The following is a 144,179-nucleotide window of genomic DNA, read 5'->3' as shown; positions in this document are numbered from 1 at the left end:
TCCCGAGATTACCGCCCCCTAGTGTACAAACTCTGTATAGCTCCCTCTTGAGTGCATTCCCAGCAGGTGCCTAAAATGGAGAATCACTCCTCTAATTAGATTACTAACCTGTTGACTTTTAAGCTAATCAAAAGAGAGATTATCCAGGTGGACCAAACCTAATCAAGTCAGCCCTTAACAGGACCCGGGCCTCCCCTTAAAAGGACGTGGGCCTCTCCTGAAAGGCTGCTTTGAGGCAGAAGGAGGGAGCCAGGCAGCAAGTTAGGACCTTTAAGAGCTGAGGCCGACGCCAGTCTGACGGCCACCCGAACAGGGCCTTCGGTGCCCCAACTACAAGGACCTGATTTCAGCAAAGAGCACCAAGGAGCGTGGAAGAAGACCCCGAACTTCAGAAAGCAAGGCAGCCCATGAGACGCCTTGATTTCAGCCTTGAGAAGCACTGAGCAGAGAACCCAGTTCAGCTGAACCTGGACTTCAGAGCTACACAAACCGTAAGATAATAATCTTGTGCTGTTCCAAGTCACTCAGTTTATGACAATTTATTATGCAGTAATAGAAAAATAATACAGTTAATGTTCCACAATTTAATTTTATACTTAACAATCGTGAAGCAAAATACAGCATAGCTTCCTCCTCTGCAAAAATGTCGGGCCTTTCCACGGAGTCTGGGTTATGAAATTGCAGTATTACTTCAGGGTGCTTATCACGTCTTATGAGTTCTTAACAGTCATAACTGTGTCAGTACAATAGTCCAGCTGTCCTTCAAATAAGTTATTAGAAGGTAAAAAGAATTACATGCAAAATACAGAAAGATGATCAATTTCAGGTTTAACTCCGGGATCTAAAAGTATGAATTGTGTATTGTAAGATAAATATTGACTCTAATCAGCAAACTTTGACTTTATCTGCATCTCATTCTGAAAAGAAAAAGGTGCAGGGTTTTATAATATTATCCCAAATTTGTTTCATTTATCGTACAACGAAAATAATAAGCCAGATGGTATAATCTTTCAAACAGTGTTAAAAACAAAAGCTGAGGGCTTCCCTGGTGGCGCAGTGGTTGAGAGTCCGCCTGCCGATGCAGGGGACACGGGTTCATATCCCTGTCCGGGAGAATCACACACGCCGCGGAGCGGCTGGGCCCGTGAGCCATGGCCGCTGAGCCTGCGCGTCCGGAGCCTGTGCTCCGCAGCGGGAGAGGCCGCAACAGTGAGAGGCCCGCATACCGCAAAAAAAAAAAAAAAGCTGACACACTTCAAAATTAATGAGACACCTGGAAACACAAAATGTGAATTTATTTATGTCCCTTGAATATAGTTTTTAAAAAAGTAATTAAGCTGTGGGAACTGATCCTTAGCCATTCTATGAGTATTAGCCTTATATTTGTTGTATGTAGAAGTATCTCATGTAGCAAAGGAAGAGATAGCAGCTAGCAAAATAAAATTCTTCCTACATGTATAGATGTTTTACGTGACTTTCATGTTATGTAAGCTAATATGTGACAAGCCATATCTCTTTTTTGTTTCTTTTTTAACCTTTTGATCACTTTCACTTATTTCTCTCACCCTAAACCTCCCCCTTCCCATTTCTGGCAACCACCAATCTCTTCTTTATCTAAGAGCTTGCTTTTTTTTTGTATTCCACGTATAAGAGAGAGCATACATTATTTCTCTTTCTTTCTCTGATGTATTTCAGTTAACATAATACCTTCGAGGTCTACCCATAATGTACCATTATGTGTGTGTTTTTGTGTGTGTGTGTGTGTGTTTGTGTATCACACTTTTTTGTCTATTTATACATCGATGGGCACTGTGGTTGTTTCCATATCTTGGCTATTGTAAATAATGATGCAGTGAACATGGGGATGCATATAACTTTGTGAATTAGTGTTTTCATTCTCTTAGGATAAATATCCAGAAGTGGAATTGCTGGATCATATGGTAGTTCTATTTTTATTTTTGGGGGGAACCTCCATACTGTTTCCCATATTGGCTGCACCAATTTACGTTCACAGCAATAGTGCACGAGGCTTCCCTTTCCTCCACACGCTCACCAACGCTTGTTATTTCTTGTCTTTTGGCTAATAGCCATTCTAACACATGTGAGATACCTCATTGTGGCTGTGATTTGCATTTCCCTGATGATTAGTGAAGTTGAGCCTGTTTTCATGTACCTGTTGCCCATCAGTGTGTCTTCTACGGAAAAATGTCTATTCAGATCTTCTGCACACTTTTAAATCGGTTTGGATTTTTGCTATTGAGTTGTATGAGCTCTTCATATATTTTGAATATTAACCCATTTATCAGATAGATGGTTTGTAAACATTTTCTCCCAATCAGTAGGTTGCCTTTTTACTGAAGGTTTCCTTTGATATGCAGAAGTCTTTTAGTTTGATGTAGTCCCACTGATTTATTTATTTATTTATTCATTTTTGCGGTATGCGTGCCTCTCACTGTTGGGGCCTCTCCCGTTGCGGAGCACAGGCTCCGGACGCGCAGGCTCAGCGGCCATGGCTCACGGGCCCAGCCGCTCCACGGTATGTGGGATCCTCCCGGACCGGGGCACGAACCCGTGTCCCCTGCATCGGCAGGCGGACTCTCAACCACCGCGACACCAGGGAACCCCTTGCGCCACCAGGGAAGCCCCTCCTTTTGTTTTTGTTACTTTTCCTTTTGTTGTCAGATTCAAAAAACTTATTGCTGAGACTGATGTCAAGGAGCTTACCTCTTCTGGGAGTTCTATGATTTCAGATCTTATGTTCAAGTCTTTAATGCATTTGAAGCTAATTTTTATGTTTGGGTAAGACAGTGATCCAGTTTCATTCTTTTGCATGTGGCTTTCTCTTATTGAAGAGATTGTCCTTTCCCCCATTTTATATTCTTAGCTCCTTTGTGGTATTATATGTGGGTTTATTTTTGAACTCTCTATTCTGTACCATTGATCTATGTATTGTTTTTATGCCACTATCATACTGATTTCATTACTATAGCTTTGTAATAGAGTTTGAAATCGGGGGTGTGATGCCTCCAGCTTTGCTCTTCTTTCTCAAATTTCTTTGGCTATTCAGGGGTGTTTGTGGTTCCACATAAATTTTGGGATTGTTTGTTCCATTTACGTAATAAAAGCCATTGGAAGTTTGATAGAGATTGCATTGAATCTATAGATTGCTTTGGGAAGTATGGACATTTTAACAACATTAATTCTTCCAATCCATGAGCACAGAATGTATTTCCATTTCCTTGTGTCCTCTTCAGTTTTTCTCTTTAACGTCTTGTAGTTTCAGTGTACACATGTTTCACCTCCTTGGTTACTTGTATTCCTAGGATTTTATTCTTTTTGATGCAATTATAAGTGGGATTTTTAAAATTTCTCTTTCTGACAGTTCATTATTAGTGTGTAGAAATGCAACGGGTTTTTAAATATTGATTTTGTTTCATACAACAAATTCATTTATTAGTTGTAATAGTTTCAGATGGTGTCTTAAGGGTTTTCTATGTGTAATATCATGTCATCTACAAATAGTGACAGTTCTACTTCTTCCTTTTCCAATTTGAATGCCTTTAATTCTTTTTCTTGCCTAACTGCCATGGCTAGGACTTCCAATACTGTGTTGAATAAAAGTGTTGAGAGTGGGCATCCTTGTCTTCTTCTTGATCTTAGAGGAAAAGCTTTTCGCTTTTCACCATCAAGTATGATGTTAGCTGTGGGCTTGTCCTATTGATATATGGCCCTTATTATGTTGTGGTATGTTTCCTCTATTGCTACTTTGTTGAAAGTTTTTTTCATAAAGGGCTGCTGAAATTTGTCAGATATTTTCTGTGCATCTACTGGGGTGATAATATGATTTTTACCCTTCATTTTTTTAATGTGGTGTATGACATTGATTTGCAGATGTTGAACCAGCCCTGCATCACTGGAATAAATCCCACTTCACCTTGATATATGATAACTTTTAATATATTGTTGAATTCAGCTTGCTAATTTTTTCCCAGTTTTAGTGAGAAATAATTGACATACATTATTTAAGGCACACAGCATGATGGTTTGATATACCTGTATTGTGACATGATTACCACATTAGGTTTAGCTACCATCCATCTTCTCAAATAGATGCAATTTAAAAAAAAGAAAAAATAATTTCTCCTTGTGATAAGAACTCTTCAGATTTACTCTTTTGGTATATGTATCATATGTCAGTGTCACCTGTAGTCATGTTGTACATTACATCCCTAGTACATATTTATCTTAAAACTGGAAGTTTGTGACTTCTGACCAACTTCCTTCAATTTCCCCTCCCCGCCACCCTTCACCTCCAGTAACCACAAGTTTGATCTATTTTCCTAGGGGTTTGGTGTTTTGGGTTTTCTCAATTCCACACAGTAAGACCATACAGTATTTACCTTTCTCTATCTGACTTGTTTAGTTTGTACAATGCCTTCCCTGAGATTCATCCATGTTGTCACAAATGATGATGTTTTCTCAATTTTATGGCTGAATAATATATATATATCGATCTCACAACTTCTTTATCCATTCATCCATCTATGGACACTCAGGTTGTTTCCATGTATTGGTTGTTGTAAATAATGCTGCTATGAACATGGGGATGCAGATATCTTTTCAAGTTACTGTTTTTGTTTCCTTTGGATATATTCCCAGAAATGGAATTACTGGATCCTATGGGAGTTCTATTTATAATTCTTTTAAGGATCCTCCATAGTGTTTTTTGTAGTAGCTGTACCGATTTACAATCCCACCAGCGCACACGAGTTGCTTTTTCTTCATATTCATGCCCTCATTTGTTGTCTCTTATGGTGGCCATTCTAACAGGTATGAGATGATATCTCATTATGGTTTTCATTTGCATTTCCCTAATGACTAGTGATGTTGAGATTCTTTTCATATACCTGTTTGCCTTTCATATATCTTCTTTGGAGAAATGTCTATTAGGTTCTTTACTCAGCTTTTAATTGGGTCATTTAATTTTTTTGTTTTTTTGCTATTAATTTCTGTAAGTTCTTTATATTTTTGATATTAACCCATCAGATATGTGGTTTGCAAATATTTTCACTGTTTCTGTAGGGTGTCTTTTCACTTTATTGATGGCTTCTTTGGCTACTCAGAAGCTTTTTAGTTTGATTGAGTCCCAATTGTTTATTTTTGATATTGTTGCTTGTGCTTTAGGTGTCCTATCCAAAAAATCATTACCATGATCCATGTCAAGGAGCTTTGTTTGTATATTTTCTTCTAGGAATTTCATGATTTCATGTGTGACATTTAAATCTTTAATCCACTTTGAGTTTATTTTTGTGAATAGTGTGAGATATGCATCCAGTTTCATTCTTTTACATGTGTATATCCATTTATCCCAGCACCAGTTTTTGAAGAGAGTGTTTTGTCTACTGAGTTTTCTTGGTTCCCTTGTCAAATATTATTTGACCGTATATGATTGCATTTATTTCTGGGCTGTCCTTTCATTCTGTTGGTCTATTTGTTTGTTTTAATGCCAGTAGTATAATGTTTTGATGACTATATAACTAGGTATATGGAGAGGTTGAAATCAAGATGCAAGATGAATTTGCTTTGTCCTTCTTTCTTAAGGTAATTTTGGTAATCAGGATCTTTTGCGATTCCATATAAATTTTAGGGGTTTTTATTCTGCTGTAAAAAAAAAGAATGTCATTGGGATCTTGATAAGAGTTGCATTGTGTCTATAGATGGTTTTCATAATATTGACATTTTAACAATATCAATTCTTCCAATCCATGAGCATAGGATATATTTCCATTATTTGTGTCTGCTTTGATTTCTTTCATCAATGTCCTGTAGTTTTCAGAGTAGAGATCTGTCACCTCCTTAGGGAACTTTATGTCTAAGTATTGTTTTTGATGCTGTGTAAGTGGGATCAATTTCCTTATTTTTTTCTAGAAAATTTGTTATTAGTGTATAGAAACATTACTGATTTTTGCATATTAATTTTGTATCCTTAAACTTTACTGTATCTCTTGGTGAGACCTAAAAGTATTTTGATTTAGTCTTTAGAATTTTCTATGTATAAAAGTATATCATCTGCAAATAGAGACAACTTTACATCTTCCTTTTCAATTCTCATGACTTTTATTTCTTTTTTGCCTGATTGCCCTGGCTTGGACTTCCAGTTAGTATGTTGAATAGGAGTGGAGAGAGTGGGTGCTCTTATTCCTCATTTGTAGAGGAAAAGCTTTCAAACTTTCACCATTGAGTCTGATGTTAGCTGTGAGTTTGTCACATATGGCCTTTATTATGTTGAGATATGTTCCTTCTATTCCTAATTTGCTAAGAGTTTTTATAATGAATAAATATTAATTTTTCTCATGCTTTTCCTGTCTACTGAGATGATCATATGATTCTTTCATTCTATTATTATGTCATATCACATTCATTGATTTGTGTATCTTGAACTATCTTTGCATTCCAGGGATAAATCCCACTTGGCTATAATGAGTGATCTTTTCAATGTGCTATTGAATTTGGTTTGCCAATATTTTATTGAAATTTTTACATCCATATTCATCAGGGACATTGTCCTGCAGTTTTCTTTTCTAGTAGTGTCCTTTATCTGGTTTTTCAAGATAATGCTGCCCTTGTAAAATAAGTTTGAGAGTGTTTTCTCCTCTTCAGTATTATGGAAGAGTTTGAAAAGGAGTGTAAATTCTTATTTAAATGTGTGATGAAATTCACCAGTGAAGCCATCTGGTCCTAGGATTTTCTTTGAATCAGTAATCAAAAATCTCCCAACAATCTCCTTGCTAGTAATTGGCCTCTACAGATTTTCTATTTCTTCCTGATTCAGTCTTGGTAAGTTGTATGTTTCTAAGAATATTTCCATTTCTTCTAGGTTGTCCAGTTTGTTGGTATATAGTTCTTAATAGTAGTCTCTTATGATCCTTTGAATTTCTGTGGTACCCATTGTAATGTCTCCCTTTTCATTTATAATTTTGTTGATTTTGGTCCTTTCTCTTTTTTTCCTTGGTTAGTCTACCTAAGGGTTTGTCAATTTTCTTTATCTTTTGAAAGAACCAACTCTTAGTTTGGTCTATCTTTTCTATTGTTTTTCTGTTCTCTAGTTCATTTCTGCTCTGATCTTTATAATTTCATTCCTTCTGCTAACTTTGGACTCTGTTTTTTTCCTTGTTCCTTAAGGCATAGAGTTAGGTCGATTTTATGGAATCATTCTTGCTACTTAATGTAGGCATTTATTACTATGAACTTCCCTCTTAGAACTAGTTTTCTTGCATCCCATAAGTTCTGGTAAGTTTTCATTTTCATTTGTCTCAAGAAAATTTTACTTTAATTTCTTCTTTGATCCACTGGTGGTACAGGAGAGTATTTACTTTCCCTGTGTTTATGAATTTTCCAGTTTTCTGCTTATCGTTGATTTCTAGTTTCATTGTGATCAGAAAAGTTACTTGGTATGATTTCAATATTCTTGACTTAAGACTTGTTTTGTGACCTAACATTTGGTTGTGTGGCCTAACATATGGTCTATCCTAGAAAATGTTCCATGTGTGCTTGAGAAGAATGTGTATTCCACTATTGTTTGATACATTGTTCTGCATGTGTCTGTTAAATTCATTTGGTCTATATTGTTGTTCCAATCCACTTTCCTTATTCTCCGTTTGGATGATCTGTCCACTGAGAGTGTGGTTAAAGTACCCAACTATTACTATATTACTGTTTATTTCTCCTCTTAGCTCTATTAGTGTTTCCTTTATGTACTTAGATGTTCAATGCATAAATATTTACAATTATTATATCTTTTTGATGTATTGACAACTTTATCATTATATAAAAACCTTCTTTGTCTCTTTTTGCCGTTTTTAGTTTAAAGTCTATTTTGTGTCATATAAATATAGCTATCCATGCTTGTTTTTTTTTTTGGTTACCATTTGCTTGAAATGATTTTTCTATCCCTTCACTCTCAGTCTATGTGTGTGTTTGAGGCTAAAGTGAGTCTCCTGTAGGCAGCATTTTTTTTAATTGAAGTAGAACTGATTTACAGTATATGTTAGTTTCAGGTGTAAGAAAAGTTAATCATTTATATGTATGTATTATTTCAGATTATTCCATTATAGGTTATTACAAGATATTGAATATAGTTCCCTATGTTATATGGTAAATCCTTGTTGCTTATCGATTTTATATATAGTAGTTTGTATCTGTTAATCTCATACTCCTAATTTATCCCCCCTCTTTCTTTCCCCTTTGGTAACCATAGGTTTGTTTTCTATGTCTGTGAGTGTTTCTGTTTTGTATATAGATTCATCTGTATTATGTTTTGGATTCCACATATAAGTGATATCATATAATATTTGTCTTTCTCTGCCTGACTTACTTCACTTAGGGTATGATATTATCTAGGTCTATCCATATTGATGCAAATGGAGTATTTCATTCTTTTTTATGGCTGAGTAATATTCCGGTGTGCGTGTGTGTGTGTGTGTGTGTGTGTGTGTGTGTGTGTATACTGCATCTTCTTAAACTAATCATCTGTTAATGGGCACTTGGTTTGTTTCCATGTCTTGGCTATTGTAAATGGTGCTGCTATGAACATTGGGGTCCATGTATCTTTTTGGATTAGAGTTTTCATCTTTTTCATCCAGAAAAAGGTGAAAACTCTGGGAGTGGGATTGCTGGATCATATAGTAACTCTATTTTTCATTTTTTAAGGAACCTCCATACTGTTCTCCATAGTGACTGCACCAATTTACTTCCCCACCAATAGTGTAAGAGGGTTCCCTTTTCTCCACACCCTCTCTGGAATTTATTACTTATAGACTTTTTGATGATAGCCATTCTGACTAGTGTGAGGTGATATCTCATTGTAATTGTGATTTGCATTTCTCTAATGATTAGTGATGTTAAACATCTTTCCATGTGCCTGTTGGCCATCTGTATGTCTTCTTTGGAGAAATATCCATTTAGGTCTTCTGCCCATTTTTTGATTGGGTTGTTGTTGTTATCATTCTTTTTTTGATATTGAGTGGTATGAGCTGTTTATATTTTGGGTATTAACCCCTTGTCAATTGCATTGTTTGCAAATATTTTCTCCCATTCTGTAGGTTGTCTTTGTTTTATTTGTGGTTTCCTTTGCTGTGCAAAAGCTTTTAAGTTTGATTAGGTCCTACTTGTTTATTTTTGCTTTTAATTCTTTTGCCTTGGGAGGCAGATCTAAGAAAATATTGATATGATTTATGTCTAAGAATGTTTTGCCTATGTTCTCTTCTAGTAGTTTTGTGGTGTCATGTCTTATATTTAGGTCTTTGAATCATTTTGAGTTTATTTTTGTATATGGTGTGAGGGAGTATTCTGATTTCATGGATTTACATGTAGCTGTCCAACTTTCCCAACACCACTTGGTAAAAATATATTTTCTCCATGTATATTCTTGCCTCCTTTGTCAAATATTAATTTACCAGAGGTATGTGGGTTTATTTCTGGGCTCTATTCTGTTCCATTGATCTATATGTATGTTTTTGTGTCATAACACTGTTTTGATTACAGTAGCTTTGTGGCTCTGTTCTTTTTCCTCAAGATTGCTTCAGCAATTCTGGGTCTTTTGTGGTTCCTTATAGCTTTTAGGATTATTTGTTCCAGTTCTGTGAAAAATGTCATGGGTATTTTGATAGGGATTACATTAAATCTGTAGATTGCCTTGTGTAGTATGGCCATTTTAACAGTATTAGCTCTTCCAAAACAAGAGCATGGGATATCTTTCCATTTCTTTGTATCATCTTCAAGTTCCTTTTTCTGTGTTTTATAGTTTTCAGTGTATAAGCCTTTCACTTTCTTGGTTAAGTTTATTCCTAGGTATATTATTTTCTGACACAATTCTAAATGGGATTTTAAAATTTTTCTCATTCTGATATTTTATTGTTAGTGTAAAGAAATGCAACAGATTTCTGTATTTTAATCTTGTATCCTGCTACCTTGCTGAATTCATTTATTCTAATAGTTTTTGTGTGGAGTCTTTAGGGTTCTCTATATAGAGTATCATGTCATGTGCAAATAATGACAATTTTAACTCTTCCTTCCAATTAAGATACCTTTCTTTTTTCTTGTCTGACTTCTATGGCTAGGTTTTCCAGTACTACACTGAATAGAACTGGTGAGAGTGGGTATACTTGTCTTGTTCCTGAATTTAGCAGAAAGGCTTTCAGCTTTTCACTGTTGAGTATTATGTTGGCTATGGATTTGTCATAAATAGCTTCTATTATGTTGAGATATGTTCCCTTCATACCCACTTTAATGAGAGTTTTTATCATGAATGGATGCTGAATTTTGCATCTGAGATGATCATATGGTTTTGTCTTTTCTTTTGTTAATGTGCTGTATCACATTGATTTATTTGCCTATGTTGAAACATCCTTGCGACCCCTGTGAATCCAACTTGATCATGGTGTATGATCCCTTTTATGTATCATTGGATTTGGTTGGCTAATATTTTGTTGAGGATTTTTGCGGCGAGCCGCTTCTGACCAGCAGAAAGACGAGTCACCACACGCTAGATTCTTCTCGTATCACACTTTATTGGAGTACAGCTTGGTTTCAGACAGATGGAAGGAAGACCCCGAGCTTTGTTCACACTGGCTTTTTATAATGCACTAGAACCTGTGGCAACCTGTGGTTGGCTGGTTAACTCAACCTGTGGTTGGCTGGTTAACTCAACCTGTGGTTGGCTGGTTAACTCAACAAGATATGTGCTGTTCACAATTTATTGGTTGCAATTCTGATCCTTCATTAGCATATTGGCTCGTCGTGGCGCATGTGTGGCACATAGCCTTTGGGCTACTCCCTGATAAGCGTTATCTGCGACCAGCAGAATAACGGCTTCCACGTTATCTGCGGCATGGCAGAACAACGGCTTCCCACAGATTTTTGCATCTATATTTATCAAAGATATTGGCCTGTAATTTTCTGTCTTTATAGTGTCTTTCACTGGTTTTGGTATCAAGATGATGGTGACTCTATAGAATGAATTTGGGAGTGTTCCCTCCACTTCAATCTCTTTGTATGCTTGTTAGAATCCCCCAGTAAAGCCCTCTGGCTCTGGACTTCTGTTTTCAGAGAGTTTTTTTAAATTACACATTCTATTTCATTTCTAGTGATCAGTCTGTTCAAACTATTTATTCCTTCTTGACTCAATTTTGGAAGGCTGTATGTTTCTAGAAACTTGTCCATTTCTTCTAGGTTGTCCAGTTTGGAATATATCCTTTTGTAGTATTTTCTTATGATTTTTTGTATTTCTGTGGTATTGGTTATTTCTCCTCTTTCATTTCTTACTTTATTTAGATCCTCTCACTTTTCTTCTTAGTGAGCCTGGCTGGAGGTTTGTCGATTTTGTTTATCCTTTCAAAAATCCAGCTCTTGGTTTTATTGATCTTTTCTATTGTTTTCTTAATCTCTATTTTATTTCTTTCCCCTCTGATCTTTATTATTTTCTTCCTTCTGCTCACATTAGATTTTGTTCTCTCTTTTCTAGTTCTTATAGGTGGTAGGTTAGGTTGATTATTTGAAGTTTCTCTTGTTCCTTGAGGAAGGCCTGTGTTGTTATGTACTTACCTCTTAGAACTTCTTTTGCTGCATCCCATAAATTTTTGTAAGGATGTGACTTCACTGTCGTTTGCCTCAAGGTATTTTCTGATTCCCTCTTTGATTTCATCATTGACCAACTGGTTTTTTAGTAGCATGTTATTTAGTCTCCATGTAATTGGTGGGGTTTTTTTCCTCATTTTTCTTTCTGTTGTTGATTTACAGTTTCATACTACTATGGTCAGAAAAGATGTTTGAAATGATTTCTATCCTCTTAAATTTGTTACTTGTTTTGTGTCCTAGTGTGTGCTCAATCCTACAGAATGTTCTATGTGCACTTGAAAAGAATGTGTATTCTGTCTTTTTGAATGTAGCATCCTGTAGATATCAACTATGTCCAACAGTTCTGTTGTGTCATTTAGGATCTCTGGTGTCTTATTGATCTTCTTTGTGGAAGAGCTGTCCATTGATGTCAGAGGGGTATTAAAGTCTTCTACTATAACTGTATTCCTGTCAATTTCTCCCTTTATGTCTGTTAGAATGTTTTATATATTTAGATGCCCCTATATTGGGTTCATATATGTTAACGAGTGTAGTATTCTTATAATGATCACTTTATCATTATATAGTGTCCTTCTTTGTCTTTCTTTATGGACTTTGTTTTAAAGTCTATTTTGTCTGATACGAGTATTGCTACCCCTGTTTTCTTATAGTTTCCATTTGCATGAAATATCTTTTTCCATCCCTCACTTTCAATCTATGTGTCTTTCAGCCTAAAGTGAGTCTTTTGTAGGCAGCATATTGTAGGTTCTTGTTTTATTATCCAATCTGCCACTCTAAATGCCCCAAACAAAACATAAAGTCCATTGACATTTAAAGTTATTATAGATAAGTATGCATTTATTGCCATCTTAAACTTTGTTCTCCAGTTGATTTTGTAGTTCTTCCTTGTTCATTTCTTCTTTTTGGTTTTCCTTTTGTAGTTTGATGGTTTTCTTTTATATTTTGCTTGAGTTCCTTTTTTGTAGTTTTTGCAGATCTATTTTTTGTTTTGTTTTGTGGTTACACTGGTTTTCAGGTATGTTAACCCATGACTATATCTACTTGCTTTAGACAGTTCGTCAAACAAGTTCAAACACGTTCTAAAATATCTACATTATTTTTTACTCCCTTCTCCCATATTCTGTGATTTTGATGTCCTATTTTACATTTTCATGTTTATCTTTTTGCTACTAATTGTAGTCATAATCACTTTTACAAAATATTTTGATTTTTTATTCTATGTACTGGCTTATTTAAGTGATCTTCAGTCCTTTTATATATTTGCCTTTTCTACTGTGATTTTTCCCTTTACTATAGATTTTTATTTCTTTTCTACTTAAAGAAATATTGAAAGGTCTTCTCTAGGTGAGGTTTAGTATTGCTGTATTCTTTTAGTTTTTGCTTGTCTGAGAAATTCTTTAACTTTCTTTCTATGCTAAATGACAACATTGCTGGGTAGAATATCTGAGGTTGCAGGTTTTTCCCTTTCAGGACTTTGAATATATTATGCCACTCCACTCCAGCCTACAGAGTTCCTGTAGAGAAAATCAGCTGACTTGCCTTATGGGTGTTCCCTTGTAACTGACTCTTTATTTTTCTTTTGCTGCCTTTGGAATCCTCTGTTTACCTTTAATTTTTGCCATTTTAATTATGATACATCTTGGTGAGGGTCTGTTTCAGTTCATCTTGTTTGGGACCCTCTGTGCTTCCTGTACCTGATATCTGTTTTCTTCTTTTGGTTTGGGAAGTATTCAGCCATAATTTCTTCAAATATATTTTCAATCCCCTTCTCTCTTTCTTCTTATGGAACCCCTATTATGCACAGGTCAGCACACTTTATTTTAGCCCACAGATCTTGTATGTTGTGTTCATTTTTTAAAATTTGTCTTTCTGTCTGCTGTTCTCATTGGGTGATTTCCATATTCTATCTTCCAGATCACTTATTCACTTTTCTACATAGTCTACTATTCATTGCTTTTAGATTGGTTTTTATCTTGGCAATTGAGTAGTCTAATTTTGATTAGTTCCTTTTTATAGTTTATAGTTCCTTGTTATAGTGATATGCATTTCTATCAATAATCTTTCTTAATTCCTTAAGCATTTTTATTAACCTCCTTTTGAACTCATGGTCTAGTACACTAGAGAGATCTGTTTCATTCTTTCTTCTTTCAGGGGATTTCTCTTATTCTTTTAATTGGTAGTGGTTCCTCTGCTTTTTCATTTTACTTAGATTTCTCTGTCTCTATGAATTTAGGAAAAATGGTTGTCTACTGTGGTCTTGAAGGGCTGTTTTTATGTGGGAGGCTTCCTTGTATACTGTGTAAGTCCAATATTTTTGGTGTGAGGGCTGTTTTTGGTATGGATGCCTGCCATGTCTTCCCTCGGAGTGTGCTGGCCATTTTCCCCTGATGGTTGTGTGGTTGGTGCTGTAGTGTCCAGAAACTGCACTGGTTGTTAGGTGGGGCCTCCTCTTTCCATGGCTGTCACAGCCTTGTCGGGGGTTGGGTCTGCTCCCCAGTTGTTGGAGTAGAAACCCTGAGGGTCAGGCTTAATAAGACTCAGTTGCCCTTAGGTGTGTGCTCCATCCCCAAGGAGGTGAGCACTGAAGCAAGTGAGGCCCATGTGGTCATGGTGAACATATGTGCCACCTGTGCAGATGTCTGCAGTTTTGCCCAGAAGCAGCCCAAGGTTGTGTTCCTTCCCCTTGTGTTTGTCCCAGACCTAGTTCTAGGCTGGTGGTTGGGGTCCTGGTGTTGTGGATGCAGGAATCGAGGTGGTTGTGCTGCTGCCACCTGGGACCTGGGCTGCCTCTATGGTAAGCCTCTCCCAGGACCTGTCTGCCCCATATCCAGCTCCAAGCTGTGGTGTAATGTGAGCAGTACTGGAGCGCTCCCACTGGGAAAGGAACCACTGTGTACTCCTCCCCAGGGGCTGTCCACCAGGGACGTGTGATTCTGTGGTGGCACCTGCCACCAAGAGTGTGTGCTAACAAAGTACGCCACTGTCAGACCCTCCCCCACTGTGGGAGGGCTAATAATGGGCTCAGATATCAGCCCTGTGCCCTGCTGTGTGCATGCCGACAACGGGGCTCCATCAGTGGACCTGTGCCCTGCCCTGTGCTATGCTGGTAATAGGGCTTCAATGGTGAACCTGTGCCCCATACCATGCGACCTAACAATGGCAACCTGGACCACACTCCAGGCTCTCCAGGCTGTCTCTGCACACCTTGACTGAGTCCTCTCCCAGGGTCCCTCTGCCTGAGTTAGCACCTAGCTGCTACACATACTAGCAGCCCCACCCAGCACATGTTTTGGGCTGGAAAGTATGGCAAGGGGACAGCCATCAGCACTGGTTTCACTCTGTCCTGATTCTTTTTTTTCTTCTTGCTTCTCTGACTGGGTAATTTCTAATGCCCTATCCTCCATACTCCTAATTATTTCTTCTGCATGTTGACTCTACTTTTGAAGCTCTCTATTGAGTCTTCAGTTATTGTATTCAACTCTAAGATTTCTGTTTGCTTTTTTTTTAATGCTTGCTGTTTTCTTGTCAAACTTTTCATTGTGTTCATGCATTGTTTTTTTTTATTGTTCGCTAAACTTAGGATTATTCTGAATTCTTTGTATAAAACTTTATAGATCTCCATTTTGTTAGGGTGAGTTATGAGAGCTTTATTAGTTTCTTTTAGTGCTGTCATATTTATCTGATTTTTTTGTGATCCTTGATTTCTTACACTGGTATCTGTACTTGAGTAATTGGTCTCCGCTTCTATACTTTACAGGTTTGCTTTGGTAGAGACAGATTTTCACCAGTCAGCTCAGTTTGGGTTTCTGTATATGTCTGTTGGTAATGTCCTTGGGCAAGTTGCACCTGATATTATGGTCTATTTTTGAGCAAGGCATATGTTCAAGCTCTGAGGATGGAGCTTGGGGGTGTGCCTCTGGCTGACTACAGTGAGATAGGACTTCGACCTTGGTTTCCTACCCAAGGGAGGCTGTAGGATGGTCTCTGCAGTTGCCCAGATTCTCTGGGTAGGCTTACTAAGTGCTTGGGAATGGATACCATATTCAGTCATAGATGGGACTGTCTATAAATTAACTTCCTTGCCCTGGAAAGGCAGCACCGCCAACCCAGCACCCATACAGCTCATTTTCTGGGGACTTGAGTCAGGCCAGAGTGTACACAGAATTCCCTGATCACCAGATTTGCTCTGCAGATGGGAGAAATCATAGGCTATGCTCTCTATTCAAGTACCACTAAACAAAGGGCTATTAAATAGGCTAAACAGCTTCACATGTGCTTTGGTTAGGTTCCCTAGTTAGACAGGCTGAAGGCTGTATTCAGTGATATGAGTGTGGCTGCAAAATCAATTTCCCTGCCTGGGTGCATGGGGAGAAGCAGTTCTAAAGCTGGTAAAGATCTTTGTTTGTTGTCTTAATTCAAGCCAACCTGCACCCAAAGTTCCCTGGCCAAACAGGGCCACGGGCTTTACTTTGTAGACTATTGGCTCTGCCTGTCCTTCTATAGGCTCCAGTACCACTGGGTCCCACAGCTTCCAGAAGTTGTCACTAGCCCTTCTGGTCAGATGGGGCTGGAAGATACTCTCCATAGTGAGTGGAGCTTTGTCTCAGCTGTCTTGCTGGGACAGGAAGGGGAGGGGCAGCTCCAGGCTACTCTCAGTTTCCCAAACATACTCTCCTATTGGGAAAAGTCAGGAGCTGCCCTCAGCCTTGGCTGTAAATTAATCCCCCTGCCCGTGTGTAGCATGGAAACCCTCCACACTCCATACTGGCTTTGCTCTGGGGGCAGTCAGATCTGCTCACCCACCTCTTGGTTGGAGCACCATTGTGCCACACAGCTTCCAGAAGTTGTCGTCAGCCCTTCTGGGGCCAGAAAACAGTCTCTACAGCAGGTGGGGCTGTGAATCCATTCCTTGCACAGGAATGGGCAAACCTGACCCTAGGGCCAGCAAAAGTCTTCATTTGAGTGTACAAATCAGGCAGATCTGCACCCCACAAAGTTCTGTGATCAGAGTGCATCCCTGACTTGGTTCTACTGGTAAGCAAAGCCACTGGTTGTGATTATGACTTCGGCACTGCCGGTATGAACTTGGTCTGCCAAGATTCATATGCTGGTTGTTGAAAGTCCCTCCCCCCTCTCTACTAAAGTCAGTTTCCCAGTGGTCCTACAGATTCCCCTGCAGTCCCTTTGGAGTGAGATGAGAGTAGTAGCTCCCACAAATAGACCCCAGTGCTGATGGGGCCCATTGTCAAGAATGACTTATTTCACCATCTTGGTGAGGTTTGTGAATATTTCATTGAGGATTTTGGCATCTATATTCACCAGGGATGTTGACCTGTAATTTTATTTTCCTGTGGCATCCTTGTCTGATTTTGGTATTAGGGTAATGCTGGCCTCGTGAATTTGGAAGAGTTCCCTCCTCTTCTATTTTTTGGAAGAGTTAAAAAGGATTAACCTTAATTCTTCTTTGAATGTTAGGTAGAATTCACCAGTGAAGCCATCTGGTCCTGGACTTTTGTTTGAGGGGTTTTTGATTCTGATTTGACCTCCCTATCCGTAATTTGTCTGTTCAGATTTTCTATTTCTTCTATTTCAGGCTTGGTATGTTGTGTATTTCTAGAAAATTTTCTGTTTCTTCTAGGTTGTCAAATTTGTTGGCATGTAATCATTCATAGTAGTCTCTTATGATCCTTTGTATTTCTGTGGTGTAAGTTGTAATACTACTCTTTCATTCCTTATTTGTTTGAATCTTTCCTTTTTTTCCATGGTGAATCTAGCTAAAGGTTCATCAATTTTGTTTATTTTTTCAAAGAGCCAGCTCTTAGTTTCATTGATCTTTACTATTGCCTTGTTAGTCTTTATTATTTGTTTATTTATTTATTTATGGCTGCACTGGGTCTTTGTTACTGCATGCAGGCTTTCTCTAGTTGCGGTGAGCAGGGGCTACTCTTGGTGGCTATGAGTGGGCTTCTCATTGCGGTGGCGTCTCTTTTTGCAGAGCACAGGCTCTAGGCTCATGGGCTTCAGTAGTTGTGGCACGTGGGCTCAGTAGTTGTGGCTCGCAGGTTCTAGAGCGCAGACTCAGTAGTTGTGGCACACGGGCTTAGTTGCTCTGCGGCATGTGGGATCTTCCCAGACCAGGGCTCAAACTTGTGTCCCCTGCATTGGCCAGCAGATTCTTAACCACTGTGCCGCCAGGAAAGTCCTGTCTTGTTAGTCTTTATTTCACTTATTTCTGCTCTAATCTTTGTTACTTCCTTCCTTTTAATAACTTTGGGTTTCGTTTATTCTTTTAGTTCCTTAAGATGTAAAGTTAGGATGTTTATTTGAGACTTTCTTGTTTCTTGAGGTAATCACTCATCACTATGAACTTCCCTGTTAGAAATGCTTTAGTTGCATTGCATACATCTTGATATTTCATATTTTTATTTTCATTTGTTTCAAAGTCTTCCTTTTATAGCTTTTGTTTTTTTTTCTGGGGCCACACTGTGTGGCATGCAGGATCTTAGTTCCCCAACCAGGGATCAAACCCATTCCCCTGCAGTGGAAGCTCAGAGCCTTAACCACTGGACAACCAGGGAAGCCCCTTCAAAGTATTCTTTTATTTCTGTTCAGTTTCTAAAGTGTCCATCTCAATGTACCTTATCTTTTTATTTTTTATTGAGGTATAGTTGATTTACAATATTAAATTAGTTTCAGGTGTACAACATAGTGATTCAAAATTTGTATAGATTATACTACAAAGTTATTCTAAAATACTGGCTATATTCCCAGTGCTCTACAATAGTTCCTTGTAGCTTATTTATTTTATACATAGTAGTTTGTACCTGGTGTACCCTTACTGCTATACACCCCTTCCCTATCCTTAGTTTGTTTATATTTGAGTCTGTTTTGTTTTGTTATATTCATTTGTTTGTTTAATTTTATAGATTCCACATACAAGTGACTGAGTTATTCCACTAAGCATAACATCCTCCAGGTCCATCAATGTTGATGGAAATAGCAAAATTTCATGATTTCTGATGGCTGAGTCATATTCCATTGTGTACATGTATTGGGTTGTCCAAAAAGTTCATTTGGGTTTTTCTGTAAGAGCATAGAGAAAAACCCAAATGAACTTTGTGGACAGCCCAATATATATATGACTTTATCTACTCATCTGTTGATGGATGCTTAGGTTGCTTCCATATCTTAGCTATTGTAAATAATGCTACTATAAACATTGGAGTCCATGTATCTTTTTTTTTTTGCGGTACGCGGGCCTCCCACTGTTGTGGCCTCTCCCGTTGCGGAGCACAGGCTCCGGACGTGCAGGTTCAGTGGCCATGGCTCACGGGCCCAGCCGCCCTGCGACATGTGGGATCTTCCCGGACCGGGGCACGAACCCGCATCCCCTGCATTGGCAGGCGGACTCTCAACCACTGCACCACCAGGGAAGCCCCCATGTATCTTTTTGAATTAGTTATTTCATTTTCTTCAGAGATACGCACAGGAATGGAATTGCTGAATCATAAACTAGTTTTATTTATACTTTTTGAGGAACCTCCACACTGTTTTCCATAATGGCTGCAATAATTTACATTGCCACCAACAATGTACAAGGGTTCCCTTTTCTCCACATCCTTGCAAACATTTGTTATTTGTGGTATTTTTGACGACAGCCATTCTGACAGGTGTGAGGCAATATCTCATTTTGGTTTTTCATTTACCTTTCTCTGATTAATGTTGAGCATCTTTTCATGTGCTTGTTGGCCATCTGTATGTCTTTCTTGGGAAAATATCTATTCAGGTCTTCTGCCCATTTTTTTAATCGTTTTTTTTTTATATTGACTTATTTGAGCTGTTTATATACTTTGGATATTAACCCCTTATTGGTCATATCACTTGCAAATATTTTCTCCCATTCCGTAGGTTATCTTCTGGTTTGTTGAAGGTTTCCTTTGTTGTGAAAAAGCTTTTAACTTTAATTAGGTCAAATTTGTTTACTTTTAATTTTGTTTCTTTTGCCTTAGACAGATCCAGAAAAATATTGCTACATTTTATGTCAAGGAGTGTTCTGCCTAGGTTTCCTTCTAGGAGTTTTGTGGTTTCAGCTCTTACATTTAGGTCTTTAATCCACCTAGAATGTGTTTTGTATTTGGTGTGAGAAAATGTTCTAACTTCATTCTTTTACATGTAGCTGTCTAGTTTTCCCAGAACCATTTATTGACAAGACTGGCTTTTCCCCATTGTATATCCTTGCCTCCTTTGTCATAGAGTAATTGACCGTAAGTGTTTATTTCTGGGCTCTCTATTCCATTCCATTGATTTCTGTGTCTGTTTTTGTGCCATTACCATACTCTGATTGCTGTAGCTTTGTAGTATAGTATGAAATCAGGGAGCATGATACTTCCAGTTCTGTTCTTTCTTAAGATTGTTTTGAGAATTTGGGGTCTTTTGTGTCTCCATACAAATTTTAACATTATTTGTTCTAGTTCTTTGAAAAATACCATTGCTATTTTGAGAGAGATTGCACTGAATCTGTAGATTGCCTTGGGTATTATGGTCATTTTAACTATGTTAATTCTTCTAATCCATGAACATTGTATATCTTTCCATCTGTTTGTGTAATCATCAATTTCTTTCATCAGTGTCTTATAGTTTTCCAAGTACAGGTCTTTCACGTCCTTAGATTTATTCCTAGGTATTTTATTCTTTATGATGTGATTGTAAATGAGATTGTTTCCTTAATTTCTCTTTCTGATAGTTCATTATTAGTGTATAGAAATGTAATAGATTTCTGTATATTAATTTTGTATCCTGCAGTCTTACCTAACTCACTGAGGAGCTCTAGTAGCTTTTTGGTGGTGTCTTTAAGATTTTCTATGTATAGCATTGTGTCATATGCAGGCAGTTTTACTTCTTCCTTTCCAATATAGATTCCTTTTATTTCCTTTTCTTGTCTGATTGCTGTGGCTAGGACTTCCAATACTGTGTTGCATAAAAGTAGCAAGAGTAGGCATTCTTGTCTTTTTCCTGATCTTAGAGAAAATGCTTTTAGTTTTTTACCACTGAGAATAATGTTAGCTGTGGGCTTATCATATATGGTATTTATTATATTGAGGTATGTTTCCTCTATACCCACTTTGTGGAAAGTTTTTATCATAAATGGATATTGAATTTCATCACAAACTTCTTCTGTATCTATTGAGATGATCATATGATTTTTATTCAGTTTGTTAATGTGGTGTATCATATTGATTGATTTATGAATATTGAACTATCCTTACATCCCTAAGTAAATCTCACTTGATCATGGTGTATGATCCTTTTTATATATTCATTGAATTCTGTTTGTTAATATTTTGTTGAGTTTTGCGTCTATATTCATCAGATATATTAGCCTGTAACTAACTTTATTTATTTATTTATTTTGTAGTGTCTTTGTCTGATTTTGGTATCAGGGTAATGGTGGACTTGTAGAATAAACTTGGGAGTATTCCCTCCTCTTCAGTTTTTATAATAGTTTGAGAAGGATAAGTATTAGCTATTCTTTGGTAGAAGTCCCCTGTGAAGCCTAGACTTTGTTTGCTGAGAGTTTATTACTAATTCAATTTCACTGCTAGTGATTGGTCTTTTCAGATTGTGAATTTCTTCCTGGTTCAGTCTCAGAAGATTGTTTCTAGAAATTTGTTCATTTTTTCCTATGTTGTCCAATTTGCTGGCATATAACTCTCCATAGTATCCTCTTCTGATTTATTTTTGGGAGGGGGTATCTCTGTGATATTGGTTGTTATTTCTTCTCTTTCATTTCTTATTTTGTTTATTTGGGTCCTCTTTTTTCCTTCATGAGCCTGGCTAAATGCACATCACTTTTGTTTATCTTTTCAAACGACCATCAATTTTGTTTATCTTTTCAAAAAACAGCTCTTGATTTCATTGATTTTTTTCTATTGTGCTTTTTTTCTCTATTTTATTTCCTCTCTGATCATTATTATTTCCTTCCTTTTGATTCTTCTTTTTCTAATTACTAGATGGTAAGTTAGGTTGTTTGAGATTTTTCTTGTTTCTTGAGGTAAGCCTGTCTCACTATTTACCTCCCTCTTAGAACTGGTTTTGCTGCATCCCATAAATTTTGGAAAGTTTTTTTTTTTTTCTTATTTTTCTTGAGGTATTTTCTGATTTTCATTTTGATTTCTTCATTGATGCATTGGTTTTTTAGTAGCATGTTGTTTATTCTCCACTTGTTTGTGTCTTTGCAATTTTTCTTCCTGTAATTCTAGTTTCATATCATTGTGGTTGGGGAAAAATGCATGATATAATTTCTGTCCTCTTAAATTTGTTGAGACTTGTTTTGTGTCTAGCATTTGGTCTACCCTGGAGTACATTCCATGTGGACTTGAAAATAATGTGTATTCTTCTGTCTTTGGATGGAATGTCCTGTAGATATTTAGTCCAAATTGTCTAATGTGTTATTTAAGACTACTGTTTCCTTATTGATTCTCTCTCTGGATGATCTGTCCATTGATTAAGTGGGGGTGTTAAAGTCCCTTAGTAATATTGTATTATTGTAAATTTCTCTCTTTATGTCGGATAGTATTTGCTTTGGATATTTAGGTGCTCTTGTATTAGGTGCATATATGTCAATGAGTGTTATATCCTCTTCTTGTATTGAAACATTTATCATTGTATAATACCCTCCTTTGTCTTTTGTTGTAGATCTTGTCTGTTTTGTCTGGTGTAAGTATTCCTACCTCAGCTTTCTTGTCATTTCCATTTGCATGAAATATCTTTTTCCATCTTCTCACTGTCAGTCTGTGTATCTTTAGCTCTAAAGGGAGTTTCTTGTAACCAACACATAGATGGATCTTTTTTTAAATCCAGTCAGCCACCGTATATCTTTTGTTTTGCTTTTTTTTGAATATAGTTGATCTAGTTGATTTACAATGTTGTGTTAGTTTCAGGTACCCAGCAAAGTGAATCAGTTGACCCCACATCTTTTGATTAGAGAATTTAGTCTATTGACTTTTCAACTAGTTTTTGGTAGGTATGTACTTATTGCCATTGTGTTACTTTTCTGGTAGTTTTTGTAGTTCTTCTGGGTTTTTTTTTCTTCTTTATTTAGCTTCTTCCCTTATGGTTTGATGATTTTCTTTAGTGGTATGCTTGTGTTCCTTTCTCTCTAGTTTTTGTGTATCTATTATAGGTTTTTGATTTGTGGTTACCATGGGTTCATATATGTTGACCTATGTCTATTTGTTTTAAACTGACAGTCACTTAAGTTCAAACACTTTCTCCATTTTTTATGCCCCTCCCTCATATGTTGTGTTTTTGATGTCATATTTTACATCTTCATGTTTATCCCTTCACTGTTTATTGTAGTTATAATTGATTTTACAATTTTTTTTCTTTCAGTCTTCATACTAGTTTATTTAAGTGGTTTATCTACAGCCTTTACTATACATCTGCCTTTACTAGTGGTCTTTATCCTTCCCTATACTTACTTCTGTTGTGGCCTTTTCTTTTCTATTTAAAGAAGTTCCTTTAACATTTATTTTAGGATAGGCTTAGTATTGATGAACTCTTTTAGTTTGGGGCTGCCTGAGAAGTTCTTTATCTCTCCTTGAATTCTAAATGATATTCTTTCTAGGTAGAGTATCCTAGGTTGCAGGCTTTTCCCTTTCAGCAGTTTAAATATATTGTGCCACTCTCTTCTGGCCTACAAAGTTTCTTCAGAGAAATCAGCTGATAGCTTTATGGAGATTCCCTTGTATATGATTCTTTGTTTTTTTCTTAATGCTTATTTCTTAATCTTTAACTTTTGCCATTTTAAGTATGATATGTTTTGGTGTGGGTCTGTTTTGCTTCATCTTGTTTGGGACTCTCTGTGCTGCCTGCAACTGGATATGTGTCCTTCTTCAGATTTAGGAAGTTTTCAGCCATAACTTCATCAAATATATTTTTGATTCTTTTCTTTCTCTCTTCTCCTTCTGAGACCCCTATAATGAGAATGTTGGTACACTTTGATGTTGCATTAGAGGTCCATAAACTGATCTCATTTTTAAAATTTCTTTTTTCCCTTTGCTGTTCTGATTGGGTGATTTCCATTATTCTGTCTTCCAGATCACTTTGGCCTTCTTCTGTATCACCTAGTCTGCTGTTAATTCCTTCTAGTGTATTTTTTAAATTTCAGTTATTGTATTCTTCATTCTGGTTATTTATATTTTCTAGATCCTTGTTAAAATTCTCACTGTGTTCATGTATTCTTTTCTGTAATCCAATTAGCATTCTTGGTAGTAATGCTTTGAACTCTTTTTCTGGTAAATTATCTATTTCTGTTTATTTGTTGTTTTTTTCAGGTGTTTTCCCTTGTTCTTTCATTTGAAATAAATCCCCCTGTCTTCTCATTTTGCTTAACTTTTTCTGTTTCCTTTCTCTGACTCATGAAGGGATGTCCTTGTGTGGGACCATTCCTATTTAGTCTGCATGTGCCCAGTGGCTTCGGTGTGAGCTGGACCTTCTCCTCTGCTCAGTGACCAACGATGCCCTACTGGGGGGCAGTGTTTGGTTTGAACTTGCTGGAACAGAAGCCCTGAGTGTTGGGGCCAATCTGGCTCTGTGCCCTTTATGTGTGTGGTCTGTTCCCTCCTAGCATTGGCACCTTCCCCTCAGAGGAGAGCAGTGCTGGAGCAGAGGGGCAGCAGTAGGTGCTTAGTATGGGTTGAGGCATGGGCTGTGGTGGTCCTGGCACCAGAGTCCCAGACTTCTCTTTCACCCATGCCTTCTTGGGTGCTAGCAATGGCTGCCATTGCTCTGTTCAAATGCCGTTCTGGGTCCAAGCCAGTTCTGTCCCTCACAACCTCACATTCCTCTCAGTTGAATCAGCCCTCACCCTAGTGTGGAGCTGGGCCATGGAGCAAGAGGGGTGAGAGCAGATGCTTGGAGTGGGTCGGGGCACAGGCTGTGTTAATCCCAGCATCAGTCAGTGTCCCTGACCCCTCTTGATCTGTTGTCTCCTTAGGTGCCAGCAATGGCCACCCTTGCCCCATTCAGATGTTCTGGGTCAAAGCTGGCTCTGTTCCTCATAACCATTCACTCCTCTCAGCCACAGGAGCCCTTATCCTAGTGCAGAGCTGCACCATGGAATGAGAGGGGTCGGGGGTGAACTCGGCTTGGGTTGGGGCACCTGCCGGGGTTGCAGGAAACTGGTCAGAGGCCTGGGCAGTTTCAACCTGCTTCCTCCACCTTGTTTTGGGAGTAAGCAAGTGTGTTTGTACTCTTCACAAGTGGAGTCTAGGTTTCTATGGCCTTACCATCAGTCCCACTCTTTTTTAAACCAGCTAAGGGGACTTGTTTTCCCAGTGTCAGATCCAAGGGCTGAGGTGCCCAATAGGTGGTTCACACTACTCACTCCCCAAGAAGTATCTCCACACCCATGGAATTCCCCTCTACTCTGTGTTCCATCCCAGGGGTGCAGATCCCAGCCTGATCACATCTCTTCCCTTCCTACCCAATTCCATGTGGATTTTTCTTACAGCCTCCTTTTTTTTTTTTTTTTTTTTGTGGTACGCGGGCCTCTCACTGTTGTGGCCTCTCCTGTTGCAGAGCAACAGGCTCCGGACACGCAGGGTCAGCAGCCATGGCTCACAGGCCCAGCCGCTCCACGGCATGTGGGATCCTCCCGGACCAGGGCACGAACCTGTGTCCCCTGCATCGGCAGGCGGACTCTCAACCACTGCGCCACCAGGGAAGCCCCAGCCTTCTTTGTATAAGAGTCTTTCTACCAGTCTCCAGTTTGTTTTCAGTGAGAATTGCTCTATATGTAGAAATATTTTTGATGTGTTCATGGGAAAAGGTTAGCTCTGTGTCCTCCTACTCCATCTTTATTCCCCTCCTGTGTCCTTCAATTCTGAATGTCAGTTTTGCTAGGTAGAGTATTCTCGGTTGGAAGGTTAAGGGAGTGTCATGATATATTCAGTTTCTTCTAAAACGCTGCTGATAGTCTTATGGAGGTTCCCTTGTATATAACAAGTTATTTTTCTCTGGCTGGTTTTAAGATTCTTTCCTTGTCTTTAACTTTAGACATTTTAATCATAATATGTCTTGACGTGGGCCTTTTGGGGTCATCTGATTTGGAACTCTATGGCTGTCCTGGATCTGAATGTCTAATTCCTTCAGTCATTATTTTTTCAAGTATGTTTTCTGCCCCTTTGTCTCTTCCTTCTCCCTGTGGGACCCCTTTAATGTGAATGGTGGTCTGCTTGATGTTGTCCCTTAAGCTATATTCACCTTTCTTTTTTAGCTTCTCTAATTGCTGAGTTCCACTGCCCTATCTTCAGGTTCACTGATCCTTTCTTTGCGTCATCATCTAGTCTGCTTTTGAACCCCTCTAGTGTATTTTTCAATGCAGTTATTGTATTCTTCAGTTCTATGACTTCTATTTGGTACCTGTGTTTTCTGTCTCTTTGAAGTTTTCACTGGGTCCCTCCATTCTTCAAAGTTCAGTAAGAATCTTTATGATTGTTTTTTTAACTCTTGATCAGGTAAATCACTTACCTCCATTTCCTTAAGGACTTTTTCTGAGGCTTTACCTTGTTCTGTGTTTAAAATCTATTCCTCTGTTTTTTTCCTTTTGCTTGACTGTGTTTGTTTCTGTACATTAGATAAAACAGCCATCTCTTCCAGTCTTGAAAGAATGGCCTTGTATAGGAGAGGAAACTTTTTGTTCAACCCTGCCCTAGCTCTAGGCTGTCACTCAAACCTTTGTGATTGTCCAAGCCACCTATTTTATGTTTAGGACATATTTTATGTTTAAGTTAGGACCTCAATTCAGGTTGATTGAAAGCCAGACACTCAGGCAGCAGCTTTTAAAGTATGGAAATATATACAGTTCTCTGGGATCACAAGCGTTAAGTCCTGCTGGCCACCAGAGCCAGGTGACCTAGAAGTGTCCCCTGGGGGGCAGCCACAAGAACCAGGGTGCCAGAGGAATGTACAAGCTCCTTACTGGAGATACTGGCAAGCTGAAGTAAGGCAGAGGAGGAGTGCAAAGATGCTTTCCACCAGCCTTTATTTCCTGAGAGAACCTCAGTAGGCTGCTAGATATGTGCCTGCACCTCATGCCAAAGTTCCAGGACAAGCAAATAAGCCTCTTTCACAGAAAGACTGGGGGGTGTATTTCACTTGCCTGTGTAGTGCCCTGAGGGTGGTAACTGGCCAAGAACTATGTCTCTGATTGTTACAGTCCCATGGGACCCAGGAATGCAAGCCCTCCAGACAGCAGAGCTAGGTGATCAAGGGGCACCCCCTAGGTGGCAGCCCTAAAAGCTGCAGCACCAGACATAAAAACCAGGGCACCAGGCACATGTATAATCTTCCCTCTGGAAGATACTGGCACTCTGGAGCACAGTAGAGGGAAGAGTGTGAAGATGCTACCCAACAGCCTCCTTCCCCAGAGAATACCCCAGCAGGCCCCCAAATGTGTGTTAAATTAGATGCCTGCCCCTCGAGCTGATGATTTAAGATAAGCAAATAAGCCTCTTTCACATAAGGTCTGTGCACCTCTTGGCCAGCTGCTCTCACACTGCTTCCTGGGGCAAGTCAGTCAGAGCACGTGAGCCCTTTAAGAGCCACTTCTCAGTGCACTGTAGCCTTTTGGGTCTCGTGGACATGAGCCCCATTGGTTTTCAAAACTGGTATTTCCGGGGGTTTTCTCTGAAGTCCAGGTCTTAAGAGTATGGGGGCCCAGTATTGAGTTCAAACCTTTTTTTCCTCAGAGAGAAGCTCCCCAGCCACTGCTGACCACCATCCTCCTTTCTGTCTCGATGTATGTGACTAATCTAGGCATCTCATATAAGTAGAATCATACAGTATTTGTCCTTTTATGTCTGGCTTATTTCACTTAGTATAATGACCTCAAAGTTTATCCATGTTGTAGAATGTGTCAGAATTACCTTTCTTTTTAAGGCTGAATTCCATTGTATGGAATTTTATTTATCTCCAGATGACCACTTGGGTTGCTTTCACTTTTTGGCTATTGTGAATAAAGGTGCTATGAACATGGGTATACAAATAACCTGACCGAGTCCCTGCTTTCACTTCTTTTGAGAATATACCTAGAGGTGGCATTGCTGGACTTATGATAATTTTATTTTTAATTTTTGGAGGAACCTCCATGTTTTCCATAGCAGCTGCACCATTTTACATTCCCATCAGCAGTGCGTAAGAGTTCCAATTTCCCCACATCCTTGCCAACACTTGTTTCATTTTGTGTTTTTATTTAGTTTATAAAAGCCGTCCTAATGGGTGTGAAGTGCTATCTCATAGCTTTGATTTTCATTTCCCTAATGATTAGTGATGTTGAGCATCTTTTCGTGTGGAGGAGGCTCCAGAAGAAAAATGTCTTCAGGGAAAATGAAGAAAAAATGGGATTAATAGATGACTGATAGATTTGACTATGTGGGAGAAAAGTATTTTACAGAGCTCTGTGGACTATAAAACACTTAGCCAGAGGTTCAAAGAACTCTAAGAAATTTTTGTTTTAAATGAAGCAGTTAACTCCAGGAAAATATAATATATGAAGTCAATAAATATTGTTTAGATTAAAAACTTGTTTAATTATATTGGGGAAATGGAGGGAAGATGCGAAAGAGCGCTGGTAGCTGTGAGCAGTGTTCACCAATGTTCCCAAATCTCTTCCACTTCTTGGACTCAGAATAGCATGTTTCATGCTTCCTGTGCAGCTAGAGAGGCCGTGCGGGCAGCTCTGGTCATATTCTGAGGAGATGGCACGTGCCCCTCTCAGTGTGGAGCACTGAAGTCTTGGTCTCTGATTCTCAGTTCTCTCTCCCTGCTGTGATGAGCCCTGGTGCCCCCTGTTGACATGGCCGTGTTATAGGAAGGGGCAGAGTGACTACCTTTGTAGCAAAACCCTCCTCTGACTCCATTGGACCCTAGAGTGCACGGGAGAAATGGCTCTTTGTAGCCTGAGATGTGGGGATTCTTTGCTACTGCAAGATAATCTACGTCAGGGGCTAAGAAACTGTTTCTGTAAGGGTTCACAAAGTTAATATTTTAGGCGTTGCCACACATAATCTGTTACACATGCTCTTGTTTTTTTAAACAATTCTAAAAATGTAAAAATCATTATTAGCTCATAAGCTGTATGAAGATTGTACGAAGATGGGCTGTGGGCCAGGTTTGGTAGTTTTCAGACCTGCTCTAGATGACTGTAGTGGGTACCGACCGCAGATCGGCTGGGTCTTTGAAGCTGGGGAAGACAGCTATGTCGCCCAACACAGAAGGCCAGGAAGTCTGGGGACTTAACACCCACTGACTGATGGGAGCTGGTGAATAAATATCTCAGCTCTGTGTGGGAGACCCTAAGGAGTGTGTTCACACTATTTCCTAGAATATCCTTATGGGCTTAAGTTCCAGCAATTGGCCAAACAAATCCCCTTTAGTGCTTGCTTTCCCGGTTCTTCCCTGATTCCACTCGCCTATAGCATGTCCTGTACCTCCCAGTTAAACTGCTGACTTTTGTCTAGAATCCGCCTCTGGGGAAAGTCAAGTGAATATATCTGTCCTTAGTAGCACAGCTATTAGTGCAGGAATGTAGTGCTTCTGTGCCACTGGCTTAACAGTCAAGCAGTGAAAGATGAGGAAATGGCATCGGAGTGAGAAAAGTGGTGACCCGTGTCTTGCCCACGTTACGGCAACACATCTGTGATAGCTTCTTGGCTAGGAGGCTGTGGAGAGCGGACCACAGCCCTCACTCGCCTCTAATCATTGGATGCGATGTTCCCTAAAATGAATCTGCCAAGTGCATGTGCTAAATTGGCTTAGCTCTGTTTAAAGTCTTTTTAGTAAATGACCAAGCCCTGCCTATCTTAGTTTCTCCACGTCTCCCATGTCTTTCCCTTCCGGTCTGTCCAGTGTCCACGGGGCAAATACAGTCGTCTCCCCGGTGGATATGGATATGGTGCTCCGTTGCGGGAAGCTTCCTATACTTCAGAGGACAGAAAGCTAAAACCCTCAAACCTCAGGCTTTCTTGCTGCGAGAATTCCAGATGCAGTCAGGGGTCCACTGATCAGATGCTCTTGCAGGGAAGGGTGACAGTTCGGGAACGTCTGACGTTTTGTGGGCAAGCTGTGGAGGCACTGGCTTTATTCTGTGGCAGCGTTAGCAGAAGTCCCTTATCTGGTCACTACTTTCATGTGTGGGACACATGGGGACCCCTGTGGTCCATCTGCCTTTTGTTGGTACAGACCTGGAGGGCATGGTGACACAGCCTGGATGCAGCGTCCTGGTCTCTGCAAGGGCAGCGTGTTAGTGGAGCTAAGGGTTCCGGGGCAGCTTCTCATTCCCCCCTGCCCCATCTCTGGCACCGTTAGCCCATCTCCTGGTCTGCGATGCTGTGTGACGAGCTGTTCTCAGAGGCCTATCCTGGGCTGGCCCACCTGTCTTGCCAATTATCTCATAGGCACTAATTTCTTCCATCAAATCCCTTCTGCTTCAACACAGCTAGGGTAGTTTGTGCCCCGCACTGAACCGGGGCTAACACGGTCTGAGATGGCATTCTTGCTTTCCAGTCTTCCCTTGGAGAGAGCCGGCATCCCCGCCCTGTTCTTACTTTGCATGGGCTACAAGGCCCTCCCCAAATTAGCTCCGGCCCATGCCTTCAGCTTAGTTCCCTCCGGCACTCCCTTGCACCCTGCGGGCAGCTGAATGAAACAGTTCACCTGATTGGCCACGCAAGTTAACACCTGTTCTTTGCACACTCCGTTTCCTCGCACGTCTTGCCCCCTCTACCAGGAATGCCCACCCCAGCTTTGTGCTTGCTTCCACCCTTGGCTCTCTTTAGTCCTTTCTCCATAGACCATGAGTTTTAACTTCACATTTATTCAAGTTATTTTTTGGTTCAAAGCCAGGGTCCTAATCCCAGCTCTGGCCCCTAATAGCTCTGTGACCGTGGGCAAGTTGTTTAACCTCTCTGTTCCTGAGTTTCCTCATTTTCAAAATGGGGATAATAGAAAGACAGATACCATATGAGCTCACATATATGTGGAATCTAAAAACCAACAACAAAAATGAGCTCACAGATACAGAGAACAAACTGGTGGTTACCAGGGACGCAGGGGGTGGGGAGTGGGTGAAATGGGGTCAAAAGGTACAAGTTTCCAGGTATAACATAAACCCTGGGGATATAGAGAAAATAAATGGGAATTATAACAGTATTTCCTTCAGTGGGTGTTTTAGCTGTGCTTTCTTAGATTTGTTATGTCTGTTTGGTAGCTGTTCATCACAGGGCCACAAACTATCTACCGAAGTGTTGACCTCTTCCCTGTGAGTCGGCCTGCGTGTGCAGACAGGCTGATCCAAGGCCAAGTCCCCCACCCACTTCTTATCCAGTTCTCACACACCCAAGCAATATTCCCCCTGCCCTAAATCACCCTAGGACCAAGTACTAGGCAACTGGAGACCACCCCTATAGCTCGAAGCCCCCTGGAATTATTCAAATCAGCCAATCCTAGACTGTTTACTCTGCCTTGCATTGCCTTTCCTGCAGAAACCCCAGCAAAGGCACTGGCCTAGACTTTCACCTCTTGACCAAAACCTGCCTCTGTGTGCTGTGACCTGCCCCTTCCTTTCAGGAAACATGAGTAATAAAAGTCTTCTTTCAGTGGCATCGACCTCTTGATGTCATCACTCAGTCACTTCCACAAATTAAAATCCCACAGGTGTAATTTTAGAACAATAAGATTGTGTGAGGATTAAATTAGTAAAAACTTCTAAAGAACTTAGTTGAGTGTCTGGCACATAGGAAGAGAAGTATGAGTGTTAGTGTTACTATTAATAAATAGCTTCCCATTGAACTTGGAATAAAATTCAAAGCCCTTCCTTACTTGAGGTTCCACAGGCTCATGCCCCTCCCTCTCCTGTGGTCCTGGGACCTGTGCAGTGGCACGTAGGCCTGTGCTCAGAAGGGCCCTGTGATTTGGTTTAATGCTGGACTGTTGCCATCCTGAAATTCTTAGTATGTTCTCAAAGTTCATTTCGTACTGGACCCCACAAAGCATGGAGCCAGCTGAGCCACTAGCACACTAAGATCCAGCCCCATCAGCCTTCTTTTGGCCCTTTATGCACTCCAAATTCTTCCCTTTCTCTACCTGAAATAATCTTTCCCTTTCTCTTCATTTGATGAATTCCCATACATCCTCAGCTTAAATGTCCTCTTCTCAGACAGGCCTTTCTGGAGCATCCTTGCCCCCCTGCTCCCATCCCGTTATTCTGTATCTTAGCTCCTTGCTTCTTCCTTTATAGGAAGGACATGGTATTTGTTAGATGTGAACCTGTCTCTCTTACTAGAATCAAGAATGTCACTTCCATGAAAGTAGAACCACATCTGACTTGTTGGCTGTGATATCCTCTGTGTTTAGCACAAAGCCTGACAAATAGTAGGCTCTCAATAAATATTTGTTGGATGAGTGAACCCAGGACCTGCTTTAAGATCAAACTGCTGACCTCACCAAAGCTGATCATTCCCTTGGTCCCATCACCACTCTTTCTCTAAACATCTTTTAGCATAGTGTTGCATTGTTTACATGGCTAATTCTGATTTCTCTGAATTTTAGACAGCCCAAAAATCTATCTATGGTCTCTTCTCCCTAATCCCTGGCTGAATCATGAATTTAAGGATTAGATGTAGGGAGATTTGGGGGTCCTTCTGTTACCCACGAGGATGATAAAGGTAGACTATTCTTTGACAGGTTAAGGATGCAAATTGTCATTTCTTGGGTAACCACTAAAAGAATAGCAAAGGAGGATTAGGGTATAATTTTCAAACTAATAGGAGAGAAAAGCAGAATTAAAAAAAACAATCTAAAGGAAGACAAAAATGGGGGGAAAAGGAACAGATGTAACAAACAAAGCTCATTAAGAAGGTGGTAGATTTGTATCTAAATATGTCAGTAATTATTTTATATACAATGGCTTAAATGATCAAGTTCAAGGGCAAAGATTTTCATACTAGGTTTAAAAAACCCTGAACTTTATGTTGTTTGACACAAGAATAAAATTTGAAAGCAAAGGTTTAAAAATATGTATCATATAAACACTAAAAGAAATATGTAGCTATTTAGTATCTGAAAAATAGATTCTTTAAGACATTACAAAGAAAGATAAAGAAGACTATTTCCATGATAACAGGTTCACTTTGCCAGGAAGATAAAAGATATTTAAATATGTATACACCAAATCATGTGGCCTAAAAAGAAAACACAAAATTTGATAGAACTATGAAGAGTAGAGGAGTGTATAGATAAGCCACCAGTAAAGTAGGAGGTTTAATCATGCTTTTGGAAGCAGAATAAACACAACATCAGATTTTAAAAACATGACTGGACTCCAGGCCCCAGTGGCTTTACCAGTGAGATTTATCACATATTTAAGGGAGAAATAACTCCAATATTACATAAATCCTCCCAGCTAGAAAAACACATAGTACTCCCCAATTCATTTTATGAGACTAATACTGTCTTCATTCCAAAACCTAATAGGGACAGTTTGAGAAAGAAAAAAACCAATTTTATTCAAAAATTGGACAAAACTCCTAAATAAAATATTGGTAAAGAAATCAATCTATTTTAAAAAGGAATAATGCAACATGACCAAATTGGATTTATCTCAATAATTCAAGGTTGAGTCAACATTAGAAAACTCCATTATAAAGTCAGCATATTAACAGATTAAATGAGATAGTCTTATTTTAATAGATGCAAAGTTTGTTTAAAATTCATTCTTTTATGATAAAATACTGTTAGCAAATTTGAAACCTAATGGTAAGAAAAGAGAAAGCTTTCCTTTTGAATTAGCAAAGAGATAGATATCTATTATCATATTTACTACTGCATTGAAGACCATAGTCAAGAAAAAGAAAAAGATATAGGATAGGAAAGAAAGAAATCTAACATTCATACATTTTGACTGTGTATATAAAGATTCTAAGTATAAATTAACATAACTAACATAAATTTAAGGTGGTTGAATAAAACATTTGAAATGAAATTTTAAAAATATAAGTATCACATAGCATAAAAAAGTATCACATACCTAGAAATTAATCTTGCAAAAGGCATTTCAGTCCTCTGGGAAGAACTTGCACAATTTTATTGAGAGAGATTAAAGAATACCTCAATCAATAAAAGAAGAGGTAGACCATGTTCATGGATTTTTAAGACTCAGTATGTAAACAGTCAATTTCCAACATATTGAATTATAAATTCAATGCAATCCAATCAAAATTCCAACAGGATGTTTTTCTGCCTAGTTTGTTTAAAAATACATGTGGAAATGCAAAGGGACAAGAATATCCATGACACACTTAAAGGAAAAGATAGTAAAACTACTCTATTTAGCAAAATGTAATTATAAGTATATAGAGATTAAAACAGTATGGTTCTGGTACAGGAATAGACAGCTCTGAAATAGACACATACACACACAAAGACATGTGATTATGACAAAGAACAGTGAGGTAAGGACAAAGTTTTCAGTAAGTGTTACTAGGACAACTATAAATCCACGTGAACAATATAAAATATAGGTGAAAAGCAAAATAATAAGACGTTGAGAATAAGGAGATTATATTCACGATTCCAGGGTCAGGAAATACTCTTTAAACAAGACACAAAACGGCTAATCTTTAAAAAAATGGTAAATATGTACTATGTTAAAATTAATAATTCTATCAGAATACCTCATTAAAAGAATTAAAAGGTAAGCTACACAGTGTGAAGATATAGTTTTAACACATATAACTGACAAAAGGTTTGTAGCAGACTATATAATAACTACTACAAATCAGTAAGGAAACCCCAATAGAAAAATGGACAAAAGACCTGAACAGGAATCCATAAAAGATGATAGGCAAATGTTCAGTAAACAAATGCAAAGGTATTCTATCTCACTACAACCAAGGAAATGAAAATTAAGACCATGAGACACAACTAGATACCCACAGACTTAAAAGTTAAAGATGTTTTAACAATACCGAATGTGTGTAGTAACAGGAATTCTCATAGCCTCCTGGCAAACATGTACAGTAGTAATACAATTAATGGGAAATTAGGTTGGCATTATCTAGTAAAGTGGTTGGCAGTGTTTTGCAGGCAGCTTCTAGGATGGCCCCAATGACCTTTGTCTCCTGGTATTAACATTTTTGTGCAATCCCCTCCCCTTAAATGAGAGCTGGACATAGTGACTTGCTTCCAATGAATAAAACATGGCACAAACGATAGGCTGTCACTTCTAAAAAATTAAGTTACAACAGAAAAATTTCCAGCTTTCTGGCTCTCTCGCTCTCTCTCTCTCTCTCTCTCTCTCGTGCTCATTCTGATGAAGTAAGCCACTATGTTGTAAGCTACCCAAGGAGAGGTCCGTGTGGCAAAAAGCAATGGTACCTCACAAGGAAATGAATCGTCCCAATAATCACGTGAGTGATCTTGGAAGCAGATTCTTCCCTAGTGAGTCTCAGGATGACTGCAGCCTTGTGAGAAACCCTGAGCCAGAGGACCCAGCTAGGCTGTGGCCAGGTTCCAGACCCACAGAAACTGAGATAATAATGTTTTAAGCCACTTAGTTTTGTAGTAACTTGTTATGCAGCAATAGCTAACTAATACAAATGTCAGCCAGGCTAGACTGTCTGTGTTAACTCAGCACCATAGCTCCCTTTCATGTTGCAGAACTAAGCATCTCAGGATCGCTTTTCCTATATGAGTCCTGGTTTGTTACAGTGTGAGGAATGCACGTGAGATAGAAGGCGTAACTTTTTTTTTTTTTTAGAATGTGTCACATGGTTTATGGGATCCTAGTTCCCTGACCAGGGATCGAACCCAGGCCCCGGCAGTGAAAGCACCGAGTCCTAGCCACCGGACTGCCAGGGAACTCCCTAGAGAGCATAACTGAGCTCAGCCAGAATCATGGTTTTCCAGCCTACTCCACCCACAGCTTCCCCGTCTCTGTTGGAGGAGCTCCATCCTTTTAGTTGCCAGCCCAAAACACCTGGAGTTTTTCTTTTGGTCTCTAACACACTATATCCAATCCATAAAGAAATCCTGATAGCTGTAGTTTTAGAAGACAGCCTGAATCTGACCATTTCTATCTCCTCCATTGCTATCCTGTCACCTTCACGGCATCTTCATTTCTTAAGAGTCTATTCTCACCAAATGCGAGTGATGCTTTTAAAAAGTCAAATCATAAACTCTGCTGCTCAAAACCATGAATAGCTCCCATTTCCAGAGTAAAATCAAAGCCTTATTGTGGCCCACATGCCCTACGTGATCTTTCCCTGTCTCCCTTTGGACCTCATCTCTACTGCTTCCCTCCTTGTTCCCTCTGCTTGCAGCCACAATGGCCTCCTTGCTCTTCCTCAAACACCCCAGGCACGCTCTGCCCTAAGCCGTTGCCTAGGCTGCTCCCTCCTTTCCAGCAGCTTTTCTCAAAGGGGGCTCTGTAAATCACCTAGATGGCTGATTCAATAGGTGTGGGGTGTGCCTGAGGATCTGCATTTTCTAATAAGTTTCCAAGAGATGCTGATGTGCGGACCATACCCTAGGGCATCTATTGATGCAATATATTAAATTCTCTCCTATGCATCTAGAATAAATGTTACTACCATCCTGGGGAGAACTGTGAAAATAATCGCCAACACCACTTTGTCTTTGTTCAGGTGTCACCTTCTTAGTGAGATCTACCCAGATGATCCTACTTAATACTGTGATCTCTCCCCAGCTCCATTTTCTCACCTCCCCCCTTACTTACTTTCATCTCCTTTTCTTTTTTTGCCATAGCACTTAAGACCTGTACTGTGATTTACTTACTTGTATGTGGTTTACTGTCTCTCTACTAACTAGAATGTAAATTCCAAGATACAGGGATCTTTGGTTTTTATTCCAAGGGCTGAACAGACTTTTTTGAATTTAAATGAAATACTTGATTTGCAAATGAGTTGAATCCTTTCACCTTCTCAGAATATAAACTCATTTTTAAAAAATGTACTAACTGAACTACATATGTTCATAGGAAGAGCACACTAGTGGCAAAAACAGACTTTTGAGATCAGATACACCTGGATTCAAAAGTCAGCTTCACTATTTACTAGCTAGATGTTTACCCTAGGTTAATGTCACATCCCTTGGGCTCAGGGTCTTTACTTTTTAAATGGTGGTAATAGGAGGTGATTGTTAATAATTAGACAAATAAATATATAAAAAATTTCTAGCACAGTCACTAGCAAAGTGACTAAGAAAGTGCTTGTCACTAACAAAGTGCTCAATAAGTATCACTTCTCCTTTGATACCTCACCTCCTCTAGCCCACATTTCATTTAAAGGACAGGCTAATTAAAAGCCAGTCTTTTAGTTCCCCATGGAACTATGTAGAAAGGCACATTTCTTAAAAATAAAAATCCCTAATGACCTTCAGGAGAACTGTTTTAAAACTTAACATTGACACCTTTTACCTAACGTTTCCATAGCAACTTGAGGTGAAAAGTTTTCCAATGTACATCAAATATAGTGTAGACTAATGATAATACTTTGCTATTTTACTGACGCTGGGAAAAGAAATACTTCAAGTTCAACCCCCATAAAATATTGGAATCGCCACTGACAGTATTCTTCCACAAATGGGTTTCTGGGCAAGAGGCTCCTTGGGTTCTAGTGACCATCCTAAGTGGTACCGAAACCCCACTGCAGAACTAAAACCTCACATCTCTTCTCCCAAGCATTTCAGAGAGAGAGAATTGTTTACAAATGCGAATATTCTGCCTACTCGCCTCAGGTACAAGAGCAGAACAATGACAACACTTTCACAGTCGTGGTGAAACGCAGGCGTGGTATTCGTTCTGTTTATGCTGCATATCCATGCGTGACCTGATACTGCTGAAATAGTCTTTATTTCTGAACATTCCAAAACAGCGGTGTACACAGTAACAAATATTAAGTCATATACCCTAAGAAAGCATTCATTAGTGCAAATGGATTTTGTAAAAGGTCTATCAAAAAGATTTATTTGCTTTAAAATGCGTTCATTTCCAGAAGCATTATTAATAAAATGTTACAGTTTCATCTTCTGTAAAAGTATTGAAAATCAATTGTAGTACAGTAGCAAACATTGCAGGTATTAAGTGCAATGCGCTTGTGATGCCATTATAAATATGAAACCCACGTATGACAATAAATTAACAATGAAAACAACAAGACCATTTCACTCTGTTGTCTGGCTGTCTCAGTGTTCAATGCTTCAGATTACATTGTGCTCATTCAACATAACTTTATGTCTCTCAAAGTGTTATGATGGATTTTTGCTGATATATCCCTAGAGCTAAAAAAATAGTACCTTACCACAAAAATATTTTTATGGCACAAAATTTAAGTTGTTCCATAGTGGTTCACATAGGTGTAAAAAGAAATAGGCACAAAAAATAAAATTCCTGTAAACTATAAAAAAGTGAATTTCAAAGCATACATTATAGAACCTGGTTGTAAAGATGCAGTGTATTAAAATACAGAACACGTAATGGGAAGATGTTTAGAACACGTAAGTAAATTGAACAAGTTACTTTAAGAAACTCAGATGGCAAAGAAAGCATTATGGATACATCTCAATTCTCTCAAAAAGGATTCAGGTACATATCAGTTCTACAAAAACTTCCTAGCTCTAAGTGTCACAATACTGCAACCATGGATTTGTGAACGCTGCAGTATCTCAGGCAAATATTTAAGTGCAATAATTAGTCTCTGGTGATTGGTCCATTGAAAAACAATGCAGTAAATATGTTAAAACGCAGAAGGGAAAGAATATCCCGACACCCGCTGTTACCCAGCCAGCTAGGTAACACGACCCTCATTTCCACTTCTTTCCAGCTGTTCAAACGTACATAGAACTGCATCAGTAGCAACCATCTCTCCAGTTTCCATCCCTCAGAGTGCTGAGTGAAGACAGAGGCTTTGGAGGCTGAAGGAAACTATAAAGGAATGAAAAAAGGACACGGCTTGTAAGTAATCCCACGAGTCCCATCACTTACTTTGATCTACTCTCCGCCACTCCAGCAGTGACAACGTGCTGGCACCTTCCCAAGTGTGCCTTGTATTTCTGGGCCTTCAACATGCTCATCTAATGGAAAGCCCAGTTCTCGGCACGTTGCCACGCATGTTGTATGTGCACAAGCAGACTTGCAACCTAAGTGGGAAATGATCAATACCCTTAGTGTATAAAGAATATTTTAAAATCAGAAACAGATAAACTCGGGAGAAAAATGGCCCCAAAACATAAGTGGTTACTTCATTGAATACAAATTGAAAATTTCTTCATGTTATTCTGTCTTACAAATAATCAAAGATTTGCCTATTATATTGGCTGAGAATTTAAAAAGAATGATAATACCCAATGTTTGCCTAAGTCTGTGGAAACAGACCCTCTCATTGTCTGGCAGTGACAGCCCTTCCAAGAGGTTAGTTTGAAGACATATATCCGAGGGTAAATGGACTGTCCACAGTGACCTACACACGTCAAATTATGTGAGGATAAATGGACTGTCCACAGTGACCTACACACGTCAAATTACGTGATTCTATTCAGCCACAACTGCAACACAGCCTGGCATTGAACAAACAAGCACCAAAATGATTTCTATCCGGATAGTAGGATTATTTACTTTTCTGTGTTTGTTTTACAATAGTCTCTGAATTTGTTTTTGATCTGAGCACCTGTTTATCAGAAAGTAAAAACTATTTGTAGCTACCCGATGCATAAAGAAAAATTACTTGTTCTCACATCCTTTTCACACTTTTACCATGGTTCCCTCCCTCTCCTCCTCCAAATCCTAATTTCCTGTAAGAGCTGATTTACTGCCTCCATTTTCTCATCTTCTACTCTGTCCTCAACTCGCTTTTATGGAATTGTTTTTAACCATAAGACACTCCAGGAGATCCAGTTCAAGAAGGGCACGTCACAACCATAAGATCATCGAACAGGTGCCCTGCAAGCAGGCTGGAATGTTGAAAGAAAAAAAAAAAAATTCTACCTGGAACATACCAAACTTACACCAACATAAGCTAATAAAGCCCCAGTTAAATATCACTAAGATGCTTTTAAAATCATGACTGTTGGGGGAGGGTGTGCATGTGCATGTACCTAATGACATTTTTGCCCATTTTGATTACAAATTGCTTAAAGAGGTATTGAACGCAGAGGCAGGAGGTCGTGAGTCAGGCCAGAAGGGGCAGAGTGACCTACCAGGGTTAGACAAAGGCAAAGTCAGGATGGTTCCCGGGGCAGTTTCTAAGTGCAGACTGCAGACGAACGAGCAAAGGTCCTTACCTTCTGACAGGCTGTGCAATTTTGCTTCGAGGCAGGTTACTCCCATTTATTGCCAATGAAGGTCTTGGGAGTGCGCTGCGGCCCACTATCCCAGAAGCTGCAGCTTTGTTGGGGGCAGGGATCCCCGTGTTGGAGTATAACTGTAAGCCGTTGGACAAAGGCATGTTACTGCTGCCTTGAACGGTTGGACTCACGTAGGCTGTGGCTTTAAGAGGCTGCCGGACAGACACTGGGAAATGTCCCACGCTGTGGATTCTGTGCTGAAGCTGCCCCGGTGATGGAACTAGAACAAAGAACGCTCACATGAGATAACGCCTACTACTATGTACAAGTGTGTTATGTTCAAAGCAGCTGATACTGTTGAAAGGTTTTACATGTATAGAAATTTATCTACATATATGCATGTAGATAAATGAAATACGAGTTCCAGACTGCATTTAGTATTGGAAAATTCTACTTCTCGACAAGCATCTCCTTCTCTGTCAATCAGCAGCAACATTTTTGAGTGCCTGACTATATTTAGAAGCCAGCTGGAACAACAACCTTCTTTCCTTTAACAAATTTGAGCATCTCTGAGTTCTCACAGGATTTCTTCCTTGCTTGCTTGGAAGACATTAGGATTTCTTGATGGTTGCACTGGGGATGCTTTCATGAGGATAAAACAATGGGACAGGGCTTCCCTGGTGGCGCAGTGGTTGAGAGTCCACCCGCCGATGCAGGGGACACGGGTTTGTGCCCTGGTCTGGGAAGATCCCACATGCCGCGGAGCGGCTGGGCCCGTGAGCCATGGCCGCTGAGCCTGCGCGTCCGGAGCCTGTGCTCCGCAACGGGAGAGGCCACAACAGTGAGAGGCCCGCGTACCGCAAAAAAAAAAAAATGGGGGGGGGGACAATTTAATAGCAGTAATTATAGTGATTATAAAAGGGAAGACAGGTGGCATCGGTAGGCACAAACAGCTTATTACAGACATATTTCTTAAATAATTTTCATCATGACATTTATCTCATAGGGTCAGTGGGAAGACGAAACGAGTTAATCCACATAAAGCCTTACAATGGCTGAGTAACCACTCAGCAAGTACTACCTTGATAACAGCAGCAGAATCTGTGAAATGAAGGGAGCGCTCTCTGGGTAAGAACCCTTAAGAACTTCATCAATATACTGGCCCACCATTGTGCACTATTTCACATTAAAAAACAGTGAACTGTTTGGCAGAGATTTTTAAATTTTATAAATCCTTTTCTCCAAGGAAAAAACTGAATCACAAATTTAACATAAACTTATACGTACAACGTTACGTGTTGTTTACCAACCACTCTAGCCTTTGCTGCCTAGTACACCTGTGATGCGGTTAACACAAACAGACCCTGTTTTCTAAAACAGTGAAACTGATTTTGAACTTAAGCACAGAATGTACAATAGATATCTTTGATAAAAAGTGAGGAGAAAGACAAAAAACATCTGTGGTTTTATTTAATATCTCGAAAGTATTTCCTTAAATTAGCTTTGTTCAAGTATACATTAGGTGAAATCTGTATGTAGGAATGCTGATGTATGTGTACAGTAGCCAAAAAATTCGATGAAAAGTGAGGTCTCTAAGATTCTGCTATAGTTCTGTTTCCATCAAGCTTTAGGGACACAGTAAACTTGTGTTGGCTGGCAAATCATCTCTAAGATCCTTTCCAACCAATTCTACAATTCTTTAATTTAGTAGCTTCTAACTGTGAATGTTCCAACATATTGGCTTATCAACTGTAACAAACATACCCCACTAATGCAAGATGTTAATAACAGGAAACTGGAGGAGGGGAAGGGGGACATGCGGGGATATATGGGAACTCTACTTCTCGCTGGATTTTTTTGTAAACCTCAAACTGCTCAAAAACAAAGTCTTAATTTTTTAAAAAGACTCAACAGGTGAATTCGGCCCAATTTCTTCTGAAACTCAATATACATAAAGTACCTAAACGTTAAGCCTAGAGCAGAATGAAATTCTGAAGTGAACACACGGGTGTAACCATATCTACAACAAGACGTGACACACTGCCAGCACCACAGCAGGCTCTCACATACCCTCTCCCAGTCAGCACTCCCCCAAAGTCACTGTTATTTGCACTTTTATCACCACAGACTAGTTATTCCTATGTTGAACTTCATGTAAATGGAATTATATAGTATGTTCTCTTCTTTGACTCAATATTATGTTTTTGAGATTCATCCACATTTGCATTGCTATGGGTATTCCATTGAATGAATGTCAAAATCCATTCCCCTGATGATGAAAAGCTTGGTTATTTCTAAGTTTGGGGTTTTATGAACATTCTTGAATATGCGTTGGTGTTCAGATGCATTATGTTAGGGGTATATTCCAAATTTATAACTATTAGGATAAATGAAGTTATTAGCAAAGCTGCTGAATACAACATCAAAATACAAAAATCAATTGTATTTCTAAATACCAGCCAACTAGTAGAAACTAAAATTTGAAAAAGATACTATTTATAAAAAACATTTTAAAGGCCTGTGTCCTTGCCCCTGCACCGAGCCACAGCCACCCCTGCCTCCACAGGAGACCCTCCTAAACTAGCAGATACAATTCAAGACTGAGTGAAAGATCAAGCGGAAACAAAATCTGAACTTGCCGTGTGGATGAAAGGCTCTTGGTGCTGCAGCCAGGAGTCAGTGTCCTGCCTCTGAGGTGGGAGAGCCAACTTCAGGACACTGGTCCACAAGAGACCTCCCAGCTCCACATAATATCAAACGGCGAAAATCTCCCAGAGATCTCCATCTAAACACCAGCACCCAGCTTCACTCAACGACCAGCAAGCTACAGTGCTGGACACCTTATGCCAAACAACTAGCAAAACAGGTACACAACCCCACCCATTAGCAGAGAGGCTGTCTAAAATCATAATGAGTCCACAGAAACCCCGAACACACCACCAGACATGGACCTGCCCACCAGAGAGACAAGATCCAGCCTCATCCACCAGAACAAAGGCACTAGTCCCCTCCACCAGGAAGCCTACACAACCCACTGAACCAACCTTAGCCACTGGGGACAGAAATAACTACTGCAGAGCAGAATAAAGAAAAAAGAATGAAAAGAACTGAGGACAGTCTCAGAGACCTCTGGGACAACATTAAACGCACCAACTTTTGAATTATCGGGATTCCAGAAGAAGAGAAAAAGAAAGGGACTGAGAAAATATTTGAAGAGATTATAGTTGAAAACTTCCCTGACATGGGAAAGGAAATAGTTAATCAAGTCCAGGAGGCACAGGGAGTCCCATACAGGATAAATCCAAGGAGAAATATGCAAAGACACACATTAATCAAACTGTCAAAAATTAAATACAAAGAAAACATATTAAAAGCAGCAAGGGAAAAACAACAAATAACACACAAGGAAATCCCCATAAGGTTAACAGCTGATCTTAAAGCAGAAACTCTGCAAGCCAGAAGGAAGTGGCAGGACATATTTAAAATGATGAAAGGTTAAAACGTACAACAAAGATTACTCTACCCAGCAAGGATCTCATTCAGATTTGATGGAGAAATTAAAACCTTTACAGACAAGCAAAAGCTGAGAGAGTTCAGCACCACCAAACCAGCTTTACAACAAATGCTAAAGGAACTTCTCTAGGCAAGAAACACAAGAGAAGGAAAAGACCTACAATAACGAACCCAAAACAATTTAGAAAATGGGAATAGGAACATACATATTGATAATTACCTTAAATGTAAATGGAATAAATGCTCCCATCAAAAGACACAGATTGGCTGAATGGATACAAAAACAAGACCCATATATTTGCTGTCTACAAGAGTCCCACTTCAGACCTAGAGACACATACAGACTGAAAGTAAGGGGATGGAAAAAGATATTCCATGCAAATGGAAACCAGAAGAAAGCTGGAGTAGCAATTCTCATATCAGAAAAAATAGACTTTAAAATAAAGACTATTAGAAGAGACAATGAAGGACACTACATAATGATCAAGGGATCGATCCAAGAAGAAGATATAACAATTGTAAAAATTTATGTACCCAACATAGGAGCACCTCAATGCATAAGGCAAATACTAACAGCCATAAGAGGGGAAATGCACAGTAACACATTCATAGTAGGGGGACTTTAACACCCCACTTTCACCAATGGACAGATCATCCAAAATGAAAATAAATAAGGAAACACAAGCTTTAAATGATACATTAAACAAGATGAACTTAATTGATATTTATAGGACATTCCATCCAAAAACAACAGAATACACATTTTTCTCAAGTGCTCATGGAACATTCTCCAGGACAGATCATATCTTGGGTCACAAATCAAGCCTTGGTAAATTTAAGAATATTGAAATTGTATCAAGTATCTTTTCGGACCACAACGCTATGAGACTAGATATCAATTACAGGAAAAGATCTGTAAAAAATACAAACACATGGAGGCTAAACAATACACTACTTAATAACGAAATGATCACTGAAGAAATCAAAGAGGAAATCAAAAAATACCTAGAAACAAATGACAATGGAGACACGACAACCCAAAACCTATGGGATGCAGCAAAAGCAGTTCTAAGAGGGAAGTTTATAGCAATACAAGCCCACCTTAAGAAACAGGAAACATCCCGAGTAAACAACCTAAGCTTGCACCTAAAGCCATTAGAGAAAGAAGAACAAAATAACCCAAAGTTAGCAGAAGGAAAGAAATCATAAAAATCATATCAGAAATAAATGAGAAAGAAATGAAGGAAACGGTAGCAAAGATCAGTAAAACTAAAAGCTGGTTCTTTGAGAAGATAAAATAGATAAACCATTAGTCAGACTCATCAAGAAAAAAAGGGAGAAGACTCAAATCAATAGAAATAGAAATGAAAAAGGAGAAGTAGCAACTGACACTGCAGAAATACAAAAGATCATGAGAGATTACTATAAGCAACTCTATGCCAATAAAATGGACAACCTGGAAAAAATGGACAAATTCTTAGAAATGCACAACCTGCCAAAACTGAATCAGGAAGAAACAGAAAATATGAACAGACCAATCACAAGCACTGAAATTGAAACTGTGATTAAAAATCTTCCAACAAACAAAAGCCCAGGACCAGATGGCTTCACAGGTGAATTCTATCAAACATTTAGAGAAGAGCTAACACCTATCCTTCTCAAACTCCTCCAAAATATAGCAGAGGGAGGAACACTCCCAAATTCATTCTACGAGGCCACCATCACCTTGATACCAAAACCAGACGAGGTCACAAAGAAAGAAAACTACAGGCCAATATCACTGATGAACATAGATGCAAAAATCCTCAACAAAATACTAGCAAACAGAATCCAACAGCACATTAAAAGGATCATACACCATGATCAAGTGGGGTTTATCCCAGGAACGCAAGGATTCTTCAATATATGCAAATCAATCAATGTGATAAACCATATTAACAAATTGAAGGAGAAAAACCATATTAACCTCTCAATAGATGCAGAGAAAGCTTTCAACAAAATTCAACACTCATTTATGATAAAAACCCTGCAGAAAGTAGGCATAGAGGGAACTTTCCTCAACATAATAAAGACCATATATGACAAACCCACAGCCAACATCATCCTTAATGGTGAAAAAGTGAAACCATTTCCACTAAGATCAGGAACAATACAAGGTTGCCCACTCTCACCACTCTTATTCAACATAGTTTTGGAAGTTTTAGCCACAGGAATCAGAGAAAAAAAGGAAATAAAAGGAATCCAAATTGGGAAAGAAGAAGTAAATCTGTCACTGTTTGCAGATGACATGATACTATACATAGAGAATCCTAAAGATGCTACCAGAAAACTACTAGAGCTAATCGATGAATTTGGTAAAGTAGCAGGATACAAAATTAATGCACAGAAATCTCCGGCATTCCTATACACTAATGATGAAAAATCAAAGTGAAATCAAGAAAACACTCCCATTTACCATTGCAACAAAAAGAATAAAATATCTAGGAATAAACCTAAGGAGACAAAAGACCTGTATGCAGAAAAGTATAAGACACTGATGAAAGAAATTAAAAATGATACAAATAGATGGAGAGATATACCATATTCTTGGATTGGAAGAATCAACATTGTGAAAATGACTCTACTACCCAAAGCAATGTACAGATTCAATGCAATCCCTATCATACTACCACTGGCATTTTTCACAGAACTAGAACAAAAAATTTCACAATTTGTATGGAAACACAAAAGACCCCGAATAGCCAAAGCAATCTTGAGAACGAAAAACGGAGCTGGAGGAATTAGGCTCCCTGACTTCAGACTATACTACAAAGCTACAGTAATCAAGACAGTATGGTACTGGCACAAAAACAGAAATACAGATCAATGGAACAGGATAGAAAGCCCAGAGATAAACCCACGCACATACGGTCACCTTATCTTTGATAAAGGAGGCCAGAATGTACAGTGGAGAAAGGACAGCCTCTTCAATAAGTGGTGCTGGGAAAACTGGACAGGTACATGTAAAAGTATGAGATTAGATCAGTCCCTAACACCATACACAAAAATAAGCTCAAAATGGATTAAAGACCTAAATGTAAGGCCAGAAACTATCAAACTCTTAGAGGAAAACATAGGCAGAACACTCTATGACATAATTCACAGCAAGTTCCTTTTTGACCCACCTCCTGGAGAAATGGAAATAAAAACAAAAATAAACAAATGGGACCTAATGAAACTTCAAAGCTTTTGCACAGCAAAGGAAACCATAAACAAGACCAAAAGACAACCCTCAGAATGGGAGAAAATATTTGCAAATGAAGCAACTGAGAAAGGATTAATTTCCAAAATTTACAAGCAGCTCATGCAGCTCAATAACAAAAAAACAAACAACGCAATCCAAAAATGGGCAGAAGACCTAAATAGACATTTCTCCAAAGAAGACATACAGACTGCCAACAAACACATGAAAGAATGCTCAACATCATTAATCATTAGAGAAATGCAAATCAAAACTACAATGAGATATCATCTCACACCAGTCAGAATGGCCATCATCAAACAATCTAGAAACAATAAATGCTGGAGAGGGTGTGGAGAAAAGGGAACACTCTTGCACTGCTGGTGGGAATGTGAATTGTTACAGCCACTATGGAGACAGTATGGAGGTTCCTTAAGAAACTACAAATAGAACTACCATATGACCCAGCAATCCCACTTCTGGGCATATACCCTGAGAAAACCATAATTCAGAAAGAGTCATGTACCAAAATGTTCATTGCAGCTCTATTTACAATAGCCCGGAGATAGAAACAACCTAAGTGCCCATCATCGGATGAATGGATAAAGAAGATGTGGCACATATATACAATGGATTATTACTCAGCCATAGAAAGAAACAAAATTGAGCTATTTGTAATGAGGTGGATAGACCTAGAGTCTGTCATACAGAGTGAAGTCAGAAAGAGAAAGACAAGTACCATATGCTAACACATATATATGGAATTTAAGAAAAAAAATGTCATGAAGAACCTAGGGGTAAGACAGGAATAAAGACACAGACCTATTAGAGAATGGACTTGAGGATATGGGGAGGGGGAAGGGTGAGCTGTGACAAAGCGAGAGAGAGGCATGGACATATATACACTACCAAACGTAAGGTAGATAGCTAGTGGGAAGCAGCCGCATAGCACAGGGAGATCAGCTCCGTGCTTTGTGACCGCCTGGAGGGGTGGTATAGGGAGGGTGGGAGGGAGGGAGACGCAAGAGGGAAGAGATATGGGAACATATGTATAACTGATTCACTTTGTTATAAAGCAGAAACTAACACACCATTGTAAAGTAATTATACCCCAATAAAGATGTTAAAAAAATATTTTAAAAATACTTAGGAATAAATTATAGGTGTATTAACCTCTATACAGAAAGCTATAGAACTTTGAGAGACAAGATGATCTAAATAAACGAAAGAATGTTCCATGTTAATGCATTAGAAAACTAATATTGTTAAGATACCAATTCTAAAATTTACCTACAGATTCAATAAAATTTTAAAATCATTTGAACTGAAATTATGGAACAGCTATTCATGAAGATACTCCCATTAATTCTCCTACACACAAGATAGATAACCACCCTTTAGTTTAAAAAAATAACAAAGAGAAACTAGTTAAGATCAATAGACAGTATCCTAATTTTACAAATGCGAAAACAAGAATCAGAAAGGATATGGAGCTTTCCCATGAACTTATGATTAAGAAAAGACCCAGGGACTTCCCTGGTGGCACAGTGGTTAAGAATCCTCCTGCCAATTCAGGGGACACGAGTTCGAGCCCTGGTCCAGGAAGATCCCACATGCCGCAGAGCAGCTAAGCCCGTGCACCACAACTACTGAGCCTGCAAGCCACAACTACTGAGCTCGCATGCCACAACTACTGAAGCCCGTGTGCCTAGAGCCCGTGCTCTGCAACGAGAGAAGCCACCGCAGTGAGAAGCCCGCACACCGGAAGGAAGAGTAGCTCCCGCTCACCGCAGCTAGAGAAAGCCCGTGCACAGCAACAAAGACTCAAAGCAGCCAAAAATAAATAAAATAAATTTAAAAAAAACAAAAACACCCAAACTCAAGTATTTGACTGCTAACCCAGTGTCTTCCTTCTATATCAGGCTGCCTCTCCAACTTTCTGTGTCCTACCTTTGTTCACTCCAGAAAGTAGAACGGCCCAGAACTAGGAATTTTCATGATACACACTTAGAATGTATAAAGAATATTCTCTTACAATGCTTAGGAATAAAAGTCAATGAGAGCAGAGTCCTGAGATCTGAAACAAGTTCATGACTGACCTCCTCTTACACATGAACATTGTTGTCAGGTTTTTTTGTTTTCTCTCATTATTATGCTTGACTTACAATGGTTTTTCTATTTTCTTCATTTCTCTTGTGTATCAATTGCAATTCTTCTATAAAGAAGAATTTCCCCTCTTCTCCATTTATTTTATTCAATTAAGTATGGACCCACAGTTAAATAACCTATGGGTTATAATCCTTTAATATAAATATTTATTCTGCGGCTCAAACTGTCCCAGATTTGGTCTCTGGGAGTTTCTTCAAGTTGTTTCCTATCCTTTTGACATGTTCCCATCATTTCTTGAGCACTTCCGTCAAAACCTGCCATGGCTTGAGCACTTCCGTCAAAACCTGCCATGGTTTGTAGTGTGTGTTCTATTCTATTTTGGGTTACGTGCATTTTTCTGGCACTCGAATCTGCTATTAACCCACACTGAATTAGAGCTCACAAAAACTCCTAATCGTTACCCTATTTGCGACCATCACGACTGTATTTTCCCTTCTATGCTTACACTATTGACTTTCGTACTCAAGTGTAGAATTTTTATCTCAGTTAAATTTCATCATGATATATTTGGCCAACTGTCCTAACCTCCTGACATAAAATTAGTAGTCCTCTCAGTTTCCCACCATTAGGTCAGAGGTTGTCTTCTCTGTCTTTAAACAAGCCATTAATTCAAATATTAACAGATCAAGCCCTAAGATACAGCCCTATGGCATTCATTTATACATTCGTTCAAACATTTACTGAGAGCTCAATGTACCCGGCAGCATGCCAGGTGCTGGGGACAGAAAATCAGATGCACTATGGTCCAAGCCCAGAGGGAGCCAGTAGGCTAGTATGGAAGATGACATAATGACAGTAAAGTGTAACACTTTACTGAATGACAGAGGTAGGCACCAAAAATCAAACCCATTCTAGACATGTGTTGGAGGGACACAGGGTAGTCTGTTAGGGCCACCAGGGAGTCTTCTGGGTGCAGACTTAAGACACCTGGTTGATGGCGCTTGGCCACACACTGAACACACTTCAGGCCTCCTGGGTTTGGGCATATCAATAATGGGACTGTGACCTTGGATCTGCCAGCCAGGGGTCAGCCTCAGACTTAACCCCAACTACCCCTACAGACAGCATGAGTAGGAGGTGGGGGGTGCCCTGGAGCCAGCACATCCCCACACAAAGTGAACACACACACACACACACACACACTGGATTTTACTTTCACCATGCTGCTCATCACTGGGTAAACCGTACAGAGGATGAATGACACACTGTGGGGAAAACTGAAATGAAGTAGATGAATCCTACTTTAGACACACTAAAATAGAACTTCATTTGCCAGGGGAAAGCTCTGGACTGGTGAAAAACAAGACCAAAGTAACAGCTAGACAGAATAAGTGTGCTTTCCTCAAACGTATCAAGTACACAGCTAAAAAGAGGCATATCTGCAAAGAAAACATTTTTGTATGATGAGTAAACAAATCAATCACCATTTAGTGCTTCTACTGCTATCCCTGGGTATAAAGGATTGCATATAATTTACTAATTATTAATTGGTGACATAGGCACCAGTGAAAATACCACTCAATTATCATGGTGAAAGACAAAAAAGTGTCACAAGGAGAAAAGTTTCCTGTAGTGCTCTTAAGAGAAAGAAAGAAATGAAACAGTAAGATTTTCCTAATGGTGTTACAACTAATTAAAATTACATACAAAAATATTGTCATACTTACTACAAGACTGTATCCTTGAAATTCCATTTGCAGCTCCATGCAAGCTTGAGTCAAAACTCTGACTATTCCGCACGGTGACTGGAGAACTACCATTGCTACTAACAGCGGTTGTACTTGGCATCCGAGCTAGATTAGGCATACTTCTTCGGAGCTTGTCTAGAAAAGAATTTTACTAAGTTAAAAATCACAACTTTTATGCCAATTAAATCACTAGCTTTCAAAATTAAATACAAATAGAAATCATGTTTTGTTCAATGACAAACAGAAATTATCACGTGTGTTATGAACTCTAGCAAGCTAATTAATTACTCCCGGTAGAGACAAACACACTCCATGTCTCCAGAAAGGTTCCACCAAACAGACTGCTAAAGTAAAGCACTTGTTCTATAAAAAGAGGGACGAATTAGGTAATCAATTAGCTGCTTGTTCCTATACAATAAGTGGATAAAACTGAATCAAAGTGAGGATAGAAAATAATCTTACAGTTTAAAAAAAAAACCTAGGAATTGTTACATGTTAATAATAATAAGAAAACCTAGAAGTGTCAAACCAGCAATTACTGAATCTTTTGCTTAGCATATCAACAAAGGAAGAAATTCTTAAAATTCTAACGAGAGGTTTTGACATATCCACTCATCACATCAACATGACCACATTAACTTCTGGAAAGTTTTAAGGGGCCTGAGTACACCACCAAACCTTTGGAGACTTGAAAAAATGCTTCCCTTTCTTTTTCCTTGCTGAGTACATCTTCCGCCACTAAGGAGCAGCAGAGAGTCACTCACGCACAGACCTCAGTGCTGCTGAGATTTGAATTCAGCCACAAGAGGGCAACTCTACAATGTAGACAGTTTTCTCTTTAATACACACACCCCCAAAACTAAAGTACACATATCAGGTCACTCAAGCTCAGAAAACACAGGATACATCTGAATACTCAGTAAAAACCCATTCAAGTACAAAACCAGATTCATTTTTCTCCCCTTCACACACAGCTCCTTCTGCATCACTTAGATCCCTTGATTATAGCCCTACTCATCAAGTCACCTAATCCAAAAAGCGGCAGAATCTTCCCAGTTTCACCTCCCTTCTTCACCCTCGACTCCCAAGTCCTCTCAATTCTGCCTCATAAATATTTAACAAACCTCCCACTACCACCTAGTTTAGACCTCATTATTTGTCATCCACATTTTCACAAAATGTTCCTCTTAATTGGTCTCTGTACACCCTGTCTTGTTCCTCCCCATCTTCCATACAGCCAGTGACTTCTAGCCAGCCACTTGCTAAAAGCCCTCCAATCACTGTCCCTCCCCTTCCTCTGAAAGCCCAAGCTCCTGGACTGAGACAAGATCCTTCTAAGATACAGGCTCTGCAGCCATCTCTAGCCTCATCTCCTGCTGCCCTCGCCACACAGCCTACTTGCCAACCACAGTGGAGAATGGAATTTCCAAATACTCCACACTCTCTTGTACCCGTGAGCGTGCTGGTCCTTTCACTTGGACACCCTTCCCCACTTTGTAGGATGAATGAATGAACGAGTATTTCCTGTGTATATATACTATACAGTGTGTTAGACAAGGGAGTTCCCGACTCTCAGTGGGGTTATAGTCTAGACCATTGTTTCTCAATGTTTTCTTCTGCTATCAATCTTTAGGAATCCTTTAAGGAATAAAGGCAGCAGCCAGCTACCCACCAAACATCTAAATCTAGACCTGCAGTAAATACAGGGTTCAGGGGAGGTCCTGAGGCTAACACTGATTACACCATGCCACTGATAATCCCTGCCATACCCTAAAAATCACAGTTAGCAAATGTTCTGCAAGCTTTAATCACTTATCATACCTGGCAAACTATTCAAATACAGTAGCCCTACCCTGTCCCACCTTATGGGCAGGGGATACGTTCCAAGACCCTCAGCGGGTGCCTGTAGCCGCCCATAGTACAGAACCTTAGATATACGATGTTCTTCCTATACAGGTGCTGACAGGCAGGAAGCACACACAGCGTGGATACACAGGACAAAGTGATGATTCACGTCCCAGGTGGGACAGAGCAGGAAGGCACAAAATTTCCTCATACTACTCACGACAATGCACAGTTTAAAACTTACGAATTGTTTATTTCTGTCATTTTCCATTTAACATTTTCAGACTACAGTTGGCCATGGGTAACTGAAGTCACAGGTAAGAGTGGACTGCTGGGGGCTTCCCTGGTGGCGCAGTGGTTGAGAGTCCACCTGCTGATGCAGGAGACACGGGTTCATGCCCCGGTCCAGGAAGATCCCACATGCCACGGAGCAGCTGGGCCCGTGAGCCATGGCCGCTGAGCCTGCGCGTCCGGAGCCTGTGCTCCGCAGTGGGAGAGGCCGCAACAGTGGGAGGCCCGTGTACCGCAAAAAAAAAAAAAAAAAAAAGTGGACTTCTGTATGCTCCTTTTAATCCTATGATCCCCAGAAATATACCAAGAACTTTCAAGAGCCATCCCTTTGGAAACCAGGCAATGCAGGAGCTACGGAAGTAGGAAATATTAACACGCACTTCTATTTTATTTATAATTATTTTCTTCTATCCATATTATTTTAATAATTTAGAAAAATATTTGAGAGATTGGTTTCAAAGTTACGACTCTCATTCCACAATTTTGTCCAAATAATCCTCTGGTAACAAATGAAGGCTCAGATATCTGAGCCACGTTAATAAAAGTTTAAGAAAACAGTGGGGCTGGGGAGACCACCTTTACTTTTTCAGCACTTTGAACTTGTCCAGCGTTTCTACTCCAGGCAATGGAATGGTCATTATTTCATTTATTCCTTATGACAAACTTAGGTTAAAGGATTACATGTTACATAAAGGAGAACGTGTACCAGATGATTTGATGTCCAATTATACCTAAGTTTTCTAAGAAAGGGATGTTATTTGTCTACATTTTGTAGCCAAATAAGTGAGAGCTCAGAGGCATGAGAAGCCTGGGAAAGGTATAAGTGGTAGGCCAGGAGGGGAACCCAGCACGTACTGGCCTTCAGAGCCTGTGTACTCAGCCATTAAGTTAATTAGTCAGAAGTCCAATCCAGAGAACTGCTGTTGTATTCCATTTTCCTTTACGTGTGGAGACCGGACCTTTTAGAAAAATAGAACTACCACAGTCAGACACCAGGCTGAGAAATATTTCCACTTTCCTAACAGGAACCATCATAACACAGATTTGGGGACACCTAACCCTTTTCATAATGGTGTTGAATGTAAGTTAACACCACTTTTCTATGGTAGGACAATGATCCCGCTGACAACTAATCAAGATGCAGAGGGAGCATCTGCTTGACAGGCAGGATGTGATGCTCTAAGACGCTTGACAAAAAAAGCCTTTGCAGAAACAACTCTGTGCCCTCTCCCGCAGTTTTAATGATGCTGTGATTTTCGTTAAGCACATAAAATACTGTCTTCGATGTTATAGGCTTTAATAAATTACTCACTAGTGGCAGTCACTTTACCTGCCACTGTTTTCTTTTAAATTTGAAATCGGAAGGTATTAAAAAAGAGAGAAGTTCTGACTATAAAACCTTAAATATTTTCAAATGGTCTCTCAATTAGCATGAATAATACAAGTGCAGAGGAAGAAAAAGCAAACACTAAGCACATGATAGCAGGTGATGACTAGTATGATTTGTATTTGGCCTTGCAATATTTTAAAATAATTTGTTGGATCATTTCTGGCCCCAGGTTTGAGAAATGCTGCTGTATAATAATTAAAAGCTGTAACTCTATAAATATCGTTGGTTTCTCCATACTCTACAGGATTTGTGTGTGAGGGTCAGACTGATCATCAGTGCAAAAACATTCCAGGCTTAGAATATCACATGCTTATTCTCCCTATAGTTCTTGTAAGTCAAGATCTATAACTCCTGGGAGTGGAGAAGGAAGATAAATGATGAAGAGGGAAATAGAAAAAATTGCAAAAAAAGAACGACACATATTCCAACCCACCGTGCTGCCATCAGGACAAATCAACTTGCCGTTACACCACGCCAAACATCAGCTTCCATAGCCCCACTGCTGCATGCACAGATCTTAATTCTAGATGTCAGGACACCAGAGGGAAAGACACATCCCGAACTTCCCCTAAATCTCGACGTGCACAGCAGCATCCTCTCCAAGCACACCAGGGTCCACACTTCCCATCCATCACTCTGGGCTAGAAGCAGGCCGTCAGAGATGGGGGGTTTTAAGAAAGACGAGAGAAGATGCGGCTCCGTGCCTCCGACTCCATGGAACTAGGAACTCCTCAACTTCCACAGCCCTGCTGTCCTACAGCTTTACCAGCCACAACACGAAGATGCTCCCCCATTTCTGACTCAGTCTGGTACCTCACAACGGTTTTCCTGAAGCTATAAATCTGGGACACGTAATCAGAAGCTGGTCAATTATAGATTTAAATGTACACCAACCAAACTGATAAGGTCTTAAGGATGTACTTAATAAGTCTTGAAAACATTTACCAGTTATTTATATTGACCTTAAAACCATTTCTTGACCACGTATGAAAGATCAAAGCACATCGAATACCAAAGGCGCATACAACTTACCTCCGTTGGTCCTATTTGGTTGCTGATCTGGAGTTTGGGCTTGAGGTGAATAATACTGTTGCTGCTGGTAATTATTCGAAGGAAAGTACTGGGACCCGGGGCTCCTCCTACACTCCCGAATGCTGGAGAAAGTCTGTGAATGGGGGATTCCTCTTTGGAAAGGTGAGCATCTTGGAAGACGAGGCTGAGGTGGTGGCAGGTGATCAAATTCCTCCTCGTCCTCCAGGCTGAATCGATCGTATTCTTGATCACTGCATGCCCCTTTTTTTCCTGAATTCAGTGACACACTGGAACTAGGTCTCGACACAGATGCTGAAGTAGAAGCATAATCTTGCCTGAGACCTACGGAACAACAGGGACTGGTATTTTATCTTATGAGGCATTTCAATCTGGCTTAATTATTAAGTTCCAATTCATCAAATATTTGAGGAAAATTTGTGTCAAGCAAGTGATTCAAGTGGAGACCCACTATCTTGTTCTTAGTTTATTAAATCCCAAGAAAACAGACACGTTTACCTACGAAACAGACAGCTAATACTGGACTATTCTGTTCTGGAAAAAGATTGCCCCAATTCCAGTGAATATTAAATATACCGCTACAGTTCATCGATCAGTATCTGTCGATTTCCCTGAGCCACCCCTTCTGGAATCTGGAGAGATACTTAGGAAGGTTACTTAGGAGACACTATTCATCATCATCTGGAAGTTTCTAGTTATCTCGTTGCCAACCCACACCTTTTTTTTTTTTTTGCAGTACGCGGGCCTCTCACTGTTGTGGCCTCTCCCATTGCGCAGAGCACAGGCTCCGGACATGCAGGCTCAGCGGCCATGGCTCACGGGCCCAGCCGCTCCGCGGCATGTGGGATCTTCCCAGACCGGAGCACGAACCTGTGTCCCCTGCATCGGCAGGCGGACTCTCAACCACTGCGCCACCGGGAAGCCCAACCCACAACTTTTTTTAAAGTAGTCTATGCCTGACTGACTACTTAACTTCCGAGACTGACATCCAATCTTTCAGCCATATATTTTTTTAGAAAGAGTTACTGTTAGTGTACCGTTACTAAATAAATAACAACATAAAATAACCGTTTTTCCTCTCAAAATGTATCTTATTAAATCCTGCATAAGCGTTACAATCTTTCTCACAGTAGCCTTGCCCAATTCTGAAAGCAGGAAACTGTTACGCTTAAATGATACTTGGCTGTTTCTACTTATGTTGGCCTCAGAAGATAATTCCAAAATAAGCTTAGCCCAGGTCTGTGATCTACGTCTTCTTTTGCCTTAAGTGATACCATTAATACCCTTGAAGTAGTTCACTCTCAGATTAACTGTTGTAACCTTATTGCAGAACCAATAACTCAATGTTATTGGAAATAACATTTCCAATTATCTCTCCTTCAATAACTATGTATCTTGAGAAGTACAATTTTTATGGAAGTATAGTTGACTTACAATGTTTTGTTAATTTCTGCTGTACAGCAGTTATTCAGTTATACATATATATATATACACATAATTTTTTAGATTCTTTTCCATTATGGTTTGTCTCAGGATACTAAATACAGTTCCCTGTGCTATACAGTAGGACCTTGCTGTTTAACCCTTCTATATGTAATAATTTGCATCTGAGAATGCATTAATGCATGTTTAATTGAATTTTTATTAAGGTAACTACACACTCACATGCAGTTCTGGGAATAATAGAGATCTTCTGTGTACTCTGTCCGGTTTCCCTTGATGGTATCATTTTGCAAAATCATAGAATAATAGGACAACTATGATATCGGCACTTATATAAACCCATCTGATTTAGATTCTCCAGTATTACTTTTATATGTGTACGTGTTAGTATTAAATTCTATACAATTTTATCACCTGTAGGATCACATACCTACCACCACAGTCAAAAACAGGGCAGCTCCCTAAATCCCTCGTGTTGCGCTTTTATAACCACATCTACCTCCCTCCTGAGAGCCCAGGCCCTATCCCTAAGCCCCGGCAACCACTAATCTGTCATCCATTTCTAAAATGTTGTCATTCCAAAATGTTATATAAATGGAATTATACAGTATGAAATCTCCTGAGATCATCTTTTTCACTCAGCATAATTCCCTGGAGATTCATCCAAGATGGTAATGTCTATCAAAATTTACTCTTTTTTCTTGCTGAGTAGTACTCCACAGTATGGAGGTACCCCCAGCTTGATCAACCACTCACCTACTGAAGGACATCTGAGCTCATTCTGGTTTTTGGCTATTATCATAAATAAAGGTGCTATGAACATTCATATACAGGTTTCTGTGTTTCTGAACACAAGTTTCCATTGCCCTGGGATAAATGCCCAAGAATACAATGTGCTGGGCCTTATGGAAACCTCATGTTTAGTTCTCTAAGAAACTGGCAAACTGTTTCCACAGTGGCTACACTGGTGATGTTTTACATCAATGTATTTTGCCCAGAGTATGTCCTAATATTTTACAATGGTCATGAGACTGTGAGAAGCATTTAATTGCGCCACCTACAAAGCAGGATGGGATGAGAGAAAGAATAGAATTGTTTGCCCATTACCTGGGGAGAAATGCCTGAAACCTCCCCACCCCCTTAGATTTCAAGTAGAATCCTCTCGTTTAAAACGTTTTCTAGTTTAAAAAGAGGAACCGGGGCTTCCCTGGTGGCGCCGTGGTTAAGAATCTGCCTGCCAATGCAGGGGACACGGGTTCGAGCCCTGGTCTGGAAAGATCCCACATGCCGCGGAGCAACTGGGCCCGTGAGCCACAACTACTGAGCCTGCGCGTCTGGAGCCTGTGCTCCGCAACAAGAGAGGCTGCGACAGTGAGTGGCCCGCGCACCGCAATGAAGAGGGGCCCCCGCTCACCGCAACTAGAGGAAGCCCTCGCACAGAAACGAAGACCCAACACAGCCAAAAATAAATTAATTTTTTTTTTTTTTTTTAAAAAGAGGAACCTACTTTCTTCTTGCAGACGAGCCATGATCTGAACATCAGTGAGGTCCTGTAACTTATATCCCATGGAGATAGAATCATCCTCCAGCTCTGAAGTACTCAGCTCACTGTCTATGGATGACTGGGGACTGAGAGGGGAGCCCCTGGATGTGTAACCTAAAAACAAGGGAAACGTGTTGGTTACTTAGTCTAAAGAACTGCTATCTGCATGTGCTTTACAGTTCACATATCAACAGTCAGCACTTCAAGGCATTCTCCAATCAAAAGGCACAGAGTGGCTGAATGGATTAAAATAAAAAACAAGACCCATCTATATTTTTCCTGTTTTCATTAAGTCACCAAAAAACAACCAACACACCACTATGACAGGAGAATGGCAAGACAGTATGCACCTCTTCACGTGTTCATAATTCATACATACAAAAGCACTTGTTTTGTTTTCTCAAATTCAGTTTTCATAATTCAAAAATCCACTCTGTGCTGTACACTAAAAAAATTGTTGAAAAGGTAGATTTCATGTTATATGTTTTTTTTTTTTTTTACCACCGTAAGACAAGAAAAATCAATAATGCTAAATCTGCATCCCATTAGCTTAAGTATATATCTAAAGGCATGGTATAAGAATACATATCTTGTACATTTTCAATGAATAATCAGACATGCTTGTCTCTGGTAGTAATGGATTATATATTTTAAACTAAATTTTAATCTGGTCCATTTTTTAAACAGGTACAAACAGCAGTGCTATAAATGGATAAGAATATCACACATAAAAGGCACACATCCATACAGGGAAGCACATACAAAACCTTCATAATCTAGAATCGTCACGGGAGACTTGTAGTCACTCACGAAAGTGAGAAAGTAATGGCTTGAGATAGGAGAACCGAGGAAGAAAGGGCTGAAGGGAGAAAATTATAGGGATGGAATCACCAATGCTGAGACAACTATGAGACCGTCATCTCATAAAAAGCTACTATGACTATTCTTTCTACACAGCCCTGACTTAATAAAAAGCACCAACAATTTTTTAAACAGCAAGATATAAAAGTCTGATAATCTTCAATCATAATGAAAATCATAAAGACCTTTATTTTGTTCAACATTTAATTTTAAAAGCACATTATGCATTTGGAAACACATAATTATATATATATGCATTTGATAAAGAGTGAAGGCTGCCTACTGTACACAATTGAGAGCAGATTAATGACGTTAAAGTACAAATTAACCCTAGCCTTCGTCATTACCCAAAGTGAGTGTGCAGCAGGCTCCCCATTGTGATAAGTAAGATTACCCTCAAGCTTTTCAGTGAAAGGTGGATATTTAAGCTGTGTTTAGTGACTGATTTACAAAGCAAGCCGCTAGACGAGAAGTTGAAATATTACCTGTTCTTTCAGGTGTTAGTATTGCTTTATTTGAGGTTTTAGAGAAGCTGGGAGTATTAATGCCATTGCTATAAGGGCTGAGTCTTGCCACAGGGCTATAAGGAAAAGCCAGTGAGACATTTGAAGGGAAGAGACTCCGCCATCGGCTAGCTGTCACAGAAGCAGAAAATAAACAGCAGCGGTTAGCTATACAGAAGCAGACGTTGACTTGTCAGAGGGAGAAAGGGAAGAGGTTAACAAAATGAAGAGACAAAGCAACTTTTCATTCTTAACTGGCTCTCACTTATCTAAGGGAAAACATATGTAAAAGTGGGCTATTTGTGAAGCAGGGCCCTATTTCTACCTTCATTAAGAACCATTCAATCAGTGCCACCTTGATTACAGTCAGTATATCTATATAACAGTGAAAAGTTGTTTTTAATTTCCTCATTACGAATGTTTTCTATTTCTGCACAAAAATTTAACTGTTTTAATAATATAAAATGTTAATGTCAAAAGAAAAACTCAAGGAAACTTATCTTTAGAATTATGGGAAACAGTTCTTAATATTAACTGTTCATAGTCCTATTTTTTTCCCTAAGTTTTATTTTCAACCCATTTAATATTAATAAATGTTGACCAAAGAATTACTATGGAAACTTGTTCTGGGATTATGGAAGAAACTTAAAATGACTACTGTATCTTACTGCATCTCTGCTTGAGTCCAAAACAAGCTTTATGGAAAAAATGATCTACAAAAATCACAGAAGGGTATATATACACCAAAACTTAGTGATAGTTATTTCAGGTGGCAGGCATAGAGGTAACTGATAATCTGCTGGATTTTTTTCTTTATAAAAAATGTTTTCCAAATTTTCTGCATTGAACATGTGTTATTTAGGTAACTTTTAATGGTAGGATTATACCTATTATTAATTTAATACTATAAAATAAGGAATTTTACCTGCATTGGCAGATGATCTAATTGCACATTATCTCTCCTGTCCTAATTAACATATTTCCCTCCTCCAAAACTACCAGCCCCTTGGATCTTGGGATCATAAAAAGACCCTAAATTGTAAAAAAAAAAAAAAAAAAAAAAAAAAAACTTCAAGTCACACCTAAAATCACTTCCTCTCTCTTCATGACATAAATTACTGTGCTAGTCAAAATCCACTTTTCTAAAAAGCAATGTGCTAAAGCAGGACAGGAAGGAATAGATGAAAAGTATAAATTAGGTTAAGTTTCACTTTGAGCAATAACTTCGTTACATTTGCTGGAAATTCGACAAAACTTGAAGAAATAAGTATAAAAAGAACTGCTTTGAAATGCACTCCCAGGACACTTTTAATGAGAGATGGTAATGAGCAAATAGCTAAAAAGTGTTCAAAGATGGGCAGTGGGGTTGGAGAGGAAGAAACTGTGGGCTGTGGGCAGGCAAAAAAGTAACAAGCTCCAATCCTGAGACTGGTAAGGTCCTTGCATATTAGCACCACGGTTATTTATAAGAGCAAATGCTTCCTGTTACTTCAGCAAGAATTCTTGAGAAACAGCACCATCCCATTCAAACTACTGAAGAAATAACCTTTTCCTTACGCAGATGGAAGAACTAGTTGAGAAAACTACATTCACAGTGATTCTGCTTTCAGAATCCACAAGTTTCACGAAGGGGTCACTGCCAGGAAGCCTCATTCCTAGTTGACACCAGTCACGTCACTGATCCAACATGCAATTCCCAATCTGTGCCAGAGCAGAGACGTGCAGAGCTGGCACGCCCTTCCCTAAACCACCAGATATGTAAACCTGATCCCAAAACACACTGAGAAGTAGGGGTTAATATGCAACACACACCAGGTAGCTCTTCTCACATCTTCAATCTCTGTAACTCAAAGTTTCTCATTAAAAATTCTATATTAAAAAAAACCCCAATAGTTCTTTGTGACAGCTGACTTGCTTAACAGTTGATGTTATGTTACACCAATATGATCACTCGCCAGGCAAATTACAGTGACTGCGTGTTCTCACCCACAGATGCAGGCGACAACGCATCACCACTAACCAGCATTCATTACTCTGCACAATAACTACTGTGACCCGGGCTCCCGACACGATGGCACAGCGACTGTGGCTATGACAGCAAGATTCCAGCGAAGAACACAAGTAGCATCTATTGCAAGAAAGAATGCTCTGCATTGTCCTTTGGCATGGAGGCTTTTAAGAAGAGGGAGGAGAATTATTGCAGAGGCAAGCTAACGAAATAACGATGTTATATTAGTGCCCGAGGTTGTGGTGGAGAAGGAGAGTGGAGGGGAGCGGAAGCCACCGCATCCTAGTTATTCTTCAGTGTGTAGCTAAAGAATTGTAAGAACTGCAACAGGAAGCATTTCTGTAGAGGATAAAAACAAACATAAAGAACTTTCCATAGGGCAATTTTGTTTTTTCCATTTAATTAATTTAATGGATTTTCTGTATACACGAGGATGTCAAATTTTTTGAGAGGCTTGATGATGATCAAAATGACCCTAAGAAAGGAGCAAGACAACTTCTGATAAAGGAGAAAATGGGTGATGAACTTCTGAACAGCTAAGTTTTCCTATCCTCCTACTCTAAAGTTCTATCGGTAAGTACAGGGCTTCTCCAACTTGGATCAAACGTATCATACTTGGCAAGGCTTTCATTCCCAAATACCTAAGTTAAACTCTCTCCCAGAACACTTCTGTCTGCACACTCTCTGTGGTCCTACTGCCACTTCCTTCATCAAGACCTCGCCATCTCTCACTAGATTATCGCAATCTATTCCTCAGCCAAGTTCCGGCCACCAACACTGCCCTCAGAAAGCTTGCTCTGAGCATCACTACCAAGCTTGTGCTGGTCATTGATTATTTTAACTGTGTTGCTCTCTTCCTTTCTAAAGTAGCACAGTGGCTTTTCATCCAATACTAGATCTCAGGTACTCCAGATCACCTCACTAGGACCCTTATCCAATGCCCTATACCTCACTTCCCACATCTAGAGTGTTTCTAAAGCTTCCTTGTTAAGAATACAATTGGTATTGGTTAAACTTTCGACTTTGCCACCTTCTGTCTAATAAGCATTTTCTATTGAAATAAATGTGACAAAGTACTAAGTTGTGGACAGATACCTCATCTTTCGGCAAGAAACTAGTTTGAGTGTCCAATGGTCTACTAGGTTATTTTTTTTGTACACCTTCAAAGTTGTCTAACTTAAAAAAATTACACTATATCTGTGAAGCTATTTTTGTACATTAGGCAAAGTATAACCCCCCTGCAAAAATCAATTTGATAAATGCTCCAGTGATGATAATATCAAGAAAAATCATAAAGGATAGGTAATGGGATAGGTTTAAGAAAGAATCTAAATCTTTTAAATTTTCCACACTAAAAATTACTCCTAACAAAAAAGCTCCCAGAAACATGACCCTCCTACAATGCCTTGATCATCTTTGCCTACACTCATAGTATATACAGTAAATATTCAAATTTTTGTTGAATATATATATCCATGCATATAATCAAAATATAATTTAAGAATGCAGTATGGCTTAATTCACATAAAATGAAAAAGAGTAACTGATCTAATATGTAAATCTTAGTGATAATCCTCAAAAGGACAGTACTGCATCTACCTAAAAGAGTTCAAAATAAAGCAACACTCTATTCTGGAAATAATCATTTTCACACTTTCCCCTTGTTATAGACAGAGCCAGTTGAGTACCCAATACAATGTCTGGCACATAGTATATAATCGATAAATGTTGAATGTGGTCAAAATCTTGGCAGATTCACTAATACTCCCCTATTTCAAACCATTCTACCATTCCCACCTTGACATCTAAATGATTTTGCCAAATTTCTTAAACTTAATATAACTATAATTTAGTATATCTTTGAAGACAAAGGTAAGTCTAGACATTTCAGCCTAGCTTGAGGCCCAGTGAAGAAATATACCTGTAGCAGCACTTCGTTAATACTTCCCAGTAACCGCTAAATTGTTGAATTTTATGTGTGTGAATCTTCTGGTTTCGAGCTAAATGATTTTATATCACTAACGGCCAGGTCCTGTGCGGAGTAACTGACGCATCTGGAGTAAACAGGCTTCAGCCTAGATGAGCTAATTCCTACAATGCACAGTTAAAGTGAAGGATTGTGCCAGGAACACTAGTTGGCAGTAAACCATGCAAGAAGCCTACAAAGCTTCCTCAAATTCTTGAGATGCCAACGTTTCTTAAAATCAAAGAAACCATATACAAAACAGCTGAAAGTGTGTTCAGTGGAATTTCTGTACACCCAACTATCAGTGTAGCATCTGAGTTGGTTTGAGTTGGGTGAGTCCTGGAGGGCTGGACTCTTACTCTGCCTAGTGGCTTCTAACAGTACAGACACACTTCTAACCAGGTGCTGTGGTCTGATTTTTTGTGTCCCCCTAACATTCATACGTTGAAATGCTAAACCCCAAAGATGACGGTATCAGTAGGTGCGGCCTTTGGGAGGTGCTTAAGTCCTGAGGGTGGAGCCCTGAATGGGAGTAGTGCCTTATAAAGAGGCTCCAGAGAGATCTGCCACGTGAAGATACAGGGAGAAATCTGCAACCTGGAGAAGGCCTTCACCAGACCATGCTGGCACCTGATCTCGGACTTCCGGCCACCAGAGCTGTGAGCAATGAAGTTCTGCCATGTATAAGCCCCCCAGTCTGTAGTGTTCTGTTATATAGCAGCCTGAACAGACTAAGGCATGGGAAGTTATCCTAAAAACTGGACCTACTCTACTTCTCCCATCTTATTTTTTTTTTCTTTCTCATCCAAGAATAAGACTCTAAAAGTCAAAACTGCAGTTTGCAGAGACCATGGCTCACTAATTTCCCACATCCTGTCACTTGTCTCTCTCACAAAGCAGGTGATCTGGAGCATCACTCCAGAAGGTTGGAATGATCCCAGCAGTGTGAGGAAATCAGTCTAAAGCAGCCCTAGAAATGTTTTCTTTCTGCAGTTTTTAATAAGCCTGATGAAAACTCATTAACAGCAAATCTGAGTTCTGTTTTACTAAAATTCACAGAACTGCCTTCTACATTAAGTCATATTTTTGTATCTCCTTGCTCGTGGCTCTTCTCAGCTACCCAAATTTATATTCTCCATCATTCCCTAAACCAGGAGCTGCTTTGAGGCCAACTATCTGTGTACTCCTGAGCCAAAAAAAAAAAAGAGTCTAGTGCTCCAGAATAATTCAGACACCCAACATTTACAGACCACACCCAGAGTCCTTCCTTTATTCAACATTTACCAACAGATACCAAAAAAATAAAGGTCAGTCTCCTGGAGCGATCTCTTCCATAGGTACACACAGCACAGAGTTCTTTTCCTGCTCAATTCCCACAGTCATTCTGGGAAATCTGCCTGGCCCCTATGCTCCCACCTGCTTTCCTAAAATTCATTTTTCTATTCATTTGAGTAGGCACCCACCATGGTGGCTCTCCAGTGCCAGATGCTACAGATACTGAGCTGTGTAAAATATGGTTACTGTTCTCCCGTCCTTCCCACTTCAATTTCTAAAGACCAGTAGTGCAAAAGACAGGCAAGTAACAAGAGTCCAAGCGCCATGACAGCACCATGAAGTGCACGCAAAGTGAGGAAAATGGTCACCTTTGAGGGAATCCAAAGACTTCACCAGAAGACATGATGTTTAACATGGCCCTTGAAGGTTGAGGAGCTTATCTCCCAGGGTACAATGCCATTCTACATATTCATTCTGGATAACACATGTGAAGTCACGGAGGCACGAACAAGCAGTGCATATTCAGGGAATGGCCGACGTTAGGACGGAAGCATAGGGTATATGTGGAGAAGAGTTAGGGCTGGAGAGCTTGGGAGGATCCGTTTCTGCACTGTCATGTATAGTAGAGGCTTTAATATTCAAGTACTGTCTTGACTTTGAGAAGGAGAAAGTCATGATCAGATATGTATTTTCTGACGACATATAGAATGATGGACTAATTGGGTAGAGATTGATGATTGGGGGACCAGTTAGGAGGCTTCACAGTGCAGCTGGTGAGACACCACAAGGTACCAAACTAAAGTACTGGCAGAACATTTGGTGAGAACATGTTAAGCCACATCTGAGCTGAAGTGGAAGTATCTGGTGAGCCAATGAACACAGGGAGTGGAGAAAAGGAGTAAGGCAAAGCTAACACCATGGATTCTAAAACACAGATGCCATCCGCTAAGACGGGAAACATGAGATCAGCATGCTTAAGAAGAAAATGAATTAAATTCGAGATACTTGTAGGACATGCCTATGTGCTCGTGTCCAGTAAGGAGTCAGAATTCAGGAAAGAGGGCAAGAGACAAAGAGATCAGGGTACATCAACAAGTAAGTGTTAGATGAAACCGCAGGCATGAGTGAAATCACCCAAGCAGAACATAAAGAAGGAAAAGAGAAGAGGCCTAAGGAAGGAACGTTTAAGAGTGGGTACGGGGAGGATCAGTGGAGGTGGCGGGAGATGAAGGTGGGTTTTGTGGCCTCTTACCTGTAGATCAGAAGGCAATAAACATGCTGAGAAGGCAGAGGCTGGAATAGAGAACCTGGCAAGTATTAACAGTAATGACCAGCCCACCACTGAGACAAGCACAGATTATTACCTAGGTGAGTCTGGAGAGCATATCTCCGTGATGATACTAATCTCAACAGGCAAGCCTAAACAAAACACTTGAAGATGTTAGCAAGTGTCCTTTTTATGATTCTCTAAAGGGCATTTATGTCCTACTGGTTTAGGTTTAGATAGCTGAAGTGTGGTGGCCATATTACTCATGGAAATGTCAAAGTGACACCACCTGTGTCATAAATAAGGGAAAAAAGCCCTAGTGACTAAAGGTTATTTGCCACTGGGGAATTTTAGAGATCTAGGGTAAGATCTTGGTAAGAAGAGTCAGATGTGGGTCTGGAAGGGCTAGGTGGCTGTATTCAATGCCTATGAAAGTCAGAGATGAAAGTCACAGCAACAGGCCAACACAAGAGCTGGCAAACATTTTCTGTAAAGGGCCAGGCAGTAAACATTTTAGGCTTTGCTGTCATACGGTCCCTGATGCCACCACTCAACTCCGCCAACTCTGCCATCACAGCATTAAAGCAACCACAGACAATACATGCATGAACGAATATGGCTATGCCCCAACAGAACTTTATTTATATATATACCAAGAGCTGACTATGATAGAAATTATGGGTCATGAAATATTACTGTTCTTTTAAATTTTTTCAACCGTTAAAAAATGTGAAAGAGGCCATATAAGATCAGGCAGAAGGCCAGGTATGGCCATAACTTGCCAACCCTTGGACTATTATACATACAGGTTTTGTAATATTCCCTCTGATAAACGCACAGGATTAGAATTCTATTGCAAGGGTATGTCAAGGGTTAAGACATAACAACGATAGCCAATAGCATTCTTCTCTACTGTCACTTTTCATAACATACTGTAATAAAGACCAACAAAAGACTAAAAAGACACTGGACACCAGAGTTCCAGGCTCCATCCTGCCACATGCTAGTTCTCAGATCTGGAGCAGATCAATGTAACATCCTTGTGTTGCAGCGTTCTCATCGGAAGAGAAGGTATGTTTGTCAGAGGGTAATAAGCAGGGCTGTGGCGAGTATAAGACAAACGTTTACACCATGTATTCACAAACTACAAAGCATTTTTTAAGGAAAACTACTGAAAAGTTACAGCAAGTTGGGGCAAAAACGTCTTCTAAATTCTGAGGGAAAATGTTCTGGAAGCTAGGTGGGAGAAAGGAGAGTGCAGAAATGATCCGCTCTTCCACTCTTCCTAATACTCAGGCCGTTTAACCTGCCTTCTCAAAATGATGGGCATGCTTTTTACGTTCTAGCTCATCTAGACAATTTCACAGGCTTAATCTTTCCTCAGCTGTTAGCAACTCAGAAGCAAAGTACTGAACCTTGAACTTTCAACAGTTTGACCAGGATGGGTCAACAGTTCTCACTTATTTACCCAAAGGCTATCTCAGAGGAAACAAATGTCCCAAATGACACATTTTTAAGAAATATGGTTTCTTCAAAACCACAAGCTTCTAAGTCATATCTCTGAGTCTTAAACAATGATGTTCTTTACCACAGAGTCCTGGCAAGTAAAAGAAAAGGAAGCAAGGAGAGATTAACAATCATTCAATCCTTCCGCTTTTATTCTTTCTTTTATACAACAGGTAGGCAGGCCTCAGTTCCAAGCCAAACAATTAGAGGAATTCAACTACATGGCTCTTTACTAACACCAGGTACAGAGTGGTTTAGGATCAGCAAAGGACAGACGACATCAGCTCTTTTAATACTTTCTGTTCTCCTTATATTGGCAGGAAGCTGTATCCAGACCACAGCATTTTGCTCTAAGCCCACAAACCACCGGGGCAGGAAGATCTCCATTTTCACAAACCATCCTCTCCAGAATAAACTTCCTAGGTGATTATATTACAGCTTTACATACCTACAGCCTACAGAAGTGCTTGGACTAAGCTTAAACAAGGGAATTAAGAACCCTAGGAAAGACAGTATTTTATTGGTTCACTCTTACAAACTCTGACTGCACAGACTGAGGGAAAGGTTTTCTGGAGTAAGTTCACAGGAAGTAATAAGCACTGCTGACTCGGCTCCAACCCGCGCCAGCCCCCTGAAGTAGTAACATATGGTTTGCAGCTTATCTGATCCACTATTTTTACTGGGTGAACCTGAGCAGCATTAATTTCTCCACAGCTCTCCCCAGCCTGATAAATAAGCATATGGGATCTAGGAGGTCCTTCTACTGCTCTGAAACAGGTGGTCATACTGCTCTTTCCAGACATACAAAAAGTAAAGAGGATTCAACTATTATGCACATGCCAGTGGACTGATATAAGGAGAAAGGCTAAAGAACTAGCAGATGAGGGCCTTAATTGGTGTAACTGGTATTCTTAGGGGCTTTTTTTTTTTTTGGCGGTACGCGGGCCTCTCACTGCTGCAGCCTCTCCCGTCACGGAGCACAGGCTCCGGACGCGCAGGCTCAGCGGCCATGGCTCACGGGCCCAGCCGCTCCGCGGCATGGGGGATCCTCCCGGACCGGGGCACGAACCCGCGTCCCCTGCATCGGCAGGCGGACTCTCTACCACTGCGCCAGCAGGGAAGCCCTCTTAGGAGCTATTTAATCAGAGTAAGTTAGTCATCACCCCCAAGTCTCTCAATCTTCAAATTACAGCTAGAAAAACCTACTAAGTTAATTTGAATCTTTTCCCACAGGTTCAGTCCATTCAACCTACAATGACAAATGTAACGATTTAAAATTATATGTTTTATATATATATGATACATCACACCTATGATCCCGGAACATTGTAGATACTCAGTATTTAAACTTCCAGTTATATGCAAAATGTAATAATTTATAAAAACATGACTTACATACCACCTTCAAAAAACATCTAATAAAACAGTTCATTTACGCATTTAAATAATACCTAGAGCTAATCAAGAAAGTCACTTTCAACATTAGGATTAAGTTTAATATATTAGGTTTGAAAGTAACTAAAAGATGGTGTATACCCTCAATGATTGGCATATAAATGTTTAAGATTTGTTGAATGAGAGTTACAAAATTTCACCACGAAGGAGTGTTACTTGATAACATTTACTCCATAGGGATCAGAGTTTTATAATTATTCTTGATCTGAATTTCATCGTTAAAGTAATCTAGCTGGTTAAAGTATCTCATCATCATGAGTAAGGCACTAGACCTTTTCTACTTCTCAGACCCTAACCAGTCCCGAGGCCACACGCCGAATGCTCCTCTCTCCCAGCTACTACTGGATCCTTCTCAGGTCTTCTCTAACCAGGACAACGGTCTAAAAGTAAAGCTGGAAAATGAGACTTGGGAAGGGAAATTCTGTGGACTGTCCACTTGTTTCCACTTCATCACTGGTCAAAACTGAAGATAAGCTGTCAGCTTTAGGCACACATGGACCAAATCCAGTGTTATCCGGGACTGGAGTGACCTCTATGACTTCACAAGTCACCATCGTCATCAGACTTCCCATCTGCAATTAACAGGGGAGGTTAAAAATAAATCTAACTTCAGTAGTAATTAGACTTCAAAGGCATGTTTAAAAATTCCCTTGTACAGAAGTCATTTCTCCCTTGGGCCTGACTGCTATGGCTTACATCAAATTTAAGGACAGTGAAAATGGCCACAGAATGTGAGAAGAGGGCCCATGTGAAAGTAATAATGTAACCTGCAAAGAACAAGGGAAAAGAGTGACCTAAGGATCTGTCAACCATGCGATGTTGTCATGCGGATTGCAGACGGCTGCTCTCAAGTTAGACTACAGCCACAACGCAAGCCGTGACAGCCGGCTGGAACAACTTCCACGTTCTACACGGCAATTATGAGATAAGGAAGATGCTACAGAATCTAATTCCATGAAGAAATAGGCTAGATGATCTTAACGTTTGAATATAGGGGGTTCCCCCCAGCGAACACTAAGGATAGACTAGATCACCAATAAGAGTCTCCCTGCCCTTGAACATGTACAGTGTGGTAAGAATCCAAGCCCAGTAGGCTAACAGAAAGCACTAGAAGCTCCTGAATAGAAGAGTGATGGAAATGGAATTTGAACCATCCTTCCTATTTAGCATCTCCTGGGCTAGGGTACTCTTCCGCCAGTAAGGGGCACAATGTGTGTGGCCTACATTCCAGTGGCAGAAAAGGCCTCTGACCTACTAGTCTTGAGTGGTAGTAGAAAGTAAACATATCAATATAAAGAACGGAGCTTTGACAAAGCAAAAACTTTTTTTGGCCCTAAAACTAACCACTTCCATGATTTTATTAAAATACCTGCACGTAGAAGAACATTCAAATATACATAAAGGTTATAACAACCAGATCCATTTGGCAGGAGTTTTGCTTTGGAATTTGGGGACAATTATATAATTCGTATAAAAGCGCAACTTTAAGTAGACAAACCAGCACCAGCTTGTTGGTACCTGACTCCCCGTGGTGAAAAGGTTGGACATTTCGTGCATGCGCACCCTCTCTTACCTTCCACCTCGGTTTGACGGTTCTATCTGGACACTGTCAACGTTTATTGTATTTTCGTTCTGTGCAATAGCTGTGCTTCGGACAAGGTTTAAGGTGATCACTGGATGTCAAGCCACATAAACATGGCATTTCAGTGTTTTGGTGTCGTAAGTACAATTAACTGGAGAACTGAGCATTGTGAAAGGACGGCAGCAAAGAAAAGTAACTGGCACTAGACCCCAACAACTAGGGGAAGGACATCGTAAGCCCTCAGAGTCAAATCACTTTCTTATTTTATCTTTCTTGGTTTCTCCTAGGTCATCTTGGTGACCTAGGGTTTATAGATCTCATGGATCTCTCTCCTGGTACTTTTCCCGCCATTAAAATAGGGTGCATAAAGTAAAATTTTCTATATCTTTGCAGATCCAAAACCCTCTCCCACTTGTCTCCACAATTTACTATTTGCCTGGGTACAAAATCACAGTTTGAAAATAACTTCCCCTCAAAACTTTAAAGACAATATTGCCCATCCAATATTACTTATGAAATATCTGAGGTCTGTTACTGTTGTAGATAACCTATTTCTTCCTTTGAACATTTTTAGGAATATTATCCTAAGCCCTGGAAAATCTGAATTAAACCAGGATGTCTAGGTGTAGGTCTCTTTTCATCTATCCCAGTTCATGCTGAGGGCGTGTCTTTTTTCAGCTCAAAGAGATCTTCTTCCGTAATTAACTGATTCTTTCTTCCTCTAAACTATCTGTTCTAGCTTCTAAAACTTAAAGATTAGAGGTTGCAGACCTGTCCTTCAAGTGCCCTAACTTCTCTCAATTTTCCCTCTTTTGGGGCAATTCCTTTGTCTAATTCAGATAAGCAGCTTGGTTCTTAGCCCTGTCCGTTTTTATTTCAGTACTTCCAAGAAATTAAAAATGACTAAAAGTAGTAATAATTTGACTACTGCTCTTCCTAGCAATCTGTTCTTGTTTTAAAATTGTATTACTACTCTCTTGAATCTCAGCACACTGAGCTCTCTATTCCCCTAGTTACTTCTTTCCTACAAAGTCAGCTGGCCTTTTTATTTTGTTCATGCTATTAGTTTTCTCAAAAAGCAAGTGAGACTTGGTTGCTGGTTCGTATTTATGAATAAAGGCTAAGTTCATCTGAATACAGGTAACTGGCGTGAGTTTCTTTTGCACCAGTATAGGTATTACCCCAACAGGCCTCTAAGGAAACTAACAACAGACAGTATGTAAACAGGTGGATTATTTCATAAGCAAGTTCTCCATACGTGCCTGGACATGCAGCAGTAGAGCAGCTGAGATCCCAACAGCACAAAGGAAGGAGGTCTCTATCCTAGGGGTGGAAGGTAGCAGGCTTCCGAAGTTCATCTAATACTCCTCCCACCCTCTGCTCAGTCTACTATGGACACCTGAAGTCACCTCGAGCTCTGCTTCTCAATCAGATCTCTCTGCCTTCTTTAAAAATAGTTATCTGGGGGCTGTGGCGCAGTGGTTGAGAGTCCGCCTGCCGATGCAGGGGACACGAGTTCGTGCCCTGGTCCGGGAAGATCCCATATGCCGCGGAGCGGCTGGGCCAGTGAGCCATGGCCGTTGAGCCTGCGCGACCAGAGCCTGTGCTCTGTGCAATGGGAGAGGCCACAACAGTGAGAGGCCCGCGTACCACAAAAAAATAAAAAAAATAAAAAATAAAATAAAAAGAAATAAAAATAGGTATCTGGTTTGACCCTGAAGATTAGACATCCCCACCACTTGCAGTCATCATCTTTAGCACATGCCAGCGACTCCTACTGCTAGAGTATCCTTTTCCTGATCCCACTTTCCTTATTTAAAAATGCTATGAAAATGGAAAATCACACACGATTACATTGCATGTGCATATATACACACGTATATGAATACACAGGCACACACACTAAAACCTGAATTTCAAAAATTGATACTTTTACACACACACACCCCATCCACTGAAATATATCTTACAAGTGGAAAAATATTAAACTCACAGGTACACAATGACAAGAGCTCCAAAATTCAAACACATGAAACTTGTCATTATATAAAAGTATAAAGCTCCATGTATTATAAATAAATGAGACTATCAAAGCCTTATATTTTCAAAGTAAATTAAGCACCATGAAGTTTGGCCACATTTTAAACTACTGCTTCCCATAGGAGGTCACGCAAGAAATTCAGGATATTAATGAGAGAAGCAGGAGAAAACATTTCCAAGTCTAACTAAGTTAAAGAATCATCCTAAAAAATGCTAAAGCCCAACTGCAACATCCCAAAGAATTTCTAAAATCACTATTTCAACTCTCCAAATTTTGCCAGATTTCAAAAAAGGGTCAGTCTTGTAAGACAATTCAGATAATACCCTGAATTGTAGCTTTCCTGTCCAAAGTCATGTCACTCCTTTGCTTAAAACTATTCAAAGGTTTCCCAACCATCTCAATAGAAAGTCCAGAGTCCTTAACTCTAGTTTCCTTTAGAATCACTCAGCTCAGGTTTTCTCCCTGCCAGTGGTCTGCCAGTTCCTCTCACTTCACGAGTCTCCTCCCATCTTAGGGCCTTTCCACATGCTGCTCCTATGGTCTGAGCTGCTCCCCTGCCCTCCTCTGCCACAGAGTTACCTGCTGAACTTTTGCTGACTCTTCAATATGTCACATCCTCAGGAAAGCATTTCCTGGCCATACCCCTCAGACTCAGGTCCATAAACATCATCATGCTTGTTTTAAGGGAAAGGAAGAAAAAAGAACAAGAGCTGCCATCTGTGTCATCTGTTCCCTGTACTAGACTGCTTGCTCCAAAGGCCAGATGCTGAGTTCATCTTGCCACTGTACCCTTAGTCCTTAGCACTGAGCGCTAGCAAGTGCTCAATACACATTTACTTCATGGTTTAGCATCTGAATCATCTCTCTGGTCAAGGCCCAGCGTCTCAGGAAAGGTTGTCTACAGATTCTTGCAGAAATTGTTTGGTAGAGGTCCCAAGAAACAGGTATGAGCACCTACCAAAATAAAATTTTACTGCCATAAAGGCAAGTGTAATCAATCATCAGAGTAGTGTGAAAGCAGGAGACAACTGCTTTGGGAGAATCTCTATCATTTCTTCCCATTGGGGTGGGTAACAAAATAGCACGTCAATTATGTGTTCATTATAACAAACATTATGCACTGTCATAAGTTATTGCTTATTTTGATAAACACCTTTCTAATCATGGTGGAAATGCAAAAGAAAAAAACAAATAGAAACACATGCATAATTGGCAAAAGAAAGGAAAGGACAATTGTTTAGGAATATCTGGCAAATACATATCTATGTTTGTTGGCTATAATGGTATAGAAACTGTGAATTTCATGGGAACACAATCCCTAATTATTTGTTACTTTACTGTACTCAACATCATTCCTAATAATGAAGCAAATACAATGATGCTATTCGGAGCCTAAGAGCAAAGCAAGGATGTGATGGAAGCACACAGACGTAATGCATCTTCAACTTCCAGCACACAGAGATAATAGCAAATGTCAAGAAACCCTGTTTCTGCACAAAAATTTCAGTGTGATTCCAGATTACTTTTCCAATGAGAAAGGGAATCCTTTACAGAGCTTACCTAAAATGAACCGCACAGACTAAGTTTTAATTTTGTGTTCCAAATGTGACAGAGCACCTCAAGACTGGAAACACGAGCTGGCGGAGATAGCATCTTGGGCCCCGCAAGGAGAGACTGGGCAGGCTCCAGGAGACAAGACACTCGATAAGTTTCTTAATGTCTCAGTTCAATCTGTGTGGCTTTTGCAAATGAAAAAGGCCACCTTCAGAGCCCTGGGTTAGTCGACAACTTTCTTCTTCATTGGCTAAATTTAGAGAGAAACACTCCATCATAACAACTGAGACAAGAATGGGAACTGGTGTCATATGAAGATAAGAGAAAAACTCAGCTAAGAGGTAATAGCTATTCACATTTGCTTAGTATATAATCCCAGAGGAAATGAGAGATGGTCCCAGGGAAACATGACCCAAGATAGCTAAGTGTGCAGAGCTACACTATTGGTGCAAACTATACCCACACTCCTCAAATGTGACCTGTCCTGATTCAATAGTTATGGACATTCAAGAATCTTAAGGCAAGATAAGCTTTTATTAACTGGCCCCAAATTAACTGAGCCACATATTGGGTGTTTCAAATTACTTAGATAAGCTTTTGGATCATTATTTGGTTATCTAACATCCCAGCCTCATGACATGGACTTAACAAAAGAGTCTAGATTAGCCTTATTCCAATTTAGAATATCATGTGAGTTAATGCTACCCATGAAAGTTCTATGGGTATTTGTTATTTACATTCTAAAGGGGTGGAGGAAGTGGGGAAGAAGAAAGAAAAGCATGTCAGAAATGAAATATTAATACATATAGATCCGAGAAGCAGGAGAAAAAGAATAGACCACAGAGGTCCTCTTGAATTTTCTACTATTCCTGAATAAACTACACTCATAAAACTTCAATTTGAGATCCCTAACTCTACCAAGTATCTTTATTTATAGGGAGAGAAAACAGACCCACTCCCCCAAAGAAAAAAATACTCTTCGCTTTCTATAAATAGCCAAACTAAGAGGATTCCCTGTATTTTTCTGGGTTCAGTCTCTGAATAAAGAACTGCATATTAGGAATGTGTCCATATATTTACATGGTACTTCACATTTTTCAAACTAATTTCTCATTCAACATTTCCTGAAATCTTTGTAACAGCCCTGTGAAATCTGTTAAACGTCCCCACTTATAAGCAAGACATTGGAAACAAGTGATGTGCTCTTAACCACAGAGTCAAGTAGGGCTGAGGCACTAGATCTAACTACTAGATCAAAAACCCTTCCCCCATGGGGCTTCCCTGGTGGCGCAGTGGTTGAGAATCTGCCTGCCAATGCAGGGGACACGGGTTCGAGCCCTGGTCTGGGAAGATCCCACATGCCGCGGAGCAACTGGGCCCGTGAGCCACAACTACTGAGCCTGCGCGTCTGGAGCCTGTGCTCCGCAACAAGAGAGGCCGCGACAGTGAGAGGCCCGCGCACCGCGGTGAAGAGTGGCCCCCGCTTGCCACAACTAGAGAAAGCCCTCGCACAGAAACGAAGACCCAACACAGCCAAAAAGAATAAGTTAATTAATTAACTAAAAAAAAAACCCTTCCCCCAAATTCATTCATTCAACTATCAGCATTTAACGCCTACCAGGTGACATTCCAGGCACTGGGAGGGTGACAGCAGGGAACGAAACAGACTCAAATCTCTACCCTCAGAGCTAACACTGTAATGAATATGACTACATAATTATTTTGTGTGTGGCTTTGGCTAACCGGATGCCATTTACAACACCAAATGTTCAATTAGTTTCTTTGCTCTAAGGAATTTAAATGTACTCAAATTAATACATCACAGAAACCAACCATTCAGAGCTTAAAACATGTTTGAAAACTTAGTAAGCACTGGTAATTCAAAAGGAAACTGAGGTACAGGTCCCCCTAGCCTCAGATGCTTAATCTATGTGAAAAAAAAAGGGATACACATGTTAAAAATTCAATTAAAAGACGTTCACAAAACAGGGTGCTTCCAAATGGAACATAACAAACATTGTTAGGAGCATTTTCAAAAAGGAAAAACCAACCAAGAAAAAGAGGAAATATTAGTTTAGGCTTTCTTAATTTTATACGAATAGATTGTAGATTTAGAAGTACTGAAAGATTTAACTTTCAGCAATTAGTTATTTTACTTCTAACATTACTTTCTGTACATTATCCAAAAAAGTCATTTATGTTATTCCAATATATTAGGAAAGAGACTGAATATTTAAGCCTTTATTATGTCTCCTTCACAAACATCTTTATTTAACCCCTTATAGCAACTCTATAAAATAAATGTAAATGTAGAAGAGGCTGAGAAAGCTTAAGTAACTTGCCTTGCTGACTACTTGATACATAAGACTTTACAAATTATACAATTTGAATAGTAAGACCAGTTTGGAAAAGGGAAAAATAAGTTTCAGGAGCCACAATAAAGTTGCAATTAATTTAATTAATATTCAGTTAAAATATTAGTTAATATTTTAATTAAAGTCAATTTATATTCCCTATGAGAATTTAAGAGTATTGGATACATATTGATCATCTGTAATATATATATCCTACACCAAAAACAATTATCCTATTGTATTTTGAGTGCACTTAACCAATTAGCAAAATTATAGCTGTGACAACAAAGGTTTTCTTTTAGCAATATCTTACAGGTGCTCACTCCCTATAAAATTAAATCACATAAAACGTTTCTTTTCCATCATTTTCTTCAGAAAAACAAACCTTCTTCAAAGGGCAGGATTTTAATAAGCCTGTTCTCACAACCTCAAGGCAAGACTTGAACACCTCCCATATATTCTCCCAAAATTTACCAAGTTTTGTAATCTAGAACCAGGGTCACACAGTTGTCAGATATGAATGAAGGTTATTAGAGGACCCTCCCAAATCGAGAAGGTAGGCAACAAGAAGAGAGTTAGGCCCTTCAAGAAGTTATAATCCAAACGAGCTCGTTAGCAACTACACAATTAGAGACAATTCTAAGAGAGATGCTACTCCGTGTACCTGCAGAAACAGAGGTTGACAAACCCTTACTCAGATGTGCTCGGGGATGTGTGGACCTTAAGCAGAGAAGACAGCTAATTTGCAACTGAGAAAATAGCACAGGCTAAGTTCCTAGGGTACAAGAGGGAATGAGAAAGAAGAGATGTAAGACCAAGGGACCCAAGGGGACATAAGGTCCACCCCCTAGATAGACTCTGGCTCCTCATAACTATGCCCCTCTTCACATGTTCTCAGGGAATTCATCTTTAATTGTTAAGCAATTTTCTTCCCCAAAACATCAGGGTCAGGAAATAAAAACCAAATATCTAAAATACTTGTTCTCTAATAAGCAGCATCTTATCTGAAGTTGCAGGCTAACGTTAAAGAACATTTACCTATCCCTTGGTAAAAGAGAGAGAGAGAGAGAGAGAGAGAGAGAAAGAGACAGAGAGGATAACTTTACCTTTCTTCAAAGCTCATCTAACTGCTCCTTTTCATGGCAGTGGATGGTCTAACTGAACAGTTCTGGGGTGGGGGAATGGCTGGGAGAAGCATGTACAACCACTAATCATTTTGCAACAAAATGCAGTAAGGTAAGTAAAAACCAATTATTTTAAAGTAAACATGCTTGTGAATGGAAAAGCAATGCTGCAAGTTGATACTTCAGGTGACGCCAGTCTTTCTTCTGAAAGAAAGAGATGGCTGGTAAGGAAAGTGGTGCAAAGAATTCACCCCATCTTGAAATATTCAAAAGCAAAACTGAAATTATAACAGTAGTAATTGTGACATTGGGTTCATAAAGAATTAAACAAAAATTCATTTATTTTAGCAACAGTGTCTAATACATGTCAGGTTCCCTTCTGTAGCTGGTGTGATCAACAAAAAAAGTCCCTGTCCTTGGGCAATTTATACTCAAATGAAGATACAACCCTGGTCTCAAAGAAAATGCTCAGTGATGTCTGTTACTTGAAGATGATGATTGTTCCAGAGAAATGAAGTCTAAACAAAAAGAAAATGCTTTATTAGGGAGTTACTTGAAACTTCTAAAATACGTGACACACATTATTCCAATTAAACATTTATGCTATATAATGAATAAAGTTTAAGTTAAAACTGTAATTAGGGGCTTCCCTGGTGGCGCAGTGGTTGGGGGTCCGCCTGCCGATGCAGGGGGCACGGGTTCATGCCCCGGTCCGGGGGGATTCTGCGTGCCGCGGGGCGGCTGGGCCCGTGGGCCGTGGCCACTGGGCCTGCGCATCCGGAGCCTGTGCTCCGCGGCGGGAGAGGCCGCGGCAGTGAGAGGCCCGCGTACCGCAAAAAAAAAAAAAAAAAAAAAAAAAAAAAAAAAAAAACTGTAATTAACTGATACCAGTTAATTAGCTGTCACTGACAAAGAATCCCTTAACTGGAATCCAGTAAGAATTCTTTGCTATGGAGGACTAACTACGATTTCTTCTCTCATTTCTACAAAACCACACTAGAATGACAGCTAACTCAGGTCTTCTAAACCTACATGGAATATCAAATAGGAGAGGAGATACTATCAGACTAAGAAGAGTCATTTTATTTAGAAATGAAAAATCAGATAAACATTAGGTGATGGACCCAGTTGGGTTTTGATATTCTCTGCTCTGAGGGTCCACAGTGGGAATAGGTGAACAAAGACCTGAAAAAGCTCTGAAACTGATGGTACAGGTACCACAGAGGGTAGGGAGTTCTATGGTGAAATGAACACAAGATGACTGCTGCAAAGTCTATGGGAAGAGTACCAAAACCCTTGGGCTCCCTCCCCAGCCCAAGCAGCTGCTCCTCTCCTGCTTTATCAAAGACAGATTTCATCACTTAAACTGAAGCAGAAAGCTGCTAGATTTAAGATATCTCACACATACAAGGGTATCTTACAAAAAACACAAGAATTAAGTGAAAGTTTGCAAACTACACGGTAAACTCAATGAGGGCAGGGACTTAACATCTGTTTTGGTTACTGCTGGATCCCCGTTACCTACCATGGTTCCTGACACATAGCAGGTACCTAATAAATATGCAGCAAAAGAGTTTAGCAGACGAGTTTTTTAATCTCCAAGAAAGCAGAATGTTCAAAAAAAATCAAGAATAAACAAAAGAAGAGAAAAATATAAAATGTGAACATCAATCCAGGAAATTCAGCATCTGACTAAAAGGAGTACCTAGAAAGAAAGAATAGAGAGAACTGGAGGGGAGGGGTGATTACAAAGAAATAATGCATGAAATTTTGCAGAGTTAAAGTTTCCAGGCTGGAAGTGCCCACTGTCTAACACACACACACACACACACACACACACAAATGCAATTTCAAAATACAGGAAGAAAAGATTCTAAAATATCCAGTGTATTTTACGCAGAAAGATCAAAAATGAGAACGGTACAGGATTTCAACAGCAATCCTCAAGCTAAAATACAATGCAACACTGCCTTCTAAACTCTGCTGGAAATGGTTTCTAAACTAGAATTCTACATGTAGCCCGAAGAACAATCAAGTGTAAGAGCAAAGGTACGATAAAGACATTTTCAGACATATGACGTTCTCACCACTGACCTCCCACGTATCCTCTTTCCACTTCTACTCCCCACAAAAAGCAACAGGAGAATGTATTCTGCTAAACTAGGGAATAAGGAAAAGGAAGTCTCTGCATTTAGGACACAAGCGTTACAATGCAGAAGACAGGATGCGGAATTCCTAGGATGAGAGCAAAAAGGAAGTCCCACCACGACAGCTGTGCACAGGCCTACAGAGAACAAGGTAAGACTGCAGTAAGAATAGAAGGCACTACCAGGAGGAATGGTTAAACTAAATGAATAAAAACCCTTGGTGGGTGTCTATGTCTAACCATACTGAGGATGTTTCATTTGGAGAGTCTAACGGTAAATTAATGTAAAGGATCAAGAAAAATGTCTTTTTACAATTAACTCAAGGAAAAGCAGAGTTAAATGAAAAAAGAAACATAATGATAAAATATTGCATGGCTTCGATGTGAGTCTTGCTATCATAATCCATACTGATGTATCCTAAAATTGGTAAAAAGCTACATGACGGAATATGCGGAGAAAAAGTATAGTGGGGGGGGGGGAGTTAAAAATGAAACCTTCACCACCCGAAGGAGAAAGTCAACCGGTAATGATTAAAATTGATAACTCAGGCAATAGCCATACAAGCCTGGAATTTAAAAAGGGAGGGTAAACAAAACCAGAACAAATAGTTTTTGTTAAGTAATTGCATCTGAGTAATAAAATGGGCATGGAGAATGGGGTAGGAATTTGCCCTTTTCCTTATAATGTCTGTAAGACTAATGCTTGCTAAACTATAGATGTACTGCTTTATAAAACATGTTAAGTTTCAAAAAAATTTTTTTCACCCACTGAACAACCTATTCTAAGCCATTACTTCTTATCTCATAATGGGATTATGGATTATGGATCTTTGGAACAAAAGCATTTAGTCTCACAGCAAAAGAGGATTTAGATTTATATACAAATTTAGTAAAAGACTAATTTTGAATTTGAAAAGCTAGCTCTCTGCTCAAACTCTTTTATATTAAATTTAAATAAATTACACTATGAATAAAACTGCAATTCATGTCCTCACGACCTCACAATTTTGCTTTAGCCCCTTGCCAATGAAAGGAAAATTAGGCACTTAGTCTAGAATCTCAAAAGCAACCACCAACTATGATTATTTTTAAATTACATTATGTTACATTGCGTTAAATTAACATAGCCTCTCCTCTATTTTTTAAACCAACCTTGTATGTAGATCTAGACCTTGTGTGCAAATGAACTATAAAGCAGGGGTCAGCAAACCTATGACCTGAGTGGCCCAAATCCAACCTGCCCCTGTTTTTATAATACCCACCAACTATGAATATTTTAACCATTTTCAAAAAAAGGTAAAAACCAAAATTAAAAATAGGAATATATTTCTTGACACATAAAAAAAAAAGTCACATGAAATTCAAATCTCTGTCCACAGATAAAGATTTACTGGAACACGGCCTTGTTCATTAATGTTTGCATCTATGGCTGCTTTCTAGTGATGGCAGAGACTGGATGGCCCACAAAGCCTAAAATATTTACTATCTGATCCCTTTCATATTGTTGACCCTTGAACTAAAGGATTCTAATTCTTAATTTCATTTGAATTTTATTTTTATTTCAAATGAAATTGAGCAAAATTCATATATAAAAATATACATACAAAAAGTCCTTGAATCAGAGGTATTTGAATAAGGAACCTTAGGGATGGCCTACACAACCTTTGAAAGAGAAAATAATGGTCTGCTTAGGGCCACTCAGAGTCTTGGCTCTGAGATGGCTGTCCTCTTAGACGTGCATCTGTCACCAAAGTTTTAACCCTAGTATGCCTCTGTTCCTACTCCACTCTTCAACTTTCTATTACTACATCACTTATTTCATTTTAGTTAAAATGCTAATAAAACATGCTAATTTTTAGTTTGGCCTTCCCCACATATTTAAAACAGATTTCTGTTCATATTTACTGTTGACTGTGCCAATAAAGCAGGATGGAATACTGGTTAAGGACAGTCTCTGGTGTCAGGGAGACCCAGGCCCTGGCTCTGCTCCCAAGGACCACTCTGCCCTCATAATCCTCTCAACTTCTCTAAACTTCACTTTTCTCACCTCTAAAAGTGAGTGTAGTACCTACCTCAGATGAGCAGTTAGAACACAATGAAAAATGTCAAGAGCTTAATGTTCTGACTGTCAGAATTAAGAGCTCGAGAAATGGTACCTATTATACTTTGTCTTATCATGTCCAAGTATTTGATAAGCATTCATTATCCTTGAAGAGTTTCATAGGCAGTGTTCTCAAACCTCAGTGTGCATAAGAACCACACTGGTGACCTTGCCAATGCAGATTCCCTTAGCCCTACTCTCAGCTACCCTGATTCTTTAATCTGGAGGGTTAAGGTTAACCCTTAACCCCATTTTCGAGCTCAAGTGTGATTTGGATGCGAGTGATCCATGGAGAAAAGTGTACCTAGATAATGAAACAGATACCAAGAGGTTAAGAGACAAGCAAAAGCCTAAATAATTACAGCCTTAAGTACTAGTCTACTTTATCAGAGTAGCAAGGAGCTGAGTACTACTCATTCCTTTTGCTTTTTTTTCCCTTGCTACAACTATCCTAATTATTTTTTTTTTTTACTTAAACTTATGTTGGGCTCCATAATTAAACGTTACATACAATATGAAGATTATCTCCTAGTTTGTAAAGGTTAGGACTTTCAGTTATACATCCAAATAAACATTTAGGGAAGGCAAAAGGTCAGTGCCCAGGTCCCAGTGGAATCCCAGTTTACTATCTTGGAATTCAGCGACACAACCTTGTAACAATTCCCAAAGAATGTAAGACTGGCCCATTTTATGTACTGGTACATTCATAAACAGAAAGAAAAAAAATAGAAAAATAATATGTATTCCTACAACACTAAAAGAAGCTGAAAATCTGGCTAAAAACAAGCACAAAACTAAATATATTCTATACCGAGAAACCCTGATGTGTAAACATATGAAGTGAATCACATGCAACAGCCGCACCTTAGGGTAAAGTTTTTCAATTAAGTGTCTATTCCAAAACCAGCAACAAAACAGAGTGGACAGTGGCAGGAGTTTGAGGATGCAGGTGTACGGGTTCGCGGTTACCTTGCTCCAGTCTAAAGCACAGGGAACGCCTCGCTGCTTCCATCTCCGGAGTCGGATTATCTAGGACATGTCTACACCACTGCAAAGGGCTCAGGGATTTCTCTGATGACGGGAATGTCTTTGAAGAGCCAACGTATAACCTTAAAAAAAGAAATCTACATTATAGGGATTATATAGCTTCACAGAGATTACCTCTCTTGTACTTGAGAAAACAACATGTATTTAACAGTTTCTATCAAAACAGAACTCACATTTGATTACTTCAAACACCAAAATCATTTTTAACAGATAAATACCCCTGGTAGAATATGACACATTCTGTAGCTTGGTGGCAAGGAGGACTTCAAAAAACTATGGAACAATGTCTCAGAGAGTCGGAGATCTGGGGCTTTGGCTACTGAACTGACCTGGGGCACTGTGATGATCTGATCAGCTCACTTATATTTCTAGAAGTGAACATTTTCATCTCTCTGACAACAGAATCTCATGTGAACTTGGGCTAATATACATAAACATGATGTGGCAAACAAGGCAAGTCTTATTTGCATTTAACAAAAGTAAGTCTAAAAACAAAAGTCAGCTGTTTGACTCTCTCAACCCTTAAATAATCAGATATTTCCCCTGTCTTAAATCTATACTAAATTTGATATGTGCTTCTTTCTCATTAAAGCCAAACAGCTTTCAAAGATATGTTTTAGGAAGAGTTCACTTTCAGCACCTTCACCATTGCACAAGAGTTGGCAGGATTCAAAATAACCACCCTGGGGCACTACAAGTCATAACAAAGGTTTTCTCTCATTGATGTACTGTTTTAAGGTAGGTTTTAGAATATTTTCAGTGATAGGGTTATACAAAAAGGTTTACCTTGAGAATTAACCAACAGTTGACAGAAAAGAGAAAGAAAATTATAATCACAGGCTCTAGTAACTGACCTTGCTATATAAAGCTTTATTCTAATTACAAATCTCATTAAAGTAACACTACTTCAAGCAAAGTTACCATAATTCTAATGGGCAGGTATTCTTGAACTAACATACTTCATTATTCACTTTTACTGTTATCGTCCAGTCCACCACCTATTCGAGTAATCTATCCCAGAGGGCTGGGGAATGTAGTATTTAGCAAATTATTCTCATAGTTCGGGGTTGGCAAGCTTTTTCTGTAAGGGCCAGCTAGTAAATATTATAGGCTTTGTGGCCACATAGTCTCTGTCATAACTACTCAACTCTGCCTCTGCAGCCCCAAAGTTATCCCCGACGATAAATAATAAGTACGGCTGTGTTCCTATAAACTTTATTTATAGACACTGAAAGTCGAATTTCCCATAATTTTCACGTGTCAAAATAGTATTCTTTTGATTTTTTCAATCATTTAAAAATGTAAAAATCTAAGCTGATCAGCTACATAAACCAGGCAGTGGGCCCAATATGCCCACAAGACACAGTTTGCTGACTCCTGTCAGGAGATGAAGATTCTAAAATCTCTCTCTTAATCAACTTGACAGTAATCCTAATATGTCATTCTTCCCTTAGAGTGTGGACCACACTCTAAGAGAGCATGTTGGTTAGTTAAAAATTCTTATTCCTAGGTCCCACCCTGGCCTACTGTGTCAAGATTATCACCAATCTATGTAGATCCTTCCCTTTTGCCCTTCCTTGCTGTCAGACCTCTGCACTGTTACTGTGTAGCTCTCTCTAGACCCCTGTCCAGGACTGGGTAGCTCACTCTAGACCCCCAAACTAAAGGTTAGTCTAAGCCAGTTGTTCTCAATCTTTGACGTATTAAAATCTCTCAGAGGATTTGTTAAAACACAAATTGCTAACACCTGATTGCAGGCAGCTCTAACCTACCTGATTCAGTAGGTTTGGGGTAAGACCAAACAATGTGAATGTCCAACAAGTTCCCAGGTGATGCTGATACTGCTACGTGGAGACCACACCTTGAGAGGCATGCACTGTCCTGAGCCAATGGTGCCAGTTCCATTAACCCCATTTGCCCAATGACTGGTTCAGGCACAAGCCTTGGACACAGTCCTAGACAATAAAAACTGAGGGGAAATATTCTGATGGGCATGTGAGCAAGTTTCTCCTCATGTTTAAAGGGGTCACGAAAGACCCAATTATATGTTGCCTACAACATGAGTACTTTAAATATAAACACACGGGTTAAAAGTAAAAGGACAGACCGTTGCAAAGACAAATGAGCAAAACCTACCCACAAAGAAAACCCCAGGCCTAGAAGGTTTCACTACCAAATTCTACCAGATATTTAAAGAAGAATACCAATTCTCCACGAATTCTTCCAAAAAAATAGAAGAGGAGGGAGCACATCCCAACATGGTCTATGAGACTAACATAGCTATGAAACCTGATACCCAAACCAGACACAGACGTTGCAAGGTAAGAAACTAAAAACCAACACCCCTCAAGAACACAGAAGCAAAAGGTCTAAATGCTTTAGCAAATTTGGTGCGATCATATATAAAAGGTGTACTTCGTCATTACCAAGTGAGGTTTATCCCAGGAATGAGAGGTTGCCTTAACATTCAAATACCAGCGTAACTTATCACATATACTAAAATAGAAACACCATATGATAATCTCAATATACAAAGAAAAAAAACATATGACATCCATTCCTGATAAAAACTCTCGGCAAATTAAAAAAGGGAGGAAACATCCTCGATCTTATTAAAGGCATCTACAAAAAAGGATCCTTAACAGTGAAAGACTGAACACTTTTCCCCTACTGTCAAGAGCAATACAAGGCCTGCAGGTTCTAGCTAGCACAATCAGGCAATAAAAACATTTGGATTGGAAAGAAACAACTCTGTCTTTATTCACAGACGACATGATCGTCTATGTAAAAAAATCGTCTATGTATAAAGGAATATACAAAAAAAGATACTAGAATGAGTTTAGCAGCAAGACTGTAGGATACCAAATCAAAGTACAAAAGTATTTCTATATTAGCAACAACCAGTATTTTTGAAATTTCACTTCCCATTTACAACAGTATAAGAAAAACCATAAGATGCCTAAGGATAAATCTGACAAAAGATGTCAAAGACCCGTACACTGAAAACTACAAAACATTCTGAGAGAAATTTAAAAAGAAACAGAGAAACGGACCATGTACATGGGTCAGAAAACTAAATATTGTTAAGATGTCAATTTCCCTAAATTGATCTATTTAACAAAATTCCAACCAAAATCTCAGCATGCTTTTTGTAGACTGTAAAAGCTAAAATTCATATGGAAATGCAAAGATCCTAGAATAGCCAAAACAATGAAGTTGGAGAGCTACCGCTAACTGATTAAGACTTATTCCAAAGCTACAGTAATAAAGACAATTTAGGATGGCATGAAAATAAATAGATCAATGAAAAACAATAGATGGTCCAGATACAGAAATACTAACATGTGGAATACTGATTTTTTTTGACAAAGTACAGAGACAATTCAATGAAGAAAAGATAGTCTTTTGAACAAACGGTGCTGGAACAAATGGATACACATATACAAAAAGTGAACCTTGATCCATACTTTACACACTATCCAAAATGAACTCAAAACAGATCACAAAAATATGAAACCTAAACTGTAAAACTTTTAGAAGAAACTACAGATGAAAAACTTTGTGTCCTTGGGTTGGCAGTATTTCTTAGATACATATTTTTAGACTCAAAGCATGATCCATAAAAGAAAAAAAATGTATCAACTGGACTTCATTGAAACTAAAAGCCTTGCTCTTTGAAAGACTGTTAAGAGAATAAATGACAAACCATGGATTGGGAGAAAATATTTGCAAATCATTTATCTGATAAAGCAACTTATAAGTGGAATATATAAGAAATTCGGCAAACTTAATAAGCAACCCAGTTTTTAAAAACTGGTAAAAGATTTAAACAGATAGTTCACTAAAGATGAGCTATGGATGGTAAACAGGGGTATGAAAAGAGGCTAATCATTAGTCATTCGGGAAATGCAAACTAGAACGCCAGCGAGATCCTATCACACAGCTGTTAGAATGCCTGGATTAGCCATAGCAAGCCTTCGGGAGGACATCGTGCAACTGAAACTCCTATACTGCCAGCAGAAACGTAAAATGCACAACCACTTCGGAAACGATTTTGGCAGCTTTTTAAAAAATTAACGTACACCTACTTTCTGTTACAGCCACTCAAAAGTCATGAAGTATTTACCTGAAAGACACAAATGCCATGTGTCTTTGCAAAGACTTATCTGTAATAGCCCAAAACTGAAAACAACCGAAATGTTCATGAAAAGATGAGTGGTTAAAACAAACGATCGTTGTGTCCTTACAATCTAAAAACCTTCACGATAAAAAGAAATGAACTACTGATTCATGTAACAACAGAGGTGGGTTTCAAAATAATTATCTTGATTGAAAGAAGCCAGACCAAGCCAAACCAATGAAAAAGAGTACCTACCATATGATTTCACTGATACAAAAGTATAGAAAACACAAACTAATCTAGATTGACAGAAAACAGATCAGTGGGTGCCTGGACGTAGGCAGGACGTAGGCAGGATCAGGACAGGAGGAGATAGAAGGGGCCACAAGGAAGTTTAAAGCATTGGGCCATCTCTACTATCTTGACTGTGATGATGGTTTTATGGGTTATACGTGGGCCCAAATCTATCAAACAGTATATTTTAAATATTTGCAATTTATATTGCACTTACACCGTAATGAAGCTTTACGAAAAACTCACAGGACAGTAAGCAACTGACTTCCCGCCCTTCAGGGAGCCTGGAGCTGCCATCCACCAGGCAGCTGAATCACAGAAGCAGGTGCCACAGCCCCGACAGAAAGGAGCCACAACACTAGGCAACCGTGCAACCTCCTTATCTTTCAGCTTCTTTTAAATTAATACATTTTCCTCACTGTTTAATACACACACAGGTTCATGCACTGAGCGTCTGCTTGTTTGCAAACCTCTCTCAGCTCCCATGTGAAGCACTGCTCTGCCCATCACCTCCAGCATCCCACGGGACCGCTGCTTTCTCCTGCCGCTAGCAACCTCCACCAAGCAGCTTGCCTGGGGATTTCACACACTCCCACCAGTTTGGGGGTTTTTCTGGTAGAGCGTTTTGCTTTCTGTTTGCAGGGAACCCCTCAGGAAGATGTCCTTAATCTATTAGGGCCTACGTAATATGGTTCTCTAGTTTGACCACCCAGCCTCACAGCACATTCAAAGGCAGCTTCCCAGAGGTACATGTAATGGCTCTGGGACCCACTCTGCCATATTCACGTACCGGGACTTCTCTCTTTTCTCCTCCGCTGCCCACCCATGCTATCTGCTACTGTGGCTCACCCCGACCCTGCAGTTCACAGAATATGGGGGTGACCATGCGACTGAAAGCAGGGAATTCGGCTGAAAGCCTGCGTGAGGAATAGGTGGGACCCCAGATCCCCTCCTCTACTCCACACTGCCCATCCCACCACCCCTCCTCTGCCACAATCTAAGACCAGAGGCTTACTACTGACACGTGCATAAGGCTGACCCAGAGAAGCTGACTTTAGGCACACAGAACTCAGCTGAAAGACAGATGAAGTACCCGCACTGAACCAGAGAGGCCGACCAAAAGTCTACTTGCTGAATGGTTAGCACCCTAGCCCCATTTTCCCCTTTACATTCCGAGAATCGACTGCCTTAACTCCTATCTCCCAGAAGGTTTGATGTCTGGAGACACAGATGAACCCAAGAGAAGACCTAAAGATACTGAAACCTGAGCTGGCCACCCACCCAATCTCTGGTAAAGTCTACCAGCCAGAGTTCCACCCATGCAGAGCCTTAGATCAACTTCGATATCGCCTTTGGGTATGAATAGACAACCCACGACACCAGATATCTGGAATATTCCTTTTAAATAAAACCCTGAGACTAAAAGTATTGACAGAAGAGAAAAAAAGAACTGAGGAGGAAAAACAATGCAGGGAACAGATAAAAAATCCAAGACAATTATAACTGATACCATCTGAGAGAAAATGTTGCATTCACAAGACAAAAACAGGATATTTAAATGGAACAGCTTCTTCTTTCTTGGCAAGTGAAACAATTAAACTGTTATAGAAGAAACAAAAAATTCAATAAGTGAGTTTGGAAGATCAAGCTGAAGAAGTCTCCCAGGAGCAAAACATAGACAAAGATTAACAACCAGAGGAGAAGGATAAGAAAATAAAATGACTGTACCAGGCAGGCCTCCATCTCATTATTATAAGTTCTAAAACACACATGAAAGCGAAGAGAAAGTTATTTGTTTTAAAGGCAAAAAATTTTCCAAAGTTGAAGGCAGGCCACCAGGTTCTAGAGTGAAGCACCCACAAATGCTCAGTGCAACAAATGAACAGACAGACCCATACAAGGTACAACATGACATTTAAGAACCCTAGGGATAAAGAAAGAAACCTAAAGAAAAAGTCACAAAGGATTCAATACCCAAATCACATTGCACTTCAAGAGGTGTAAAACAATAAAAACTGGGGAAAAATGGAACAATGCCCTCAAACATGAGGAAAACTAACTTAGACTTTTATACCCAGACCAACCATGAATCTTGTATGAGGATAGAATAAGGACATTTTCAAATACACAGGATTTCAAAGTGTACTTCTCATGCATGTCCCCTTTCTCAGAAAGCTAACTGAGGCTGCATCCCACCCACAAGAATAAATGAAATTCCAAGACAAAGAATTTATGAAATAGGAGATCCAATATTGGCAAGAAACCCGAAGGAATTCCCATGGTAACAGCATTGTGCATCCAGCCTAAGGAGCAACAGTAAAGACTGGAGCAATGGGATTAAGCATTCTAGAATGGATGGCAGTACAAAACAAATTTTTAAAAACAGATTTAAGAGATTATCAAATACGTTTGACCTTCTTGAGAGATGTTATGGCTCCAGTATTTACAGAGATAAGTAGTAATAAGGGATTAAAGAAAGTGAAGGGGGAAAAGAGAGGCCATTATTGACTCGGAGGAACAAGGAGATTAGAGAAAACATGTAACATACAATTAACAGGACTCAGCTAATAACAGTGATAACCATGACACAGGTCATTACAATGATTTAAGAGAAAAGTTATAAAAACCATTACGAGAAGGGAAAGAAGATATGGTAGCTGGAGGATGAAGGGAAGAGGCCTTAGTCCTCATTTTCCAAAACAAGTCTATATCTGTTTAAGATCATGTAGTATAAAGACTGTTTAGAAATAAAGAAACTGCCAAAGGAGTATAAAGTAATATCTATGTGGAGGACTCAGAGGCAGGAAAGAGTTGGGAGAACTGCTACTTTCTGTAGTAAGCCTTGGTATAGAAGAGTTTTTGAAACATTTACATCCTACTTATTGTATTACCTTGATAGAACTTTAGAAGTACTACGCAAATATGTGGAATTAAGATAGAAGGGATCATTTTTAAAGTCAGTCTCCAAACAATGTTCCCAGGATAGTTTTGAGCCTACCATTTCTCTGACTAGGCCTAGAACTGGATTTAAAGAGAGAAAAAGGGCAGTGAGTTACGAAGATCACGTAGCTACAAACTCCCTGAGTATAACATGTCTCCAAAATTAGATAAGCAAGGTAAAACCTGTATTTCTCCTAAATGGCTCTTATCTTCTAAAAAGTCATAAAAATCACCTCTTTCACTGTCATTACAATGCCAGCAACATTTACAATATCCTAGTTTGCCATTGTTAATACACATACCTCCTACTAACTGCTCTTTCAACTTCTACCTTTCGTTGACAGTATATTAGAATATGGCAAGAATATGTGAAAAGCCTTAGTCTAAAACTTGAGAAGCCTTCAAATAGTAGAAAAGCTATCATTTAAAATGTTACACTCTAATTTTCCTTCACTTCTCTTCAAAACTTCCAAAAGCACATGACTAGAAACTATTGTCCTTCTCACAGAATCTTTTCTTTTTCATACACTTCATTTTCTGGACCCCCTGACTGCATACACGCACTAACACTGGGAGGCTAGAAATAATACAAAGTCCATCATAATAACCCTGAATGCTTCAAATGAAGTATTTCAAAATGTCTAGAAAAATATCTTGGTTGTTCTCAACGTTTGGTTCTAAAGTCATCCTTCTGCAGATAATTCAAAAACAAATGGTACAACAAAAATAATTACAGTAAGTCCCCTACACACGAACGAGTTCCATTCCAAGAGCACGTTCATAGGTCCAATTTGTTCATAAGTCCAACAAAGTTAGCCTCGGTTCCCAACTAACACGATCGGCTATATAGTACTGTACTATAATAGCTTTATAATACTTTTCACACAAATAATACATAAAAAACAAACAAAAAATAAAGAAAACATTTGAAAAGTACCATACAGTACCAGCTACATCACTGCCGCTTTTACGCTTGCTTCTGGACATCCTGGGATTGATTGGAATAAAGATGCTGTACTATTGGACTCTATACAGTACTGTACAGTAAAGTACACAAAAGCACAACCACTTGTAGAGGATGCACGCACATGACAAGGTACACCAGACAAGTGAACTAACTTACGCGATTGGACATGTGAACACACATTCGCATCTTTGAAAGTTCACAACTTGAAGTTTCGTTTGTAGGGTACTTACTGTACATGTATATCATAGACCCGTCACTGAAAAGTAATATGTGTCAATTTTCAAACAAGCCATTTTAAGAGTCTTAAATCACCATACGTTTTATTTGAAGGAAAGGTAAAACACCAGCACTGATTAGCACAATCAATCAATCTTAGCTTAGTTTCACTAGCATCTGCTAGAGTCAAGCTGGTTAGCCACTGCAAAAGAAACTTACCCCCAATAAGCTATTTAAAAGGATACATTAAGTCTAAATTTTAGTTACTGAAGGTCCCATAGCAGACTCTTCCCCCTCCCTCCACATTTATATCTAAACTCTATTTCAGTGTCTCACTGCAGTATTTCAAATTTACTCATTTGAAAGACACATCAGCACAGGCTTCAGTCAACTCCACTTGCTCCTAGAAAACACTGCGCATTTTCGATCAGCACTGTCAGAAAGTGAAGCACCCTCTGGTCTTTCCACTGAAAATCAATTATGCAAAAAAACAGCCTAGGTGGTCTAATTTAGCTGTGCCATATGTATAGTACAAGGTGTTCAACAGCTCTGATGAAAAATTGGCAATGACTCTAGCCAGCTGTCCAGGGTCTTGGTGTTACACATGGAAGATGAATATCTCATTCATTAAATTTTCCTTAATTTGTAGATATCACCATTTTCCCCTTGTATCATTAAGAACTTTTCTCCTAGAGTGGCATGGACTAATATATACACTACCAAATGGAAAACAGATAGCTAGTGGGAAGCAGCCGCATAGCACAGGGAGATCAGCTCGGTGCTGGTGCTTTGTGACCACCTAGAGGGGTGGGATAGGGAGGGTGGGAGGGAGGCAATATGGGGATATATGTATATGTATAGCTGATTCACTTTGTTATAGAGCAGAAACTAACACACCATTGTAAAGCAATTATACTCCAATAAAGATGTTTAAAAAAAAAAAAAAGAACGTTTCTCCTGTCCTTTCCAGTTGGGCAAGTTAAAGTCCCTGCCACATCTCTTTTAAAAATAAATGCCTCCTTTTATAGCTGTATTTTATACCAGTTGGCATGTTTTAATCTTGGCATTGTCTGAATACAGACTCGTCTTCTGGTTGAGGTGAGCAGGTTCTGACCTACCCCGGCACTACACTATCTTCAGGGAGCCGTGCTCTTCTACCTGTTTTCTCCAAGTCCGTTTTGCTTTGAACAGTACAAACTGGAGTTATTCTAACTTTAGCCATAATGCACAAATGCATTAACTATTTCAACCCAGGACATATACACATAAAACTGAAATAAGTTTAATCAAGACACATTTGTATTATAAGATACAATGTACCCTGGTCCTGATTTTATATTCCACTGACCTTCATAAAAAAATAATACTGAGTCAGTCCACTAAACTGACTTTATAACCTATTAATGGGTCACAACCATGCTTGGAGGAAAAAACATCAATGATTGCAAACACTTCTGAATCCATATAAATAAGTCTAAATTTTAGTCAATTCTTTCAGTAAATAACTGAAGAAGTTTACATAAGTTATTTCTCCTTGGCGCTTAACACTGAAATTAGGGAGCTGAAATAGGTCACAGAAAGGTCTAGTATGCAGTTAATGATTTACTGCTCCCATTGCCACTTCATACCAATCTGGTTCCCTCTCCTTGTACCCTGGTTCTTCTTAGCCTAGTGCTTCTCAGCCTGGTAACACTGGGACAGAGACCTTCAAAACATCCTTCTGTACAGACTGGCAAATCATCCAATCACACCATGTGCCACGTACGCATCAGGACTTTAGCGCTTCTGAACTTTTTAAATTTGCTCCTGGTACTCAGTTTCTCCCCTGTACTTTCTGGCCTATGGTCTCCTGGAGAGCTAAGGTTGTCAAATTAGTAGAAAGATAATGGAAGAACTGATACAGCAGGATGTGAAGTTTACTATGGGATTATAATAATTGGACTTAAGAATGAAGGTTCTGAAACCACAGTCAACTTTAATTTTCTGAGACACTGAATTTTAGCAGCACTGTGCTAATATAACCAGATTGTATTAAGGCAAAATGACATACTTTAAATTCAACTAAGATAAATATTTGAAGAAATAAGACAATTGTTTTGTTTCAAAGCTTTTCATCAAAACAAAAAGCAGAATACATCATTCTTCTTGCATCAAAGTTTTTTTTTCAATAAACAGAAGAAACTTACAGGTTAAATAATTGTTTGGAAAAAAGGCCCGAGACCTGACTGATCATTCACTAACTAATGAACTATCATCAAGCAAATACTCTTCCATCATTCACTTTTTTCTTTCGCACATAACTCTTGAGCCAAGTGCTGTCCAGGCTGTACATTCTAAGATTGTATTAGGAAAAACAGACTTACGTGAAAGAACTTCTAAAACATTCAATGATTAACCTACATTTGTGAACTTCCTTTCCTAAGGATCTGACATTTTAGCAGGAAGTGCTATTCTAAATAAATTATTAATTTTGTTTAACCCATTAGGATGAAATCATGATAAAAATGTATGAAAAATTGTAGGTGATACAGTTAAAGTAACATTATTAAGGACCAAGTTACTGTTAACGATGATGCAACTGTTATAGGGAAACAAAGATCTCCAAGATGTGTCCAATGAAAGGTAAGTGTAAAAAAACTGATGTGGATATATTTGCATATTGATTTGTATAACTATATTTTTACCTTGAAGGATCTACAGAAGGTTAACAGGGTTCACTCTGAGTCACAGTAGTAAATTGAGGACAAGACAGAAGACTTCTGTGACTTTATAAATTTATAAATAATTTAAAATAATCTGGTACATATTATCCACTTTATAAAGTTTTAAAAATTTATAAGTAATTTATAAATTTATAAATAATTTAAAATAATCAGGTACATATTATCCACTTTAGTTGTTTCTTAATAAACAGGGAAGATAAAAATAAGTAGCCTTCCTGCAAACATTATCAGGGAAACCAAATGAAAAGCACTCTATTGATGACAGCATCAGGCAGGGACACGCAGTTTGCAGTGATGAAGGAACATCAGAAGGCTCTGCAAGCATTAACAAGTGGGTTTAGCTTTGAAAATTAAACCCTGTTGACTGGTGATGAACAAAGAGGCCAAGTACTGCAATACAAATATATCTCAATGTATAAAAATGCTCTGAGGGCTTCCCTGGTGGCGCAGTGGTTGAGAGTCTGCCTGGCGATGCAGGGGACACAGGTTCGTGCCCCGGTCTGGGAAGATCCCACATGCTGTGGAGCGGCTGGGCCTGTGAGCCGTGGCCGCTGAGCCTGTGCATCCGGAGCCTGCGCTCCACAACAGGAGAGGCCACAACAGAGAGAGGCCCGTGTACCACAAAAAAAAAAAAAAAAATGCTCTGATAGAAAGTTTTCTGTAAATCAGGTGACCTTACAAAAATTTTAAGTCCATCCCACTAAGATTAATGATCCCTCCCTGTTTTTCCACCTGGGATTCTAACCCTGGGTGTGTTTTGAGGAAGATACTGCATAAACAGTGTGCCATTTGTCTACAGAAACATCTGTAAGCTGTCAAGGCATTGATTTAGTCATTCACAGACATACCTGATGAGTGAAATTAGTAGAACCTGCTGCAAATCAAACCTGGTTAGATTTGCTTCAAACCATCTGAAGTGCTACTAGGCTAATCTCACCGAGTAGGTGATTATTTTTAGTTATTTTAATGATGTTTTAACAAAAAATAACTACAAAAGGAAAGCCTAAGGTATCAAAATACTAGCAATAGTTGGAGGATAACTAAATATGGTAGAAGTCCATTTAATAAAAGAAAATATTACAATTATATTCACTGTACTAGCACAAATCTAATATAAAATATAAAATAGTGTATCATGATAAATTTTAAAGTGCTAATAGTTTTAAAGCACAGGATTGATCCTCAGCCAAAATACAGCAAGTTTCCTTCTATTATTTAAGTACGTATCTCCAGAAAAGGCCAAGTGGGGACTAAATCAATCTAAAATAATTTGAAATTGGCATAAGGGCTTACAGTTATTAGTAACAACCTAAGCATCACCATGAGAGCATTTTCTGGTACCATATTCAGGCTGAATCTGAGATTACAACACAGCCTGGACTTTACAAAAATAAAGGTGCAGCTTCTAAAGAATGGCTTAAAGTTCCAGAAAGTGGCGAGTTGTTTTGATTTTTACAACCTGAGTTACCTGCCCCGTTGCCGAAAAGTACTAAGCAGAAGGATGACTATGCCTTATTATATAGCTCCCTGTATTTTGATTCTCAGAATCAAACCAATTAATGTACTTTACGGTTAGAGTTCTCAACATAAAAAAGTGCAAGAGAAAAGGACCACCACAGTCCCTAATGGGAAACCAGCAAGGTTCTCCATCTCCCATTCCCTCCGGAGCAATCACCCAACATAAACACAAAGAAAGTGAGGAAGACCCAGCTTGGAAAACAGGAAGAGGACCTAAGATTAAAAGAACTACAATTACTCTTCATGCTACTGCTACGTACAGGTGAATGCTGTTCATTCTCCCTGCGTGAACCTAAGTCCCACCTGATCTGAAGCTTCTATTCATCTGACCACATCACACTACCTCTAACGACTGAGGAAAACATGCGAACCAACCAAAAGAAGTCATGAAGTGACTGCTACCCTATGAGCAAGCACCATTAGAAACAAATAAAGGAATCAGAACACCCCTCTCCCCTCCCCGCCGCAAGGTACTCACTGAAGGGAAGCAGACAGAGCTAACCAGATTTCAACTGAATGCTGCCAGCCTCAAGTCAATAAAAACTAAAAAAAAAGTTTCTCTAATCTCACTTTTCTTCAATCACCAGTTTAACTTTTTAAATTAAAGCAAGTTCCTTGGGTCCTAGGTAACAGAGTGCCTTCAAGCTGCTCACTCCATTCCCCGAAAAGCCTTCATTTTTTTTTTTTTTTTTTTACGCCGTTACTGATGGGAAAGCCAGTGAGGTCAGCACACTGGAAAAAGCGAGCCTGTTTCTGAAGTGAGAAGCTATGAAAGAAGATGCAGCGAATGAGGACAAACCACTGAACAACTCAAACAGTAAGAACGACTCTCTTAAGGAGAGATTCATCACTCCTCCATGCATCACTAGGCGCCTTGGGGTGCCGAGGAGGTAGGGACAGCACGCAAATCCTGTCCGGCCTTGGTTTGGGAGGACAAAACAGTAACAGTCGCAGATGGAGGCCAACCCCTACCCATCCCCCGTCACTCCCAAAAAAGACTGAGGAAAAAGAACACGACTGAGTGACAAAAAGACAAGATAGCATGGATTTTGCAGTTAATGCTAACGAGGAGCGTGGCACCCAATCATCAGCAAAGACGACAACACAGGAGAGGAAAAGGACCAGTTCATCCCCAGATGGGTCAGCCTGAGCTGTAACAAAATAGGTTTCCACCCTGGTGAACAGCCTCCGCTCATCGCCCGGCTCGGCACCTGCCAGGTCACCCCGTCTGGGGGCAGTGGCTGAGGTCCCCCTCTTCCTTCCAGCCCTCGCCCTCCCCGGGCGTCGCAGGCGAGGGCCCCGAGGGAGGGAGCGGAGCTCGGCAATACCAGGTGCAGTCGTCCTCGTCCCGCCAGGCGGCCACGCTCTCCAGGTCCAGCGGCTCCACCTCGTCCAGCAGCGTGGGGGGCGGCGAGGGCGGCGCGGCGGCGGCCCCGGGAGGTGTCCCCGCGCCCCCCGGCTCCGCGCCGCAGCCGCCCGCGCCGAAGAAGCCCGCCGCCGGCTTGAAGTAGACGAAGGGCGCCTCGGGGGGCTGCGCCAGGCTGCAGAGCAGGGAAGGCGCCGGGCCGGGCAGGCAGTAGGTCCCCGGGAACGCGGGGCCAGAGCCACCGCTGCCGCCCCCGCCTCCGCCCCCAGCGCCCAACGCCAGCCCCAGCCCCAGTCCCCCCGAGGCGGCGGCAGCGGCGGCCGGGGGGCTCCGCGGAGCCAACGGGCTGCAGGCCCCAGCGGGGGGCGGCGCGGCGGGGGGCGGCGGCGGCAGCAGCAGCAGGTGCGGTGCGGCGGCCGCGCTGGCCGCCCGGCTCCGCAGCTGCTCGTTCTGCTTCTCCAGCTTGCGCACCAGCTCCTGCAGCTTCTTCACCTCCAGCTCCGCGTTCACCACCGGCCCGGAGCCCGCTCCGGAGCCGCCCCCCGCCGAGGCGCATTTCACCTGCTCCGCCATCATCGTGGTCCCCGAGGGCGCCGCGGCCGCCGGGGGTGGGGAGGGGCGGGGTACGCGCCGACGCGCCGGCTCCTCGGGCCGCGGGGAGGCTACGGTTCCTTCGCTGCCGCCCCGGCCCGGGGGCCGACTACGCTGGGGCAGAGGCCGAGACGGCTGTTCGCATCAGCACCGGGCCGCTGCCTCTCTGCGAGGCAGCCGCCGCCGCGCTGCTCTGCACATGCTCAGAGCCTCCCTCCAGTCCCTTGGGCGCTGCGGCGGCTCCGGGTTTTAGCCGCGGCCCCCGGGCGGGGCGGGGCGCGGGCGCCGGGTGGGCGGGGCGGGGGTATCGGACCAGCCGGGGGGCGAGGCGTTCCCGAGGGGCGGGGCCGGGAGCGCGGGCTGGGGTCCGGGGGCCACCGCCCCCGGCCGCGCTACCCAATCCCAGGTGCCTGATTGGACTTGGCCCGAACTTTCCCGCCACCGGCACTTCCTCCCGCCGCGGGGGAGGGAGCGAACTGAGCTGACTTCGGAGCTAGGGGCGGGTTTCTAGAAAAAGCAGCCGCAGCAGGTGCCTGCCCTGCAGGAGGGCAGCGTTTGCCCGCCGGTTCGCTACCTTACTAGAGCACTTGGGCTTAACCGTATCGTCTACCAGCCACTAGCTAGTTAAACCTATAGAAAACCAAAAGACCGGGAAACGGTATCGTAAGAACCAAAAAGTAATAAACGTGGAACGGAAAGGCTTTGAGGTGATGCTATTAATCCCTTGATTGGTAATACAAAAACAAAATGGTGGGAGAGAAGAGGCCGAGGAGAAAGAAAATCTCCTTCTCACTAAGAGGGGGGAGAGTGGCCTTCCCCCCACTAAAGAGCCAGGTGTTCAGTTTTTTCTAAAACTGTCCGGTTTGAACTATTGTATTACCATCAATGTTTGCCACAATAAAAGAAAAACATTTTTATACTGTATACATTCATTAAACAAAAGATCTTTGAGCACCTAACTCTGTGCCAGATACCATTCGAAGAGCTGGCCATGCATTCAAGTGAACAAAACAGGCAAAAGTCATTACGGGAGAAACATGAGTAAAGTTGAATGGTGTTCCATCTGTTAAATAATTTACAAGCTATTAGGTCAGACTTGCTGGCTTGAGGTTGGGGAAGAAAAAGAGAAAACCTCAGAGCTTGACCCCAATACCCCGAATCTCACCTGCAAACTTGCCTTTTCTTACACCTTCTGGAAATTATTGGTAGATCTGCTTGTAAAAGCGAGGTGAGGGGTGGCTTAAGCAGAAGAATTGAGTCTTTTCATTCAATTGATATTGATGTAGCATTTTGGGGTGTTTAACACAGAGAAAAGTCTGAGATTTTATTATGAGAAACTTCCACACAACTGGTTCTCATCCTCAGATGATATACTATCTAGTGAAGGTCCCTGCTCTGGGACTTTACATACCAATTTTTGTGTCAATGTACCACATCCCTCTGGAACTGGTTATTGTATCCGTTGGTTTTAGATACAGCTCTGTGGCTTCCTGCTCAGAAACACTTGTGTCTTGTCAGTTGTCAATCTATATCTCCAACTTCTGTGTGTAGGGTGAGTGATCTGCATTTAACTAGCTTGGTGAGATCTTCCGTAAATTGGATAAATATGTGTGATAACTACCCTGAGCCTTCCTATCTGGTGTCCCAGCTTGCTAGACCACCACCTAACCACCTGTATCACCCATCACCTTTCCAAGTTTCAGTCTATCTTCTAGATATACTGGTTATTACTAAAACCTGGAGAAGTGGAGTAATACTACTGAAAGTCCTAAGTAAAGAATCTATTGAAGGATTTTCCGCATGCTCAGTGGCAGATGTGGGTAGCAGTATCCCTGCAACACAAAGAAAGGGAGACAACAGACACAATGAGAACAAAGAGCTGCTGGGTTCTACATTAACAAAAGAAATCGGGAATAGGCACAGAAGAGCGAAGACAACAAGAATTAAGATGTAAAGAAAAGCAGTCATTTTACTGCGAAATTTATAATAAACATCCTTCTCCTCCATTTACTCAGTATGGTCTATAGAACACATCCAAGCAACCAGTAGTCAAGCCTTAGAACTGTGTTTTCTAAGTAACAATTAGTATTGTAAAAAATCTTTGTTGTTTCAAAAAAGAGCATTCACTGAAATTTAGACCTAGCAAAGAGGTGAAACATTTTGTCCTAAATTTCTGTTCTGTGTTCTTCTTCTGAAAAGACAATTTTGCCCTCTTCCTAACTGTTTTTAACCTGTGAAAGGATTCATGTCTAGAGAAATTTTATATTATCTCTTTCTTTTCTATGTCAGCACCTCTTTCTTCCCCTTCCGTGAATTACATATGTACACACAACAGAAACCCTCAAAATATACCCTGATTTTAAGTTGGTATCCCCAGGATGCCTGTCTCTTTAACACATAATTAAAGAGGTTGATGGTGTCAAGGTTTCAATTAAGCAGTCTTGATTTTTTATTTTGATGCAAATTTGTAAGCTTTGTGTTTTGAAAGAAATTGCATGCATAGCTTCTCAATTTTAAAATATTTTTGTTTTAAATGAAATACATGAGGTGATTTCAGAGGTTTACAGAGAAGATATGGAAAATAAAAATGTATGTCTCATTAAAAAATTTATGCTTTAAGGATACATTTGAAACACCATAAATTGATGAGAAATATCCATCTATCACACATACAAAATCAGATAAAGAAATACATATTTCTCTGGTGCCCCTCATTCCTTACACTCCAGAACTATGGTCGCTGGGTCACTCTAGTGAATTTCAAGAGAGAAAATAATTGATTTGTATTTTTAATAGTATCTATGGACGTCAAATTGATCCATCCACAAAATTGGAAAGACAGCATAGTTTCTTCCTGAGTTTGTAAATCGAATTCTCCAAGGAAATCTAAGGACAGTCTGTTATTATCCCAGTTTTACAGTTAAGCTAACAAGGTTAGGTTACTTGCCCAAGTTCAGTCTTGAAAATGACAATAATTCTTAGCAGTTTCTCGTGGCCCAACCACTCTTCTCTTTATCCCTTTGTCTTAGAGTGAAATTCCTCTTAAGAGTAAGCCCCATATGTTTTAAATGCAGATTTTCCATCACTGCAATAGACATACCCTAATATGACCACTACCTTCATTCAAGTTGATAGATCCAATTACAACAAAAAGAAAAAAATCACTAGTGTGTTAAACTAGGATCAAAGATCCCCAGCTCTGTTTCCAAATTCATTCAGAGGAACCACAGCGTTTGTTTTTGTTTGTTTTTGTTTTGTTTTGGGTTTTGTTTTTTCTTTTGGCCTCTTAGTTTAGATTCCTGTTTATCCATACAAAATACCTGTCTTGAATACTGTGGATCCCCACTACCATTGTCCAGTGCCTAGCAAGTGTCTTGCACATAGCAAAAACACATTGAAATTATTTTTAAGAATACACGGATAAATAAATCCCAAGTTCTAGCTGAAATTTAGACAAGAACCTAATCAGTTCTATAAGCCTCATTTGTCATATGGTAACAACATGGGAGGATTAGAAGGCTTTTTGCAGACTCCATAATAATTCACATCTGACCCAATTAAAAGCTATAAGAATACTTGCTGCATTAATGTGTGGGTTTTAGTGTAAGGGAATAATGCAAAGAGAAAACAAAAATATATGAAGCCAGAATTTATGTAAATAATTCCCTGTGTGGGTTGCTCCGTTCAAACCCCACCCAGCTCTACTCGAATTCATGCCAACAACCCATGTAATTATGCCCTGTAAAGGCACATATAGGAGTAGTTATAATAATAATAATAATAATTCTGCTGACTTGGCAAGGTATACTTGTCAGAACCCTTTTTAACAAACACTTATTACATGTCTATTATGTTCGTCACAATGCTAGATGGCTTTTTAAAAGTGAGTAAGACAATTTCTCCACCACCAAGACCTTATCTAGTTGGAGAAAAAAGCATATAAACAGTTGATTATTGTTCAAGACATTGTGCTAAGTGTCATGACGAAAATACAAGTCAACAGCTTAGGGAGTGGCCAAGAAGGAACAATTAATTCTGGCTAAAAATTTTTGGAGGGGCTTCCCTGGTGGCGCAGTGGTTGAGAGTCCGCCTGCTGATGCAGGAGACGCGGGTTCGTGCCCCGCTACAGGAGGATCCCACATACCGCGGAGCGGCTGGGCCCGTGAGCCATGGCCGCTGAGCCTGCGCGTCCGGAGCCTGTGCTCCGCAACGGGAGAGCCACAGCAGTGAGAGGCCCGCGTACCGCAAAAAAAAAAAAAAAAATTTTCGGAGGACTTCGTATAGAAAGTGTATATTAGGGGCTTCCCTGGTAGTGCAGTGGTTAAGAATCCACCTGCCAATGCAGGGGACATGGGTTCGAGCCCTGGTCCGGGAAGATCCCACATGGCGCAGAGCAACTAAGCCCGTGCACCACAACTACTGAGCCTGCGCACTAGAGCCCGTGAGCCACAACTGCTGAGCCTGCACGCCACAACTACTGAAGCCCACGTGCCTAGAGCCCATGCTCTGCAACAAGAGAACCCACCGCAATGAGAAGCCTGCACAGCACAACGAAGAGTAGCCCCCGCTCGCCACAACTAGAGAAAACCTGTGCACAGCAATGAAGACCCAATGCAGCCAAAAATAAATTAATTTAAAAAAATGGTTCAAATAGTAAATTTTTTTAAAAAGTACATTATTTCATTTGGTTCTCCTTATCAAGCTATGAGGCATTGGGGCGAGTATTGTGATATTCATTATCAGACAGAATATAGGATGTATGAAAGCAACAATAGACCTAGGATATCGCACCCAGCTCTAATTCCTAGTCAATACTGTTTACTCCTGTGGTCAATTTGTTTTGTTTTACGAATCGGTCACACATGTGCCACGCTCATTAAAATGAAACTTTAAAAATTTACCTTAATAATAGCTATTGGTGCTTATTAAATGCCAGCAAATGTTCTATGCCCTTTACTTGTATTAACACATTTAATCATCAAACAGCCCTTTGAGGTAGTTTCTATAATTACTCCTGTTTTATAAGTGAGGAAACTGAGGCATAGGAAGTCACACAATCTGCCCAAAGTTACCTAGCCAGGAAGTGGCAGAGGCAGGAATTGAAAGCTAGGCAGCCCCAGCTCATTCATTGCAGTATCTCTTTTCTGATCTTGGGCAGCACCTAGCAAAATACCCTGCTCTGGTCTCAACGGTTTATCAATAAAAACTATTGACTTATGCAAAATCAATAGCCAAGAATGCCTTGAACAAAGTCTGATTCATTAACAAGCAAATATTACTGGAACTTAAAAAGTCACCAAGCACAGATCAGAAAACAGTAGGTTTCCAAGATCAACAAAGTTGCCGGTGCTGGTACAACATTTCTGACAGCACAAAGGCTATTCATTCAATGCTTATTTCTGCACAGATGACAAAACAGCATAAACTATCACTGCTTTGTTTTGTATTTCTAGCCATTTGGATTCTTCAAATGTCAATACCACTCTTAAGAATACTCAGAAGGAACCAAGTCACAGCCTATGTTGGATCTAAACAGATCCCATGATGATCTTGGTGTATTTAAAATGTCAAAAGTATAAAAATAATGTTTTTGAAGTTCAGAAACTTATTTCAAAATCTGAAACTTTTTAAACTATAACAAATAGACATTTTTGAACAAGTTGCTCTTTTTGAAAGAAAGTATGTAAGATTACTTAAACGTTGAAAAAGATAACATCATACTTAAACCTTGAAAAATAAGCATCTTTACAATTTTCCCCCAATTTTTTAACTTTATAAGAGAAAAATGAATCTGGTATGACTTGAGTCTTGCTGGCAAAAATTGGTACTTTATATTACCATCACACTGGATGTCTACTCTAGAGCTTTTGAAAGCCTTTGGAGTTTGAACAATCTATTTTCTTGTTTTCCTCAAATGTTTCTCTCATCATAAAAGTCAGTGTGGTAGAGTTTTCTTTCTTTCATTCAAAAGAGCTCTTTTTTCTTTGATAATTTCTAGAGCTCTTACAAAAATCTTCCTTGCAAAAAATTGCCATCACACTGAAGTGTTACAAACCAAAGTCAGAAATCATTTGAAAGTCTGACCCAGCAGGGTTAGAAGTCCTCCTATCACAGTGGGTCATTTTAGTTCTCCAACTTACTCGCCTAGCTGCAAGGACATGATGGGAATCTAAGTAAAAGGCAGTGGAAGGCAGCTCACAGAAAATAGTGCAGCATTCTCTCAGGCAAATCATCACGTTCTAGAAATTATCAGCCAGCCTCAAAGAAGTTGCAGCAGGTTTACTCAAAACAAATGTCCAGTGAGTGCCTAACCATGGTCTGTGCACATAATGAGCTTCCAGAAAATAGTAATGATTATATCATAACGGGGTTATCTGTGTTTCAGCTATGCTATTTTGCTCATCCTAGACCCTGCACAGAGAAAATGATTATAATCATGTCACTGAAGGATTGAGTCATCAAGATTACAGACATGTTCTTACTTCTTATCTTCAGGAATATTTTTTGTTTGTTCAGTTTCAGAAAGGAAGTGTAGATGAACAGAAAATACTTTATTAAAGGCATGGTTGTCTTCATCAAAACAAAATGTAAAAAATCTCAGAGGTGAATTTACTCTGAGAACTAAAGAATAGCAAATGGGTAGGATGGGGGAAATTAACTAGACAGTTTTCCAGCTTTATAACCAGTTTAAAAGCCTCTGTTTTCAGACTCCAGGCTTTATTTGACAGTAATTGTAAGCACTTTTTATTAGTCCATGGAAAACACTTGTCTGAAAGCTCCCACATGCTACTAAAAACCTGGGAACAGAGAAAACAACAAACAATAAAACACAATTTTAAAAGATCAGGTTCAGTAGGTGATGAGACCAACAGATTACAAATGCAGCTTCAAAGAAGAAAAATCTAAACTAATTCAGCTCGTAGAAGACAGAAATCCAGAGAATAACTGTGGAAAACTAACTTGAGATGGTGGCAGTCTGTCCCAAGGATGCTGTTGCATTGCACATGTGGACACACAGGAAGAGAGCCAGGGCGGGGGTCAGAAGACTGTCATCCTTACTCCTCAGGTACCTGGGCTAGGGTAGGCTCCATCTCCATGCTTCTATCATTGCCAAGGTAAGAACAAAGGACCTGGACAACTGCATACTAGCTCATAAAGCTCGTGCGTGAAAGTGGCAAAAATTCCTTCTACTCACATTTCATTGACCAAAGTGAGTCACGTGGTTACATACAACTTCAAAGCAATAGGAGTATGCAGCAGAGAACTGGAAGTACAGCACTGCCTACTACAATATACTTTATGTAAATGTTTCCTGCTACTAAATAAACTGAAGGCTAAGATTTACCTTAAATATTTTGGCTGATTCCCTTAAATTTTGGAATCTCCTGCTTTTGTGGTTGTTTGGCTAGAAATTGATTGAGATTATGTCTTGAGTTCATTTGTCATTTAAAAATACAACAACTTTAGGGCTTCCCTGGTGGCGCAGGGGTTGAGTCCGCCTGCCGATGCAGGGGACACGGGTTCGTGCCCCGGTCCGGTCCGCGAGGATCCCACATGCCGCGGAGCGGCTGGGCCCGTGAGCCGTGGCCGCTGAGCCTGCGCGTCCGGAGCCTGTGCTCCGCAACGGGAGAGGCCACAACAGTGAGAGGCCCGCGTACCGCCAAAAAAGTAAAATAAATAAAATAAAAAAATAAAAATACGTTAGTTTGAATATATATATACAATACTTTTCATCATCTTTTACTATTGATTTCTAATTTAATGACATTGTGATTAGAGATCATGGTCTATATAAATCTGATTCATTGACTTTTTAAATTGAAATATAATTGACATATAAGATTATATTAGTTTCAGGTGTTCAACAAAATGATTCAACGTTTGTATGTATTGTGAAATGATCACCACAATAAATCTAGCTAACGTCCATTACCACACATATTTACAAATTTTTTTCTTGTGATGACAACTTTTAAGATCTACTCTCTTAGCAACTTTCAAATATATGTCATGAGATTTTAAACTACAGTCATCGTGCTGAATGTTATGTCCCCATGACTTATTTATTTTATAAATGGAAGTTTGTGCCTTTTGACCACCTGCACCTGTTTCGTACACCCTCCCCACACCCTCCCCCCTCTTCTAGAAACCACCAATCTGCTCTCTGTATCTGTGAATTCATTTTTTAAATTTCTTTGTGTGTTTTGTTTTTAGATTCTACATATAAGTGAGATCATACAGTATTTGTCTTTTTCTGTCTGAGTTATTGATTCATTGAAATTTGATGAGACTTCTTCTGTATCCTAGGACACTGCCAATATTTGGAAATATTCCATGTGTACTTGAATAATATGTGTAATTCTATTTGTTAGGTGCAAGATACACATTACATAATTTATCTAAACTTCTAATATTTATAAAAATATAAAATTTATGTATATTTATTTGAAATCAAGTTGCTTACGTTATTCAAATCTTCTATGGTCTTACTAGCTTATCTATCAGTTACAGTTTGAAAAGTGTTTAAATGTCCTATCTTGATATTGTATACATAAACATATATATTTGTTGTGTTGTATATTTTATGCACACATGTTCAGTTCATGATTTATATCTTCTTTGTGGATAATTCAATTTATTATTGTGTAACGTTTCCTTCATCCTTTGTAATGCTTTTTTGCCCTAAGATATATTTCACTTAACATTAATAATAATAATGCTATACCAGCTTTCTTTCAAGTAGTATTTTCATTTTTCACTGCACGGCCTGTGGGATCTTATTTCCCCAACCAGGGATGGAACCCGTGCTCCCTGAGGAAGCGTGGAGTCTTAACCACTGGACTGCCAGGGAAGTCCCTTAGGTAGTATTTTTTTTTTTTTTTTTTTTTTTTTTTTTGTGGTACGCGGGCGTCTCACTGCTGTGGCCTCTCCCATTGCGGAGCACAGGCTCCGGACGCGCAGGCTCAGCGGCCATGGCTCACAGGCCTAGCCGCTCCGCGGCATGTGGGATCCTCCCGGACCGGGGCACGAACCCGTGTCCCCTGCATCAGCAGGCGGACTCTCAACCACTGCGCCACCAGGGAAGCCCGTGTTTCCTTCTTCTTAAATATGGAATGTTGCCTGTTTTGTTTTATTTTTCAATAAGAGTCTGTGGGAAAATGTCTTCCTTCATCCTTGAATGAGCTTTAACTTGATATAAAATTCTGGATAGATAAATTTTCTCTAAGAGCTTTGAAGATAAAATTTTATTTCTTCTGGTACCTACCGGTAATAAGTCTAATTGTAGGCCATCTGGTCTTTTCTCTATGAGTAGATTTTAAGAATATCTTTGTGTTTTGCTCTTTTATTTTAATGTGTCTAGTTGTGCATTTACCTTCAATTATCTGGAGTATATTTTCAATCTGATAGCTTACGTCATCAACTCTAAAAATTCTCAGGTTTTATCTTTCCGCTTGTTACTTCTGCCTTTTCTCCTCTTCTCTTCTGGGATTCCGTGTGTGTGTGTGTGTGTGTGTGTGTGTGTGTGTGTGTGTTCATTCATTTATTCACTCGTTCATTGATTTTTGATTATCTCCTTATCAATCTATCTCCATATCTCTTAACTGTTCTTTCAGAAAATTTTTTCTCTTTGCCTTTCTGCTATATTCTGGGTGAATGCCTTAGTATTATCTCCCATTTCATTCATATTACTTTGATCATTCCAGGTTAGAGTTTATCCAGTTTACTAAGTTTTAAAAAGCATCTTTTTGCATAATTTCTCACTTCTTTGGAGTGATGCTATTCCTTTTTTGCATCTCTTTGATGACTCTGGATATACTTATCTTAAAGTTTTTTTTAAGGTGGCACATTTATTTTTGTTTTGTCTAGAATGATTTCATTTCCCAATATTTGATTTTACTTGTTGTCTTTATTTTGTTAATTTTCTTTTTTGGTTTTGAGGTCCACCTTGAGTTGGTGCTACTTTTCTTTTTCTCTCTCTTCCTCCTTTCTATTAAGAGGTTTTGTGATTGCCTCAGCTCAGCCCCTAGGACCTGTGGTTCAAAACCTGGTCTTCTCTTGATACTTAGGGTCCTTATTCGACCATGATATTGGGAAGAGTTTAAAGTCAGATGATATGCTGGCTAGACTTGGTCACCAAGGTTGAGTCTGTCCTGGTGTCTGCCTTGGCACTCAGACTCTTACAAGCTATAGCTCTGGGCAGAAAACAGCAGCACTTTTTTTTTTATTCTTCCCAGGATGGAAAGAGGGAGGAAAGTGTCTTGACACTGCACCCTACTTCTCTGTGGTCCTGGGGAGTTGCATCCCTGCTGTCTCCGCATGCTTGCTGGTGAAAATGGCAGTCCTGTGACTTCAGACTCACATTTCTCTTCAGTTCCTGGTTTATACATTTTTTTTTTTAGATTTATTAATTTATTTGGTTGCACCAGGTCTTAGTTGCGGCAGGCAGGCTCTTTAGTTGCAGCACGCATGTGGGATCTAGTTCCCTGACCAGGGATTGAACTGGGGCCCCTGCATTGGGAACACTGAGTCTTAACCACTACACCACCAGGGAAATCCCAAGACTTATTCTTTTATTTTAATGAATTTATTTAATTTATTTATTTTTGGCTGTGCTGGGTCTGTTGCTGCGCGCAGGCTTTCTCTAGTTGCAGTGAGCGGGCGCTACTCTTCATTTGCTGTGGCTTCTCTTGTTGCGGAGCACGGGCTCTAGGTGCACAGGCTTCAGTAGTTGCGGCATGCAGGCTCAGCAGTTGTGGCGCACGGGCTTAGTTGCTCCGCAGCATGTGGGATCTTCCCGGACCAGGGCTCAAACCCGTGTCCCCTGCATTGGCAGGCGGATTCTTAACCAGTGTGCCACCAGGGAAGCCCTATACATTTTTTATAATATTTTTTCTCCCACTGTTGTTTGCTTGGATGTGGAGTTTGTCGGTGGCTCAAAGTGTGAACTTTGAATGTCACTTTGATAAGAGGGCTACACTCTTTTATCATCTGCTTAAAAAAAAATCCCCCAACTCAACAGCGCATCCTAACCCCACTCTGGCTGCACGGGGTAGACGTGTGGCCGCGGACTTCCTCTCTGCGCGTTCCCACTCCCATCAGCTGCGGGCATGGCGCACGGCACCCCATTCAACCAGCGCAGCCCAGCCCTGAGCAAAACATAAGCAGAAGCTGCAGTGATTTTAAACTTCTCTCTCTTATGTAAGGACTGAAAGGTAAATTACATAAACCATTTTCTCGTAAAAATAAAGGTGAAAAATGTTCATATTCATTCAGGTATAGTGATAGGATTTCTTGTATCAACTGGGCAGTGGATGCGGCTCACCTCTCTGCTACTGCCTCCTAGAAGTCTTTAGTCTCCTAACTCTATTTTCCACATCCTGGTCATCAGCCAGGGAAAGCTGATAAAATGAGGCATTGCCTTACTAAAAAAACAAAAACAAAACAAACAAACAGAAAAACCCACCACCAACAACAAAAACAAACCACTGTTTACTATGGGTTGTAATAGATTTTGAAAACTAGGATAAATGATACTTTTAAAATAAACATCTCAAAATCATACTTGTGATGTTTTTCACCCCCTTTTTGGGAAAGAGTGGAATGGAGATGATGAGGGAGGTTTCATTTAGATTTGTTTTAAATTTTAAAAAGCTGTTCTTTTAAATTTCCCATCTGTTACTTCAGTGCTTGCGAGTGGCTATGGTAAGTGTTCGGGGCTACCAGACTGAACCATGGTATAATCCGGTATGGCTTGACCCCTACTGGGCCTTTCTCGTGGAGGGAGACCAACTTATTGTGAGTCTTGTCACATTACAAGAGAGTTTCTTTGCAAATATGTTAGCCTTCTGGTTAATGCACAGCAAAGACAAGAATTAGTTATAGCAACTACGGTGCTAATTCTGTGAAGAAAATCCTGTCATTCTCCTGAGAGAAACTTCTATACATACCCCAGTACATCAACATTTTTACAAGATCTTAAATAACACCAAGTAAATATGCTTAAGGCGTGCAATTAGTCTTTGTTAAGAAAGAATGATTCATACTGTCAGTTTTCAGTTGCCATCCCTTTCCTAGAGATAATTTTATTTGAGTTGAGGAAATTACTAAAAATATACTGTTGATAGTGGTGTTGATATAGCTATCTGGAGACTGTGATGTGTGTGCTATGATATGGTATATGGGAGAAAGGAGATATTCACTAAGATGAACGAGTGTAACCTTATAACCCTGAATTCAATTAGAATATCAGTGAAGACTTATTTATATTTTTTAGTGAAAAAAATATTTTTCTTTAGCACTATGCACTGAAATTACCTAGAGATATTGACCGACCCAATAGCAATGAGTTACCCGAGTTCCTAGAATTGGGTCTTTAAATACCATTTTCCAGAAAAAGACATCTGGGTCCTTGAAAAAGGAGTCTGATCGTAGGTCTAAGGTAGGAAATGTACTAGATAAGTTTGAAACTTCTTATCCAAGGCTAGTAGGATTGTGTGAAAAAGACTCAGGAGCCAACTTGAATAAGCTCCCACTGTCTGAAGGTTAGATGACCTAAGTGTCAATAAGGACAATAATTGCCATGGATTGAAACACATCAAATATGTTTAAATCCACGAGTTCAAAATGATATTTAAATACATAGATCATCTTTGGAGGATACTAGGGCTTTGAGTTATTATTTTGGAAACTGGTAAATAAAGGATAAAATCTTTATCCTGCCTTTTCTCTAAATATTCAGAGTAACCAAATTATGGATAAGAGAAAGTGTTTTTTATACATGTATTCAGGTTAATAAATGAAAAAGGGAAAGTAGAATGAAAACATCACGTTTTGAAATCCCCAATAAATTGTTAATACCTCCAAATGAAAGACAGTATGTGCTTCTGATGGAAGCACCCAATATCACTTATTAAGTAGTCTTCATATATACACTCATACACATACACATACCATCACCACCACCACCACCAAACCTGAATTTAACCACATGTGAAGATAGAGAAATACAAGGGCCAAAAACGTGTCTAAAACAAGACAAAACAAAAATATGAACTGTAGGAGACTTTATGCAACAAGTGACTCAGCTTCTCTTTCTCCCCATTCTCTTCCTCCTCCTTCTTCAACAACAACAAAACTGCAAGAGGAAAAAAGAGATGGAGAAAAAATTCTATAGATTAAGAGCATGTTAATCCAATGCAAGGGTCAGAGCTTTTGTAATCGTGATTCAAACAAACTTAGAGAATATTTATAGTATAATTTGGGAAATGGGAGCACTGCTTGGATATTTGAGTAGATTCAAGAATTGCAGCTGATTAGGGAGATACACTGATAATATTGTGTCATGTTTTTATAATGTAAACATAGTAAATTGCTGTATTGAACCAGTCTCCTGAGGCTGGAGGTAAGCGGGAGTCGGGTGGGGATGGAGGGGTTGGAGGGGTCATGGAGGTGGGAAAGGAAAGTCTGTTGCCTCTTTTTGCCAAAATAATAAACTGTAACTTGTATTTCAAATTTGGTTTTAATTCACCCTGAAGCATGTGTGTGAGCAGTTTAACAAATGAATCGATGATACTCTTAAGGTACTTAGATATTGGGAAAAGTTTCTAGCTCATTTTTCTCTACTATGTATAAAGAAAGTGTATTGACACTTCATAACAGATTCAAGCATCTCCATATATATTACAATTGACAGAATAGAAGTCTCACTACCTAATAAAAGAGTTAAAAAATATATATGCCTGCATTTTAGTATTTTGTGTTTGTTAAAATTTGGTAGAATCCTAAGATTTTTTCCCTTTTCCTCCCTAAATTAATTATCCAATATTGAGCTAGAAGACAACCGTAAGAGTAAAGAATAATAAAGAAAGAAAAAGGAAATTTTGAAGCTGAATATTTTGATACTTACATAAACAATTTTCTCCCTATGGTACATATTTCCTTTACCACAACAAAGTATCATGGAATGATGCACTTCAGCAGTAATTCCTATAGTATTTCTTGAATGACTTTGCCTCCACTTAAAATTGTTGAAAGTTTTCCTAGGTTGTGAGATCTCTGAGAAGGTAACATATTTGATCCAGAAACACATATATGTGAAATGCCTGAAACACAGTTGATGCCTGGTGACTGGAAGTTATAATTATTATGTCAGAAAAAAATAATATTAGCATACGCGTTGATTGTCCCCATTTCCCTGCCTGTCAAAGAAAATCTGCATTGGTGAGCTCAGTTTTCTACCTCTTCCCACATCCTAAAAAAGGATGGATAATTTTGTGCTGAATTTAAGCCTAAATTAATCTACTAAACAATGTGATAAGAAAGAGGAGAGAGAAAAGGAGGAGGGCAATATTAGGTAGGCTGGGAGTTTAAAAGGGTTTTTTTTGCGGGGGGGAAGTAGGGTTGGGGATGAGGGAAGAGGAATTTAATAAAAGCGAATGTGGAGTCTGTATTTGGATCCTCTTGAATGTCCTTTAAGAGTCACTAGTAAATGATGGAATTCTTCTTAATTACATTTCAAGAGTTGAACTACACTTCTTGAATAAATGTAGCACTGTTATGGGACTGAACCCTGAGTATCTCTGGATTTACAAGGTTTACAGTATTATTTACTTAAAAGATGAGTAGTAAAGGATTAACAGTGCCCAAAGAGAAGTTTGTCCTTTGCCTTCAACTCCTGGGAGATCCCTGGAATGTCCTGCCTGCTAAGTGTGTTTTTGTTTGCCTGGGGGCCTTGGGCCACTCCAGATATTCTATTTGAACTCTGTGATTTATGGTGAAGGCTTTGGGCCACACAGTATCATCTCTACCTGGGGAGAGGCGGGGTTGGGGGCTATAGACTAAGGTCAACTATGTGAGCAGTCAACCAAGTCTACCTGACTGAACCCCCATAAAAACTCTTGACACCAAGGATGAGATGAGCTTCTCTGGTTGTCACACTTTAGTGTGTCTTGTCACACCTAATTGCTGGGAGAAACAGGCATGGTCCACACAAATTCATTGGGAGAGGACAGTTGAAGACTGGTGCTTGGCATTTCCTGGACACTGTCCTATGTGCTTCCTCCCTTGGCTGGTATTAATCTGTATCCTTTCACAATAATAAACCATAACCATGAGTAGAACAGCGCTGGGAGTCCTTCTAGTGAATTATCAAGCTGGACAGTTGTCTTAGAGACCTCTTGAACTTATGATTGGCATCAGGAGTCTTGGGGACTCACAAACTTTGCAGAAGTGCATGGCGAAATAATATTTCTACACACAAATGCAAAGTGAAAGAATTTATGGAAAATCCTAAAAGTGAAAAAGGGAACTACATTTAGAAGGGAACAAGTCTAAAACTGTAGACCAATAAGCTATACTTCCAGAAGAAATATTAAAATACATATTCAAAACAGCAAACTATGGAAAATAAAGCTTTTAAAGGAGTAAATCCTAATCTAACTTTTTTTTACAATAGTGATAAATCTAGTAAATTGGGGACATATAATGGCTATAATACATATCAACTTTAGTAAAATTGTTATTTGGTCTCAAGGTTTGACCCTTTAAAGCATCTCATGTTAAATGGGATCCAAAAGGGCTGTTAAACTCATCTAATTCAAGTGACAAGTGACATGTGCACAGTACAAAAAAATAACTCATGGGCTTCCCTGGTGGCGCAGTGGTTGAGAGTCCGCCTGCCGATGCAGGGGATGCGTGTTCGTGCCCCGGTCCGGGAGGATCCCACATGCCGCGAAGCGGCTGGCCCCGTGAGCCATGGTCGCTGAGCCTGCACGTCCGGAGCCTGTGCTCTGCAACAGGAGAGGCCACAGCAGTGAGAGGCCCGCGTACTGCAAAAATAATAAAAATAACAAAATAAAATAAACACAAACAAACAAACAACACTCATGAAAGAGGAAAGCTATACAAATGCAAGCTAGGACAGAATGTGTTTTGCAAATGTATGGAATAAATTGATCCAGAATCATAAAAACCACAAGTTAAGTAGGAGTTAGTAGTGTGTCATTGTAATTCTAAAAGTTAATAAAATACTGAATTATCTAAATAAGAGAATGGCATATGAAGCTTAGTGTGTCACTGTGTTCTATTCTGGTGTGATCATTTTTAGATTATTGCATTCATTTTTAAACCCCATGGTTAGTGAAAGAGACTTCAGTATTTTGGGTTCCAATCCTAGCTTTGGCACTGACAGACTGGCTCTATAATGGAAGTGTTCAGGAACTGAGGTCTCCAGTTCTCCTCAATTCCAGATCCTGTTAATTGAAAGTATTGGGTCAGAAACACACTTAAATGGCCACATAGATCTAAAATCCTTAGTTCATCAAGAAAAGACGTTATTTAAAGGGATGGGTGTTGGGAGGTCTAAATCACAATGTCTTTGTATACAAGGACATATAGGAGACCCTGAGGTACCATCATCCACTGATAAGCTCTCACAGGGGACAAGTCAGGCACCTGAGTTCACAGGGCTCTACAGATGCCAAGACTACAACCTGCTCCCACAATCCATTTCTCTATCTTCCTCTAGTAACAGAAACCTCGACATGGGTTAGCAGGTGTCTGGCTAGGAGATACATGTCACAACCTCCCTGCAGTTAAGTGTGGCCAATTGAATATGAGTGACAGGAGTGGAGGCAGATTCTTCATCACATCCTTTTACTCTTCCTTCAGGCAGGGGCACAGTTACGAGAGCCAACTTTGATCATGAGATGCTAGAGGATGGCAGTACAATACGCTTTAGATAATTTCATGGACAGAGCCTCCTTCTGTTGTGCTATGAGAAAGAGAAAAAGAATCTGCCCTATTTGAGCCACTGTATTTTACAGATGCTTTGTTACAGCCACCTCGTTGTGTCCTAACTTATCTAGAAACTGGTACTGGAAATAGGATGCTATCCAATAAAAGCCTAAAACAAGTATAAGGAATGAGGAAATGTTGCAGGCAGGAAATCTGATGACTCTTGTTATGCCATGGCCAAACATTTGGCAAAGTTCTTGTTTATCTTAGCTCCGGAACCCATGATTCTAGGAGGAGAGATTGAGAAAACTCAGGATGTTAGTACGTGTTTGCTGCTCCTTACTGCATTGAACAAGATACGATGAGAGAGATGAAGCAAGGCGTCCATTAGCCAGTCTGCAAGCATAAATGCTTAGGCATTGCACTTCTGTCCTGACTGAGACCTGCAGTCTAAGTTGCCTGGGAGTCCAGTGATTGAGGGCTTAGTCAAGCTAGAAAAGCCAACTGCAACTTTATGATGAAGAGCAGGAGACAGTAATGTTTCTCAGAAGCTGTACCAGGCCTGCCATTGAATGCTCTTCCTCGGACAATGGGAATCAACTCAACTGCAAAGATCATTTAGTTGAAGGAGAAAGGGACAGCCAAGCACAGAGGCCAGTAAATAAAAGAGGGGAAGCGGCAGATGAAAGAACTATGACCACCCGAGGCCTTTGCTAATGTTAATTTCATATGGAACTAACTAGAAGCTGATAGACTGAAGCATATTAAGTTTTTGAGCAAACTGTTCTGCTGAAAAACAAAACATAAACCAGGCTTACAGAAGTCTATGACAGTTTTCCATGTCCCTTCCCCAGTTTGCCATGCCCCTTCCCACCCTGAAGCAACCCTGGGTCCCCAGATCCATACCTCCAATGTCCACTTCAGATGTGACCATGGTGGACAGTGAACAAGAGGGTGCCTCCCAGAGAACAGACCGGATGAAACCAAGGATCCTAATACCAGAGGGGACTTTCCATAACTGATGCCCAGCAAACGTTGTTCACTGCCATGGACCACTCACTGGTCCCATTCTTCCCTTTTCTGAATGAGAGTTTTGCCTGTGATTACCTCCTTTCTACTCCACAATTGTGTATTGGCTGGTTGGGGGATAGATCATGGCCTTTCTGTTTATGGGTCCCTGCACTGGAGGGGGTCGTATCAGGACCTGACAGACAACACAGAGTCAACCAGAATTCCTGGCCTCTGAGCTGGATGAGTGATCAAATGGGATTTCAGGATGTACCCCTTTGAGGGGTGTGCTCTGTGTATGGGAACAAAGGTGCGCTTGGATAATTGAGCAGGAAGCCGGGAGAGATTTGTAATGGATACTAGTTTTATTCTGGCTTCTTCCTTTAGTAATAGAAACCCTTCAGATTTAATTGGCACTCATGGCTAGAGATTACAGTTCATTTTCCTGTGCAATCCACCTAGCCAGGAGTCCCAATTTATTTCAAAAGGGATGCAAGTAGGAGTGTTTTGTGAAAGTTTTGTGCCACATCTTTAAAAAAAAAAGGAAGGTGGTTGTCTCCACTCTCCCTTCCATGGAGCTGGAAGGTGGAAACAATGCTGGTGAGCCTGCTTTGATCCTGGAGTAAAAGCAGCCCCTTAGGGCATGGCAGAGTAACAGGACAGAAGGAGTCAGCAACCCTGGATTAGAGCTGCTCTGCTCACCTTTTCTGGACCACAACCTAACACAGGGCTGTCATGTGGAAGAGAAAGAAATTTCCATGTGTTTGGAACCCTTGTCTTTCCGGATTTCATTGTTTCGAAGCTTAGTCTGTATTCTAACCCCATATCTCTCATTTGACGATATTTACATGCCCAGCATTAGTGAGCTATAGTAGGGTTTTAATAACTTAATTTATTAAAAAATAGTGTACTTTAGAGTTGTTTTAGACTTACTGTAAAATTGTGAAGATAATACAGAGTTCCCATACATCTCACACAGAGTTTCACCTGTTATTAACATCCTACATTAGCATGGTAGCTTTGTCACAATTCATGAATCAATTATAAACTAAAGCCTTAGATATGAGCGTGATCTGGCTGCGACATCTGTCACCCTATTGATCGCCAGGATTGATGTGGCTGATCTTGCTGGCTAGGAAGGTGACCTCCCTCCCTCATTGCTCCATATGTGTCCCTCCCAAAACTGCCCACTTGGTCGGCCTTCCCCGATAGAGGAGGACTGTTCTTGGGTCAAGGGTCTACTAATTGCTGTGCTCCCCTGCTAGAACCTGCACACAAGATCTCAAGGTCCATTTGTAGGAGAATGTAGGGTAGCCAAACTTCCAGGACTCCAGACACATCCTAATGAGTCTGCATGTGGCAGTCTGCCTTTCTTTAAAAAAAAACAAAAAGGAAAGAAAGAAAGGAAAAGCAACACTAGAGCCTATATTTTATTCAGAATTCTTTAGTTTTGACTTAAGGTCCTTTTTTTGTTCCAGGATCTCATCCAGGAACTATTTAGTTGTCATGTCTCAGGCTCTTTTTTTGCTATGATGGTGTCTCGGACTTTTAAATTTTTGATGCCGTTGTTAGTTTTGAGGAGTATTGTCTCCGCAATGAAGATGTGTGCTTTTCTCATGATTAGACTGGAGTTCTGGGTTTTGGGGAAGAAGGTTACAGAGATATTGTGCTATTTTTATCACATCCTATCAAGTACATGCTAGTAATACCATTAATTATTATTGACGTTAATCTTGATTACCTTTCTGAGGTAGTGTTTGTCAGGTCCCTCCTCCATAAAGTTACTCTTTTTTCCTCATCCCATACTGTGGTCTGGAAGATATGCACTATGTAGTCCACACACATGAAGTGAAGAGTTATGTTCTACCTCCTTGAGGATGGAGTAGCTATATAAATTATTTGGAATTCTGCATGGGAGATTTGTGTCTCCTCCATTATTTATTTTTTCAAATGTTTATTGATGCCAGCACAGACTCACAAATCTTTATTTTATACTTTGGGTTATAATTCAATGCTAAATTATTTATTTAGTTGCCCAAATACCAGCTTTGGCCATTGGGAGCGCTTTCAATTGACACTTATGTCCCTCTGACTTATCCACATCATTTGTGTGTACATATGTGTGTGCATGTATATGTTTGAGCACTTCCTTATTTCCTGGCACTATAAGATGCTCCGGGTTCATCTTCTCTACATCCTGCCCCAGCCCTAGAACCAGCCATTTCTCCAAGGAGTCTTGGTCACTTTTATTGGAGAATGGTATTAAAAAAAATCAAGATCTGGATTCATTGCTTCTAGGCTCTGTCAGCTGACAGAGCAAGAAAATATATGTGTGTATACGAACACATGTAAATGCACATACCTTTAGATATTTCTATGTGTAACCATCTGTATCTATATTAAACTAAACACGAAATCATACTGATGTCTCTAACTCACTCATTACCACAGGGACCATACCTGTCTCTTCCCCTTCTTATCTGTAACCTCCCACTCCAACGGTGAGAAATGTGGCTCCCACAAACCACTGTCTATTTACTGAATTACTCAATTCCAGTATATATGTATGTGTAGTGGTTTCAGAATTGTTAACCTGTACTCCATGAAAAACAACTTGGTCAACTGGAGTACAGTGATCTGTACAGTTGCTGTGTCTTTAGTCTTACACACTCCATTCATTTCCAAAGTTACTGTTCACTCATTTTCAGAGCTACTAAGGTCAGCCCCTTTTCCCCTCACCCCCCTTACTGAGACTGTTTCATATATTTGCAATACCATTGGATCCTTTTGCAACACTCTGCATTCCATCCTGGGATCCCTTGCCCCTGAACACCTAAATGAGATTTAAAATTTGCATATATTAAGGTTCATTCTTTGTACTGCTAAGTTCTGTGGGTTTTGACAAGTGCATAGTGTCATGTATTTACCATTGCAATATACAGTATAGTTCGAGTGCACTAAAAAAATTCCCCATGTTGGGCTTCCCTGGTGGCGCAGTGGTTGAGAGTCCGCCTGCCGATGCAGGGGACACGGGTTCGTGCCCCGGTCTGGGAAGATCCCACATGCCGCGGAGCGACTAGGCCCATGAGCCATGGCCGCTGAGCCTGCGCGTCTGGAGCCTGTGCTCCCCAACGGGAGAGGCCGCAACGGTGAGAGGCCTGCGTACCGCAAAAAAAAAAAAAATTCCCCGTGCTTCACCTACTCAGCTCTTCATCTCCCCAGGCCCACTCCTCCTGAAGCCCCAGCAATCACTAATCTACTTACTGTCTCCATGGTTTTGCCTTTTCCAGACTGTCACATAAGTGGAACACATAGTATGGAGCCCTTTTCAGACCGGCTTTTTTCATTTAGCAATATGGTTTTAAGAAGTATCCATGTTTCTGCAGATTTGATAGTTCATTCATTTTCACTGCTGACTATTACTCCATTGTATGGATGTACCACAGTTTTGTCAAGACATTTGTTTATTGAAGGGCCTCTTGGTTTCTTCCAGTTTTTGATGATTATAAATAGAACTGCTCTAAACATTTACATGCAGCTTTTTGAATGGACATAAATTTTCAAATTAGTTGGGTAAAAACCTAGGAGCACAACTGCTGAATTATGTGAAATAATATGTTAAGCGTTGTTAAGAAACTGCCAAACTGTCTTCCAAAGCGGCTGTACCATTTTGCATTCCCACCATCAATGAATGAGAGTTCCTGATGCTCTGCATCCTTGCCAGCAATTGGCATGCTCAGTTTTTAGCCATTCTAATAGGCATAAAGTAGTACCTTATCCATGTTTGAATTTGCATTTCCTTAATGAAAAGTGATGTTGAGTATCTTTCATATGTTTATTTGCCATCTTCTTTGGTTAGGTGTCTGTTTAGATCTTTTGCCCATTTTTTAAAATAAGTTTTTTGTTTCCTTATTGTTTAGTTTTAAGAGTTCTTTGGTATGGAGGACAAATTCTTTATCAGATATCTACTTTGCAAATATTTTCTCCCAGTCTGTGGCTTATCTTTTCATTCTCTTAACAGTGCCTTTCACAGAGCAGAAGTTTTTAATTTTAATAAAGCTGACTGAAATTTCTTTTTTTTTTTTTGAAATTTCTTTTATAGATTGTGCTTTTGATGTTACATCCAAAAGCTCTTCACCATGTTTAAGGTCATGTTGTTTTTCTCCTACTTTTTCTTCTGGAAGTTTTATGGTTTTGCATTTTACATTTAAGTCTATGACCCATTTTGAGTTAATTTTTGTAAAAGATGTAAAGTCTGGGTTTAGGTACTTTTCTTTTCTTTTTTGCATATGGGTGTCCAATTATCTCAGCACCATTTGTTGAAAAGACTATTCTTTCTCCATTGAATTGTCTTCGTGTTTTTGTCAAAAATCAGTAGACTGTATTTGTCTCAAAATAATTTTAATCTGTTCATGAAACCAACAGTAGTCAATAATATTTTAATGACACAAATTTAAAAGGCATAAATGAATTTTATGAAATGCCACCACTCATTTGATAATCTATATTTTTAATAATCCATTAGGAAACAACCATGGCCTGTATCTTGCCTGCTTCTTCAACCTCATCTCTTTGTGTTCACTAATTCCAGCCTCCTGGCAATCTTCCTGTGATCTCTTTAAATCACATCAAAGCTGCACTTGCCTTAGGGACTAAACACTTTCTTGTGGGAGACTTTCAATCCAGTTTCCCTTTATGGGCCTGAAGGGTCCTTGAAGTTCATAATCTTTCCTTTTCTCTTGGGAAAGGAGATAAAATTAACAAATTGTGCCTGTCAAGAAAGTTATATCAATATCTAAATGTTCCTTTCCACCAGATACATTATTCATATTGCAACAAAGGACAAGAACATGTAACATTCATAAAATTCCTGTGGGAAGTCTCTTCTAGATCTGAAATTATGCTGCCTAATTGTTTACTGTTTCTATTTGGAAAACAGAAAGGAATTTGATCCTGAGTGCTGCCTCAAATGAGGTGAGGAAACGTCATGCCTGGCCCATTGTTTCTACTTCAGGTGAACGCTGGTTCAGAACCACCTTTGACAAAGTCACTCCTTTATCCAAGTGAGCAACTTCAGCCTGAGGACTAGGACAAAGTAGCCATTTGCTGTAACCCACCCGTTGGCAGAGAGCTGAAAGCTATCTAGGTAATATCTGAATATTGTTTTGCGTGAGGAATAGAGGAAGCTTAAAAATGCTTTGACTATTCTCTGTCTCTTGGCATCTGTGAACTTCTATCTCGTGTTTAAGAGAAGCATGGACACATTTAGCCCAGAAAGTGGTCTGATTTTGGCTGATCCTAAAACGTCTCCTCCTGGAGTGCTTTTCCCCAGCCTGGTTCCTTCTCATCATTCAGCTCTTATTTGAAATATCATCTGACAACATTATTTTTAAATACTACCCCTTGACCTAGTCGCTGCATTTTATTTCCTTCCTGGTCTTATTTACTTTCAGAAATTATTGTGTTTATTTATTTTTTGTCTTTCAAACTGTGCCTCCACCCTTCCTTTAGAATTTAAGTTCCATGAGGGCAGGAGCCTTGGTTATTTTTGTTATCACTCAGATCTGGAACACAGTTTCTCAATGAAGATTTTTAAATTATTGGATAACAGAACAAATGAATGAGTGAATGAATGAGTGACAGTAGATTATGAACAATGCATTTTTTCCTACAGAGTCTAGAATGATTGGGCATTTCAATGTATTAATGAGAAGCATGTTTCAAAGAGGCAATGAAGTTAAAATATCTTTCCCAGATGACATTTATAAGGCAATGATAATGATCAGTTTCCTCTCTTCTAGTGAAAAAATGGAAACCATTACCTAACTCAGGAGACATCTGAACATTTCAGTACTATCTCAGAAGCCATACGTCTCAAATGGCAGGACAAAGATCCAGTAAACACGATCCAGAATTCACTTTGTGTTGTGACAAAGTTAACATGCAATTCTGCGGCACATTCAAAACATTCACCAACTCTTAGGCATCTAACAAAAGAGATAATCTAAGAATGGGGTAAGCAGCAGGAATAGATTCATAGATTCTTGCAGTGTTTGCACTGGTGGGTACAATAGCAAGCCAATGTTCTCAATCCCACATTTTAAGTAGCAGGAAATTGACCCATGAGGGAAATGGCCTATCCAAGTTAATACAGATATTTATGGGTGCCTCTGGGAACTGTTGAGTGCTATGGAATAGGTGGAATGCTAAAAACAATTTATTTACATTGTACCAAATAACCAGTATATTCAGTAGTAACAACTACAACAACAAAAAAATCAACATCATCATGGTAAGTTTGCCTCTACGTAGACCAAACGGTCACTTGTTTTGGTAGAGCTCTGAATCAAGCTGAATAGGAAAATGTTCCAAACACTCATGATTTTCTATCATAGTAAACAAGTCAGAGAGTGCCCCAGCAGTGAGAACTGGACTGTCTCATCACTCCTATCTAATTATAGGAGTGATTGCAATCAAACAATTAAGGATGCATAGATTACTTCTTGAATAAATTTTTATTTCTTGGCCTTAGTAAAAGAAAAAAGGTTTTTAACAAATTCTATTTCCAAGATTACTAGATATATCTTTGTTTTGCTTTTTGGAAGGATACTCTCATAGTGGAGCGATTAATTATTTTTTAGAGACATCTCTTCATTTGTAATAGAATTCAGGGCCTGGTATTCTGAGATTTAGGCAGTTGTGTCCAGGAAAAGTATGCCAATCATAGCATAATTAGTTAGCTGCAAAAAAAAAAAATGAGATCTTACGAACTGTTTTAGGAATCTGTCATTCCTATGGTGCAAGTAATCCCAGACATGATGAGGCAGACTTGGTAAATCAGAAGCCCTTCTCTCTCCACTCTGTATTTATTCCATTTTTACAACAGCTTTTGGTTTAATTTAATACATTATTGTAGAAGAAAGGGTCCATTAAACAGCTACAGAAAAGTGAGAATTACGTTCCTTTTAGGTTTTTTTTTAAATTAAGCATTCAACAGTAGAATCCTTTAAAAATGATATTCAAATGATTTTTAATTACTACAAAGGCATTGAGATGTTAATACACTTTATATAAAAGAGAGGGATACTATTTCATTCGTCCTTTCCTGCCACAAATTCCAACTCTAAGAAAATTATTTCTTTTGATCCAGTCTGATAGCATGTAATAAGAGAACAATAAAACATATGGCTCAATTACCACCGCTTCTCATCAAGCATGAATTAATGAATATCAAATTATTATTAATTGTTTTTTCTGGCTCCCTCTCCATAGGACAATGATTACACATTTCTGTATTTTAATAAGCATTAGTGTTTAACACTTTGTGGACCAGTGTCTAAGAGGAACAGATGCTTGAAATCATTATACAGAAGAATAACTCTACATTTATCAACATTTAGAAAATACATGATTATCTTTTAATCTCCCTAGTTTGTCAGTTTTTTACAACTGCCTTAAACTCCCTTAGAATTCCACCCTCTCTCAATGTTCCATATGCTTTCCTTTGAGAAGCAATTGCTATGTGCATATAAAGTAGTTTATAAGTGCAATGTCTCAATTTTAATAATAATAATAGTTCCTGACAAGATTACTGAATTTTCAATTCCTTAAGAAAAAGCTCTTTAAAAATCAAAGTTATAGATTGAGCAGTTAAAAAATTACTTTAAGCAGCATGGCACAGAATCTAATAAATTATGATCATATAACTGACATATCAATGTCAGTGAGTAACATTTATAGACACGGTACAAGAAGATTCTGTATAACTGACAGTTCATTTATTTTTATAAGCCATCTGTAAATATAAAGTGCTATGTAATAGGAATAGATATAGCATGCGAAAGAACATGTCTTTGTAGTCCATAACTTTCATTATTTCTCATAGATCATTTATGAATCCAGATTTTGAAGTGCACGCAAAGAAAACCTGACAAATTACATAAACACCATGTCATATGATTTTACCCATTACCCATAAATGCAGGTCTTTCTGTTTTTAAAACACATTCTATAAAACTTGTACCAGTGATAAACTGAAGGATGATACCAAGGTTAAATTGTTCAGATATCCTATCTAGTTCAATAGGCCTAACAAACACAGATTCAGGTATGTTTCTAAAGAGCAAACAAAAACTTGCTTTAGAATCCGATAATTTTGGAGCAGAAAGCGACCTTAGAAATCATTTTGTCCATTGGCCCTCATGTTACAGATAATAGCACAGAAATCTGAAAGGTTTAAGTGATTTTCTGAGGTCCATACAACTTTATACGTTAACATCTTTCTGCCAAACTTTATCTTTCTGCCAAAATTTCTATCAACATTACTTTTGTACATAAATGAAACATATCTTGCTCCCATGACAGTTTTATCAAGACTTCAATAACGTCTGTAAATCCCAATTCTTAGGGAAACAAAGGTGAGAGGATGGTAAATTTGTCTATAATGGAAACCATGACACACAGTCTACTGCTGAGCAGAGATGGACCTGGTGAAGGCTGGCAATGCTCACTGCCAACAGAAGCATGCTTCCTCTGACACTGGGTGCTAGAACCACTTGAATTTTTGATCTCTAAATCTAACCAGATACCAGATGGTTCCCTTTATGTATGTGACCTTAGTGGAGGCAATTAGATTATTTATGCAATAGCAGACTTGTTTAATTCTATACCAGAGTCAATCTTTGGTGTAAAAGCTTTTCTAGATTATATGTTCTTACAATAAAAATTTTAACTCCTTAGTGAATGCTTTCGTCTTGATTTTCATGTGCCAGAATTACTGAATCCACTTTGCTGAAAAATTTAAAGAAAATAAGTTAGATATACAAATTCAGTACAAAAATAAGACTATAACTAAAGTTTTAAAAATAAATAATTACTCATCAAGGGGGTAGTGGTGGGTTAAGCATTTTACTTTCACCTCCTACTGCATTCATCACTGTGGCATGGCTTTTCGTCATACCATGAATACAAAGTACCAATGCCCTGTACTCATATTTATGACATGCCTGAGAGTCATGTCTTGACAACTTAAATATACTGTAAAAATGCACACCGGGAAGAAAACACAAAGACTTCTGAGTGTTTTGGTAACCACATCTCCTAAACCGTATCATGGACTCCCGGGACTGAAAGTTTTAGAGCTGCACCATGCACATCAAGGCCCCTTGATGTAACAATGGATCCTGATAAGGCTGCTCGATTAGGAAAAAAAAAAGAAATATGAGAACTGGCTGGGGAAAGCAGAAAATAGAAGGCAAAGTATGAAAATAATTAGCTTTGTTCTTGTCATTGATTCTGCAGCCTGATGGAACATGGCTTTCTGAATATTTTTCAGAGTATTTTCCAGATGTAGCCTCTCAGTACCTCATTAATATCACACATTTGTCTTTAAATCCCATATTTTGGATCCCGTGTAAAAATCGCAAATGCTCCTTTTTCATTCACCACCAGCAGGCAACTTGCCTTTCACACAGTGCTGTTGACCAGCTCCCCAATATCATCATGGTTATTCTACCTACTTACTATTGAAGCAAAAATTAAATGTTGATACTAGCTTTACAATGAAGTTTCATAGGATTTTATATTGCTAGCTTACTGTGCACTGTACACATCTTTTAAATCAACTTCTACAGCTTTCATGCTAAGCTATTGAAAATATGAGTTAAAAATGCAGACCCTTAATGTTTCTTCTCACAACATTTATGCTAATTAGGTATCCAAATTATAGTAAAGTTGGTCTTAAAGGTAAAAAAAAATACTCAAATGTTATATGCAATATAGAATTGTACACCCTTAACTCTAGATTTTCCGTTTAAAAATAACATTAATATAGAATTGTACACCATTAACTCTAGATTTTCCGTTTAAAAATAACATTAAAAGGCATTTAGTATAATAACCAAATTACGTTTAAAAACAGTATATTCCAGTGCAAATGCAAAGGTCATTCACAGAAATGAACTTCAACTCCACCGATCAGTAGAGCAAAGAAAATCTGATTTTGTTTGGAGAAAATTTCCTAAAATAAATGACTTTTGCTTAGTTGTATCTATGTCTGGTCTGACATCAGAAGAAAATATAAATGTTGACTGATTTTTATACCATAAAGTGAAATGCCACCATGTTATCTGCAGCTGAATTTTTAATATAATTAAGAAAATACTTTTTAGTTTTGAGATCTTTCATCAATATTAAAAGTTCATTAATGTTAGTGATGGTTCCTTACAGAGCTTAACACTTACCTACAACTTGAGAGTAGCAAGATTCACAATGTATTTTCTGCTTATAAATCCAAACATTGTCACCGGCTTGTAGGTTTTCCAAAGGTTGTTTGCATATTTCACACTAAACAGAATGTATAAAGTTTACATTATATATGAAGTTTAGATTCTTGGCGTAACAGGATTAAAAAAAAAAAAAAAAAAAAAAAAACTTTTGGGGGCTTCCCTGGTGGCGCAGTGGTTGAGAGTCTGCCTGCCGATGCAGGGCACACGGGTTCGTGTCCCGGTCCGGGAGGATCCCACACGCCGCAGAGCGGCTGGGCCCGTGAGCCATGGCCGCTGAGCCTGCGCGTCCGGAGCCTGTGCTCCGCAAAGGGAGACGCCACAACAGTGAGAGGCCCGCGTACCACAAAACAAAAAAAACAAACAAAACTTTTACTTTATTCAGTACCATCCTTCATAGCAACACTCAGATGAAGCCTCAAGAGAACCCAGAGGGAAAATAAGAGTATACTTACTTGTCTGTGATCCACACACCGAACTTTTCAAATAAATCCTCTCATAAATCTCTCTACTATGGAGGTGTGCATTTCAGGGCATATATACCACTGAAGTCTCTACGTAACTCACAACAGAGTAGATATACATTTTCAGAAATTGGTTATGCCAAAGACAAGATCACCACTGGATATTGCAAACAAAAACACAAAGTGCATTTATTGTTTGCTTACTAAGGGAGAGCTATGCTGTCCGGGTATAGCGTCATTGAGCAAAACGAACTTCTGATCCTATGCAGGGTTTAGGGGGAAGTTTGTTTCAAGTTGTGTTGGTTAAAGAGGAAGGAAAGGGTTGACATCTGCCTTAGACCTGTGCTCACTGGAGCAAGTTCACTGCCAACTGGCTGACTTTCAAGTTCACTGACGCAAATTGTCATAGATCAGTTTGACATGTTTAAGCCAGTTCAGATGGTTCTCTATTATTATGGCTATAGAATAATCTTTCTTTTCCTAGGAGTGTGGGGACATTTTTATTCTCAGTAGTATTTTATAATTAAATTGAAAATGGAAATAAATCATCCAAAATATAATAAATGGAAATTATTCCTATTTACCAAAAGCAATAATCAGGAAAATTTTCTTCTTTTAAAAAACTTTCTGCATAATAATTTTAAATGAGGAGCTATAGACTAACTTTTGTTTCATTGAGTAAACTTAATAATTAAAAGGAAATTTTACTGTCATAATTAAATAATTATGAAATTTTCAGATTACATTTTATATAGAATTCTATATATGATGTCCTTTTGGATTTTGTTTGCTCAAAATGAGGCATCATATTTCTTCTTGTTTTGTGTCACTTTCTGAAGCTAATTTAAGGAGAAGCAATCAATTGTCAAAGTATTACATCTACTTAACTGAATTAGATAATTTGTATCAGTCATAGAATATCAGCACTAGAAGGGACCCATAGATTTAGGCTGTGGTTCTTAAACTGGCTGCCTGTTAGATCTATCTAAGGAGATTGTAAAAATACCAATGCCCAGCAGTCGTCTCTAAGATTCTTGATGTAATTGGGGCTGGTCCCAAGCATTCTATTTTTCTCCTAATCTCCCCAGACAATTATAATATGCATCCAGGGTTGGAAACCACTGGTCTAATCAGCTACTTCATTTTACAGATGAGGAAACTGAGGCTAAGCTAATTTAGATGATGTCCAAAGTCACATGGCCTCAATTAGTGTCAGTTAGAACTCCAGCTCAAGTCTTCAGGTTCCTAGTTAAGTGCTCACCCAGTTACACCAAAATCTATTGTTCACCTATGGAATGTTTTTGTGAAAAGTAAAAGAAATAGCATATAAAAACACAAACTGTGACATATTCTACTATGTACGCTTTATTATTATACTAAGCCACATTTAATTAGAATTAATCATGCTCTCAAAAGCAGACTGAGTTTCAACTATTGTTAAGCTCATTGGTCCTAATTTCATAACGTAAGGAGATGCTAGCTTTCTTCTCAACAATTTCTTTGCCTTTTCAGATTTCATTATATATTTTGTGTAATGCATGATTTATGAAAATGCTGCAAAAACTTTTCTAAAGAGAACAAGTGTTTATCTTTTTACAGATTTCAATCTGTAGGGTCAGAGTTATAAATGTGTCAATAATCAACTTTTAAGCCTAAAGCCAAGAGAGTAATTATAAACCTTGGAGGTTTAGGCTGTAGAACTCTGAGAAATGTTTAAATAGTGCATTATTAATGTGCATGACAGTGTTTCTGAAAGCTTTAACTTCATCTCATATATTTCATTAAATAATTATTTAATGAAATATGGATTTCATTATGATCCATTTAATATGGATCATTATGCAATTTTATATTGCGTTAAATGCAATAAACACAGCCTTACCTTGAAGCAAGTGGAATGGCAGCAAATTTGTAATTCATTTAAAATCATCTTAGCTTCTGTGCCCAAGGGTTTTCGACAGTAAGTGCACATATCCATTTCAATGACAGACCTATAGAGATGTAAGCAATTAAAAATAAATTTGTCATGATGCAAAAGACAGATGTATTCCCCATAAAGTCGTATGGAAATGATATGTTAATTTTGTTGATACTGTAGTAAATTGTGTAAAAATCAAGGAAAGCTGAGGATTTACTTATCCTAGGATAGCAGGATAAGTGATTGATTCTTCTAGTTATTTCAAAATGATATCAAAGAATTAACATGAAGGAAAGTCTCAGATTATTAATTCATTAGCAATCAAAAGTGCATCTGGGCAGGACAAAGATGTTCACAGTTTTCTAACTGAACTAGGTCGTAAGTACCCCTTGAAGCTAGAAGAGGGTTTTGAATTATTAATGTACTTATATCATAGAAAATTTATGCTGCAGATTAATATAAAAATTTAACTCTCAAAACATTCAATAGGACAAAAATAGAAATCCATTCAAGAATGTGTTGGTGAATTCACAAATGATGGATAACCTAGATTCTAGGGTCTAGAGTCACTAAAACGCTCCCCTATGCCACTTCTCTTGGTGTCATTGTAAGACTCAGAATATTGGGGGCCCTTTCATGACAAAAATTCTCCAATATGATATAATCTCACCACAAATTTGATGGGGAAAAAAGAGCTTTGCTATTTATTTTGGAAAAATAATGTTCAATAATAAATAAATGATCAGCAAGTCCAAAAGACCTTGGGTCACGCCAGAGTCTTAAGAAAGACCAATAACTACTTGATTCTTTTCCATTTGGAAGGTCTTAGGACAGTCTTAATTAGCACCTTGCAGAGTTTACTAGTCTCAGGGTGTTAGCAAACAAGCCTGAAATTTCCAAAGTAGGATAGATACCGGGGTGGTGAAATAAAAATAGCTAATACTTGGGCTTCCCTGGTGGCACAGTGGTTGAGAGTCCGCCTGCCGATGCAGGGGGCACGGGTTTGTGCCCCGGTCTGGGAAGATCCCACATGCCGCGGAGCGGCTGGGTCTGTGAACCATGGCCATTAAGCCTGTGCGCCCGGAGCCTGTGCTCCACAATGGGAGAGGCCACAACAGTGAGAGGCCCACGTACCACACACACACACACAAAAATAGCTAATACTTAATAGTGCTAATATACTTAATATGTGCAGTGCATTTTCCACGCACTTTGCTTATATGAACTCGTTTATTCTTCATAACATCTCTGAGAAGCAGGTACTCTTATTTTTATCATTATTTTACAGAAGAGAAAGCTGAGGCACAGAAGGGTAAGTCATGCAGCCAGTGAGTGGCAGAGGCAGGATCTGAATGAAGGCAGAGCGGCCACAGAGCCCTATGCTACCCCTGGGCCTGCTTGTGAGATTGACTGGGCTCGCTGGGTTAGAAAGAACTAGTCATGCCCAGAAACCACAATCGATCCTGTCATCGAGTGCAGGACTAGAAGCAGAGAGGAGGGAAAGTTGAGGGGAGGAGGGGGTAAGAGAGGAAAGGGATTGGAGTAGATAAAGCCTTGTTTCATTTTATACTCTCAGTCATTCTAGTAATCTCTTCTTCCCTTATGTACATAAATAAATATTTCCCTCTTTCAATGATCTCTCTAGGTACTTGCTTACATATTCCGGGCAAATAGTTTCCTATGCATTTTTCACATATATGCATACGTAGGTACCCACACACTTAAATTTCCCATGTTAGACTGTAAGCACTTCCAGAGTAAATACTGCCACTCTCTAGCATTCTTCCATTCCAGAGACACTGAGACAGGAGCTGGGAATATAAAGAAGAGTGAGAGAGTCTCCTCCAATGAGAAGCCTTCTTTCCACTAGGGTAGCCAGGTGTGTGATTGGATGGTCACCACATATTTATGGATGTGTGAAAAGAGTTAGGAGAACACAGCCAGTGGAGCAGCTTATCCCTGGGGTGAAGCAGGAAAGGCTTGTCAGCATAAGTGCCATCTGAGTTAAAGCTTGAGGGTGAAGGAGCTCTCAAGGGGAGCTCAGTGAGGTGGGGAGGGGCGTGATGGAGGGGTTCCAAGCAGAGTGAACAGGATGTACCAAGGTGCCACACAATGAGGGTGGCTGCAGTGATTGAACATCAGTCAATATTCAGCAGGATCAGATTCTGAAGGCCCATAAATCATGTACAGAGGAATTTGGTATTTACCTTGTAAAGGGGCACTGGTCACGTTATGGGATTGATGTGCTTAGGTAAGAACTGTGGGGATGCAGCTAATTTCACACAATGATCAACAGAAAAAGTTTGCTGGACTAACCAGTTTTAACGGAGAATTGACTTTTGCTCTGATGACTAAAAAAATTTCAAGGATCACTTGAGGAACAGGAGGGAAATTCTTCACTTTGAGAGCAACACTTTAATGTAGAATGCTTTTCTTCCTTAACAATAAAAATATGAGCCCAGGGAAAGCTCTGGTGTTGGTGTTATCCTTATTAAGATCATACTTAGTCAGGAATTCTCTGGTGTTCCAGTGGCTAGGACTCCATGCTCTTACTGCCAGGGACCTGGGTTTGATCCCTGGTCAGGGAACAAAGCTGTGCCTTGTGACCAAAAAAAAAAAAAGATCATACTTAGTCAAAGATCTTTTCAGAGCGTTATGAAAAACCTAGCTCTGGTGTTTTGGTTATCTAAGCAATACTTGTGGTGCTCCTATAGTCACATCAAAGAGGTGTGACTTAAAGGCAAGACACTAAGAAGAGCCTTGGTAATAGAAGATCTTAACAAAAGTGACAAAAAGAGGATGTAATTCTGATGCCTGGCCCACCTATGTTTCCCTTAGTAAATGGAACATAGGCTTGTTTATTCAGGAATAATTTATTGAGTATCTGTTAGGTGCCAAGGACTGCGTTACAAGCTGAGGCTGTGCATAAAAATAAGATATAGGGGCTTCCCTGGTGGTGCGGTGGTTGAGAGTCTGCCTGCCGATGCAGGGGACACGGGTTCGTGCCCCGGTCCGGGAAGATCCCACATGCCACGGAGCGTCTGGGCCCGTGAGCCATGGCCGCTGAGCCTGCGCGTCCGGAGCCTGTGCTCTGCAACGGGAGAGGCCACAGCGGTGAGAGGCCCGCGTACCGCAAAAAAAAAAAAAAAAAAGATATGTCGTGACCCTCAGTGAGCCATATTTCCACACCCTGCAATAAAGAAATACCTTCCATAGAACACCAGACATTTGCATTAAGCTGGTTTCCAGTGGTTGGACTGAAATGCTAATTATTTTTATTTCCTCCGCTGAAAGTCTGCAGGCCACAGTCTCAGGAGTGTCACCTATTTACCCGACTGAGCATAAAATGGTAAAAGAGAGTAATCAAGAGCAAAAGACTGAGGTCAGTTTACCAGCACTAAATTGATGCTCACCCTAACCTCCTTCCTGGGAACTGAGCATGGGCCCTAGTGGGTCACAGCGGCACATCCACGCAGCTGTTTGTAAGGTGAGCTGGCTTTGGAAAACCGCAAGGAGGGAGGGGCTGAGGGCACGGTCTAGGGATGCAATGAAGCCTAGATGGTAATAATGTGGCAGTACTGGGGACTCCTGGGATCACCAACAGCAGAGACACTTGCCTGGGAGGCAGCTGTAAGGCACAGAAAGCTCTACTGGAATAAAGTACATCAAAATCAAAGAACAACAGCCAGGAAGTCAAGGAGCAAATTCCTAGATGCAGAGGTTGCTGTTCTTTGTTCCACTCATACAATCACCAATATAACCGCTGTCAGGAATGTCATCTCCAAGTTCAATGGACTACAAGAATGTGTACATATATATTTCAGTGCTATATACATAATGAAGATATGTAAATATATATTATATATAAATACATATACACATACATAATAAAACGTATATTTATAAAGTATGTACACACATATATATTATCTATAATATATAAAAATACATATGTTTATATGTGTGTGTGTATATACTTTTATGTATGGAGATACAGACATACTCACCTATCTGAAGTCGAATAAATGGTTTGTATGTATTTTCCAGAGATACTCTCCTGATATCTATCCTTTGGTGATTTACTAGAAACAAACACATATGGCCATGTGAGAATTGGGCTACTCCCCTAATATTGAAGTATATACCTCTATGCAGGCAAGGAAGCACACACACACCCACTCACACAGCCTCATTATTATTATTCTTTGGGATGTTACAAGCCAGGACAATGTACTGACTCTTTTTTTTTTTTTAAATCTGGAGAACTATTGATATGCAAGAAACCTCCAAGTTGACATAAGTTGACATATTCACCAAGATAAATAAAGAATGGGGCAAGGAGAGTGCAAGAACAAGTGTAAGCAGGAAAAGCAGTTATTGTTTTTCATGAAGTTTATATTTGCACCTCCCTTATTTTTACTAAAAGAAAGCTATCTGTAGCCTCACATAAAGATTATACACAAAGCACGAGCCAGTGCAGGCAAATATAGACAGACACCATTCACGTAGAGAAACCCTCCTGAACTTTTAGAGAAAGCTTTGGAAGTTTTTATATTTGCTTGAAAACATCCAGGAATCATTTAGAATGAAAGCAAAAATATTGTAACTTTTAAAAGTCCTCTTTGTTCCCTTTCTGCTCCAGTTTGTAAACGTCACTTTCTCCTGGAGACAAATGAAGTTTGCAGTGCACTAACCAGCTGACTGTCCATAAATGCTTCCCCAGTACCTACACTACCTGGGAGCATATTAGGACCAGAAGCAATATGTTCCTATTATTTCATACAGTGAAGGATAACTCCATAGCCCTCACTTGGGATTTTTTAATGAGAAATCCTTCTCTCCCTCCAAACTGCCCATAGGCAGACTGCTGTTAGAAATAGAATCTACTTTACAGAACACATAGCCCACAATGCCAAATAAAAGTTTGCACATATTTATGCCTGATACATATAAAATTATTCCCATTTTATTGGTCAGAAAATTGAGACTTGAATTGAGACAGAAAACTGAAGTTAAGTAGTTTTGCTGAGGCCACATAGTCAGTAAATGACAAACTAAGATTCAATCCCAACTCTGATTCTAGGGCCTCTGGTCTAATACATACTGCACTGTCGGTATAGATTTTAGGGAGAATTGGATTAAGCAGCAAAATCAAAGTTGAGGTTGCATTTTACAAGGTAACTTACTTTGGGGTTTGAGGAATCCCTTTTGGGGGCAAGGTTGCTCAAATCGAACGCACCTCGAATTTCTGGGAGCCCCGCCCCCATACTCTGCTCTCTGGCCTCTTTGAAATGGGCGATGATTGACACACGCATGCGTATATCCACATCTGAATGCCCCACCATTACCCTACACCACAATTAGGCCAACTCTTGTTTTTATACTCTGCAAAATCGAATGACTTGTGAATCCCTGACCTTGTTTGACATTCTCCTCAACATCCATCACATCAAGCAGCAGATTTTGTGGGCCAGAGCTTATTTGCTAAAAGTTATACCCCTTATTTCAGATTAGAGGTAAACAACAGTCGATAGAACCATTTAATTAAAGTGTGACTCCAAATTAGCATAGCAATACTTGTGTAATTTTATAAAGCTTATTATGGGCATGTATGTTTATGTGACAACTTTCAAATATCTATCCTATTATGTATACACGTGTTATATTAAAATACTTCTTAGTCCATTCAGTGAAATTGTATGATTATTTGACGACTACTTAATAGTGGAAAGATTATAAAGAATTATGTATTTATTTATATAAAGAACTTGATATACTCTTAAACGTTCTGCTATTTGAAAAAAGCAAGCATACCCTAAAATAATGGCATTCCTTCTTAAACACAGATTATTTCAAAATTATAAAATATATATAGCAAAATACTTCAAATAAATTTCCAGTACCTATTCTCCGCATACGTCCTGGTGTACACAACAGTATCCTTTGGTCCTGCATGCCTGGTTTCAGCATTGGAGCTGCAATACAAACCATTTTACTTCATGTTTAAAGTTTGTTTACAGGATAATCAAATTAACAAGGCAATTATCCAATCCAATGAAAACAATAATGCTCATATAGTCCTTCTAAACTATTACCTTTAAAATACGAATGTTAAAGTGGTATCAATCCATTTCTGCAAAATTTATTTATGTCTCCCATTTTGCCTTAACTTCCAGAAGTACCTTGGCCTACTTCCAGAATACTATTATGAAAATCGGTCACTCAGTAAGTCTGTTGTAGAGCACGATTATTATTTTGAATATTCCTGTAACATGTTTTAGTGTCTATTTCTCTGATGTCCCATTCATATTTCCAAACCATTGCTTTCCCCACAAATCTCAAGCAAAAAGTGGACCTTAATTAACGATCATGATAACATCTGATTTAATGAAACCTTTAAATCTACTTAAAGAATGTCAATGCCAATGTCTCAATCATGCTTTTTAAAAAAAATATAGACTTTTTAAGGAAAAATCACAGTTTACACTCATTATTCATAATTGACAACTTACCAGTGACCAAGCTGTTTACTCAACACCTTTGTATAAGCCTGCTTAGCCACTGGTAAAATTTTAAATTTCTGCATTTCAAGGAAGGATCAGGTTGTATGTGGATGTTTTCTTTAAAACACAGAAGGAGAAAAAAAAAAAACAGAAGGAGAATAGTCCTGTCAGTTGTTTTATAATTGACCACAGTACCTGAGCATCTTCTGTGCTTCATAAGAGTAGGCAGTGGTTCTAGAAGATGGGCTGATTAAAGCCTCAGTAGACCCACTAACTTGGCCATCTTGCCTGAGAAAGCAAATGCAAATATTTGGCACTTAAAATCAAGGCCACATAGAAGGTTTTTGTTTTATTAAAATTCTGTTCAATGAACTTTTAAAAATATACAATGAACCTCTTTCTTGTTTGCCTGTTTTCTGCACAGATACACAAATAGAATACATGTACAACTTTACTCCTCCACAGAGACCACTATCTTACCTTTAGGAATCATCTACAGGCATGTGTCACATTATCTAACACTAAGACAGAATACTTTTTTACCAAGGGCAGGAACCATCTGAAATTGGTTCCAGTAATATTTTCACAGCAGCAGTGCCATCTTAGAAAGTTTTTCATGTACAACATATCTGACAGTTTATCAGTTTAATGAAAATTATCCAGGGGTTCCTCTGAGAAATTCCAGTTTCCATTTTGTTTTTAATGGAAAACAGTACTTTGAAGATTGCAAAAGAACTTTGACCTAGATTTCTGCTAATCTAAAAATGTCACTATGCTTAACAAAGTGCAGGCATATTTGCTTTTTCCTATGAGACAGAGGAAAATTTTAATGCAGGAGTAGTGAAAGCTTTAGCTCTTTTTCCTCCCTTGTGTTAGTAAACTCTGATATAGGAGAGACATAAAGACCAAGAGGAGGATTTAGATCTTGATCATGATTTATCATTCTTGACTGGCCTGTTCCTTCCATTTCCAGGTAGCTCTTAAAGAAGAAGAAAACATCTGTTCACATAGTATCAACTCTGGCATACAGAAAACCATCTTCTAGTTTTAAGACAGATATTTCACAAAACAGATGTTTTACAGCTGAGTTAAAATGACACTAAGTAATGAGAAAGTAGAATTAATATTATTAGAAGATTTTCTAATACAATCATTAGAATATGTCATTCCAGAAAAATGAAACTAGCTGTGAATTGTTTGGAAATATTCAAATCATATAGTATATAATACAAAACCCAATTTTAGCAAATAGTTTCAAAGGACAAAGGTTGTCAATGAGTGTGAAATGTGTCTGTATTGTCCTCAGAAAGATAAAATCAAATATCACCAATTTGCAAAATCTGCAGATAGGAAAGTGAAATAATTTGTAAACAGTTCTGATAAGGATTGAACTGTGTCCTGCCAAAATTCTTATGTTGAATTTGGTTTAATTGGTTTGGCGTATGGCTTGGGCATTTGCAGTCTTTTAAACCTCTCCAGTAAGTCTCACATACAAGTCAAGATTGAGAACCAGTACCTTAGAGGCAGCCTGACATCTTACCCAAAAGAGCACTGGTTCTCAAAGTGTGGGCCCTGGATTAGCAGGTGAGTCTGATGTAAATAAAATGTGGGAACCAGTGCAATAGAGAACTCTCCACCAAACTATTCCTTAGATGCCTTGAATAATATTCCTAAAGAAGAACTTATGACTGACAATGTTTTTTGCTTGATGGCTTTATTGTTAAGACGTTACCCTTCATTGAAACAAATTGCTGAATTGTAACTTGCAATCAACGGTCACAATTTTGTTTCTTAATTAAATAACTCCATAAACTATAAAACCAAATATTGTGTTGGAACTTACAAAATTCCAAATGGAATTACACTTGAGAAAATGTTTTCTGCAGTGGAAGTTCACCTTGAAATTTTAACTATCTAGAACCTTCATACACTGCTAGTGAGAACATCAAATGGTACAGCTGATTTAAAAAACAGTCTGGAAGTTCCTCAGATGGAGTTACTGTAGGATTCAACAATTTCACTCCCTCGGTATTTACCCAAGAGAAATAAACACACACTACACAAAAACTTATATATGAATGTTTATAGTAGCATTGTTCATAAGAGTGAATTACAAGCCAACAGTGGAGACAATCCAAATGCCCATCAATTGATAAATAGATAAACAAAATGTAGTATAGTCACACAGTAGAATATCATTTGGCAATAAAAAGAAATGGAATACTGAGACATGCTACAACATGGGTGAACCTTGAAAACATTATTCTAAGTGAAAAAAGCCAGTCACAAAGGACCACATATTTTATGATTCCATTTATATGAAATGTCCGGAATAGGAAATTTAAAGAGCCAGAAAGTAGCTTAGTAGTCGTCCAGAGCTAAGGGGTTGGGGGAAAATGATGTGTGACTGCTACTGGGCATTGGGTTTCTTTTTGAGGTGATGAAAATGTTGTAAAAGTGATTGTAGTGATGGTTGTACAACTCTGTGAATATACTAATCAGAAAGCATATATCTATGTGGACATCCAATTACTATACAAAGTGAATACATTCACAAAGTAAAGTAAATCAAGTGTCAGTTTAACAGATTGGCCTATGACTCTTATTTAGATTTCCATTGTCCTATTTGACTTAACATTGGCAACTTGACTTTAAACAGCATAAAATAATTTCAACTGATAAATACCCATGTCACTGCAAACTTTATAAATCTCTTTTGCATGAAGACTAAAAGCTTAGTAAGAGTTTACCATTTTGAACTGTTGTATGTGATAGGGTTTACTTCTATAAAACTATCAAGGTTTTGAGCTCTTGTAAAAATTACAGGTTTTAAATATATAAAAAGAAGTCTTATTGGTACCAAAGCGGATAGTGGAGTGGGGGGGCAGGAGATAAATTAGGACTTTGGGATTAACACATACACACTACTATATATAAAATAGATAATCAACAAGGACCTACTATATAGCACAGGGAAGTCTACTCAATATCCTGTAATATCTATAATGGAAAAGAATCTGAAAAAGAATATATTATATATATATATATATATATATATATATACATATAACTGAGTCACTTTTCTGTACACTTGAAACTAACACAGCATTGTACAATAACTATACTTCAATAAAAATAAATAAAATTTAAAAATAGCAGAATTCTCCTGTGGAAAAATAAAGAGAGGACTTGAGGCCAGGATACCTCTCTAATTTACTAACTTTCTGCACCTGATCAAGTCTCTTACTCTCTGACCCTCAATTTTCTTTCTGTTAAATTTTTACCCATTTTGAGAGTCAAGTAAAGTTTCTTTTCTGTAGCCAAAATTATATGGGTGCAAAATTGGGCCCAGAGATTTCTTTTTTCCACTTTTTTTTTTTCACGTGAGAACTTTTATTACAGTTGTTCTTTCAGGGCTGGGGCAGTATCTACATTTTCCATTTAATTTGGAGACAGATCCTGTACAGGATTCGGATAGAACTGAAGAAGAATGAATAACATCTGAACACAGAACTCAGGGATAAGCAACTGATTTTGTAGTGGTGGTTAAGGCCTCCAGACATAGTAACTGACTGTGATGGTCACCATCCCGCTGGAGAGACGGGGTGCATTTGTGAATGTACGTGTGATTGTTGGGTTATGTTAGGAAAGAGGCACAGATGAAATTGCAGGAAAGTAAAGGAGAGTGTGTGCACATTACAGCCAGCCACGGTGGTTTCCATCCCACAGCCTCTTCTACACAGATGGCCACAACCACACCGCCTTGCTGAAGGAGGCCAGACCTTGGAAAGCTAGAGGAAGGTGAAGTTACGAGGAAGGAGAGGCAGCTAAAGTTCTTGGTTATCAAACAGCTACAGAGCAGAGAATAAGGAAGACAACAGGTAGAGGGAAGAGCAGGAGAAAAATAGGCAGAAGCCAACAAAGAACTGACAATGACCAAGAACTAAGGTTAATGTCTGGGGATTCCTGATGGAATGTCCTCTGGTCAAGAATGAACAACCTTCCAGTGCAGGCCTCCGTGAAGCCTGGCCATGCTACCATTCCTGTCCTTGAATTTCCATTTCTTCATTAATCTTTCCAATAAAACCTTGTTTCATGAGAAAACCTAACTCAAACTGAAACACCTCTCAAGTCATATTCAGTGAGAAGTTCCTTAATTATACCTCCTCATTTACTTGTCATTTTTTAATCTGGATCATTTCCAAATAATATTTGAATGAGCTTGGTTAATTGTAAGCCCAATACTGTTCCCAAAATAGTGGATCCTACTGAAAATGTATCCTCCCTCATTCTATCAGAGGCTTGCTTGGGATCACAAAAAGAGAAGGCAGAGGATGATTTGGGGAATTAAGGGAACAGAAAGAAACTACCTACCTCTTATATGCAAGAGCCTTTAAGAGATATGAAAAACAGATCAAACAGTGCGCCAGCTCTTTTCCTACTTTTCTACTCTCTTCATTTGATATCAACAATATCATTTCTTTACATAAACATTTTTGGTTTTTTTTTTTCTTTTAAACAGAAAAGGCAGCTGTATCTTAGGAAGGTTAAAAATAGAAACTTATTGCTTCTAGGGTCCTCCCATGTGTTGGGAGAAGAATTGCTAAACATGGAAGACTTTTAAAATTCTTTCCTAATTTAAACAATCTGTAACAACAATGAAGTATAACTTCTATCCTAACCTTCGTTGTAAAAGAAACAAAGTACAACAGTTTTAAAGCTGGTATTCTCTGTGATGTAAAGAAATTCCAAAATTAGGTCCTGTTTTGCGGCTGTGATGAATTTGTGCATTCTTTTAGCACTACGTATCCAAGGAAGAGATTCCCAGAGTGCTTTCTGCACCGCTGAAAACCTACCAAGCAACAGTAAGTAAAAATAAATCTTCACAGCCCATGTGCAGAGCACTGAATTTCCATGATGCCTTTTACAGTAAGCCATTGAACAGCAGGCCCTTAGTCAGAAATTCCAAAAAATTCAAATTTTGCTAACTTTTTCCCAAATCAGTTATTAAGCACCCTGTACATTGTTTTTCATATTCATATGGTGTTTATATTTAAATATCACAGTACAGTTCAACTTCTCAGAAAATCTTTCAAGGTTATATAATTTATGAAGGCTCATATGGAATTCATAAGAAAAACGTAAATTATAATAAGCCTTACCTTTCATTTTTACTCTTAGACATATTGGAATTTACTTCAATTAAATTTTCTAGGTCCTGGTCTCTATAGGAAAAAAAAATATTTTTTATATATATATATATATGATGTAATTACATATAATTTTAGGAAATAAACATTAGAATAAAAAATTTTTAGATCAGTACAAAAATTTAAACATAGTCATTTGTGGTCTTTAAGAATATGGACATTGAAAATCTGACATCGAACTATTTGTCCTATGCAACCCAAGTATGAGCATGGATTACGTTATGAGAGAGAAATAACTAATTTTTTGGAAGGTTTGAGAAATCTGGTCTGAAAAGAAACAACTGATTGATATTCACATTCGGCTAACTTTGAATGAATACTTACTTTGCATCACAAAGTACTAACTTGTGTATTTCCACGTGGGTTATCTCATTCAGATCTCACAAAATCTTGCAGGACAGCATATGGGGCTCAGAACAGCTAAGTGAATTTTCCAAGGCCGATTGACTAATTTGTAAAAGAGTCAAGGCTTGAGCCACCTGCCCATCTGAAATCAACTCTTAAATATTTAATTAGAGCCTTCATTCCAGCTTTTTGCATGACAGAAATATGAGAAGTCAACCCCAAATTTGAATAAACAATTCATACTGTGGAGGATAAATGGGACAATTACATTCTTAAATCATGGGCTACAATAATGATTTGACACACCTTCATGAGATACAATGTTCTCTGGTATGTTATATACATATATTAATTAGTTATATATTTGCTGGTAGTTCTTAATTTTTTTCCATGAGTTTGGAAAAGCCTTGTCACCAATGCTATTGGTTAGCAGGATGGTTTAGGAGTCAGAGCAAGGCCATTTCTTCTCCTACTTACTTGGGCAAGTTAGTCAACCTTTCTAAGCTTCCTTTTGTAAACTAGGATAATAATATCTAATTTCATAAGGTTGCAGTGAGAATAAATGAGTTAATGTAAATAAAATTTATAGGCACAATGACTACAGTTGTGACTGAACTGAGTAAGAATAAATAAGTGATAATTAACAGAAGTGTAGTGACACAGCACTAGGCACTATGGATTCCAGAATTCTGAGGGACTATATTTTCATTTTTATTTCTGCCTTAACTTTTCACATCTTTAGAGTTAACTCCTGTTTTCATAAATCTCCCTTTTCCAGTCCTGAATAGCAGATTTCAAGTAAGGTTCTTTTACACAGAATCAGTGTAGGGACTCTGACTCACAAAATTAATATTGATAAGGATGAATAATAACATAAAAGTCCTCATATTTATGTGGGATGAGATTTAATACTCCTTTTATATAACATCCAAGCCATCAATAAGTGATAAATATGCTAATTAAGCAGCATTCCATAGCTACACTTAAACCTCACATTTAAAATACTAGCTGCGGGCCTGGGAGATCAGGAGGCAGGCAGGAGGGGCCCTCCAGGAGGAGCCGGAGAGGAGTGGAGGTTCATTGCCACACCCACTCAATCCTGGGGAGGCTGCTGAGATCCTAGGCCATCCCCTGCCCTCCAAAGCCCCCTCCAGGCTGCGTGGGTCTTTGGGGGCGTAGGACGGAGGCTGGGGAGATCAAGAGAGGCAGGAGGGAGGGGCCCTCCGAGGATGGAGGAGGAGGAGAGGAGAGGAGGGCATTTGCCCCTCCTTCTCAAGCCCAAGAAGCCTCCTGGGCTCCCAGGTGAGGCCCCCTGCCATCTGAGACCAGGGGTGGTGGGCACGCCTGGGCCCCTTCTGTTCCTTGAGCCTAAGCCTCACCCACCACAGCCCCCAGGGCCTTTCCCAGCCCTGTGGGTCCTGAGCATTGGCCGTGCCCACCATCCAAATCTTGCCCTTGCTTAGGCCCTGCCCTCCATAGCCAAGGCCTTTTTTGTTTTTTCTTTTCCCTCCTCCTCTTTTTTACTATTGTGGTACTGATGTACCTTCTGGTTGTTGATTCAACTATCTTTTTATTTTATATTCTCCTAACATATCTGTTAGTTTCCTAGTCTAATGTTATTTTTTACTCTGTTTTTTTCTTTATTTTTTGCTGCCCCAGGTGGCTTGTGGGGTCTTGGTTCACAAGCCCGGGGCCAAAGCTCCTGCAGTGGGAGCTCTGAGTCCAAACCACTGGACTAACAGAGAAAGACCCCAGGGAATATTCATTGGAGTGAGGTCTCACGGAGTTCCACATCTCAGCACCAAGACCCAGCTCTACCCAATAGCCTACAAACTCCAGTGTTGGAAGCCTCAGGCTAAACAACCAGTAAGACAGGAACACAATCCTACTCAAAAAAAAAAGAAAAAAGAGATGGTAAAAAAATATGCCACAGATGAAAGAACAAGGTATAAACCTACAAGACCAAATAAATGAAGAGGAAATAGGCAATCTACCTGAAAAAGAATTCAGAGTAACGATATTAAAGATGATCCAGAATCTCAGAAATAGAATGGAGGCATGGATTGAGAAAATATGAGAAATGTTTAACAAAGACCTAGAGAACTAAAGAACAAACAAACAGAGATGAACAACACAATAACTGCAATGAAAAATACACTAGAAGGAATCAATAACAGAATAACTGAGGCAGAAGAATGAATAAGTGAGCTGGAAGACAAAATGGTGGAAATAACTGCTGAGGAGCAGAATACAGAAAAAAGAATGAAAAGAATTGAAGACAATCTCAGAGACCTCTGGGACAACACTAAATGCACCAACTTTCAAATTATAGGGGTCCCAGAAGAAGAAGAGAAAAAGAAAGGGTCTGAGAAAATATTTGAAGAGATTAGAGTTGAAAACTTCCCTAGCATGGGAAAGGAAATAGTCACCCAAGTCAGGAAGCACAGAGAGTCCCAGACAGGATAAACCCTAGGAAAAACACATCAAGACACATATTAATCAAACTAACAAAAATTAAATTCAAAGAACATTATTAAAAGCAGCAAGGGAAAAGCAACAAATAACATACAAAGGAATCCCCATAAAGTTATCAGCTGATTTTTCAGCAGAAACTCTGCAGGCCAGAAGGGAGTGGCAGTATATACTTAAAGTGATGAAAGAGCAAAACCTACAACCAAGATTACTCTACCCAGCAAGGATCACATTCAGATTCAATGGAGAAATCAAAAGCTTTTCAGACAAGCAAAGGCTAAGAGAATTCAGCACCACCAGACAAGCTTTACAACAAATGCTAAAGGAACTTCTCTAGGTGGGAAACACAGCAGAAGAAAAAGACCCACAAAAACAAACTCAAAACAATTAAGAAAATGGTAATAGGAACATACATATTGATAATAACCTTGAATGTAAATGGATTAAATGCCCCAACCAAAGGAGAGAGACTGGCTGAATGGATACAAAAACAAGACCCATATATATGCTGTCTATAATAGACCCACTTCAGACCTAGGGACACATACAGACTGAAAGTGAGGGGATGGAAAAAGATATTCCATGCAAATGGAAATCAAAAGAAAACTGGAGTAGCAATACTCGTATCAGATAAAATAGACTTTAAGATAAAGGCTGTTACAAGAGATAAGGAGGGACACTACATAATGATCAAAGGATCAATCCAAGAAGAAGATATAACAATTATAAATGTTTATGAACACAAAATAGGAGCACCTCAATACATAAGGCAAATTCTAACAACCATGAAAGGAGGAATCAACAGTAACACAATAATAGTAGGGGACTTTAACACTCCACTTACGCCAATGGACAGATCATCCAAACAGAAAATAAATAAGGAAACACAAGCTTTAAATGACACAATAGACCAGATAGACCTAATTGATATTTATAGAACATTCCACCCAAAAGTGGCAGATTACACTTTCTCTCAGTTGCTGATGGAACATTCTCCAGGATAGATCACATCTTGGGTCACAAATCAAGCCTTAGAAAACTTAAGAAAAGAAATCGTATCAAGCATCTTTTCTGACCACAATGCTTTGAGACTGGAAATCAATTACAGGAAAAAAACTGTAAATAACACAAATACATGGAGGCTAAACAGTGTGTTACTAAATAACCAAGAGATCACTGAAGAAATCAAAGAAGAAATAAAATAATACATAGAAACAAATGACAACGAAAACACAATGACCCAAAACCTATGGGACACAGCAAAAGCAGTTCTAAGAGGGAAGTTTATAACAATACAATCTCACCTCAAGAAACAAGAAAAACCTCATAAACAATGTAAGCCTACACTTAAAAGAGAAAGAAGAACAAAGAAAACCCAAAGTCAGTACAAGGAAAGAAATCAGAAAGATCAGAGCAGAAATAAATGAAATAGAAATGAAGAAAACAATAGCAAAGATCAATAAAACTAAAAGCTGGTTCTTTGAGAAGATAAACAAAATTGATAAACCCTTAGCCAAACTCAACAAGAAAAAAAGGGAGAAGACTCAGATCAACAGAATTAGAAATGAAATA

General features: G+C 39.3%; 1 protein-coding gene across 3 annotated transcripts; it reads right to left on the bottom strand.

Annotated features, from left to right (window-relative positions):
- Positions 1-37,650: 37,650 nt before the first annotated feature.
- SLAIN1 (SLAIN motif family member 1) lies at positions 37,651-97,655 on the bottom strand. 3 transcript variants are annotated; one of them, XM_065896132.1, is made up of 8 exons: positions 97,042-97,655; positions 82,858-82,997; positions 59,492-59,641; positions 58,110-58,259; positions 55,142-55,483; positions 50,563-50,718; positions 39,991-40,273; positions 37,651-38,635 (listed from the first exon to the last, which is right to left on the bottom strand). In XM_065896132.1, the coding sequence occupies exons 1-8, from the start codon at positions 97,653-97,655 to the stop codon at positions 38,560-38,562; spliced, it is 1,911 nt and encodes a 636-aa protein (XP_065752204.1). In that variant the 3' UTR covers positions 37,651-38,559. The 3 variants fall into 3 exon arrangements, with proteins under 3 accessions (XP_065752204.1, XP_065752205.1, XP_065752206.1); XM_065896133.1 differs by lacking the exon at positions 59,492-59,641; XM_065896134.1 differs by lacking the exons at positions 55,142-55,483; positions 59,492-59,641; positions 82,858-82,997; positions 97,042-97,655 and having other exon boundaries at positions 38,560-38,635; positions 58,110-58,170.
- Between the last annotated feature and the right edge of the window lie 46,524 nt (positions 97,656-144,179).

Source organism: Phocoena phocoena, chromosome 18 (assembly GCF_963924675.1).
Source record: "Phocoena phocoena chromosome 18, mPhoPho1.1, whole genome shotgun sequence".
NCBI classification, from domain to species: domain Eukaryota; kingdom Metazoa; phylum Chordata; class Mammalia; order Artiodactyla; family Phocoenidae; genus Phocoena; species Phocoena phocoena.
Note: the sequence above shows the minus strand (reverse complement) of the source record. Positions and strands in the feature narration are given on the sequence as shown.

What these genes read in the sequence shown, in the direction of transcription:
- SLAIN1 (XM_065896132.1), bottom strand. Translation starts at nt 97,655, where the DNA reads ATGATGGCGGAGCAGGTGAAATGCGCCTCGGCGGGGGGCGGCTCCGGA. An exon ending in GGCTCGTCTGCAAGAAGAAA is followed by an intron (nt 55,484 to 58,109) that starts GTAGGTTCCTCT and finishes GTTGTTCCGTAG; the next exon opens with GTCTCAGGCAAGATTATGCT. An exon ending in ACCAAATAGGACCAACGGAG is followed by an intron (nt 50,719 to 55,141) that starts GTAAGTTGTATG and finishes ATTCTTTTCTAG; the next exon opens with ACAAGCTCCGAAGAAGTATG.